The sequence below is a fragment of the Azolla caroliniana genome, unplaced genomic scaffold (assembly GCF_043228905.1).
Source record: "Azolla caroliniana isolate FFs.n. ecotype wild unplaced genomic scaffold, voAzoCaro1.0.p SCAF_4, whole genome shotgun sequence".
Lineage (NCBI taxonomy): Eukaryota > Viridiplantae > Streptophyta > Polypodiopsida > Salviniales > Salviniaceae > Azolla > Azolla caroliniana.
Window position 1 is genome coordinate 23332975 of NW_028230439.1, and position 141782 is coordinate 23474756.

Genomic DNA, 141782 nt, shown 5'->3' on the forward strand with positions numbered 1-141782 from the left:
ATGTCCTTGCAACTTCGTATCTCTTAGATTTAGGAGCCAACTCTTGCTTCTCTTGGGACAATTGCCTTGTCTAGAATCAGATGTAATTATTGAGGGTCACCCTATTGCCTCTATAGACATAACTAAAGAGTGTGAGCTACTTTGTGTAGTTCTTGGTGATCTTCCTTGTGTAACTTCATTCAATATAATCCATAATATTGAGCATCCAAATGTTTGGTTCAAGCTTCACAAGATTCATAGGAGAAAACAAGCAATTATGGAATCCAATAAAAACCACACATCTAGCTTCCTTGTTGTGCTGAACCCAAGTACACTATGTCATAGTCTATAAACTCTCGACAATCTCCCTACATTTGTGTATTTGTGGTGGTATAATGGAGATAAAAAACTCATAAGAAATCGACTTTACATCTATGTGTCATGAGGAAGAATATAACTACTTATCTATCTACAAAGAAGATATCCGGTAGTTATAACTCCATCCTCTTACTCATTATTAATTAGGAAATCAAATTTTTGCTTGTATGTTTGGAAAATACTTCCCAAAATATTTAAGAATAATAATTGAATGTTTTTCCATTTCAAATACATAAAGGGTAACCATGTCATGTGTAGTTAGGCATTATGTTTAAATTTGCGTATTCCCAACATAATCAATGATGAATATTAATTTGAAATATAGTTTATTAATGAATTAATCATGCAACTCTAATTTCTATTAGAGAACATCAACCTTCTCTTAAAGTTTTCTTTAAAAATATACGTAACTTTGACATCCGAAGTATTTGTGCACCATTTTTTATTAAAGAATGTCATTGCTCGATACTAAGACATAATTAAGTGTAACTAGAAAATTCCAAATCAGTTGTAATAGTAAAGTAGGAAAGGGAAGAAACACTTTCCTCTTTTATCAATTTGATTCAGTTCTCCCTACTTGTTTTGAAAACACAAATTTCCTCGAATTAAGGCTCATGTGCTTCTCTCCTAGTATATGATAGGTTTAACTTCATATGAAACCCAAAAAAACATGGATAGGAACCCTAGCATCCATTCTTACATCATCCTCTTAGTTTATTGATTTTATAAATTTCGTTGCCCGATTATTCGAGACAAAAACCTTAAAAGAGATTTATCAACATGTCACCCAACCTTCGCATGATTGAGTTTCATTCTTCTGTTGTCCCTTAAAAATATTACGTAATAACTATGTCCTGATGTTTCATTTGCTTGCCTCTCGACGATGCTTTATAACTAAATCATTTTTGCTTTCATCAATATCCTTCATAAAATTTACATTCCTCCTCGATTGGCAACACGTTTTCTTCCTTCTAGAAATTCTCTTTGTGCCTTACAAATTTATCTTTACCATCATATTTAATTTTTTTATTAATATCAAATATTGGGCATGTCAAACTATTTCTCCAATGGGATTATGTGCCGCCACTCTGTCCTATAGCATGCCACACATTGGATTTGGAACAAAGTACACTTGAAGATTGTTAGCTTTTCAAATAGGTGACAGATGCCTATATAAACATAAATTCTACCAAGAAATAAAGAGAAAGAGTCTTGTAAAATGTCATGTTAAAAATCGATCTCAATATAGACCATAGTACTTACAAGGATATATATACATTTGTGTGCATATGTAACACTTGAACCTCTAAGAACAAGAACATGTGATTCCACATTCATTTACCGCGATGGTCATGAGAAAGAATCTATTCTAGATCTTGGGATTGTTTCAATTGAATGCCCTTAGGTGTCACATCCAATGTAAAATATTTCTCCAATGTCCTTGTTAATAATATTTGATTATTACCCCCACTATGAGTGGATTTCACTTTTGCCATCAATATAGGTTGGATTCACTGTCCCATGTTCACTCATTATGGATTGATCATTATCAATATCAATGAATTTTCACTTCTGCTTGATGGAAACGTCCACTTTAGCTTATCTAACTGAATTCATATAATAGCCATCAATCTACCCTCCATGCATCGTTCACTAAAATGCTTCTTTTTGACAAAAACATGCCTATTATTCTAAACAATACAAAAGAAAGTTTTAATATTCAACTAGGTTAGCAATTACAGAGCATTGTGAGAAAATCAACCTCAATAACACATTTAGGGACAATTGAAAAATGTGTGAAGCTGTATTAACCTTGAATAAACTACAAATTGTGTGCATAATGATACAAAAGTTGAACCACCTTTCATGGCATCCTACTTACAAAATCCGACCTTAGCCTTTCTCATTTGATGTGGAGCGCATAATTTCTTATTGATTAAAGATGTAATGAAAATGGTCCCCTTAATAGATTAAAATATGAGATTCCTTCACATCTACATGGATGAGTGCAAATTGTGAGCCGTCTAGCATGAAATATGATATCCCTTTATGAGAGGTAGTGTCCAATGAGTGTGAAATCTAGATGTTTTTTTAATGGGAGCAGCCATTAAGAATGTAGAAGTGTGGGAGAAACATTTGGAACCTTTATCCATCTCCATCTCCATGCCTTCAATTTCTCCACCCTTTGTCTCATACCTCTTCCATAATTGCACATGCACGCACTTACGCACAAGAGTGCACTTACATACACACAAGTTTTTACCAAAGTACTATATTCTTAGTAGAAAATATCATAGGAAAAACCTATAAAGAATATTTATAACATCTTAGCTTGACCACATCTTGAAAATAGCACATAAATGTGTATGTTAATGAGCGATAAATATAACAAAGTAAAGGCACTAACAAAGGGGAAAACCTAAATAACCTCTGTAGTGAAAGTCAATTCCTAAAATTTAGTTGATTGCATATAGTTCATGTTGTCCATATTGTGGTAATTAAAAGCCGAATATCTAGAAGAAGTTTCAAAAATGATTAAGAGGGAATTGTAATTATCAACAATGTGTCCATCGTTGCAAGAAAAGTATTGTATGAGAACATTTCTAGAGTAGATGAGTAACAATCGCATATGCTTGACGGCACCTGTTATAAGTAAGTGAGACACTTTTCCATAATTGTAGCATCAAACTCATTACAAGATCCAAAGTAGACATCGCCAAAGAAATAGAGGTTCTTTAAGAGACACAATTCACACTTGTTTGACTTGTCATTCAAACTTAACTAATTGCTTTTGCATTTGCAACATATCATCACAGAACATAGGCAACCATGGTTTGGTTACAATCCCAAATAAACTTGTTTGGCTAATGGGGCCTATAAAGAACTAAAAATATAGATCAATCCTTACGCCATGTTTCATCCAATAATGGAGACACATGCAAGGTATGGGCCAAAATAAGACGTTTAATCCCATTGAGATGCATACCAAGGCCATGTATTCCCTTGCATATGTGAAACATAAAAATGAGCTTACGAGGTTACAATTTGGATGACAATTTCTTAAAAGTAGTAGTCAAATGGATCACACATACAACCATAGGTTTCTATGAGTGCAACCTACTACTATACAATCTCTTGTATGTAGGGAATATGATATGTTGCCGACAACTTGAAGGGGTGAGCATACAACCAAAATAGCACATGGTCATATGCTCACTTGCCATCACAACCTTGTACTCTCATTTGGGGTGGAGAACTCCAATTGTGGCCTTGTACTCTCATTTGGGTTGGAGAACTCTGGTCGTGTAGAAATTTTATTGGAACTTTCATCCAATACTAGACTCTACACTAGGTATGATGGTGGATGACAAGCTATTGCATTTTTCCGGTGTTAGCACTAACATCCAATGCTTAGATTTGGTGGTTGTGTCGGTCTTTGATCCAAGTTTCACTTTGCCCAACCTAAAGCCTCTTTGGCCTCACACTATTGCTCTTCTTCTTGCTGTAGTTCCTCCACAAACTACTAATATGGTGTCTGGTACATCTTCTTCTTAATCTCCTACACAATTTGGTTTGAATGGGAGCATTATAGGCCTATGTTCTATCTTTAACAATGACTAAGTAGTGGGGAGTGCAATAATTGCACACATTTCTTCCTTATAATTTGTCTTTATTGGGAAATAATCGATCATTTGTCTTGATCTTTTATTCTCCTAGATCAACTTCACGTTTTTGGGACTTCGGCTCTCCCTTTTGGCCATGTAGCTTTGTTGATGTTCATGGAGTGCTTCCCTACTCACTGTGGGGGAATGTTTGAATGAACCAAATGGTCCATTGGGAACAATGGTTCCTTGGGTATGTCTCCCTTTCTATTAGGCTAGAAATAAAATGCCAACCTAGCTTTGACAACCCAAACTGTCCTATGGGGAGTAAAAGCTCCTTTTCCTCGATATAATTCCACCAAAAACTTTTCAAAACAAGTTCTACTGACATTGTGAAGAATGATTGTGATAGGAACATGATATTTATGTTTAAAACCATTCATAATGGCGGGAGCATATTATAGGTAGGGATAAATATGGAACCAAGCTATGGATGCCAAAAATCACATAATGTGCGAGACGCATAGTCATTGCATACTACAATATCGAAACAATGATGTGCATACTGGTTTATGGTCAAGTTATCACCCCATCTATCTCTTTTTCAATTTGTATCATCAAAGATCTCATGAGGATGTGTATATACCAACTGAGGCCAAATACTTTGAAAGAGAGGAATAATTGGGCAAACCTAGAATTGCCTCAAGTGCCACCTCAACTATCTAATTTGTCATCTCAAGTAGAAAAAGCTACTTCCAAAGTGGGTCACAATATTGAACTAAATGAACCAAGAAGATGTGTAAGCGTGAAGTGGTGGGAATTTGTCTTAACATATCACATCTTGAATACATTAAAGATGGTGAAAATACCCACCACAAGCCACCTGAAAAATCTCTAGCCATATTGGCCCCAATTTATGCATGTATGCTCATACCAACCAAATCCTTGATGGTGGACGATGAGAGGTAAGCATGATTGTCTACCTGTTTGGAGTGGCATTTTACCATGACCACCTCAACAAGTACAAGTCGAACCGATGGTTGATCTCACAAATGTGAAACTGAATGACTACTTTAGGACCTAGTGGTAAGAATCATAACCTAGTGCTAGATATGCTCGCACACACGGGCATACAAAAGTCAAGAACTAGACTTCTTCCACTTGGAATAGGCTATTTTCTTGCAGCTTGCAAGGATAGTCTTAGAAGGATTATTATTGAATATGATATGAGCAAGGTTGACATCCTTTCTTCCTTAAATGGATAATGAACCTTCACTTTTATAACGTTTAAATTCTTGTACCTTTCCCATTCGTCATCTATGAAAAATGTGAACATAATGTTGCGTAAACGCACACGCGCATGTGTGTGCTACTCGAGCAAGACCACATGGGTCTTGGACTAGGGAGGACACAAGGACCACATCACCGAGCTCGTTGTGTGTGGTAGCACCAAGAAGGGGTTCGACAAATTCTCACACCGATCATAGAAGGGGAGCACAAAGTAGCTTGAGAACCCTACTTTAACTCGACGGCCATTGCCATTGAGCTTGGTGATGTTAGATACCACAATGACACCTACGTAGAAGAGGTCGAGAAGGAGAAGTAAAGGAACAATATACCCTCATGCTAATCCGAGGTCAAGCTCCAAAATGCCGAGAGTGGAGAGCTCTTCCTCCAAAATGCCAAAGCTATAAGAAACCCTAGATGACAAAGAAGAGTTGAAAATTGAAGAAGAAAGACTCCGAAAGCCAAAATTGGAAGAAGAAAACATCCAAAACGCCAAAAACCAAGAGGCCAAAATGTGTCCTCGTCCCCTCCTTTAAAAGGGGGGAAGGCACCTCATTTGCATTTAATGTAACTATTCCTTCCAATATGTGCATGCTTCCCCTCCTTTTTTATAGGGGCAAACTGTTAAGGCGCCTCATTTGAATTTAATGTAATTATTCCTCCAAGGGAATAATGCTCCTTAATCACACCAAGTTAACAAAGAATCGAACTTTGCACCCCTATGACCAAATGAATGACTCTAACCACTAAGCTTCTCATATTTTCCACTCCTTCTATTTCTCCTTCTTCCCCACGTTTTCCACCCTTTCTTTTCCCCCTTTTTACTCCCACCTTCGAGCTCACCACATCAGAAAGGTTATGAGTACATCCTCACACTTAACACTCACATATGATATCCACGCATATACCTAGTCCCACATTCACACACATCAATTTTGAAATATTCACAAGCAAGAGCACTGAATGGTGTAACAAAATGGCCCACAACCTCTCTATAGATGACATATACCTAATCCCACATGTACATGCTCATCAATGTTGCAAAATTCCACATACATCAATTAGATAGAAGAGTGTCGGTGACTTTTGGATAGGCTAGTGTAAAACTTGCAAAAACTTGACTTATTCATGCCACTCAATTTATAGAGCTTGCTCATTTCAAATATTGCTTAAGGGAGCAAAATTCAACATACATATATATATACAAAAACATTATAGTAAATTAGTGGTGTTTTCTAATCATTTCCTCCTGTGAGACCCACAAGTATTATACTCAGGCATGCATTGGAAATAATGGCTACATTTCAACATGCATAGTGATCCACACCTTTTGCATCCAAATTTAACGGCATTTACTGTAATTCCTCCAATGAGGACCCATGAACATTCTCGAAACACATTAGAGTCAATGGTTTATCGACATAAGAAATTGCATTTCAACATGCATAATGATCCATATCTTGTCCATGTTTTCTGTATACAAAACCTGTTCAGTATACAAGTCTCTGTATATATTGTTGGCATGCACATCAATATCTTTAATAGTAAATGCACCTACTACTGTAACCTCTGCTCCATTTCTTCCATAATTTGCTTTCTGGTAGGTACTATCAAATTAGAGATAATATCAAAAATCTACCCCCAATTCATTTGAACATGGTGAGACCACATTAATCAAGCTACCGTATAGGGTGGAATTGAATTCTTCAAAATAGTAGGGGTAGTTTTGACATTGCTCTTAATATCAGTTGTATTTTCCAGATTTTTGCTTTTGCTTTTCCTTCTTCCCTAGTTGCAAGTCTCGCTCAAGTGTTTCATATAAGTTTGCTTGCTTCTTTTAAGAGGATAGATATTACATCGTCAATGCTTCTCTTCAATTATCAGCAAATGTTAGAGACATTGAATCAAAATCTCTTGCAACATGATAAGACTTGAAATATTGTTGGAGACCCTCTCTGATAACCACCACACTTCTGTAGTCACATTTTACATGTATGACGAACATTTTGAATTTATATTGTAATAAACATTACTCCATCTCTATGTCTTCTCCGTCTTCGTCTTCTTCCAGATCATATAACAATGCCCTTCTCTGTCCTGCAAATACACATGCTAGCCCTCTAGATGCTGCAACAGTTGAAATAAACAAACAGCATTAGTTTTTGGTTTATGTGCTAAAACCACAAAGCAATATCACACTAGTGTTACAGATAGTATGAGATGCTTTATGTGCTAAAATCACAGAGAAAGATCACATTGGGTTTACTAAGTAGAGAGAAGGCGAGAAGGAAATAGCTCTTACCACTAACAGCCAATGGAGGAACAGCATCTAAATAAGGAAGAAGACGTGCTCTTCCATCTTTAAGGCTAATGTCAACAATAGCACCCTGCAAAAGAAGACAAAAAAAACTACTGAAAAGTCCCAACCTACGGTATTCCCAACCAGAACCACCAAATTTCCACTCACCATAGACAAACAGGTATTCAAAAGGCTTGCCCTACATAAGGGTGTTTCTGTGAGTTCAATATATGGCAGTTCATCAATTTGTAAGATCATTAACCAAGCTTGTCCAGATGGTATGCATTTATCCAGCAGCAGGACAATTTGCTTCTCCTGATCATATATCACAAGTACAATAATTAAGATCCACGATTTCCTAATAACTGCTTTGGCTTGTATGCGGTAACTGGTTTTGGAACTGATACCTTGTATAATGCTATGTCAATACAAGAAAGACCAGTTCCCATGCGCAATGCCACAACTTGCCATTTACCAGCATTGCTGTATGTGTCTGAGGATCTTGAAGAATTGCATGGATTACCACGGATGACACCAAGTATTCCATTATCACTTTCAGAAGAGTCATTGAGCATTTGGAAACAGATATAATTGACTGGATTCCATGTTTTCTCTCCATTTACCAGCTGAGTTGAGGTGAATGTTCCTTTATCCTGGAATAAGTGCCAAAATAAAAGAGTAAGATAGAATATTCCACATGCATATGTTGCCCATGGATCATGAAAAATGATCCTATTAGGTTTGTGTGCGTCCCATTGAAAATGGTTATAAGGCCCAAGGTATAATTAACGATTCCACTAATTTCTTTTCTTTTCTTTTCTTTTCTATTAAAAACAGGTATGTAAATGCCCTCTGACAAGATTCCAATGAAGTACAAATAGGAAATACAATGGCAGTAGCCAAGAAACACAACTATGTCAATTAGAGATGTGATGCAAAATAAACCACAGGGGTGGTGTAATCTCCAAGCAATGACACCAAAATCCATATTACAGAGAACTGAGTCAAGTGAAGGTTTAGAAAACTTACAACTTTTATTTTTGTTTCAGTATACATAATTTGAAGGCACCAATGTTTGCAATCATGATTGGTCTCATATCCTCTTGTAAACAATAATATTTCTTTTTTTCTCTCAAATTCAATCTATGGCTTTTTTCTAAAACGGACTCATCATTTATTTTTTAATAGTAAACATGTGTCTGGCCTAGATACCTCATAGTATGATGATGAAACAGGTATGTAGAAGTCTGGTAGAATAGGCTGTTTTAGCTCACAAAGTAGCAGCATCTCATCACAGAATAACTTTCCTGAAACTACCTCAGATGGCCTGGAGAAAGCTCGTTGACAACTGTGGAAAAGTAAAGTGCAGTAACTGTTATTAAACTTTTACATTCTGGAATAAATTTTCCTAGCACAGCTTTATACATAAATTTTGGGGCACATCCATGGTAATAATCACCTCTTTTGTAGGAGGGAAATTTGCTTGTTCAGACTATTCTTAAAAAATGTTGTATCTACAAAGCCACCCATCAAAGCAAGCTCTTCCAGACTTTCTGATTCTTCCCTGAAAACAATCTGGAAGATAAATTTAACATCCCAAAAAGATTCACATGTTTCATCAACAAAATTTATGCTCAAGACCTCATTGCAGTTGTGAATACTCCAAGTTACCTACATGTCCATTTCCAGTGTGACAGAGTCTGGGTCAGGATCCAGGTGTGGACCCAATAGATCTTTCTCAAACTGTGTTTTCAGAAATGTAGCAATAGCTTCACTGCAAAATCATTTTAAAACATGAGGCTCAATTTTAAACTAATACTAGAATAAATTTGTTTGGAAAATTATCACATTGCTTCAATTTTCAAATTGTCCATAGAATAAAACAAAAAACTGAGTAGCTATTTGACTTAAATTTAGAAATTTTAACAATGTTCTGTATGTTCAGAAGCTGGTTTCGTCACGTTTTATATTTTGCAAAGACAATCTATCCTCCATTTAAAATTCTAATGAAGCTGGGATCTCATATTCAAGTACCTATTTATTGCAGGAAATTGATCTGTTGAAGAAGATTGCTCATTATTAAGCTGACGAAGAGACTTCATGAGCCATACAAAGAACATCTGAAACTGTACAATCATAACAAGGATATGAAGTTTTCAGGTATGCTACATAACATGCATAAAACTTAGCATTTCATCAGCTGAAATCAGACCATTTCAAACATATTGCTGTGTATACCAATCTATTCCAATGATCCAATAGGCTGCAGTAGCAGACTTGTAGTTATAGTAACTTTCCAACAGCTGAATAGTTATAGCAAATTGAAAGAAAAGTAGAAATGAAACCTCTTCATAAATTAGCGTGAAATACCACATTCCATTCTAAGGCAGTATCCTATGAGGATTTCCAAGGTAATTAACCTTCTTTATATCATCAATACTAGATACTTCACCATCATCGTTTAGTTGCAATACCTAAAGAAGAACCTAATATTGCATGATATATTAGAGAACCCGATGTAAATGGACATGGTTGCATGGGGCAGAAATGAAAATAGTTAACAGTTACCATGTTCTCTTGGCTAATTGTACCAATAACATCAAGCATATTGGATACCTTGGACCCCACCCAATTCAGCTTTAAATCATACACAATTTCAAAACTTCCAAAATCCCTTAAACCATATGTTGCCCTTCAAGTCCACTTTCAATTCTTTGTTAATCAGACAGTAGAAGTATAAATTCTTCACGAAGGATGTATTATATCTACCCATCCTTCCTTGGCCAGTTGAAGGGGAATTTGACATTAAAGCAAAGCCAATGTCCTCTGAATAAACATAAATTTATTCAGTAAATATCACGGAAACATGTGCTCCTTGAAAACCTAAGAGCAATAAATATTCCTCAATGTTTCAAAAATGTCTACTCTTCGATCACCTTCATAATCAGACAGACTTAGAGTCAATTCTCGGTATATTTCTTCTAATGATGCTTGAATGTATGGAAATAGCATGCTTCACAAAGAGAGCATGGATCATTTCCTCTTTCATCAAATGATAAACTAGAAAAACAGATATGATACTTATCAAAAACATATATATTGATCAATTTAGGAAAAAGGACATATTCACACTAGAATGTTCTAGAACCTGAGCAGTTGTGTCGGAGACAATACGTAGGACACGTTCAACTTGTAGAATAACCATACCAGCATCCTCCATTGTTTGATCCAAAAGTTTATCTTCAAGCCCAATGCTTTCTAGTCTTGATCGCCATCTGGAGATACCTCTCAGTTCTCCAATCCTGAATGCTAGAATCTCCGCCACTGGCTGTAGAGTCCATAGAAAAAATGTTTCAAAATCTGCAACCATAAGACTGAAGAAAGAGACATGATTCACTGAGACACATGAACTGGAGAATCTCGAATGCTAGAATCTCTGCCACTGGCTAAAGAGTCCATAGAAAAAAGGTTTCGAAATATTCCAACATAAAACTGGAGAAAGAGGCATGATTCGTAGAGACACATGAACTGGTGAATCCCGCGGATGCAATCCCCCACTGCATCCCAAAGTGAGAAACAGAGCATCACTGCAATGATGTCCTCCTCGCCATTTTTCCTTTTTCTAACATTTTCTGCCCTCTCTTCTTGTTGTACATATTAGCTTAAAAGAAGCTTAAAGAAACTCATTTTAATGTGATGGGTTCAATTCAAAAACTTGAAGCATTAAATTCATTCTTTTGATAATTTGGATGATTTTTGCCTTGCTTTTGATTTAGTAAGAGTTGCTTCTTCAAAAAGATTACATTCACAGTTTCCTTTTTTATACATTTTCAATCAAAATATTCTCCCATAGAATTACCTTCAGTATTTTGTGCTCAAATTTATCATCTGCTTGAATAAGGTAATCATTGACATGGTGACATCAAAATAAACCAAGTCAAAGTAATAGTTTTTCATGGAGAAAGTACTTGCCTGTAGGTGCTCTGCAATCACCAGATGAAGCTCTCGCAGGGCACTATCCATAGTTTTGCTCAACCTTTTTAATCCCTAAATGTAATATCACCAGATATGTTTATCACCAACAAATAAATAGTGTCTCTTAGGAAAGAAACCATGAATCATACCCCTTCTCCCAAAGATACAGCAAGAAACTGATGTATTCCTGCACTTGCTAAGCCACAAGAAAGCAAGCTTAGAAACTCTTCTCGTGGATTTCCATGAGAACCTGTTTTGAGAAAGCGCCCAGAAAATATATTATTAATTTCATGGGAAGAGAGGGAGGGAAGGAGGGGTTGTTTACATGTTCACTACGAAATTGGTTAAAAATGACATAATCCTGAGAATTTTATGATAAAAAGAGTTTACCATGTTCACGTAAAAGTTGTGAAAGACTTTGCATTTTCTCTGAAAATGAACCAATTGCCTCGGACCACTGCTTTTGCATTACTGTAATTGAAACCTGAAGAACGTCTAAAAGCTCTTCAATGCTAGACACTTGTAGAGCAACTTGATGAAGTTCCTTACTCCTAAAACATAAGTAAAAAGTGATGTAAAATGCTTGTTCAAATGTATATGGAACTGAAAATTGTCTTATGATAATTCTACTACAGAATTTTCCAACAAAACTTTGTAAAATGTAAAATGACGGTTACCTGCATCCAATTAGTGCAGTATTTATTTCCATGCAAAATAATCCTGAAGTTTTCTCCTGACTTACAATCTGTCCTTGTGGGTGGCTTGGAACAAGCTGACCACTACATATCACAGACATTTTCTGCAGATCCTCTGAAAGAGAAACCTGGAGATATCATATCATGATAAGATTTCTACATATATACAGAATCAAACTGTGAAAAAACTTAGTGGCGTTACATCACCTTCAGAGCAAAAGCTTTGAGAAGCCTGTTTGTATGTCCATTGAAATTCTCTTTCTTAATTTCAAAAGGCTTAATGTCCAGTTCACTGAGTTTCTGCCACATTTTAAGTAAAAGTTATCTTGTATGTGGGAAAGATAACAGGATTAGGCAGATTCTGCTACCTTTTAAGCATATTATTACATACCACTTTTCCGATAAGAAAAAGCCCAAAAACATTTAAACAGATATTGCCATGTCTATCGCCACTGCAGAGTATGTTGATCATCTGGTGAGAAGACTTGGCAGATGTTTTAGAATCTGCTGCGGAGTGCTGATCATCAGCTATGCCAATGGAACCAGAGATGTCAAACGCTGGTGCAGTTCCTGGCATTACTGGTGGCTTTGGAGGAGGAGGGAAAAATCGAGGGGTACGATCCTCATAAAAGAATAAATCATCTATACCACCCTAAAAAATACAAATCTCCTATTAACTAACAAAGAATAATAAAAACGTTTACTAGTGACCAGTGAAAATCTCTTCTTTTCAGAAAAATAATGCTGTGTTTGAGGTGAATGTTCACTTTATTTGCACATATCACTAGATTGCTATGGCCTGAGGTAGCATTTTTACTTTTAGATGTGTGTGTATGTGAGTCAAGATTCAGTGCATGCAAATGAAAAATGGTACTACAGACATAATCCAAACACCTTAAGAATTTTCTGATCTTTACATTTTCTAAAATCAGCAAACGAGGATATTTGTTTTTTTCCATGACAAAGTTATCATTCTTGCAATCCTATTTCAATAATCAAGGAAGGAATCAGTTCCCCAAAAGTAATATAATGTTCTAATACCGCCTAGACTTCAATTAGAATACAGAAGAGAACAAAGCACTAGTAGTGCGATAAAGTCCACATCAAACATGGGTTGTTACACTTTATATATGAGCAATAAGGATGCAATAAATCTATCTCTATCTCTGCTAGAAAGTCACCCATTTGGTGTAGAAATTGACATGAATATTTTTTTGTTTGCAAAGCATCCCTATAAACAGTGAGCACCCAGCTGGTGTAGAAATTGACATGAATTGTTTACATGCACTCTTTTTTGTTTGCAAAGCATCTTTGCTAGAAAGTTCATGGCACTTACACCCATTTGGTGTAGAAATTGACATGAATTGTTACATGCAAAAAAAATTTGTTTATCAGCTCTCTTAGTTAAATAGAGAACCAAAACAGATAATTCTCTCAAGAAATTTAACATGCTCTATTTGTAAAGCTAAATTCTACATGCTCCACTGTAACTCTGTACTCTGTTTAAAGTTAAATTTAACATGCTCTCGTGACTCTATTTAAAGTTAATGACTTACTAGTGGACGATAAGTATTGTAACTCTGTTTAAAGGACGACACCACACCTGATGAAGATGCCTTCCTTCGACCCAATGTAGACACTCTACTGAAGATTCATGTGTCAGAGTCTGGCGGAAAACATTTCCATTCTGCAGAAATACCAACATAATAATTATTTACATACTTATATAGCATTATATTGATATGGCTGTGTTGAAAAACCAATTTGATTTATATGCTCTGCAATTAAAAAGATGAATTGGAAAATGCATCTTCACCTCCACATCATGAAGAGAGATTGTTCCATCCTCATGACCAACAGCCACAGCTTTTCCATCAGGACGCCAACAAAGTGATGTCACTTTCTTTTCTGCACAAAGGGATCAGGTAAGAGACTAAGACACAGCAATGCTGATTAACAAATCTCAAACTACCATCTCAGAAGGCTTGACGATAGATATGTCACCAAGCTCTATTGTATCTAGGTACTTTATTGACCTAGAATAGTTTAGCCAACAAGCAACAAAATTTGGAATTGAGTTTAACTGCCACCATAGTTAACCCAATTGGCAAAAGCATCATCAATCTCCTTCCATAGTCCCCTCAACCTTAAATTACAGTTGTTCCCAACGTCTTACTCTCTTTTGATGAAGGTCACTTATATTCAGCATCTATATTTAGCTTTTACTCTCCAGCCGCACATTGTCATCTTTTCTCTTCATTGTTCAGCTCATTGCCAGAACTTTAAAGCTTCAAGATCAAATCCTCTAAGTTATATGTCCTGGATTTAAATAGTATAATCTGAAAGCTTCTGAATGGTATCTACATAACTATTCCTAGTTTCAGCACTTTTTACAGAACATCCCTGCATTACCTTCATACTAGTATCATTGGGGCCTTGTTGTCTACGAAAAGGTGCTCTATTGTCACTTGTTTCTTGATGTCACATTTCTTCATTGCTTCAGGAGCTACACAACTTTCAAGACTAAATTGACCATAATAAGCTGCTTTCTTCCATATTACACCAAGCTTTTATTTTTCTATGCGAAAACTCGATATGTCACAAAAACCCACAAATGAATGTTAATTTACAGAATATATTATGGACAATATAATGTTAATTTACAAAATATATTATGGACAATATAAAGCTGTCAAGTGAATGTGAATCTTAATAACATTAAATCTGAGTTTTTTTAACTTGCGATGATATACATGATGGCACACATGCAATATAGATACATTTTCCATCGACATCAATTCTAGTGTATATTTAGGGAAAAGACGTGACACCGTGAAAAATATGCACTTGCATTATACTAAACTTGCATTCAAATTTTGTAAAGTAATGACACCAAGTTTTGCAATAAATAAACAATTAGCTCCAATTTTGGAATATCCATTGAAAAATCATTCTAACACTCTTTTATTAGGAATAATAATGATAATAATGCTCACAAAGTTTAGGTGAGTTTCTTTTGGGTGAATTCAACAACTGCTAATATGAAAACAGGAGGATATATAGAGGTATTCAAGAAATGTGATGGAAAAAATTTTACCCGGAGAAACCGCCCACAACCTCTGCCAATTGAATCGATGCATAATGAGCTGTTGATCTTTAGTGACCATAGCCAACAAGTCTTTCTCAGGGTTCCATACGGCTTTCTCAATCTAGCATTTTGAGTTTCTCCTTTTAGAATGGTATGCACGACCAAAAAGAAAGAGAGGAGAGAGAAATGACAACCCAAAAAAGGGCAAAAGAGAATTAGAGGCTTACAGGATTTGAGAGAGCTTTGTCGAGATGGAGGGTAAAATTCCTGCGCTCCATCTCTGCCTCTTCCTCTGCTGCTTCTTCTTCCCCCTCCTCCTCGTCTTGCTCCATATCGCTTGTGTTGTTGTCCTTCTCCATCTCACCCATCAGTAGGAGCAGGGGCAGTAGTTGAGGAGTTAGAACTTAAAGGTGGGAAAAAGAACAGAAAACAAAACAAAATGCATGAAGTCTTACTATGTATGAATGCTAATTAAATTATACTCCGTTAAACTCTACTAATTGAATTATATTCTACTAATTTGATTATACTCTGCATGTTTTTAGTGCTCCACAGTTGGCTTCTGCATAAATTGACTTATCATCCCAACTGGATAGTTGATGTCGGGTCAGGTGATTGTAAGATAGATAAGGCTTTCAATATTTTGTCGGAACCGTGTCTCGTTGCAGGCCGGTCCGCAGTCGGGACTAAGCTTCAAGTTCTGGTCCAAGGGTGTGGACACTCGTCGACAGGCAGTCGTGCCAAACTTGTACAGCATATTCAACACATAGTGTCGTTGTGAGAGCAATATGTCGTCGGGGGTATGGATCACCTCGATCCCGATGAAATAATGAAGGTTCCCCAGGTCCTTCATTTCAAATGCATTCGATAGTTGGGACTTCACTCAACCAATTTCAGCGAGTCCAGGTCCAGTGATGACTAGATCATCCACATATAGCAAGATACATACTGAACCTCCCAAAACTTTTTGGATGAACGATGAAGAGTCGGACTTAGAGGGCGCAAACCCCATTTTACGCAACCGATGCGTGATTTTCGAATTCCAAGCTCAAGGGGGCTTACATCAAGTTGTGGTGAAGATGTCACCCCCTTGTCGCAGCAACCGTCAGCACCACCCGAACCATCGTCATCTTCGCAACCGGAGCAAAGGTCTCGTCGTAGTCGATTCCGTGGGTCTGTGCGTATCCTTTGGCCACTAATCGGGCCTTGTACCGATTGGCCGAACCGTTGGCATTGTACTTTACCTTGTACTCCCACTTGCAACCAATCAGTTTGCAATGTCGGGGAGGGTCAACCAAGTCCCAAGTGTCGTTGGCATCGAGTGCCCGCATCTCTTCCTCCATAGTGGCACGCCAATGCGCGTCCTTTGCCGCTTCTGCGTAGCTCTCCGGCTCACGCTCTTCCGCCACTTTCATTGTGTACGCATAGTGATGAATCATGTACTCATCGTACCATTTTACAAGGTTCTTATGGCAAGTCGATTGGCATAACTTCTCGTTAGCTGATTTACGAGCCCTTTTGGCTGACTCGGTCTTCGTCTCCGAAGGTCCATCTTCGTTCTTTCCGAAGTCGGATTCGCTCCGATACGACTCATCTTTGTCGATGTCGTATTTCAACATCTTCTTCTTCCTCGTCTCCTTTCGCGTGAACCGTCTCCTCGGTTCCTTGCGTGGGGAGAGCACAACCGAGTCTCCAATACTCGTCGACTCTTCATCTTGTTGGTCTTTTCGACTCAGCTCTTCATTCAACCCGCTCAGCTGGAATTAGCAATGGGCACGGTTTGGTTTCGGTTCGGTTCGGTTTCAAGGCAAAGAAATCGAACCGAACCATTTATATAAAACAAAAAACAAACCAAATTGTTTAGGGAAAAGTTAAAACCAACCCAAACCATTTAATAAAAAGTTTAAACCTAACCATTTAAATCAAACTAATTAAACATCTAAATAAACAAAAATACATTAAATTAAATAAGCATTTAAGTTAAATTTATTAAATCAATAAAAAACCATTAATTAAACCATTAAATTAATAAACTATTAAGGTAAAATAAAAAAAACCAAACCAATAATTTTTTTGGAACCAATAAATCGTTAAACCATGGCTTAATGGTTCGGTTCGGTTTGAGCCGAAATTGTGCCCATTGTTAGTTGGAATGAGATCAAACTCTCATCTAGAATAGCAAACTTTTCTTCCTCTTCTGCCCCGAATTGTTTTGGGCTCATTGGCCTCGTCGTCTGGAATAGGGTCGGAGTTGGTAGAGAGTACCAGGATGTCGATTCATCAAATTCAACATCTCGGCTTACTCGGATTGTCTTTGTTCAGGGGCTATAACATTTATACCCCTTTTGCTCATGTGAGTAGCCGACTAATATGCACTTCTCCGAGTTCAGATCTAGCTTCCTCTTCTCATCCAGTACATGCACGTAGGTTATGCTACCGAATACCCTAAGATGTCTTAAATTCGGCTTACGCCCGAAATATAGCTTGTGTGCTGACACCTTCTCCCCGATCCGGTTTTGGATGTAGACAGTCGTCTGGACCGCTTCGGCCTAGTAGAACTTGGGCATGCTCTTCTCTTTCAGCATTGCTCGTGCCACCTCGACGATTGACCGATTCTTCCTCTCGACTACGTCGTTCTATTCCGCCGTGTATCGGCAGTTGAATTCCCTCCAAATTCCTTTGTGTTGCAAATGATTGTTGAATTGGCTAGAAAAGTACTCTTTTCCGCCATTCGACCGCAGACACTTGATCTTCCTCTCTGTTTCCCATTCGACTAAATTCTGTAAGTTCCGGAAATAGTCGGCTATAGTGTGAAACCGGGGTGGAATGGGCAAGTCGGTGGTGTGCAACATGTGCGCATGTATAGTAGGAAATGGTGTATAGAATAAAGGGGAGTATTTATCCCACATTGTAACGCATTCCTCTCCTTGTTCTATAAAAGGAATGGAGCGCCCTTTGTGAAGGGGTTGCCCATTTTGAGTCACGAGGGTATACCAATTTTGTCAAGGGTCATTATGTTTCCTAGGGTTAGTAACTTCTTCTTCTTCTCCTTCTTGAGAAGTCGGGCGCTGCAGCCATTGCGGCAAAGCTGTTAGGGCTAACTTCTCTTCTTCTAAGCTCGGCTCGAAGCCGGGGTTGTATCTTTCCCCTTTGTAATATATACACTTACATCTGTTTGTGCATATTGGTGTTTCTGGTGGTGTCAGGTGTATAGCCCTTTTCGTTTCCTGTGCATAAGAGTCGGCGTAGTGCGCATACTCTCTCTCTCTCCCATGTTCGGTTGCCTCCGGGTCATGTCCATAGTCGGTTTTCTTGGCATCATCCCTTTTCTCCCTCGTCCGAGACCCCCATGGTCCCACCCTTCTACACGCATGCGCGTAATAACGCGACAACGTAACCTTCATCAATGACTACTCCCGCTATGCGTGGATCTACCCGATGAAGAAGAAAAGTGAAGTGCTCTCCCACTTCCAAAAGCTCAAGCGTCAAGTCGAAAAAGAAACCAGTCGGCACATTCGATGCCTACGATCGAATGGAGGAAAGGAGTACTTCTCCGACGAATTCACCTCCTACCTCCAAAGTGAAGGGATTTGGAGAGAATTCTCGTGCTGACACACACCCCAACAAAATGGAGTCGCCAAAAGGAAAAATAGGCAAATACTCGAGGTAGCACGCGCCATGATGCATGAGAAGCACATGTCGAACTTCTATTGGGTCGACGCGGCATCCACGACCGTCTATCTCATGAACCGGTGCACCACTAATGGAGTGCATGAGCTAACTCCATACGAGCTCCTGGTCGGAAGGAAGCCAATCCAGTTGCACCTCAAGGTGTTCAGAAGCATTGCGAATGTAAGTATCCCGAATGAACAACGACAGAAGCCCGACACGAAGTCGGAGGAATGTATCCTCATAGGATACTCATCCGAGAAGAAGGCATACAAATGCTACAAACCTTCTACCCGAGCAGTTTGGGTAAGTCGAGACGTAGTCTTTGACGAGTCCGCATCCTGGTATGCACCAAAGACAACTTTGACTCTGACTCCGCTCAACCCAAATCCGCCGAACAAGAGGTAGAAGATGGAGATCGCTTCGAACACACGTTCGAAGAAAGTCCGATTACGGCAAAGCCTAGTGGGCCACAAGACCCCCCACGTGACCCAAGCACGTCGCGGCCAAGTCTGAACTTGGACAAAGGCAAAGGTAAGATGCCCGAATACGAAATCGACCACTCTGACGACAATGATTCAGATGGATCGGCTCCCTCACTAGACAATGAGTTTGGTGTACCCATCATGCAGACACCCGAAGTAAAGAAGGCGCTCACATCAACAAGCGAAAAGCTTTGACGCTCTTCTAGAGAGAAGAATCCCGTCACTCGGCTCATCTACAACGAGTATATGTCCCATCACTATGCCTTCGCAATGAAGGGAGCGGCCGAACAAGAACCCAAGAGCTCCATCGAAGCGGCTCGTAACCCACAATGGGTGGAAGTAGTCGACCTTCACCCACACACTACAAGCCTTCATCACCGGTTTGAGGGGGAGGACCCGAGATTGCCTCGGAAAGGCCGAAGAAAGCTGAAGGCCGGACAGAAGCACACGAAGCCGACGAAAGCCAAAGCGGATGTTGGACGCCTCACACTTGAGCTTGAGGGGGCGTGTTGAGAGATCAAGCTCAACTTAGTTTAGTTAGTTAGTCAACCATGTAACTTCGTAGTTACCTAGATAGAATCTAGACTTTAGAAGTGTTGACTATAACACCTTAAATAGGACCTTGTACTTAAGTGGGATATTCTAGAGCCTCCACTCACACATGAGATGTATATATACCTCATTGTGGGTATTTTTGTATTTGATGATCATCATGCTAGTTTAATATAGTTCCTCATCCCCCATCTTGTGTTGTTCATAAGTGTATCTCTCTCTTCTTCTTTTTATCGTAATTAGCTTACCCTAGTGGTAAGTCGATAACACTACAAGCACTGTGTCTTGGGTTTGAACCCAATTTTCTCACCTCTCTATTATATACTTCATATATATCTCTATTCACTAGATGCCACCGTGGAATGTAGGGGTTGAACCCATGACCACCTAGTCTCCATTGGGCAACCTTACCAACTAAGCTACATCCATCTAGGCAAGTGTATCTCTCTCTCTCTCTCTTCCTCTCACACACATACACATATCACTTAATTTTCCGCTTATTAACTTAATCACATAATTAGGTACTAATTAACCCTTTCTTAATTACTTACCTAATTCTTTACAATATGCTACCAAATTGTGAAGGTATTTGGGTACCAAGAGAGGCAATTTCATACAATAATGCAATATTAAAGGATGCTCTATCGAGGGGGAACTAATGACATTATCAAATGAACTCAATGCACCACTTCTTGAGACATCAAAATCATTCTCTGAGTCTAAGTTAAGGAGCCTAGCTAGAAGTGAATCATCCACTTCCATCAATAGCTCAAAAATCGATGATAAGGGAAATCGATCATCGAGGCATGCTAAAGTGATGAACTTAGGGAATAAATTTATTGGGAAGTTAGATGAGAAGAGAATAATGGTTGTTGAAAAGTTGCCCAATATAACAACATTTACCCTAAACCCTAAAAAGTTTCATTGGGACTATTTCTGTAGCCCAAAAATAGAAAAAAACATCAAAATACATACCTCTTGTGACAAGTTCTACAAATCTTGTGTGGATGCGGGTGGTTGGCAGGTGCTCGCCGACGGCAGGTGGTGCTCCTCAGTTATTCTTCCCTCCAAAAACCCTAGCTTCATGTTTGAAAATTAGGTTTAAATGATAGAGATCAAGGTTTTTATAGTCTCCAAAAAATAATGAGTAGGGCTCCTGCATTCGGTGAGTCAAGCTCCTCGGGATCCTGCTTTAGTGAGTAGGGCTCCTACCTCGGATTAGTCAGGCTGCTTGGGCTCCCCAAAAACGGAATTTTTAAGCATGCACTTTTTTTTATCCACATCGAATGGTGCAGATCGCACACACCCTCATCTAAGTTACCTGCATCGTCCTTGTCCATGATTCCCTCACTTGCCCTCTTTAATAATGAGTAGTAGTTAGACAATGTTAACATATTTTGCAAACGATAAGATGGGTGATACTTTTGGTAGGTTGAGAGTAGTAATAACACATCGAGGGACATGGTATGAGACAACATAAATGGGTGCACAAAGGAGAGAGACACATACAAACATACCCTAGAGCGGTGAGCAGGAGATGTCGCACAATCGGTGAGCAGTGACCAAGGAGCAAAAAGAAATAAGATGACTGGGGTAGTGATCAAGGAGCAGGGAGCAAACTGAAATTAGATGACAAACATACACGCAAGAGGGAAAAGGGGAATTTAATCTAAAGAAACATAAAAACGTTTTTCTTTTACTTTTTTCCTGCAAAACTATATAGGTAGCCGATTTAGAAAATATGAACCAGCTAGATTCCGGTTGGTAAGAAAACCTGGCCGGAATCAATTCTGATTGTCCCCCACATTGGCCGACAAAAGTTCTAACCTAACTGAAACGTTGTCGTTGTTCTTGGGACTTTGCCCAACACTGGTGTACAACGTTGCCGAAGGTGGGAAACACGGGTGAAAATGGGATAAACACGCGTGGGAAAAATAAGGCCCTTCATCTTGACTCCTCCATCTTTTCGACTCCTTGGTGTAAGAGCTCTATGGTCCCGCTCAAGAGACACACACGCGCGTGTTTATGCGACAACATCCCAACAAATGATGACCATGTCACCTCTTATTGATATTGGTCTTGCACGCCCTTTTGATTCACAACCCTAGCTCTCTTTCGGCAGTGCTTCTGTGTCTTCATTTTTCTCATCCGCAGCTTTTCGCAATTGAGCTGACTTTTTATTGTCCTTCGTACCACACCCTCAATTTATCATTCAATCTTTTTTATATTCCTAGTTTAACTTATTTTCCCACATCACGACACCATTTTTAAATGTTCAAGTTGGGGTGGTTTGTAATCAGTAAAATGTGTTACATGCATTAAGTCATAAGGATCACCAAAATGTTTTATCCATGTTTTGTATGAAGAGATGTCAACTCTACTATGTAGAGATGAATCACATTGACTATTCAGACGTAATGATGTTTATTCAAGATCAATATCAATGAAGGGTTGTAAGGAATTATGCACACGAACAATATATTGTCATAGAGATATTGTATGAAGGGCAATTGATATAAGTGGTTGGTGTATATGCGTATTCATCATATGTGTACAAACTATTATGGCAATCATTATCTAATGTTATTAAACACGGACATGCTAGCTTATTGATGAGGGACTTTAATGCTTGTTGTGAAGCAGGTCAATCAACTACCGTTTATTTCTTGACGTATGACCTAGAGTTGTGCATTTGAAAAATATTAGAAGGACAAGCGTTGCAATGGGATATATGGAAGTTGATTATGAGAATGATCTTGATTCTATGCTTTACAATCAACCCAATATAAGTTAATGTGAACCCACCTTAACCAAATATACATAATGAATCATGAGGGTTTTTCTACCTGAGATACTACATATCATGGTTTCTCATGGTCGAGTTACGTCAAACCATTTTACCATTTTCCGTTAGTGTCTAAATTTACTCGACAATTGAATGAACAAAGTTTGCTCGGATATTATGCAAGCTCCCCACAAAGATTGTGTGTGAGAGAGGGGGCGGTATATTTGTAGTTTCAAAAAAATCAGAATTTGCTTTGTTTTAAAACAGAGCAATATATATATATTTATAATACATATATGAAATTTGAAACATACGAGAGAGACAGAGAGAATGAGAGTGTATCTATGCCATTTTGCTCTGTTTCAAAACAGAGCAATATATTTATATATACATATATCATATTATATATATATATATATACACACACACACATGAGAGAGAGAATTAGTGTATCCATGCCAGTATCTCTCTCCCTGCTTCATCCTGTTAAGAAAGCATGAGTGTAAATCAGAAGATTAAAGCCCTTACAGTTGGAGAAGCATTTCACCTCATACAGGATTGCATCAGAGAAGGAAATATTGTATGGGGTAGAGCTCTATATGCCCTCATCAAGAAGAATGAGCTACATTACAATGCATTCTTAGGTACTCATCTCATCAGAATGTTTGCTTCTTTCCGAAGCTTAGTAGATGCAAACCAAGTGTTTGAAATCCTACCTGAAAAATCAGTGTTCTCATGGAGTGCCATCATTGCGGCTTATGCCGATCTCGAAGAAGTTAGTGTAAGTACTAGAAGAAGTACTTGTAATACCACTAGTAGCACCAGTGGCAGTGGCAGTGGCAGTGGCAGTGGTTGTAGTCAAGGTAATTTTACTGGTAGTAATAGTTGTGATTATATTACTAGATGTAACAGTGGTGGTAGCAATAGTTGTTGTAGTGGTGATATGAGTGGTAGTAGTAGTTTTGGTGATGGTATTGGTAGTAGAGGTGATAGTAGTGGTGAGAGTGCTTGTGTTAGTAGTAATGCAATTTGGCTTTATCGGAAGCTCTGCCTTTCATCTACTATCGAACCTGATGGGCATGTTCACATTGCAGTATTGAAAGCATGTGCCAATTCGGAGGACCTTTTCCATGGAGAGCTTCTTCACCACACCCTCGTCGAGACTGTGGCTCAATTGGAGAGATATGTTGTAAATACTCTTATTGATATGTATGGTAAATGTGGTCAGTTGAAAGATGCCCGATCAGTTTTCGATAGATTTCAACATCGGGATGTAGTAACATGGACATGTATGATTGCTTGCTACACTCGGCATAAAAAAGGTCCAGAAGCAATTGATCTTTTTCAAAAAATGCACGAGGCCGGAGTAGAGTCGAATAAGGTCACTTTTGTAAATATACTTAAAGCTTGTTCCACATTAGCAGCATGGAATCAAGGAAGAAAAGTTCATATAGCAATAGTTGAGGGTGGTTTCCACCTTGATTTGTTTGTTGGAAGTGTTCTTATCGACATGTACGGGAAATGTGGGGCTATTCAGGATGCATACCGAGTGTTTTCTACCATGTCCAAACGAGATGTTGTGATGTGGAATGCCATGTTATGGACATGTTCATACTACGGCTCGCCCGATGATGTGTTCTCACTGTATCAGAGTATGCTAGAGGATGGTATATTGCCAGATGCTATCACATTTACTAGCATTATTAGAGCCTGTACTAGCTTATTATCTCCGAATCATGGCAGATCAATCCATTTATGTATCTGTCGATATGGTTTGGATAGAGAAATATTGGTCGGAAATTCACTCATTGACATGTACATGAGTTGCAAATGCATTGTTGATGCATTTCAGGTCTTTGAACTAATGCTTTTGCGGGATGTAGTGACATGGAGTTCTCTCATTGCTGGTTGTGCTGAACAAGGACGGATAGAAGATACACTTCAATTATTCTTCTGTATGCGAAAGGATGGAGTTGAACCTAACGAAGTCACTTACTTGAGTATTGTAAAGGCTTGCTCCAATCCGGAATCTTTCGATCTAGGAAAACTCGTACATGGATGTATAATTGAGAGTGGTCATGATGTAGATCAATGTATTAAGAGTAGCCTGATTGAAATGCATTCTAAATGTGGTAGATTTGAGGATGCAAGTAATATTTTTGATAGAGGAGAAACAAAGGATGTGGTAGCATATGGTACAATGCTTGCAGCTTGTGCTCAAAATAGAGACTTTGAATCTGCAATTCATTATTTCGAAGCAATGAAACATAATAGCTTGAGTCCGGATGCCAAGGTCTTTGTTTGTCTTCTTTCTGCTTGTAGTCAAGAAGGGTTAATGGATTATGGCGTGGATCTTTTTGGTTCTATTAAGGGGAGTTGTGATCTCCTGCAAAGTTTGTATGTCTATAATTGCATGATTGATCTCCTTGCTCGAGCTGGATGCCTTGTCGAAGCCATGGAATTGACTCTAAGTTTGCCTTTCGATGCCAATGTTTTTGGATGGACATCATTACTAGAGCACTGTAAAACACATGGTCATGCAAGATTAGGGAAAGATTGCTTTAAATCCTTACTTGGAATGGAAGGGGATGAAGCTGGCCCTTTTGTGGCTATGGCTAGACTCCTCACAAGTGTAGAAAACATGGAAGGATTTCAAAGATATACAAGATGAATGTATTGACCTAGGGAAGAAAACGCTTAACTCTTGCATTGATGAAATCTATGCATATGTGACACATATTTATACAAAGATTTGTAAATGCCTTGAGTGTGTATAATTTGGCATAGGTATCCTGTTTGTATATGCTAAAAAATATTATTACCTCATATGCGCATGGAACCTATTGTTATGAGAGGCATGTCTGACTATGTTTTTTTTCGTAACCCTTTTATTACTAGTGGGAAACCTCAAAGTGAGGTGAAAACCCATAAAGAATAAAGAGAAATATACTTAATGCCGATTAGACACTAAAGAGCTTAAAAGCACTCAAAGTAAAGAATGTAAATTTTGTGCCAATTAGTGTTCACATTCTCCTCTATTTTTCTTTGTACAAAAAAAAAAACTTATAAGGTATGGCTATTTCTTATTCAACCGATCCGGATCCGGTTGAGCTTGTCCGCTCAACAATAAGTTACATATGGTGATGATCATCTTTACATTGTGAGTCCCTCAACAAGACGTGTAGTCTTTGGAATCCATGGTTGACTTTAGAAACAATCATAAATGTACAATTGTGGGCAGATATGCCTTGGTACTAGTTGGAGTAAAAAACAAAGCTCAACATTTTTAATGAAGTTTAAGAAAGGAACAAAGGAGAAAATCCTTTGAATGTGCTATCAAAGAGCGACAACAACAATATTAGAGAGGATTTGTGGTGTATTAGTATAAAATTCAAAGTAAACACAAATTGCTCAAGTTTTTTCATTGGCTTTACTACAACTTTCAAAGAGGTTATGATATTGCCTTCTATATATATAGTGATGAGAGTAAGTGGGAAATTGATCAAAATGCCAATTATTTCCTTGCGCTCTAAAAACCATTCTTTTGCCTCTAAAATCTAGCAAGAAAGAAAGAAATCTCCACTAATGTGACCAAATTATGTATTACATGTTAAAACCATGTATGGTCTCAAGCAAGCCACAAGCGAAAACAACAAATACAAGTAGATTTTTAAAAGAATTTTGTTAGCTAGTCATGTGATGTTGTGAACTTAGATGGGGTGAAACCTCCAACCTTTGAAATACCGATGAACAAAATACTACATCTTTGTTTAGTAAGGTCCAAATGATGAGTCGAAGATCTTGTTTTGTTTATTTACAATATTAGGGGTTGGAACATGTTTGGATATATCCGTAATGTAGTTGTCTTTAAAAGGAGATATGAGACGAGATTTTATGTTAAGAAGTTGAAAGGAATTCTCATGTGAAGTTTATGGATGTGAAAGCATGTACGATGCAAAAGAAGCCTCAACAAATGTTTTTGCTTAGTAAGGTCCAAAGAAGATAAGGGATGAAAGACTATTGTGAAATGCACATAGAGAGGATCAAAATTATTATGTCTTGCCACTTCCTCCTGCTTAATTTATAGTTTATACAAAGATACCCATTTGGATGGGTTTGGCTACCAAGTAATGCATGCATACATGCATGAAGGCATGCGCTTACTAAAAAGGTGGCATAAAGGTACACCACAACACGAAGGATTGCACTTGCTAAAAAGGTGGCGCAAAGGTACACCAGACTATGTTAAGAAGTTGAAAGGCATTCTCATGTGGAAATTCTAGGTTTTGGAACATGTACAAGGGGACGATTGCGATCTATGAGAGCCCAGGCGTAGCCCATGGCGAGGATTGAACTTGGGTTCCATCTAGAATTTCCAAATGTTGGAGCATGTACGAGAGAGACCAATTGCGATCAATGAGACAGGGCCTAGGCTCCTAGCCGATGGCGAGGATTGAACTCAATGTTGTGACTCTGATGCCATGGTGTAAACTATCAAGCCACTAGGCGAGAGAAAGAAAGAAGGATATATTAATTGTCTTTTAAGAGGCCAAAATGGCCTATAAGACCAAAACAAGAGAAAAGAAGAGAAAGAGAAAGAAGACTTTGTTGAAGTAAGTACATTAACATAACGTTATGGATGAGGGGGGGTCATTGCCGTAAATTTGTGATAAGGGTAGTTTTGTAATTTTTCTAAAGTAAATATCTCACTCTATCTGTGTGAGGAGGAGCAGAGGAGGGTGGGGCGAAAGCTGGAAGGAGCTCCTTTTGCCATGGCATCCTCAGGAGCTCGTCTCGCCTTCTCTTCCTCCTCATTCTCCCTCATCTCTTCTCGCTTCCACAGGTCTCTCCTCACTTCCTCTCCCTCTTCTGCTCCAATCTGTCGTTTCTTATCACAATCTAGAAGATCTCTTCCCATCGTCGGCTCGTCATCATCATCATCATCATCATCATCTTCCCCGGCATCTACTTCATCTCCATCATCTCCTCCTATCAATATTTCTATTGCATCAAATGCGGATCAGCAACAGCAACAGCAACAACAATCCAATCCTCTTCTACCTGAATTGCTTCAATGGCCTTCTCGATCTCATGGATGTGGAAATTTACGCCTTGATAATGTCGGAGATTATGTTCGCCTTTGCGGTTGGGTCGCCCTCCATCGTAGACATGGGAACTTGACTTTCATCACTCTGAGGGATCATACAGGAATTGTTCAGGTCTTAAATCTTTCTTCAAACATTCTAAAATGATTATTTAGGCAGTGTTTATGTTACATTACAAATAGACATTTTGAATTTAAAAGACATTGAGACATAGTCTAACTATCCACACAGTAACAATAATTCGGTGACCACCTTCCAGTTGCATTATATATGTTTATTTTGCTCCAAACGTTTCTTTTAACCATCAAAATGCACATTTGGTATGCCTTGTCATTGTTTTAATTATACAAGTGCTACAGAAGTTATGCATATATTTTGCTTTAAGGGTTCTCGCTAATGAGGAAATTTTGTTATCTTCTGGATGCATTATGTTTGGTGACATCACTTTTTTAACTATCCAAATGCATAAATAGGTTTTATGTGTTTCATGCTTTAAATATTTTAGAGAATTCTATCATCTGTTGGATGCATGATGTATGCTCATTGCTTGAAAGGATTCTATTAACTATCAGAATGCATATTTTGTATGTTTTAAGGATTGAAGAATTTGCCTAATTATCTAAGTTGTATAGAGTTCCTGTATGCTGTTTATTTTGAGTGCTTCTTCTAAGTTTTAACTAGAGGTTGTACCATCATCCTATGAATGCATTTGAAAGGTAGCCACAGATCCTGAAAACTATCCAAATGCACATTTTGGAGTGGATAAGGTGAGGATAGAGTATGTCATTATGATCAAGGGTCGAGTTCGAGCCCGGCCGAAGGAAGCTTTGAATCCTCGGATGGAAACTGGAGATATTGAGGTATGTTATGCAAACTAGAGTTGGTTGTGGGAATAAAAATAGAGTTTAATGTAATCTGCAGTTGCAATGTTTAAAATTGGCCTTAAAATTTATGAAACATTTTAGAATGAAGCCTAAAAATATCTCCATATTTGTTATAAAACAGTTAATTAAATTAAGAGAGTTTATAAGGACTAACCACTCTATGCAGCGGTGTATGATTGCTTCATATCAAACTACAAAGTATCTTCACTGTTTCCAGATCTATATAAACCAATCCTGTTTGGATCTTTAAGTTGTCCAATGACAGCCAATCTTTCTATTGTTCCCCGATAGATGGTTTGTAAACTTTTGGTAAAAGGAAAATATACAAACCTCAATTTGAACCTGGTATATTTTAGGTTTACAAGAAAGCTAGAGTGGCAAATTTGGACAGCCGTACAAACAAGACGTAGGAAATGTGAGTGCCGAATTCATAAAAGATAGTATACTGTTATCTGGCAATCCAAAATATGATGCTTATACCATGGGATTCAATCACTCATGTCAAATTAGATATATGAGTCTAGTTAATGAGCTTGAACAGAAGGGGCTGACTTAGAGTAGATTGTCTTCTTATTATTAATTATTATCCAATACCTTTAGTTCAGATGAAAGATAGTTCTTGGGGCATGTGTATTGATTATGGCACATTGAAAAACACAGATTTTGGATTCCAATGACTAGTGATATTTTTTATCCGATGGTAGGTTACAACATTTAGAATATTTGATTTAAGAACAGGATATTATCATATTGAAATTAGTTCTGAGGACATACAAATGATTGCATTTCAAGCTACTTTGTCTCTATGAATTTCTTGTAATGCCTTTAAACTTTCTAATGCCCTTTCCAATTTCAGTAGGCACACTGACATGATACTGTACTCTTAAGAATGAACAAGAAGCTGTGTTTTCTAATAAGCCTATAAGGATAGATTGCTTATTAATGCAAAGAAAAGCAAGTTCTTCATGGAAGAGATACATTTCCTCCCACACATTGTTTCCTTGTGTTAAAAATAATCAATGTGCTGAACCCGTTGCAATTGCAGGTTGTTGCTGAAGATTTGCAGCTGTTGAATACTGTTCAGGTTGCTTTACCATTTCTTATCACCACATCTACAGAGTTCAAGGATGTAGTCACGGAGGAAGTCCGTCTTAGGTATGTCACCACACTCTTAAATCACACATGTATGATGTAACAATAAAGAAAAATATGTTTTGTTTCATGCTATTATTTTAGCTTCTAGTGTTTGGTTTATGCTGTTTTTTCTGTATTGTCATACAGATTTGTTTACTCTCAGATATAGACATCTTGATTTGCGACGGCCACAAATGACTACAAATTTGAGGCTTCGTCATAATATTGTAAAAACAATCAGGAGGTTTTTGGAGGATGAGCTGAACTTTGTGGAGGTATGCTTCTGTACTTGTAAAAGTTTGAATTATCTGTGAGGATTTTGATTTGCCAAAGAACCTGTTTTATTTAGATTGAAACTCCCCTTTTGGCGAGGTCAACTCCTGAAGGTGCTCGAGACTATCTTGTTCCTTCTCGAGTGCAGGTAATTATGTAATTTTAGAAATTTACTTCCAAGGTACCATGCCATGTTAATGCACCTATTTGTATAATTTGGTTTCAATTCTGATATTTTGTAAATAACTGAAGCCAGGAGAATTCTATGCCCTACCACAAAGCCCTCAGCTTTTTAAGCAGATGCTAATGGTTTCAGGATTTGACAGATACTATCAAATTGCAAGGTGCAATGCATAATGAACTACAGATACAAATCACTTCCCACATTCTCCATGTCAATAATCAGGTCTTTCTTTTCAGGTGCTTTCGTGATGAGGATTTGAGGGCAGATAGACAACCAGAGTTTACACAACTGGATATGGAGCTAGCATTCACTCCACTTGATGATATGCTTAAGCTGAATGAAGACCTTATTCGACATGTATTACATAATCAGCATGTGTTAAGTCACATTTAATATGCGAAGGAGAATATCTAGGTTGTCACATTTAATATGCGAAGGAGAATATCTAGGTTTGACTTATATGAGCTTAATTGTTATCTTTAGGTTTTTCATGAAATTAAGGGTGTTAAGCTGCCAAATCCATTTCCCCGTCTTACGTACAAAGAGGCAATGGATAAGTATGGGTCAGATAAACCGGACTTACGATTTGGACTTGAACTAATCGATGTAAGTTTGCAATGTGCCATATTCTTAATGCTGCAATCTTCCATTATATTACATGTGGTTTTCATGTTTTCTTGCTGAAACAGGTGTCTAGTCTTTTCAAGGGGTCGAGTTTTCAGCTTTTTGCCAATGCAGTTGCATCAGGTGGAGTAATAAAAGCCTTGGCTATACCTGGCGGAGGTAGTAAGTTTTCAGCAACAGCACTAAAGAAGGGTGATTTGCACCAGCAAACAATAAAGTCTGGTGCAAAGGGGCTTCCATTCTTGAAGATAATGGATGAAGGTACTTGATGCAATTTTTTCTTATTTGGAAATGCAAAACATTGTGTTTCTTTTCCAACATTTGTAGTTTGATAGCACTGCACATCTCTCTCTCTCTCTCTCTGGTAAAAACACACAATAATATTAATAAATGGGTGTCACAATGGAGTACGGTCACCCACTAAGTACACGGGTAGTGGAACATGTTGAATTGGCAATAAACAAGATGAACGCTCCATTGAGGAAAGAATTTCCATTCGCTCCGATAAAAAAATTGCCACATTAGTACTCCCTTCAACTTTTGTAGATATGCTTTGACTCCATGCCTACCATCAAATATAAAACCATTGCACATAGCCCAATTATGACGCAATCCCCAATACCTCAAAAATAGGAAAACTATCTCCATCTTTGATTTTGGGTATATACCTATGTGAATTGTGCAAACACCCATTTTCTTGGTATCAAATAATACCTTGACAAAACTTGCCAAATTTGAGAAATGCAACTACACATCTGACAAACAATTAGACATTGTATGAAACGATGAGTACCATCTTCCATTTGAACAATGCAGAAGAAGCAATTGGCCATTGTTAGTCCACACTATTTTAGAGCTAATCCCAAAGGCAAACCCCCAATCAAATCTCTCCAAATGAAGACCTTTGCTACAATTGGCAATTTAGAATGCCAATTATGTTTTAAGATTTGCCACCATTTGTGATCAAAGTTATGTATTTTCCATTCTTGTCCAACCTTAGGTGATAGCCATCAAAGAGACTCAATGGAGCAATGATACAAGATACAAGAGAATCGCTCTTTTATTTGTAAAAGTAAAGGACCTTGCATCAATGTAATATTTTGTACTTGGTGCCAAATAAACCCATAATTGGGCGGGATGCGTAATAATTGTCCCGCTTCATCAAACTTCAAAATTCTTTGAGATCGAGCCTCAGCTATATCTCCCACCTCTCCCAAACAAAACAAGTGATTAAATTGAGAGCACAATCTCTCCTTTCCAGGCTAACTTAATAACCAAGAAGACCCAAGTAACTCTTTTCTCAAAGAATTACAATTCTCTCTATTAGATGATGGCCAAGATTGTGACTTCCAACACATGAACTTATCCCTTAACTTGCTAGACATCCATTCAATTAATTGACCATTTGTAACATTCATTCCCAATGGATACCCCAAGTGTCGAAAAATAGATCCTTTCCTAACCTCGCATCCTTGCCATCCTAGACATTCCAAATTCCCTTCAGTACATGATATGAGACTAGACTTCCTCCAATTAATATTTAATCCAGAAGGCAATGCAAATTGGTTTTAGACAAGCATCCCCTTCTCAAGTTTCTCACATGAGGCTCATAGAAACATGAAAGAATTATCTGTCAAAACCTGTGCTACCAGTTGCCCCCCAGATTATGCTTGTGAAGAGCCAAAAAAGAGATAAGTCATGTATTATGTACAATATTGAGCCACTTGAATGTGTGGAAAGCTTCAAATATCTTGGCCTTGAAGTTCCTTCAAATCATAGATAGAATGAATGTGCTACACGTTGCTTAGAGGCGGAAAAGCGAGCATATTATGCATTTGAGAACACATGCAATCATGGAGATATTAAGTGTTGGGTCCTCAAGAAGTACCTTTTTGACACTTTGGTGACACCGGTGCTTCTCTATGGGGTGGAAGTATGGGGTGGTAGCATCCCTAAATCTACTCGTAAAAGAGTTTGAAAATGTCCATTGACATTTTCTTACAAAGTTTCTACAAGTTAATATAGTTGTTAAAAAACGCGTATTCTACGTTTAGAGTACGTTTTAGAATACTTTGAAGTATTCTACACGTATTCTACGTTTTAGAACTGCCGTTTTTTAAAATTTGACATATTCTATGTATTCTAAAAATTTGACGTATTCTAAGTATTCTAAATGTATTCTAAGTATTCTAAACGTATTCTAAGTATTCTACACATATTCTAAGTATTTAACGTATTTAACGTACTTTATCTATAAAATACGTATTCTAAGTATTTAAAAAAAAAAGTTAGGATACTTGTAGAATACTTATAATACGTATTGTACGCGTATTTTATGCTAATTATTTTACAACTATGCAAGTTAAGAAACAAACGCCATACATGCTCCTCCTTGAGACGAGATCACTTCCCATTGAGATCTTGGCCATGGAAAGGGTTGTTGAATACATGCCTAAGGTTCAAAAAATCCCACACATCAACTTCCTAGAATCGCATGGGAAGCAAGCAAAAAGATCCAAAAGACGCATGAAAGCAAAATTTTGTGTTTCGGTTGGATGCAACATATGAAAAAGTGGTTTGATGGATGGGATGCAACACATTTGCTTCATGATACATCACTAGATTCCTCTATAAATGAGGCCTTTTCGCAACACCAATATATCATGACATGGGAAAAGTGTGGAGGCTCACGCTTTATACATTATACAACACATGCTTAAGGTTCAAATTATCCCACACATCGACTTCCTAGAATTGCATGGGAAGCAAGCAAAAAGATCCAAAAAGATGCATAAAAGCAAAATTGTGTTCCGATTGGATGCAACATATGAAAAAGTAGTTCGATAGATGGGATGCAACACATTTGCTTCATGATGCATCACTAGATTCCTCTGTAAATGAGGCCTTTTCGCAACGCCAATGTATCATGACATGGGAAAATGTGGAGGCTCACGCTTTATACATTATACTACACATGTTGCACCTAACTACAGAACCATATTTTTTGCGGAACGGGGAAACCGTACACATCGATACATGTTAGAGCCCATTCCGTTGGCTTCTATTCGAACCATTGCTTCCATACGACTTAGCTCACATGTATTGTGATGTGAGACGGGGCATTGGAGCACAAGTGATGAGAGTGGTCGACTATGCATACTTTGCCCTAAAGAAGTTCGAGAGTCTGAGTATCACACTTTGATACAATGCTCTGCCTTTGATCATATTCGACCATGCTTTTCACACATCTTTGACCAAGCCCAATCCTTGCAGGAATTTCTCTCACAACCACAATGTGCACTCTCGATTGTAACATTCATTGGCAAAGTTCTTGAATATCGAGAGCCGCTGCTCACTTTCACACATATCACGTGAAATGTAAATTTTTTGGTCTCATAGGTCATATTTGACCTCCGAAGACGATAATATAATATAATCTATCTCTCTCTCTCGTGGTCTATTAGGCCCAATTTAATGAGATGAATCTATGATGCCCTAATCTTTACTTTATTGCATTAATCACCAATGTCCTAATCTCTGCTGCCTTAATCTTGGAGACCCTAAGATGTGTTCTATTTAGCTCTGATGTCCTAGCCTTTGCTGTGTTAAGGACCATGTATGGTTTTTTTCTCAGTACCTTCCTATCTTGATACATTCACCTTTGCTGCTGCTCTAATATCTTCAATGTTCATGTCTGTGTTGCTTTAATCTTCCCGTCTGAAGTTAAAACATTTGTTCTACTTGAATAGAACACCTTGATGCCATGCACTTTGAATAGAACACCTTGATGCCATGCACTTTGAATAGACAAATAATGAAGATCAGGTTCTAGACAATTAACAAGAAGAGATGTCACCCTTGAAAAACTCCAACTTCATCAGCACTGGTGTCCACATCTCCTGTAAGTCGCAAGAGTAATTTCGAGAGTCTGTACGAATAGTTCTATTGGTCAAACTCCAAGTGAGCACCTTTAAGTTTACAATAATGAACTCTTCCACATTCATAACCTTCCTTTCTAAACCAATGTTTTCTGCATGCTCCAAATGCAACATGTGTCAATTGAGGGAACAGGGTATACCAACATAAACTTGTTTTCAGTGAGAGAGTCAACAGGTGCCCAAGGGCCCACCAAAATTAGAGAAGAGATGCAACATGTGTCAATCGAGGGAACAGGGTATACCAACATAAACTTGTTTTCAGTGAGAGAGTCAACAGGTGCCCAAGGGCCCACCAAGATTAGAGAAGAGATGCAACATGTGTCAATCGAGGGAACAGGGTATACCAACATAAATTTGTTTTCAGTGAGAGAGTCAACAGGTGCCCAAGGGCCCACCAAGATTAGAGAAGAGATGCAACATGTGTCAATCGAGGGAACAGGGTATACCAACATAAATTTGTTTTCAGTGAGAGAGTCAACAGGTGCCCAAGGGCCCACCAAGATTAGAGAAGAAATGCCATCATCAAAATGAGGATCTTCAAGGAAGAGTGGCATAGGAACATAAGTGTTTTAAGAGCTGTTGAATGATGTCGAAGAAGGAAAGAAACAGATTGGGCCACTCCTAATAGTACTCTAAAGGCATACAACATATAAACATTCTTGTGGAATATGATGCAAACCAAATGAAAGATAATGCACTAAGAGAAATGATCATTCAAGAGATAAATCGTGTGAGATCTGATATGCAACATGCTTGAAATGAAATGCAAATTAAAATGAAATGTTAGTGGGGAATGAAAAACTGAAGTATGTTTCCTTATGAGGGAATTACAAGAAGCCTTCAAAACTACTGTAAATCAAGTCTATAATGGCGGTTAAAGAGGTCATTGTTAAAGTCTTAAAAGCAGAAATACGATCAAGTCATGATGAAGTAACCTTGATGAATTGTGCTGTAAAACTCGACGTAAAGAAAGGCCAGAGGGCATAAAAAGTGTTTCCATGATGAAAGACGCTGTAGGGAAGGAAATGCTAATATCGCAGAGGTAGCTAGGGATGTAAAAGCTCATGCTGGGGATGCCCAAAAGGGAATAAAAGAAAATACACCTTGGATAGAAGTAACTAAGAAGCAGAAAAGGGCATCCATGACAAAGAAGCAGCAAAAGAAACCCTCTAGAGGATGCAAAGCCATTGGAAGAAACTTGGGGGCATAGCAAATCCACTTTATATCAACATGGAGGGTTGAATGATTTACGAATCAAAGCACTCATCTTACAGTTCTAGGACATGGAGAAAATGAGCTTTTCTATCTAAAAAGAAAGCTCTCAAAGACAATAAAATATACTTGGATGAGGGTTTCTCACTGACACGAGTGACTCACTGTAGAAAGCAGATGCCATGCATACTTGAGGCAAGGAAAGAGGAAAAGTGGGAAATCTATAGAGACAAAAGAGTAAATATAACTAAGAGATGCATAGTCCTTATTTGTTAATGTGATTGTTTATATGGCTGCTTGCAATGCACAACGGAAATTTATACTTTTTGTTTTGAATAGGTGACCATGTTTGTAATATGTAGAAAGTTTTATTAGTGTCAACAGAATACCATATTGTGCCCTATAAGGTGGACTAATCATCTACTACTCTCTATTCAGTAGAGAAATGTTGTCCATAATCCCTACATAGGCACATTTAAACCATTTAAAGAGCAAACTTTTGGTCAAGGATTCTGTATCATGGTTGCATGAGGAACTTATCATGTATATGATCAGACATGTCTGAGGCCACCTACTGTATATATGCAAGCATGTACCCTAAATTGTTTAAGATATGGCCAGATTAAGTTGAAGAGAGAACTAAAAGCAGTGTAATACAACTAGGATAGTATTGTATAGACTTTTTGTCATAAAATGAGACAAATTTTGTCAATGTTTGATGCTTGGGGACATAATTGATCAGGTGAACTTGAGGGTGTTGGTGCATTAATATCGAGTTTAGACAGCAACAGCAAGGAAAAACTCTTTCAACGATGCCAAGCTAAAGCTGGTGACCTTATCTTATTTGCGGTTGGTGACATATCTGCAGTCAATAAAACACTTGACTGGCTTCGGAGATACATTGCAGAGAAACTAAACATAATAGATGAGGTTCTCTTGCCTTCTTACATCATTCACATGCTTCAAACTCTATGAATACTACACAGAAGTCCAAGTTGCTGACTTGTTTTTCTTATGCTTGTAACAGTCTGCTCATTCAATCTTTTGGATTACAGACTTTCCTATGTTTGAGTGGAATGATTCAGAACAGCGTTTTGAGGTATATGAACGTTCTTGTTTTCCATATTTTATATTTGCTTCCTTGAATCTATGAATATGAATTTTGGTATATGGGCAGGCATTGCACCATCCATTTACTGCCCCCAACCCTGAGGATATGGGAGACCTCAAGACAGCTCGCGCCCTGGCATATGACTTGGTATACAATGGAGTTGAGGTAATGAATGCTTGTAAGCATGTGGTTGCTCAACAAATTGATAGCTATATTAGGAAATGCCAGATTTTTATTCTCATCCCTTTTCCGGTACTTCTTTTGAGCAGATTGGTGGTGGTAGCTTGAGAATTTATCAAAGAGAGATCCAGCAGAAAGTGCTTGAAATAATTGGCATTAGTTTAGAGAAGGTAAGTGGATGTGTGAGTGTGTTTTCTCAATGGGACATTATCTTTGCTATAAGAATGAAGCATAGTCACAGGAGACCATCATTCCAGCCACCTGGGTTTTAGCCACCCCCACATATGAAATGCACATTGTTACTGCATAATTGGCATTTCCATTCCAGGAATGTGGGAGTAATTTCCCATGCTGCAACATTCCAAGAATTCCACGTAATAATAATATTTTCTTTCTCAATCCATCTACTCCTTGATCCAGATTCAATTACTGTTGTGTACAATTTATTCTGGATGCTGCAGTTCCCACTCAACTTACCATTGTTTCATGTCATTTGGAACTCCCATCTTCATTCCCTGCCCTGTATCCTTGCGGTCATGAATTGACAACATGCTTGTGTGTGTGAGGATTGTTACTTAAGGTTAATTCTAACCTGGTTAGGGATGGAGGTTAATACTGGCATTGCATACAAGAGCAGCTGACAATTTTTATTTGATACAGAAAACAGCTGAACCCAAATTCCGCTTTGAAATCTATTTTTGGAGTACATTATTTGACTTTTGTTACCTGTGAAACCCCATAAAATAAATGCTCCGAGGTGAAACTGAAAACTGAAAAGCTATTGTGAAAATAAGCTAGAACTATGAAAAGATTCCCTAGTAATAGACATGACCATCAAAGAGGATGTGTGAGACAAGATGAGATGTGTGTGAGTAGTTTATCTAAAAGTGGCTCTCCAAGCATCATCCCAAAATGGTTCTTTGAAGCATAGTCAATGTCTCCTCCCCATCAGGCTATGTGGACGGCCATTCTGACATTGATGATGGCCTTTTTTCTGCTTGTGTCTGTATTTGAATATCTTCCTATCACATATGCGGCACAGTACAGACCTTGGTGGACCTCTCTATAATAGTCACTCATGGGAAATTGTACTCACTATTGGGATGTAGTGGCACTTCCAGCATTGGCAGTGGGTCCAGACTGGGGGCTCAAACATGGGAATAAATCTGAATTTTCCGGCCATCCCAAGTCTAAAGATCAATATTGAATGATGCTTGAGATTGTTCTTGCTGATATCAAGCCGCATAAGGCACTGTTATAGACACAAGAATATCTCCAGAATAGACTCTAAACCTTCCAGAGCATTATAGCAACAGCAACATGTCATATATCCGGCCACCTCCAGGCCTAAACACTCTTGCCACTGCCAAATCAAGGCCACTGTCATCTGACATCGAGAGATTGATTTTTAAGGTGCTTGCCTCACTTTGAAGACCTCTTCAATCTTGGATATTGTGCCTTTGAATTTGAAACCATTGTCTTAATTTTTCAGTGTTGACAAAAGAATCTTGTAACTTCTTTTTGAAGCTTGTAATTTAATTATTCTACTAGATGAATTTTTCATGTCATAATTGTTTCACCTGAAGCCAGTAGTAGTTAAAAGAAGGTTTAACAGAGTTCTAAAGCTTTCTTGTTCCGTTTCACAGGCAGAGGAGAAATTCGGTTATTTATTAGAAGCATTAGATCTTGGTGCTCCACCTCATGGTAAAACAAATTTCAACACTTGCTAAGTTGATTTTGTTATTGAGGCTGCCTTCAAAGCTTTTCACTTTAATAGATATCTTTATCAAGGATGTTTCATGCTTGTTCCTGGGAAGTTCTTTGGGGTTATTTAGGTGTGTTCAATGCTGTTTGAGGTCTTTTGCGCACTAGAAGTTCTTGGGGCATAGATGAGTTTTATTTTTTGCCTGGTTAGGGCTTCTTCAGTCATGACTAGTAGAGCCTCTTGCGAGCAGAAAATCTCACAGGAGTTTTCACTGCAAATGAACGAATTTGCATCAAATCCGAAGTTATTAAAGTACAAAGTCTAGATTTTCTTCGACCTATACTTGCAAATGACATTTCATTTTGTTGTACATTGTTCTTTTTTGTGTTTTAAGACTGATGCTGTATTTGAGTTCTTTTATGTTTTAATGCTTTTTTTGCTGTTTCAGGTGGAATAGCGTTTGGTCTAGATAGATTGGTGATGCTATTAGCCGGCGAAAAATCAATTAGGGATGTGATTGCATTCCCCAAAACAACAGCCGCACAATGTGCTCTCACCAGAGCTCCTTCCACAGTAGATCCTCTACAATTGCGAGAATTGCACTTATCAACCACTGTCAAAGCGAAAATAGATTCATAAGACCTAAAGTCCTTTCATGGTGAACAATTTTGTAGTTCATTCTCTTCTATAATTCAACATGGTAGTGATGATTGGTTGCATCAGTATATGAACAATCACTTGGCTGACATTGGCAACCATCAATGAAACAATAGGTTCAGGCTACCAAAATTCTTTTTTGAGTGTAAAATTTAGTTCATACATTTTTATTTTTCAACATGGTTGTGGTTCAATCAATATATATACACACACTTACCTGCCTTTGCATTCAGTCAATATAAATACATGTCTCATTCTTTGAATGCCAGCACTTCCATTCCTTGCAAGACATTGCTTATGTTGCTATTCTTCTTGGGTATGATAGGTTTTAATAGGTAACAATTAAGAGTTCAATTGATGACCCCTTTCGGCAAGCACTGTTCAAATTCTCATCTTCATCTCAACAGATGGATGGCGGATTCTGACCCGGCCATAAAGCCTTTTAGTTGGAAGAGTGAAAAGGAACAGCTTCCCCCAATTTCCAAAATTGTGTCCTTTGAGCGCAGCACAGAATACTGCAAGCATTTATCCCCATGGCTGAGCATCAAATTCAGTTATTAGAGTTGCTTCAATGCTTACTAATAATATTTAATACTCTATACACTTGAGGTGAACATTAATATTGTAATCATAGTGAAGGGACTTTCCAATCACATTTCCTCCATTGAAATTGCTCCAATTTGTTCACAAGAATATTTCAAAATTTTGTGGCAGCGAGATGGCAGTCATGTTACGGGCAATGAATCATGCAATGTTTTTGTAGATAGATTCCAATGTTTCAATTTCCTCCCAATCATCAAACTCAAATCAACTTTTGCCTTTGGAGAGGTGCCCCATGTTAAAGATTATATCACGGGTCTTGCCAACCCATTTGTGTTGGGCCATTTGTCCATATTAATGGGGTGAATTCATAGTTTAGAATTTAAAGGAAGTACCTTAGCAGTTTAATAATTCTTTCGGCAAATCAACATCTACAACAAATATTACTAAAGCACTCATGATTGTTTATACATCATGGAATCCATGCGCATTAGCGTGTCTATAGCATGGCTAACCAATGCATATACATCATTCTCAACACTAGAAAATATATGATTAGTAACACTTATAAGTTATGGCAATTGGTAAAAAGTTTTGGGAACTCATTCCTCCAAATGTTTTTGTATGTGCAGAAAATGACCTTATTTGGTGCCACATTATTAATAACTATATGAAGCTTTCCATCGAATTATTGAACTTGATAACATATTGCACGTCAAATTTATTGAAAAGCTTTTGCATTATAAAAACTATCAATATGTATGGGCTTGAGATGTTTTCACTTACCAAGTGGATTGGATGATTTAAGCATTGGCTTGACATAGCGATGATTCTTAATTAGTAAATTAAAAACTACTCATACCGTAGAATTAACAATCGGCAATGGTTCGGTTTGAACCGAACCAAACTGCGAAACCACGACTTAACGGCTTAAACTGTTCGGTTTCGATTTGGTTCGGTTTGGGGGTGAACGGTTCTATTCGGTTCGGATTCAGCGGCTAGAAACCGCAGTTTAAACAGTTTAATGGTTTTTTTTTTTTTTTTTTAAATAATCTTTTCATTTTTAAGCCTAATTCTCAAAATTTAGGGAAATCTTTAAATTTTTAAATAATTAAAATTTTAAATAATGAAAATTTTTAATTTTTAAATTTGAATTTTGACCTAAGTTGAAAACCAAAACCGCGGTTTTAACGGTTTGGATTTTTTAAACAGTTTTGTGGTTCAGTTCAAGTTTCAAAGATTTTAAACAGTTATCGAACCATTGCCAATTGTTACCTAGAATCTAAACATAGAACATCAAGATATCAAACAGTAAACATATAAAAAACATATGATGAGAAAGAAGTGGTAGACAGACACCCCGAGACATGTATAAGTTAAATGTGACGTACAAGAGAGATCATGGTGATACCTCTTCTTGATGTAGGGGAGATGCACGCTAAATCGTAAATATATGATTATCTTTGTTTTCAAAGTTTCTTGTAGTGTTGACAATATTAGTGTAATGTTGAATAGTGATAATGTAGTTACATTGGTTTATTATTTAATTCTTATTGAAGAATTTGTATTATTATATTTGAAAACATAGATAGGGATTTTGGTCGCACGAGTTGTGCTTGACAATATAATATGTATTACAACCATTATAAAATTTCGGAAAATAGTCATTGCATTCTATGAACAAGGATACATTGTGGAGTGCTATAATCCAAGTCATTGAATTTATCATCATTGCCTTTGTTATAATCTTGAAGGGTGATAAAAGTCTTATTCTCGATGGATAGTGTGGTTATCTTTATGTTTGGAGTATGTTGTACTATTCTTTCCATTGTCGTTGTTGTAAGCTTGAAGTGTCGAAATCTTGTTCTCAGTGGATGTTATGATTATATATGATGTAGTAGAATCCTTGTTATTAGTGCATATTATGATTATTTTTTATGCTCGGAGTCTGTTATAGGGCTTGTCATGTGCACGCCAACTCTCGAACAAATAGATGCACACCATCTTGGAAGTAATGACCATAATTGTCTAGGCTTTAACTCTATCATATGATGATGTTGTGTATGGCGGTCTCAATTCTTTCTACTTAGCCTAGGTCACATTGACTACTACTTTCAATGAAATAAATAAAAGAATAAGGTATTCATAAATGTCAACAATCAATGTTAGCCAAATTTAAAGATTTTAAACAATAACTAATATCTAAAGTGATATGGGATTGGTAAGTGAGATTGCTTATAACATCTCTATGAGGAGACAATGTACATAACTTTGTAAATGGGCACACTAGATGAAATGGAATGCCACCGTCATGCCTTGTTAGCTTCACGATTCTGACCGTGGGCCTATAATTTTTTTAGGCTTATGTTGTTATGTTTCTTGTTTGAATTTCTATGCATTGATTTGAATCATTTAATAGATTGTACATTTCATATGCTCTCATCTAGCATTTATTGATGTAATATTGTCTTATTATCTCCTATGAAATGAACAATTCATATTTTTAATTGATTTGTCTTTGTTGCTTTCCCTCTTTCTTGTCGTGCATGGGAAGCTTTGTTCCAACTTGTTTTAGAAAGGTAAGGATCGCCGACATGCACAACATTGGAGATTATTGCTTCCTCCATTCTCTCACAAAGATAAAGTTTCATCCATTTTATTGTAACGATAATACTTGCATGCAACTTTTTTACTATCTTGCATGTTGATTATGTCTAGGTTATGACAAATGTTGTGTTTGTGTACATCTATATTGCAAAAGATATACTTATGGATATTCATATGCTAGCAAAAATTGACATATAGAATGCTTGTGCCTTTCTAGTGAAAGGATGGATTTAATCCGTTACTTGCTAGACTTAGATTTTGTTATAATTCCGGTGTTATGTTATGAAGATAGTTTTAAGACAAGATAGGAATGAGAGACCTACCTACACATAATGACTTGGATTGTGATATGATAAAATGTAGCGATAAGCAAACAAAGCCCCATATTGCTAACGATACTTTATACGTATTGTACTTAAATCTAAGAATCAACAAATCACCGACAATGAGGTTGTCACTTTACAGCAAATGCTTAGAAATTTTGAACGTGGAAAAGCAAAAGAGGTTTTTGACTTTTTAGACATTCGAAGATTAATGGCCTTCACGACATAAACAAAAAAACTATAAACGATCATTGCCTTTTTTAGATAGAGAGATAGGAGCTATTTTTTGTTAATTTACCTAATGTTCAATTTATATATTTTTTGTTAATTTACCTAATGTTCAATTTAGATCTGTATCATGATACATACACATAAATATATATGAACATCCTTCCCAAATTGTATTAGACTGAAACGTGCGTGACCCAAGAAAATCCTTTTTTGAGAAAATAAAAGGTGTTCGGCAAAACCTTATCCACAAAGACATGTTGATTTTTTTCACTATTATTATTCCAATAGAACCAAATCAAGATTGATGGAGAACAACAATGGTCAATGTTATCGAGCATTTTACTTGTTCAGATGCAATAGAAAATATCATAAGAAGATGAAGGACAAGTAAAACTATACGAAGTGAAACTATATTCCGTTGCTTTTCCAGTACGAAAGGTGTGGTGTAAATGGCTTATCATTCAAGAATATGCTTTGGATATTCGGCTACGATATAAGAATATACATATATATTTAAGATCTAGTGAATTACCATGTTTGCTATTTGGTAGGAAAATTAACAAATTTAAGCTCTCAAAATCTTACGGGCACTTAGAACAATCAAGCTACCAATTACATTAAAAATGTTGTGGAGTTGTTGTAGTAAACATGTCTTCACTTCTTCATTGTTAACGATAGATAGGGTTTGCCAAAGTGGATTTCTTTAATTATGATTAAAACTAGCAAGGATTATGATCAATGGCATTATGTCAAGCTAAAATAAATTACAAAGAGCTTTTCTAATCAATGCAACATCAAAGTCATTGCTAATCCATGCCTAAAAAGTTGAATCTAAAAACAATATCTTTTGCTAACGTGAAAACTCTCTTATATTATTTACATACGAACGACAATGCTTTTGCATCATTTTATAACGGGAAATTGTTGTGTTACGAAGACTAAGGTGTGTAGCTACTAACATTCTATACAAATTTGACATTGGGCTTCAATGTTTCAAAATTGAAGGGATTGTTAGACAACTAGTGAGTTTCTTCGATTGAAAGAAAAACAAACAAAAAGAGTCGTGTTTGTTTTCTAAATTATTATTATTTTGGATGGATTATGACTCGCCCCCATGATTGGGGCGCTCCACCACTCAAGTAACCTTGTAGCGAAATAGGGAGAGAAATATCTTCAAAGATCTCGGGCAAAGTGTGTGACACATTATGAGCTCATCATTTTCTCATTGATATGGTTACACTTCCTCAACTCTCTCCTCTCTAGGGAGGGCAACACTATCATGAAGCAAACTAGTTATTGAGTTATGGAAAGGGAAGTTTTAAAGCCATTTCACGAGGAGTGAAATGTTTATTAAATTTTTCAGTGTAGCGATCTCGAAAGGGAAAAAGGGGAAGGTGCGCTCCTTTGTTGTAGATAGCAAGATTCATGATGCCACGATAACGATATGAAGTACTCGTTAAATGTGACACATTGGAGTAAAAAAGAGAGAGGTATGAACGGTTTGTAACCGTCAAATGTAATATCAAAAACCCCTAATTTAAATTCATAACACGTGTACAAGGAATCAACTCATTTTGTTCTCACGGAACATTTTGGAGACAACTGACCCACCTAGGTGAAGGGAAAGCCAGTTTTGTATATGCGACGCCACGCCACGAATACTAGCAAGGTATATTATTCTTAACAAACCGATGCTTGCCATCAATCATGTACGCCGCCGATTATGTCAGCGCAAGAAACTAGCATAAGGGACGCGCGCTCGCCATAATAACATTACATCATCGAGAAATGTGGTGGCGATCCATGTTCTTCTCTTTCCGAAGCGATCGTCGAGCATTGCAAGCTCTTCTCCCCCATTTCTCTACAATCACAGCCACCCTCGCTCGTTTGCTTTTCCCGTCCCTCCCGAAGACAAGTACGTACATACATTACATTTATACATATACGTAACTCTAGCTCATACATGTTCCCCATATGGCATACCCAGAAGACAAGAAGATGCAGGTACACATATGGGCGATTGGGCCAAAACATTGTCCTGCGCGCGCCCGTTAATACACACACACACACACACACATGGTCGGTCGGTCTCTCTCTCTACACACACGGTCGGTCGATCGGTCTATATATATATCTCTCTCTCTCTACACACACACGCACACACATGGTCGGGTCGGTCGGACAATCTCTCTCTCTCTCTCTCTCTCTACACACACACACATGGCCGGTCGGTCTCTCTCTCTCCACACACATACACACACACCTTCCCCTGTTTCCGGCCTTCTCTGTCTGTCTGTCTGTTTCTCTGAATCTGAGAAAACTAGATCTCAAGACTCTCTGTGTGTCCACGATGCCCTAAAACCCTACCTTTCTTCTTCTTCTTCTTCTTCTTCTTCTTCTCCTTAGTATATAAAGTTACCAAAGCTCTCCATTCCTCCTCCTCTCGCTCTCTCTCTCTCTCCCCTGCTCCATCCTGCAGCTCTGCTCACCTCTCCTCCTCCTCCTCCGCTTCTCCTTCGAGCGCCTTCCGACCAGTAAGTTCCTCCTCTTCTTCTTCTTCTTCATCTTTATGTCTGCATCCTTGTTTTCCTCCTCTGATTCTCCTTCCTTCCTCTTTCTCTTCTGATTCTGCCTCCTTGTTCCTCTGATTCTGTTATTTGTCTTCCCTCCTCCTTTTCTCTCTCTCTCTCTCTCTCTCTCTCTGATTCTCTTTGTGGAGGTTTTGCGTCACGTCTGTATTGTTATCCTGTCTTTATTTTTCTGCACCTTTTACTGAAAGCCCCCCATCTTGTATCGAAATATTGCATTCTCCGCCTACGTTTCTACCCCTGATTTGGATCGTTTCTCTTCCCTGCTTTTACTTCTACCTCTTCTCTACCTGTTTTCTCCCTGTGCAATTACTTACATATTGTTCCGACTTCTCTTCCCCTGGAAGCCCTCGTTTCATGAGCTGATCTACATTTTTGCTGTTGGTTTTGTTTGGGAATAATGACCATAATTTCGTTTGTTTGATAAACAACCTCTCTCTCTTGTAAGTTGTAAGGATCTGCATCCAATTCGTGGTTTCATCTCGGTTTTATTTGAATTTCTTTCGCAAGATCCAGATCTTTGTGAAGATCTTATGGATCTACATTCTCTTTATTGTGTAGATCTACCTTCTCTCTTTGTTTTTTAGAGCTGATTTGGTCTGTCTTTTGGAATAGATTCAATGGAGTAGCTTAGATCCCCAGTTAGTTCTGTAATGTGTACCGTTCTTTTACTTATGTGTCAAACCTGTTTTCGTGTTTCCAATTAAAACTCTGATTTGGCAGATCTATTTCATTTAATGTACCCAAACTTTAGATTCAGCAGATCTACTACTCTCTGGTAGTGCTCAGTGAGCATTATCCTATGGCCGAAGAAAAGTGTTTTTTCGTGTTTTTGCACTTCACCGTGCCTTGTAATCTGCATCAAATCTAGGTTTTGGCATTGAAATTCTGTCCGGGGTTAGCATTTTGTTTAAATTTATGCCAATCATTCAAATTTGTACTAACAATGACATTTTTAGTTTGAAACAATGATAAGCCGCCGTTACATTGTCTTTTTTGCATCATTGTTTCGTTTTGAAACATTAATTCTTGACTGTTCGTGAACTATTGTGTCCGAAATTCATTTAGCATGTGTTAGATCTGTGCTGTTTGTACAATTACTTGTCCCTGAAGAGATCAAAGGAAATCTTCTCGTCATTTTGTCAAATGCATTCGCATTCTATCATCATCCTAAGTTAAGTACAGTCATCTGCTCAGTGTTTTCGTTGTGTATTTTTCTATAGAAATTCCGTAGCTTTCTCCATAGTTATACATGACTTCACATGCTGTTCTTCTCTCCCATTTCTACTGGAGTATATGTTCTGATGCCTCCTTTTTTGTGTTTTATATAGATTGCTTGCAGCCATGGATCTCGCAACTGAGAAGGGTGCCAAGGGGTTCGAGTACAAGGTGAAGGACTTGTCCCAAGCAGATTTCGGACGGTTAGAGATTGATCTTGCTGAGGTTGAGATGCCTGGACTCATGTCATGCCGAACTGAATTCGGACCCTCACAACCTCTGAAGGGAGCTCGCATCACTGGATCTCTCCACATGACTATTCAAACTGCTGTCTTGATCGAAACTCTCACTGCCCTTGGTGCTGAGGTTCGTTGGTGCTCTTGCAACATCTTCTCTACCCAAGATCATGCTGCGGCCGCCATTGCTCGTGACAGTGCGAGCGTGTTTGCCTGGAAAGGAGAGACTCTTCAGGAGTATTGGTGGTGTACCGACAGAGCTCTTGATTGGGGCCCAGGTGGAGGCCCTGACCTCATCGTCGATGATGGTGGTGATGCTACCATGCTTATCCATGAAGGTGTTAAGGCCGAAGAAGCGTATGCTAAGGATGGGACTTTGCCTGATCCCACGTCTACTGACAATGCGGAGTTCCAGATTGTGCTTTCGATCATCCGTGATGGGCTAAAGAAGGACCCTAAGAGGTTTCACAGCATGAAGGATAGGCTTGTTGGTGTTTCTGAGGAGACTACCACTGGGGTGCATCGGCTTTACCAAATGCAGTTGAATGGTTCGCTTCTCTTCCCCGCCATCAATGTGAACGACTCTGTGACTAAGAGCAAGGTATACTGCACTAAAGGGTCATTCACATTGTGTTGATGACTATTTTTTTGTACATTGTCTGCAAAGCATCTACTTTACCATTATGCAATTTTCTTAATATTGTTCAATTTTTTGAGAATCTATAAGTGGTAATGTGCTCCATAATACTATTTTTTGACAGTTTGACAACCTTTATGGTTGCCGTCACTCACTGCCAGATGGTCTGATGAGAGCAACAGATGTCATGATTGCCGGTAAAATTGTAGTGGTCTGTGGTTATGGTGATGTTGGAAAAGGTTGTGCAAGTGCCATGAAGTCTGCAGGAGCCCAAGTTATTGTTACCGAGATCGACCCCATCTGTGCTCTTCAAGCTTTAATGGAAGGTATCCCTGTGTTGACTCTTGAGGATGTGGTGAAGACTGCTGATATATTTGTTACCACAACCGGTAACAAAGATATCATCATGGTTAGCCACATGAGGCAGATGAAGAACAATGCCATAGTTTGCAACATTGGTCATTTTGACAATGAGATTGATATGCTCGGCTTGGAGAATTACCCTGGAGTGAAAAAAATCACAATCAAGCCTCAAACTGATCGATGGATCTTCCCTGAGACAAACACCGGTATTATTGTTTTGGCTGAGGGAAGGCTGATGAATCTTGGATGTGCTACTGGACATCCCAGTTTTGTCATGTCTTGCTCATTCACAAATCAGGTAATGCAAACAAACATTTTCTATAATGATGATGCTCGAGTGTTTGATAATGTTTAATTGTATGCAAACCAATGTTTGATTATGCTTCAGTGCACGTTGAACTATGTATCATGATGTTTCAGTTCATTGAAAAATGGATGTTGTAGTTGTCATACATGGGAACTGTATATAATGCTTGATTCTTGCATTTTATACATTGTAGGGAAACCTATAAATCTATACCTAATCTTCTCTTTGTGGTTTTCAAATAGGTGATTGCTCAGTTGGAGCTATGGAAGGAAAAGAAAACTGGAAAGTATGGTAAGCAAGTGTATGTCTTGCCAAAGCATTTGGACGAGAAGGTGGCTGCATTGCATTTGGAGAAACTAGGTGCTAAGCTCACTAAACTCACAAGGGATCAGGCTGAATACATCAATGTGCCTGTTGAGGGACCTTACAAACCAGCGCAATACCGATACTAGATGGAAATCTTCGGCGGATTTTTAAAACTATTGAGCAACATTCATTAAGTTTTAGACTGAAAATCTTGTTTTTTTAAACACTCTTCTTCTTCTTTCAATGGCATCGATTCTTTGAGAAGAATGCTTTTGGCGATGCCCTCCTTTTGATGGTTATTTTTAATTGAGTTTTTAGCTCTTGTTTTTAAATTGTCTGTCTTTGAATAAAAATAACTGTCTGCAACTGAATTATTTCATTGTGATATGGATGGCATAACTAAATGTTTTGCAATGCATAACTGAGCATATTTCCTGTGGGATTTAAACTTTCAACATGTGGTGGAATTTTGAGTTGCAATGAATTAGTATAAATAAGGCATACATAGAGAAAAGCATTTGTATTTCATTGTGATATGGATGGCATAACTAAATATATTTTGAAGTAAATATTTTGCAATGCATAACTAAGCATATTTCCCATGGGATTAAAATTTCAACATGTGGAATTTTGAGACGAATGTACTTGATCAAGTGGAATAATGCATATTATTGTCTGCTATATATATTGCTATGTTTTTCGGTTTGAAATATATATTTTGAAATACAGTAAGCATATTTTTGTGATTTCCCATGGTACTGCAATTTCAACATGTAGAGTGAAATAATGTATAATACCGTCAGTGGGATTGTGTAGGGAGCAACAGGTAATATGCTAATAATCAATGTATAGTCAGATTAATGCTTGGCCAAAATATTGAAGTTGGTTAACAAATGTGATATGCTCGAGCACCTTTACATATCAATTTGAGTGGTATAATTGATAAAGCACGTGAATGTTGCAGATAGCTATACTCTTAAGCCTTTACGTTTTTGCTGTGAGTGGTGCAATCAGCATGTTAATCAAGATCTCATGGAATTTTCCGGTGATTTTGGAACTATAATTGGATTTGTCATGCATATGATTAAAACAATGTAAATGTAAATTATCATTGAACCTTTTTAGAGTAACCTAATCAGCACATCATATATTTGAATAATCGTGGCCGCTTTTTGATGTTATGTAGAATTCAAAGGGTATGATCAATGCTACCCATATTGAGACACATGTGATCTTTTAAATTAATGGGTGAAAAAAATACCTACACATGGGACATAGAGTTTCAGATTTAATTCACTCTCAAATTGGTGCTAGCTAGCATCTCCATTCTCATTGATTTATTATGCATGCATGAATCTAAAAAAATAGTTTACAAATTTCCAGAATGAGAATGCTTTAGGAAAACAAAAATATATCAAAAATAGGTTATTGTTGGGAATGCAATTATCACGCAACAATTTTAAGAAATATGTTTGAAGATGCACAAAGCTTACAAGTATATTGGAAAACTTTTACATGCATAATAAGATGTTGGGAAAACAAGTCCCTCCGGATGGGAAGAGCACGAGTCGCATGAAATGGAGTCGATATGTAAACTCGACGAAGGCCGAAAATCGACAATCGATTCGGTTATTAACCGAATCGGTCAAAGTCGAATCGAGAGGGGGCTATAATTGTAAATAGCCTAAATATGCCTTTAATGGGCCATAGTTGTAAATAGCTCATATTGTATATTAGTATAAATATACTTGGGGCAAGTAGTTAGATTGTGTGCATAATCATTATTGTGTTGTTGCCACTGTAACTAGAGAGAGAGAGGGTGTAACTCTATATCTATCAGTCCACAAAGAAGAGGTCAAGGTCGTTGCCTTGAATCCTCTTGTCATACTCCTCCCTTTATAGTGATTTGGTTTGGAGTTTGTGGACTCCACTTGGTTTTTCCCATTTAGGTTTTCCACGTTAAATATCTTGTGTTTTTGTACTTCTGTTTTATGTTTGTCTTTCTGTTTGTGCACTATCTTACTTGATCTTTGCACCCCGAATATACATACAATAAACTGGTTGTGGCTGGTTTTCAATTCTAACATAAGACTAGCAATAGCTTAAAACAAAAGTTATACTTGTGACAACTCAAATAAGTGTAAACCATGCATTTTGTATAATGATGAGCTAATTGAAATAATAAAAGTTTCAATTACATTGGGCTAAAGGTTCCCTCCAATAATACATGGAGCAAGTGTTCAATTCATCGGTTCGAAGTAAGAAATGATTAATGTCAAAATCGGAAACAACAAGGAAAAGATTCAAGTCCTAGAAGGAGCATGATATGAAGAAATGGTTTGGAAGATGGGACACATTATATTTGCTTCATGATGCCTAAATCAAATCCTTAGTGAATGTAGAGGATTTTTTGCATTGCTAACGTATCATAACTTTGTGAAAGATGCTTCACTAAACTATAAAACTATCCTCTTATCCCAACAAGCAAACCATACTTACCGATAGATAATTTTGCTTAGGTTTAACTCATAGTCATTTTGATGTGAGTCTAGGTGTTAGGATATTATCAATGACACTTGCTAAATGTGCCTATTTTGCCCCCGAACAAGTTTGTGAGGATCAATATCAGACTATACTACAACAATCCACCTCTCTAATTGTCGGTCCAAACATATTCCTACACACATTTCTTTGTTAGTTGCAATGCACACTCTTAATTGCAAAATTCATTTACTAAAATTCTTGACTCCATCAAGAGTGGTTAATGAAAATGTTTTAGTTTGCTCTCGTAGGTCATTTGTAAATCTATATGTCTATCTATTGTTTTTACTCAACATCCAAAGTGAGCATGGTTTGGAGAGCCAAGAAGGAACAATAGATGAAAGTAAACATACGTTTCTCCTAGGTTGAAATTGTGGCACATGTTTCCCAAAATGTTAAAGGCTTTTGAGTATTGGTTGGTTATACCAAAAGATGTGAAAAAACTTGGAAATGGTGAATGTTCTAGATAAACTTCACCTATGCTAATATACACTATAATGGAAGTCTTGTCTACTGGTCAATAACGAATACATGCATTACTAAATAAAACAATAGCTTGCGAAGTTTTCATGAATTTTGCAAGATAATTGCACAAAGACACTACACAACATAAGGCAATACAATTCAAATCATTGACAATCACATAGTTATGGTGGGATCTAGTATGGCATTGGTAATCTCATTCATCTATAGATTGTATTGGAGGAGAGTTGGCGTAACAAAAAATGATGTATTGTTTTGTATATTTTCTATGGAACTACCCATAGTCTAGTTATACTAACTAAAAGAATGCATCCAAGAAGCCTCGAGAGAATGCAAGAGAAAACTAGCCATTGGACACTTGACAAGATTGCTTTAGATATTTTTATGTAGATGATAAAGTAGTTTGACATATTCTAACTTGAGGTTGCAAATTTCTTCAGATTAGGTACATAATTTATATGAGCATAGTGATGTTGCATTGAATGTGTGTAACACCAAAGTCATGGGGGTAGCCATCGTAATGAGAGCAACCGTAATTGGTTTAGTTTGCCGCATTAGAAACCATTGTGATGAAGTGGAGAATAATTAGAGTATACGTGACCTATGTGCTGCAAAATAAAATAAATAGAGGAATATATGACACTTCCTCAAATGGGAGGACTCCAAGCATGATCTTTGTAAAGTCCTTGACAAGGTAGTTACTAGTGACTAAGGGTTAGAGAACGCCAAACAGGGACACAAAAGTGTCATCATCGACTTCATGTATGCTCTTTTGTCATGTAGGACCGAAATGTGAATAACAAAACAATGACGAACTGGCAACAATATTAGTAGCAAATAATGTCCCATTTGAGCTTATACGTGAGCGGGGAGAGTGCTTTGTAATGATTGATGGGTGTCCCATGGATCGTGTTGGGCCCCCTTGACTATCGATACCAGCAATACCATCGTCATCATCAGTTGTTGGTTAGGAACATGAGGTCCAGAGAAAGTCGCACAATGTCTCTCTCTGTTCTTTGGAAGATGACCAGTGGACATGCGGAATGGTAGTTGGGGGGCCTTGTCAGGTGCGTGCCCTGTCTCCGACCAAATCACGGAGACAAATCACCTATCTAGCCGGTAGCTAGGCCTTCTATTATTTCACTGTGGCCTCCATGTGACCTCTATCAAAATTGGGAACACATTTTGGTCTTGAATTTTGAAAATAAGGCTTGCAAAATTGGGGGTAGGTTTTGACAAATTCAAAAGGTAGAATTTTTTTCTTCTTCTTTTTTCTTGAATGGAAACAGAGTAGAGGAGAGAAAGCAGAACAGGGCAGAGAGAGAGAGAGAGAGAGAGAGAAGTTAGAATTTGGAGGAACCTGCAGACAGATTATATATATAAAATGGTGTGTTTGTTTGGGAGGGGGGCAGCCCATTTAAAATACAAGGCCAGAGACAAAAAACAAACAAACTCACTCTCAAAACAGAGAAGAAGGAGTAGTAGATGTAGAAGAAGCATCCCTGCTTTTACAAAAAGCTCTATTTTGATCCTTTTTGTTTCTCTTCACTCCCAATCCCCTTTTCCTATATTCGGCTTTTCTTCAGGATGAGTACTGGCAATGTTCCAGAAGCCTTTCATCTTCATAATGCTGCGTTTGCTACTGGTAATGGACATAATCATAATGAAGAAGGTGCCGATCCCTCTCTATACAGCCCCAATACCAAGAATTCTTTGTTTTCCAAGGTCGTTGGGGACTATGATTGGGGCTTCCTGTGCTTGCCTCGCTCTCCTTTCCAGAAATACACCAAACCAACCCCTTTCTATTCCAAAGATGAGGAAATTCCCCTCTTCTTGGCTCTTGTCATGGGTCTCCAACATTGCCTTGCAATGGTGAGGATATGCAGATTTCATTTTTATTTATCTATATTAACTCAATCGATCTCCATTTTTACAAGAATAAGCTTTTCTTTATCCTTGTTTCGATTTTTTTGATTTGGATTTGTACATTTCTGTAGGTTGGTGGTATCATCACTGCCCCTATTATCATTTCTGGCTCAGCAAACTTCTCCAGTCAAGAGACAGTTGCTTGTAAGTGTGGCCGAAGATGATACCCAACACACCCCACGAGTTCTGATTTTCTAATTTAGAGATAATATGTATATACCCAGAAATCTGTTGCTATACACGATAATGTCCTATTTAAGTAGGACATCGTAAAACTTGTTCTCTCTCTCTCTCTCTCTCTCTACACACACACACACATCTCAAGTAGGACATCATTATCACTTAATTGACATTTGAATTACTGTTCTGAGCTGTCAAATATAACACTTCATATGACATATAGAGAAGCACATAATCTTGAACTTGACAATATGGAAACATAGGAATATGTCTAAAACTTCTTTCAAATAAATTTATTTTCATGGCCAATTCATCCACTTCATATTTTTTTAGAAGATCACTTGATGGGTTTTCTTTACAGATTTGGTATCAGCTGCATTGATCGTGACCTCGATTGCATCTTTCATTCAAGTGTATCAAATCAAAATACCTTTCACTAATTATGTTATAGGTGAGTGAGGTGGTGGTCTATTACTGAATCTCATATACTACAGCAAACCAAATTTCCCAATGTAACAAGGTTCTTTCCACTTTTGCAGGTTCAGGACTTTTATCTGTGATGGGCATCTCATTTGCATACATACCTGTTGGTAAAATTTCTTTACGAATGATTCAGATTTTTTGCTCAAATGCAACATAGATTCCATAGCATAACACTTCACTCAAAATTGGGCAATTTGTTTATTGAAAAATTCACAGCGCAGCATGTGCTTACAAGCTTACAGACTTGCTCATGTGGAGGTACCTCTTGTCAAGTAAATGGATCCTGTAAGCAATGCACTCAACCCCTTGAAGGACAATGTTATACGGGTGAAGAGGCATATGGTGCTATACTTGGAACCGTGAGTAAATATACATATTCGGCATTGCACTTTACATAGATAAATACCATATATACCCATGTACTAAAACAAGTTCAATGTGAATGATGTGTTAGATACTTGTGGTATGCTGGTTTCAAACAGCGCTTTCATTCGCTTCCCCAAAGGTCCTACGTCGAATTTTCCCACCAGTTGTGACAGGAACTTGCTTGATTCTGGTCGGAGTATCTTTAGTGGCTACGGGATTTGAGCTTTGGGGTGGAGGACAATATTGCGCAAGCCAAGTAAGATTTTCTCCTTAAGAATGTGTATTGACAAAGATAGGTGGATTTCATTGTTTGTAGAGGTCAGATATGAACTATGGGACTTAAATGAACCATTTTTTCATGTAGCACATGTGGAGTTGGTAAGTGATTGTTGCAATTTGAGATTGCACATTGTGACTGATAGAAATGTGTATACAGGATAGGTCAGGATTGAAAATGTGAGGAAAGAAAATTTGAATGTGATTGAAGGTGAAAAGCATTGTAGAGAGATAGATGTAAATAAAATTTTGTATATTTATGTGTGCAGGTGTTAACTACAAAAGTACCTTGCTCTGGAAATGGGACAGTGGTGCTACCATTTGGACATCCGAATTATTTGGGGCTAGGACTTGTAGTCTTTGTGTCATTCATAGTGATTGAGCTCTTTGGATCACCGTTCATTAAGAATGCCCAGGTAAAAAATGGAAAAGAAAAAGTCGTTACTCATCCCAATGTTAATTGGGAATCAATCAGGCATAAAGTTAAGGTTCTGTTATGTCTCCTGTGATTGGTGACAGGTTATCGTTGCCTTGCTGATCTCTATGATTGTTGTGGCAATCACACACGTTACTGATTGCAACCAGAATTGTGCGGAACCAGTGTGTAATGCACCAGTTTGCTATGATGTTCTCCCTTTGGTAATGCATTCTAATGAGAGCTGTATTCTTCATACACATACACATACAGCTGTTGTAATACACATTCTAATGAGAGCTGCTGATATAAAGTCTTCTAAATGCAAAAAAATGTATTTTGCAGGGTGTGTATTACAACAGCTCATTGAATCAAATAAGTGGTACTCCATTATCTCAATACCCGAACAGCACAGTTTGTGCTCCGCCAACATGTGCTCCAGCAGTGTGCTCATGCAAATCACTGCGGTAAACGATGATTTTCCTATGAGGTTATACATATTACAATATATATGTGTACAGAGAGAGAGAGAGAGAACCAATAAAACAGATCTCTCTAACATTTATGCTATAGGTGTGATTTTAATATTTAGATATGCTATAGCAACCGGATGCTCACACATTGAAGGCGGTGATGTTTTCTGAATTCGCAGTTATATAACAGGGGACCAAATTGCTTCAGCAGACTGGGTGACTTTCATCTGGACTCATAGGTTTCCTCTAACATTCTATGCGCCGGCTGTGTTGCCATTGCTTGTTGCTTCCATTGTAGCTGCTACAGAGTGCATTGGGGATGTGACAGCGACAACAGAAGCCAGCGGACTTCCTCCTTATGGTATATGAATTTAGGGCTTAGGGTTTATAGTTCATACTCTTTGTGGATATTTTTATGTTATTATTTTGTTCTAGATTTTATAAATCATGCACTTGTTGATCTGCCATGTAATTGTTTTGTTCTTGTGTTTACAACAAATTGGGAATGTATCCACTATCGTGTTATTCTTTAGGTCTAGGGTTATCACACACTTTTTGATGGGTTATTTTATGCTTTCATGGTTTAAACTTCTATAGGGTAGAAGGTTATCATTGGATGTGTTGCATGGTTTTAGTCTAGGGGATTATGGTTAACAAAAACTTTTAGATATGCTATCTCTTTATGTGCTTGTACAATATCAATTTTGAGCTTGGCTATTTATTCAGAGATGAAGGAACCTAAAGCATGGGTTGTTTATGGCAGGACCTGACTATGAGAGATCGATACAGGGAGCTTTGTTAGCAGATGGGGTCAACACATTTTGGGCTGCCCTTGGAACATGCATCCCTTTGACAACATATTCTCAAAACAATGGGGTGATCTTGTTATCACGATGTGCATCACGTCGGGCAGGATATGCATGTTGCCTTTGGCTCTTTCTTTTGGGCGTCTTCGCAAAATTTGCGGCTATTTTTATTTCTATCCCCAACTGTGTTCTTGGGGCTCTGACAGCTTGCCTTGTTGCCAGTGTCGTGGTATCTGGCATCCACGTGTTGAATTCAAGAGAAGGTTTGACGCGGCGGAATCGTTTCATTGCGACTCTAGCTCTTGGGATGGGGCTTGGTGTTAACCTTGTCCCGACTTGGGTGAATATTGTAGGGCAACAAAGCTACCCAAATGAAGGGAATTTTTGGCCAGTGAATCCTGATTGGAGTCCGGGATACCGAGGTTCTCTTTCCCCCCTATCTTTCGTTTTCTATTTGTTATTGTACAAAGCTGTATTATATTATATATGAACAGAATTATTTTCTAGGTGCAAAACAACCAAACCACATTGATCCTGACCAAACAAAAAATGAAAACCGCTAATCGTCATGTGATTTTGTTAACAATCCCTTGATGATTATGTGCCTAAATGATGTCATTTACTTCTGTTTTCTTGCATAGAAAAATGATGGGCATGGCTCTAACTAGGCCCTCATTTCTTGTGCAGGATTTAGAGATGCAGTTGTCTTGTTCATATCCAATGGTTTCTCGCTGGGAGGCTTTATTGCATTTCTTCTCAACCTCATCTTGCCATTCGAAACAGAAGGCAGTGATTCAAGTCATGGTCGTGATAATGATGATATACAGTCGCTCAAGCAAAATCAATGCGCGATCTAAATTTTATTCAAAAATTGATTTTGCCGTGCATTGCAACCTCATTTTGAAAGTATCCAAGCAATTGTTGTGACCACATGGCCCTAAAAAATACTCAATGAAGAAATAGTAAAAGTAAAAACAGAAGTGGAATAAAAAAAGACAAGAAAACATGGAAAAATGAAAAGATCTTGACCTAAAGAATCATGGGGTAGTGCGCATTAAAAACTCTCATCCCCCACTTGTTAGATATAAACTAGCGTCCATAAAAAAAAGTAATGCCACTTGATGTTTTTTTAGATCAAACAATTGGAATTCTGCATAAAATTGTAGTTGGGTTGAAATGAATGAAGTCTGTAGATGTCACTTCTATGTATGCAAATGGATTGGAGTTCTGTATTTTTCAACCTCTAATAATGATATGGTGCAACTAGTGTCCCAATTGAAAGCAAATTGGGTTTGTTTCATGTAATGTTATGGTCTTATTCAAATAAATGTCATTGAAAACGAAGTCTAAACAAACTTGGGAAGGTGTGCATCTCTACAAGCCAAAGTATAAGGAGAAGTAGATACTTTCAATTTACATCTTTTGATCTAGTCTCTAATAAGAGAACATTATCCATGCTATGGAGCTAAGGTAGTTGTAGGTGCACTGTCGATGTTTTTAAATGAAATTTCAATTGTGTACACTCACTTGACCATGTAATCTAATGTAATGTAACCAACAAAATGGTAGAATTTTTTTTGTGATACAAACACTCGATTGCTTTCAGTCACGTCATATGATAGACTCTTTGGATTATTATTGTATTAGCACTTCAAATCTTAAACTTTGATAGGAGACGGCCCACGTAAGTGTTAAGCCAATATGCTTTTTGGGAAAAAATATTTTAATTGCCATATGTTAAAAACAACAAAACAGTTTCAAGCAACTACTTTTAGTTGTCACATTAACTCTACACCACATCTAGATTAGTTACTATTATTAACTATTATTGTTTTCCTTTTATTAGTAACTGTATTTTTAAACACACCCAACGTTCCCTCCACTTTCTCTATTATATAAAGAGGAAACCAGGAATGTTAGAGTGTGGTATTTTTATGCTCTAGCTGCTGTAGCAATTAACTCTTGTAGTTGTATTCCAGCTTGTTATCCCACCTTATTATCTATTACATAGCAGTTTCAATTCTCCTCATTTCTGTTCATGTATCTCTCATTTCCTTACATGGTATCAGAGCGTGAGTAGTACGAAGCTTGAAAATATACCTCCCGCTCCATACTCTACTTCTTAAAAAAAAAGAAAACAGAAAGAAAGAGAAAACGAGACAACAACCTTACCATTATGGCAAGCTCCACTCAAGCAAGAAAATACTTGGTAGATAAACTTAACGCAAAGAACTATAGAATTTGGAAACCAAGGATGGAGCTACTACTTGACTTGGAGGAGCTACTTGAAGTCACCACAGGAACCTGTCAAGCACCAAAAGGCACACAATCAGAAGCATGGAAAGAATGGAAAAACAAATATAAACGGGCAAAACTTGAAATACTGCTACATGTAGAAGATAGGCAGGTTGATGCCATTCGAAAACTCACAACTGCGGCAGAAATGTGGTCCAAACTAAAACATATGTTTGAACCACAAGATGGTACAACTAGAATCCATAGTCTTGCTACCTTGTTTCACATGTGTGTTTTGCAGGAAGAAGAAGATGTTCTTACCTTCTTGGATACTTGAGAGACATATCTCGAAGAAGCCACCATTGCCGGAAATGAAATCTCAGAAGAAATGAAGATTGGGCTCTTATTGAGTAAACTTCTAGAATCTTGGAATACTTTTATCACTATGAATAGCCAGGGTAACTCCTTATCTGATCTGATTACAAAAGTTTGTCATGAAAATCTACGACGACAACTTAAAAATTCTACTCCATCAATGGCAATGACTGTTGCAATCAACAAACCACAAAAATTGTCATATAACAATCGCTACAAGTCTAGATTTGACAATTACAAATACAATGAAGTCTCTAATTCGAGAAAGGGAAATGAATCACAAAGAACTTCATCAAAACAGCTTGGTGGAGGCTTCAAACTAGTCTGCAAATATTGCAAAAGAGAAAGGCACATTGAGAGGGTATGTCGATTCAAGCAATTTGCGGAAAATAAGAAACAACCACAAGCCAACAATGACATTTCAGAGGATAAATCTGATGATAAATCAGAATGCTATTTAGAATCAAGAGGTGATTACGATAACATGCCAGAAGAAGGAAACCTTATTCAAGCATACCACGTCACTTGTAGTCACCCTCTCTCTTCATTAACTACAAGGCTCATGGAGCATGGGGAATGTGGAAGCTCATAAGTTATGTGTCATAGAATATGATTCTATGACTCATACTAAATGCTAGAATACAAAGAGGTGACATAATGGTGACTCTTGACTGTTGGAGTGTCTATTCACTCTCAAGGTGAGTTCACACACTAGACCAAGTTGAGCTTGATTCTCAACAAGGAGTTTATGTGGATGACTTACCAATTGTTGGTACCTCCCGACATGACATTCTTCAATTTGTCAAGGAGTTACAAACTTCCTTTCCCACCAAGCACCTTGGAGAACTTGAATACTTTCTTGGTCTAGAAGTCAACCACAATCGCAGTACGTGAATCCTCTCCATCTCCCAAAATAAATTAGTTGATGGTATTCTTCAAAAGTTTGATATGATGGATTGCTCCTCCGTTGCTACTCCACTCACTATTCCTTGCCATCTATCTAGCTCTGACTCCCCCTCTACTCCTGAAGAAGTTGCTTTTATGAAAAATATACCATATCGCCAAATTCTCGGTAGTTTGCGGTACTTAGTGAGTTGCACCCGCCTTGATCTATCATTCTCCACGGGTTTTCTATCACGTTTTATGGAGCATCCAGACCCCCGTCATTGGGAAGCCTTGAAACGTGTCCTCTTATACTTAAAATACACACGTGATATGACCCTCTCTTACAAAGCCTTGCCCGCATTCTCTAAAGGTGGATTGGTGGCTCCACTACATGGCTGGACAAATGCAGACTGGGGTGGTGACAAAGATACCTCACAATCTACAACCGGATATCTTTTCACATTCAATGGTGGTGCCATCACTTGGAAGACAAAGAAACAATCTACGGTGGCATTGTCCTCCACAGAGGCTGAGTATATTGCTGCCACCTTGGTCGCTAAAGAGGGGCTTTGGCTAAAATCCATTTTTGATGAACTCAACATTATCCACATTATTGAGTTACAGCTTTGGTGTGATAATAAGTCATGTATTACGATAGCACGGAATCCAAAGATCACTGAACAGAACAAGCACATTCGGGCCTGCTATCATTTTTTGTGTGAATTATTTGAGGATGGTACCATTCGCCTTGACTATACTCCTACCCTCCACATGTGGGCGGATTTCTTGACCAAACCAATGCCTGCTGTCAAACATTGGTCTTGTTGCCAACATGTTGGCCTCAAATGCGGAGCTAGAGTCACGGGAGGGTGTTAGAAACAACAAAACAGTTTCAGAGCAACTACTTTTAGTTGTCACATTAACTCTACACCACATCTAGATTAGTTACTATTATTAACTATTATTGTTTTCCTTTTATTAGTAACTGTATTTTTAAACACATCCAACGTTCCCTCCACTTTCTCTATTATATAAAGAGGAAACCAGGAATGTTAGAGTGTGGTATTTTTATGCTCTAGCTGCTGTAGCAATTAACTCTTGTAGTTGTATTCCAGCTTGTTATCCCACCTTATTATCTATTACATAGCAGTTTCAATTCTCCTCATTTCTGTTCATGTACCTCTCATTTCCTTACACCATACTCTCACACTATCTCTTAAAAGGCTAAACCAATTCTCCTAGAAACAAAAAATTCTAAAATCACTCCTAAAATTAAATTTGGTTTAAACTCAAAATTATATTAATCAAATTTCTTCTAGATATTAATGATCTAGTTAATGATAAACTTAGAAGTCAATGAAATGTTATTTGAGATATCTACCATCATTACACAAATTTGTCTTCCAATTGTGAGTAAAATATGAATGCCAAATTCTTGTTCTTTGGATGATAATGCATGTTATGACCATATGAACAACTACTTTTACATCATTTTGACAATTTAAAATATGATAAACATCTTATATACGTTTACATTTGAAAAAACTCACTCTTGTGTGTCAATCCATATGTTTTCAACATCTTAGATTACACTCTTATGTATTAAAAGCCTAGCTCAAACATTATTCCAATCTTCTAAGTGAAAGCTTTAGGACTTCGTAAAGCTGTGGAAGTTGCAATCACCTTCAAAAGAAAATATCATTGCAGTTTGAGTAGGAATGTTGCAATAAATGATAAGTATTGTACTAAAGAGAGGCAGGTCCACATGCCACTTGTGATTGACTTAGCTTTGTATATTGTTCACCCTAACTTCCATAGACCCATAAAACAATTATTAATAAACTTGATATGAGTTTCCCTTGACTATATGCATGAGCCAATAAGAAAAGTTGGAAGCATTGTCTTTACAAACATAATAGATTGAAACTCTAAAATTCAAAAATCAAACTCATAAATTGTGTTTTGCAATACTTACGCGACCAAATAAGACAATGAGTTGGAGATATAAAAGTGAAGCATGTGATTCCTTACAGCAGCCAACAATGTGTATTTCATAATATACTTTCCTATCTTTCAGTAAGGGAAAAAAATCTGTGTATTTCATATATTTTCTAGCATGTGGGATCCTTTTCGAAATTAGGGACAATTAGATTATAAGTATAAAGCAAGCCAAACTACGAGTATTCATATAATTCAGCTGGTAAGGTTGTCCAAAGAAGATTAGGTCATACATTTAAAGGTGGCATCTAGTGAAGTACCGCTCGTGGTGAGATTTGAACCTAGATGCATACCATTAGATAAGCATAGGAGCTAGTCCCTAAGGTAATCGGATTAAGAACTGTATCATGCATGCAACCAAGCCAATCATGGCGTGAAAATTATTTTATATCGAGACAATGATATATTTCAAAGCCTAAATGTTGATGAATTCATCGAAGCTCACACTCTTGGGGAGATGTAAAATAGTCTTCATTAAATTAACATTACAAATAGAAGTTCATTGAAATTTCTGGCCCATGAGCTCCAAAATTAACAATCTTGAACCAAAATATCTACAAATGTGTCAGAAATCTTCATCGGCTAGGGCAGGTTTAGTGATGGGCACGGCCCATCGTCCCAAGTGTGCAGTGTAGTTAACACATCGCACTACACCCTCTCCCTCTGGACCATCTGGCAAGTCAATCACGCTCACACTGCCGGAGTCGAGCCGAAAAGACGCAATCGATGACGCTGAAAGGCCTAGACAATGGCTGATCATTGCACATTGTGTTAACTCATGTGTGACGATGACTACACTCGATTGTTGGCTTGAACTTCCATCCAAGTTTTTCAAATGTTCTAATACACTCTGCCAAGCACGTCCTGCTCGTTCCCAAAATTCCCTAAAACTCTCTTCTCCACCAATATCATCGTTCCATAGAACATCTTGCCACCGCTCCACTGATGCTACTTGTGCAGGGTTTTTACCCTGCCATAAGAATAAATAAGGTAATTAGGGCTAGTTTCCCTTCTAGATTCTTACCGCATTGTGTTAAAAATTGTAATTTTACTACCAAACTCCCGCATTGGTTTTTCATGTTTGAATTGATTTGATGGGTTTATTCTCTCTAAAGCTAACAATTTTTTTTAGGGTGTTCAAAGAAATTGACGAACAAAAGACTTGAAAGCTCTTATGCTGTCTACCCAGCCAAGATTATGCATAACTTTTATAAACTAAGCATGATTTAGGAGCATTAACTGGAAAATTTTCTTTCTTAATGCATTCTTTGATTTTCTATATCCTAGCTTATGAAGTATATGCAACTAGAACTTTAACATTTAGTATTTTTTGTTTCTATCATCTTATTGAAATTGTAGTGGGACAACAATTCTCTTTGAGAAGATGTCCTGTTTAGATGTTGGCATGCGAAATCTTTTATTCCTATAGTTCTTATAATTTAAGAATTCGGAAAATCTCACCCTCCAATGTCCCCAATCTAAATCACCCAACTCAGGCAGAAGTTTTAACTCCACATAGCGCGGGACACAATCTGCACCTAAGCAATCTGCCGCTTCTTGTACCTATATATTATTTTCTCGGTCAACGAGGACGTAAGCATGACCATGGGTCAAAATTGAAGGTAAAAAACAAAAATTCATTCATATTGACTAATTTTTTACACCAATTCCTTAACATACTTCCACTATGGCCTCAGCTGTCTTCCTTGCATTTGGCTGGGGGCTGCTCAATACAAAGTTAACTCTCATATCCAGCAAAAGCTCTGCCGTCTTGCGAGACTGTCCAATATATATCAGCATACCAACATTAAAATGAGGTTATATATACATCTTGAGGTATTTTACACAAAATACCAAGAGGGACATAATTCTTCGAACCTGAATGATACCCAACATGTTTAAGGGCTCATCTTTTGACACTGCACATTGTTTCTGCAAAAACACAACTTTCCATGTATTAACTTCTTTGTTTCAAAAAAATGAGAAAGAATTAATGCTGAAATGTGAATTCAACTTGTGCATGCCCTGTCTCTCTAAATGTGCACATCTGCCATTGCATCATGTGCACTCCGACAGTTATAACATGTATATTCCTGAGGTTTTGTTGGTTCTTCTCGAGCATATCCAATGTTCCTTCATCATATGCTTATGGTGTTATAGTAAGATCTTGATCAACATGTAACCAGTTTAAATGCTGAAAATAAAACCTGCCAAAGTTTTGGACTCAAATAATGGTAACAAAAGGGATTCCAAGATTATGTAACCCAAAAAGGGAGAAATTTCAACATGTCTAAAACAGCACTAAGGGAATGTGTGTGATCCAAACTAAAAAATTATACTGTTGGCCAGTGAGTGATAATTATAACTATAGTGATACTAAATTAGCATAACACCTTATCAGGTAGGGTTCGAACCCCAGGGAAGCCTTAGAAAAAAGACTTGGAGAAATAGACATGTATGTAAGAATGTAGACTACTCATACTTGGACAAAAGTAGATGTCATCTTCTCTAGAGACCTACTTCAAATACTCATCTAGTATGAGCGATTGGGATCTTGATGCTCTCTTCTCTAGAAATTGTTTTCCTCTCTTTCAGCTCAGTAATCATCACCTTTACATAATGAATTATGATAAAAGTTGCACTGCATATTTTCTTGAGCTTTTAAAAGCATGCCACATTTGGTATTACATGTCTAGCTAGTGGCCACGTTATGCCAAGGATTAGATAAACTTCTGGATACCTTTGTTTGGGATCTTCCCAATATATGTCGCCTCCAATATTATATATGTTTCCACAAGCTTTCAAGGTGGAAACAAAGGTGATTACACTAGGTGAAACACTGTCAGATTGCATTCTACGAAAGTATCTAATTGCTTTTTCACTGAAACCATGTTGGACGTTACCAGACACCAATGCACTCCACGATACATGATCCACAAACTCATCAAATATTTAGTCCATCTTAACACAAACCCTATATTTCACATACATATCCACCACCAACACAGTGGCAAGCACCATATCTCCTAATAAGCCCTTCCTCTTCACGGCCATGTGGATCACTTCCTCCAACTTCAAAGATGCTATGCTGCTGCAAGCCATCAAAATGCTTATAAACGAGACCCTGCTGGGTGGGACACCCTCATCTTGCATTTTCTTAAGAGCTCCATCACCCAAACCATGTTGGATGTACATGGCAATATATGCAGTCCACATTATTACATTCCTTCAGGGAAGCATTTCAAATGTTTCTCGTGTTTTCATGAGCAGACTGCATTTGTCATACTTGTCAATCAAAGCCATGTCATTGAGAACCACATTTTTTCTAATAGCCCTTGCTTGCTAGATTTTTTCTGCACTTTCTCTCCCACTGTAATGGACCCTATGCTTCAGCAAGCTTTCAAAATGCTACAAAACTTATGGCATTGGCGGTGAACCCTTAATCTTGCATAAATTTGAAGTAGTTTAGTGTTTCATGGCTATCTTCATCCAGGAATCAATAATTCTATGGTAAAATGTTCCGCTTCATGACCTTGTTGAATACTTCACGTGCTTTCTTAAGAATCCCACATTTAGCATACATAGGCACTATAGCCATGTCAATAATGATATTCTTGTCTCTTAACATCCCTCACCTCAGCATATATATATATATATATATATATATATATATATATATATATATATTGTCTGGTTTCAAGAGACCTTGCAGTCCTGCATGCTTTCAGAACATAAATGAAATTAACTACATTTGCAGATGGGCCATCATCTTTCTTATGTTTGAAACACAATATCGTTTCATTACTGAGGCCATGGTAGGCACATCCATCGATTGTATTGTAATAGAGTTCCAAGGGTTTTGGTTTGTATCGGCATGTAGTTTTAACAATTATCTTACTTTTATGACCATTACTTACTTGCTGTTATGGCCCCTGTTTCATAATTGGTAGCAATGAACCACGGGAAGATTGGATATTTGATGGAAAAATAATTCATACTTGCTGTGCACACCAATGATGCGTATCATAAGTTGATTCAAGATATCACTGACATGATATTAAGTTGGTGGCATCAAGGGTTGGATGCAGGATAATAATCTTAATCTCATCTTCTGTTCCATGCAAAACTGTTTCTCTAGCACGCAATAACGGGCACCTTCAGTGGCAACTTAAACTGCCAACCCATTTCAAATTGGACAGTATGTTTCCTGTACAATGACTGAGGATTATACCAAGCACAAATTCCTTATATTCCCAATTGCTAAAGCCATTTATATTATTATGTCGCAGTTCTGGGAAACATTAGTTGGAATTTATTTTGGTCATCCAGTTAGTGGAGTTTGGCTCTGCGAACCAGAGGCTTCCCATCTTGTCAGGTAGTATTTTATATACCTTGGTTATTGGGATGTATGGTGCAGATTGGAGTATGAGAAATGGGTTCATTTTTATGGTCTCAATGGAGTACCACAAGAGGCACGTAGTCCGAAATGTGCACCTTGTCCTTCAAGGAGTTGTCTTTATGTCAGCTAGACTTACAACACCCGAAGATCTACCTTGCCATAATATCCTCACTATTGTAGGAACAGTTCTCTCAATCATCTAGTGTCATTGGATGATTGGGAGACAAACATGCATTTCTGGGTACTTCAGTGACATGAGATAAAAACAATTGTGACCCAATAACTTGCAACTTTTGTGACCTGGAAATGTAGCTTGGAGTGTCCTCATATGGTTGTCCATCGCATGAGGTAAAGGTCTGAATTGTTCATCCTATTTGCATAATGTATATTTCTAGAGAATAGGGAATTTAATTTTCTGTTCTGGCACGGATAGTCCACATCTCCATATATATGTCTATTTGACAAAGTCTTTCTCCGTGACAAAGTTTTTTTTGCAGTTTGAAACTTATCCAATACGGAGTTTCACTACTTTAGGACCATTATAGTTGTAGTTGTCTTTCACCAGGATTTTGAGTGATAGTTCTCGAGTTCAGATAAGCCTCATCACATTAGTTTGATTAGGTAAATAAAAACAACCACTTCTACGTTTAAATGGTTTACATATTCATTGAATTTTTTTAATGCCAATAAATGGGTTTAAAACATTGGAAGATCAAATTTTTCGGCATTTTATACATGTTGGTCAGGTTCCTTTTATTGCCAATAAAAGAACAAAGCTACAACACAATGAACCAATGCATGAAGGAACATTGGGCATGCTCTAAGGAGGACCAACAAAGTCACAAGAACATACATGCCACCATGCAGGGGACATGTGCACACTGGAAGAGAAGGGACATCGTGTACATGTAAGTAGACATGTATATGGTCAAAAAACGGAAAAAAAAGGTCTATAATTGGAAACAAACCTCCAAGGTACTATCTGTCGCTCCATGACACACAAGTATGACCTTTGTTGAAGCCTTCCTTCCTGCCGATTGATCACTCGCTATTGGTGGACTCGGAGTCTGAAACCCAATCATCGTGCCTGCATCATTATTTGCTACATTACCTTCATCCATGCTAGTGCATGCCATGCTAATACGTTTCACAGTCATAATCCATTGTACATTAAAAGAAAGATGAAATCAAGATGTGGCCTAGTGCTTCTGGCCATTGCTCTGTTAAGCTAGCCAGATCAAGAGCTCAAGTCTTGTACCCATGTCTACTTGCCCCAAATGGCAATCCCAACCCCCTCTCCCCCAAAAAATTAGAATGGAAGAAGAGTTCATTCAATGCTAAAATACATAAAAACAAACTAACTAAATATTTAAAAGTTATTTATATGAAGCTAACAAATGAACTAAATATTTAAAATTTATTTATATGAAGCTAAAAGGAACAATAGTCAGTGTAACTTGATTATGAAAAAAAATACAAACGAAATTAGACACTTGAACGAAATAAAAAAACAACCAAAGCGGAAAAAAGGGTTCAAATATTTAAAATCTGGTTGTTTAAAATCAAAAGCAACAATATGCAACCCAAACAAGATATCTAAATGAGTGGAAAAAGCAAAACATAACAGTGATACGCAAATGAAAAGAAATAGAATAAAGAGAAAAGTTTCAAGAAATTTATGAAAGGCCTATCAAATTATATACTTGATTACTTTACGGTTTATCTAGAAAGTCAGAAATGAAGCTAAATTCTAACGTGTTTTAGAGTGAAAATACCTGATTTAATCTATCAAGGCAAACGTAAGGAGAACCATCACCACCACTCCTTGGGATGAAATCCAGCACACTAACACCACAATTGCTTTGGAGAAGCTTCCGGAAATACTCTGGACCTAGCCCTGTTGCTGTAGCAACCAAGGCCTGGTTCACTGCATTGTGTGCCACTACAAGGATTGACCGTCCTTCATGCTGAAGAATCGCTTCCCAACATTTCCGAGCTCGTACCCAGAGCTCCCGTACTGGGTAGTGACCATCAATGACAAAATTCGATGCGTCTTTCTGCCATGTCTTGTATTCATCACCATATCGTGCTTTCCCTTCATTTTTCAACAAACCCTATTTTCCAAATCATGTGTAGCATAGTACAAAACTCAATTATAGGAAATGAAAACATTTTTCCCTCTTGCAACAGTTAAGACACTAAATTAAATATTTGGCATTGTAAAACTCATCAAGGCGAAGAAGTTATTAATGTGGGGTCATTGTGTCGATGTTGGAAGATCAAAGGACATCAGCGGTCCCTTATTGAAGGGGGTCTATATCTTAAACAAATGTACAAGAGAACACTGGCCAAGGCTAGCAGGCCCATGAAACCTAGGTCTGTATTCAGATCAGACCACATAGGGGTCCATGGTGAGATTAGCCAAAGGCTGTCCAATAGCTACTCGGCATACTCTGACCTCAAAATAACCCAATAGTAAACAGTCACGTGTGTGATCATACCTGGAACCCATAAAGGTCAATTTCTCGAAGATCGTCAATTGAAATCATATCATCTGTGCGAGATCCCCAAATAATTTCAGCAGTGTGCTTTGCTCGTGCCAAAGGACTGGTCAGGAGGTAGTGTGGGTGTCCAATCAACAGTAAATGGATCAATAAGTAAATAATGAAGAGTAACTGTTGCGGATAATTTCTATTTAGCTTAATTACTAGAATTCTACACACAAAAAAGAGACAACACAATCTAAAAATACAATTTTCATTGAATAATCATCAAAAGGAAAAACAAAACCTGTGGAAGCAGACATCAAAGGAATCAGAGAGGAGCATTTGTCGAGAAGTTTCAGCTTGAATTTCTCCTTTTGGGGTCAGGATAGCGAAATCCGAGCTACCTTGAATACGCCCTTCAGCATTCCATGTACTCTGGCCATGCCGAACTAGAACAACACGCTTAGGGGACAGAAGAGAAGGAAATGGAGGCACCAAACCTTCGATAGATTCTCGCCTAGATTCTCTGCCAGATTCCTCCATTGTCTGAGGATGGGCCTCACGAACAACGGCACGTGGGTATATGCTCTTGGAAACAGAGGAATGCCCTGCATGATGACTATCTTTCTGTGCTTCTGCGGGAGTTTGAGAGAGATGGGTCCTCCTACTAAGAGCAGAGAAGCAGAAACTCTCATTTCCCTTCTTCTTCGTTGTCTTCTTCGTATCGGGAAGAGAGAAAAGAGCCCATGATGAGCGTTGAGGATCAGCTATGGTGCATGAGCAGGTACATGTGCTCAGAGCCATAGCCTCCATAGCTTTTAAGTCCAGGAGAAGTATATCATATGTTTTAACTTATATATACATACATACATACATACATACATACATATGTATGTATGTGCATGTATTGGTTCATATATACATGTTTGTATACGTATGTATCTCTATCTAACTCATACACACACACATAGAAAAAACTTAAACATCATCCAAAATATCAGAAGCAAAACGTTCATGTGCGCTTTACCAACATTTCAAAAAGGTTAATTCGGACTACAATGACTCTCATTAGATAGCGACAATCCATAGCGTGTTTAATCATGGCCCTAATTTAGAACATTGGCGTGCCTCAATCGTAAGAATTAGAACCATAGTCGCTAATAAGTGGAGTTTACTTAGGAATCGAATTGATCAAGATTATTAAGCAGGTTAAGATCTTTTCATATCCATGTCATAAATACCAATACAAACCAGCTCATGCTCTTTGTGTGCTTTAATCTTGGAAGTTTTTAATGGTATTAGGATGACAAACCCCTTCATTGACCTATTCAATTCACATGTATAGATCAAGAAAATAGCATTAGATGTTCAATCTAAATCTCTATTTTACATTGCAGATTGGGTGGCCTCTAAAGGGAAAAGAGAAACGTATCTGTTTGTTATATGTAGACATAAGAAGAATAATGGTCAGTTAGGGTGCGTGAGAAGAAGTAAACGAATTATTTCCAGCAATAGAATCACATAGAAACATAGAGAACTTAGATTGATATAACAATGAGTGGTTCATGCCTACTCAAAAGAACAAGATATGGATAGTTTCTTCATAGATAGAAACTTGATATAAAAAACACATACTTTAAAATGCAACTCATCCTTTTTGGATGCAAGAAATTAACGTAAGCACACATGTGTTATATGTGTGTGTATATATATATATAATTTGATAAAGTTATAGAGTCAATTGATCGACTAGATCAAGAGAGGCAGATTTTTTTGTTTTTGTTTTTGAGAAACCACATTGGAGAGCATCAAGGATTTCATTTCATGCCCTCAAGTATGAACCATACTCATTAAACCTTTGCAATGGCTTCTTCAAGATCTCTTCCTCCACGTTAAAATCAAGGTTCTCATCTCCAAGTTTGGCGTGATCATCTCTCTTGATCCTCCCAATGAGCTTGTTGCCACCGATCTTCTCCTTGATCGGGCTAGGGCTGTGTGGTTGTTGCTGCTTTTGCTTTCTCACCGACGGTGAAGGAATGGTAGTATGGGTATTTTCATCGAGGGTCGAAAAGCATTTGTTGAAATCAGGGACTCTCAGGGCACCGGCCGCAGGTACACGATGTTGTTTGCTGCTAGTATTGTTGTTATGGTCCACCATGTTCTCATCATTTTGTGCCTTCATCGGCGACAATGCCGCCACTCGCTTCTCCTTCATAGGTTTTCCGAGCTTTTGCATGTCAGTCACATGCTCCTTGAACTCTTTCTGCACCACCTCCAAGACCACATCTCCATACCTCTCACACCATGTCCTGTTTCATACACAAATGAAGACAATTTTTTATTTTTTATTCCAAAAAAAAAGACAATTTTAATTAATTACTGGTTCAGATGAAAAGAAACCAACTAGCATAATGGATCACAAGAAAAAGAGAAAAAAAAAAACTAGGAAAGCAAACTCATCTCAGTTGTCTGATTATACTCTGTGTGTAAATACTTTAACTGTCTCACTTCATTACTTACTGAGGAAAGAACTTTTTTAACTCGGATGTATCCATAGGGAGCCTCGCAGCTATGGCATCGATCTGCTCATTCCTGAAATTTGTTTGCATACAAACCAAAAATATCAGTAATGAAAACTTAATCAAGATAGCAAAGCCAAGGAATTGCAAGGACTCACAAAGAACAAAATATTCATCCAAATTTTGTCATATGAAACATTAAAAGTAAACCAAATATTGAGCATAGAAGTTCATATATCAGTATTTTGCTAGGTTTTCTTGCTAACATTAACAGTAAATTACTGTTGTTGGGTCATTCATTCAAAATTATTGATCGGATGAGATATTAGCTGAAACATCTCAATAACGGTAAATACAAGACATTGGGCTCTCTTTCTTCTACGACAGTTAACTCAAGATAAGACTCAAAATTGACAAAAACACATCGTAAACAAACAAACATTGTTCAAACTCACGTGAACATTTGACCCGGTTGTGTCTTGTTCATTTCGGCTCGAATGCGAGAAAGCTCATTCTTTATGTTCTCGCCTAAGACCTAAAAAACTCCATAATCAAGGTTGAGAACAAAGGACATCCAAAGAATGCTCAAAGAATGCATGGATCAAAGAGAGGGTTACTTAAAAGACAATTACCTTGTCAATGATGAAATCTGAGGCAGCAGGTGCACTGCTAGAATGGGTCTTCTTTTTTATTCCTCTAGTATTGGGTCCTTTCCCAATGCTTCCATTCACAGGAATCACTGGCACAGGGGACTCATCCATATTATCTAAGCATGGTTTCTCAATCTCATTTTCAGCTACATTTTCTTGTAAAGGAGGATCAAATTGCAACTTCTTTGGAAGACGAAACATATCTAATCCCCACTTGCCCTTACCTAAGGGTTTCTGTACATTCTCTTCCAAATCACTTCCGATAGAGGCATGTGGATTTGAACTCTTGGTAACATCTAAGACCACAGTCCTCTTCTGAATAAGCCCAGTTATACCCCATCTGGAGCTCCCAGATTTGACATCAGTGAGAGAGAGTTGTTTCTCCCCGTCTTCTTCTCTTTCTTCTTCTTCAGGTTCACACCCTGTGATCTTTCCAGATTCGGAATGCATAGTTTTTTTCTGGATAAAGCCATTTACAAATGACTTAAACCGACTCGGAGTGTTGCTTGAAGACTTGTTCGCCGACCCCTTGTCGATCGGTGAGGTACATCCTGTAAAGGAATCGGTACCATCCCTGATTGTCGACGAATGTCTGGGAGAAACGATCAAGATCTCACTGTTAGAAGATACATCCACATTATCTGCACCGTCTCGTTCCAGTTCTTTGTTGCCAGCCACAATTCCTTCCGTGTTATCTAACCCTTTAGATATCATTAGATCCGGCTGTTTTGGATGGTAGATGAGTTGATAGGGAGAAGGAGGATCTCGTTCTGGGCAATGCTCAGGTCTTAGAGAATCAAAAGGATGTGGAACCCGAGGTGAACATGATGGTGCATGATCCTCTGCCATCTTTAGAGGGCTAAGAGCCAATTTAGCTTTACTCGGAGACTTGCTAATTCTAGACATAGCCCCCATCACTTGCTTCAGAGGAGAGGAAGTGTTAGTTTTCACAGTACTGCAGCCATTCACCTCCTTTTCTGATACCACTGCAGTGCAGGAATCGGACAACTCGGGTTTTGATCTTGATTTCTTTCTCGCCATGCTTTTTGTGCTTGTGACAGGTTTTCCACTGTCGGTATTGGCAGTGGAAGGATCAATGCGGGTGTCAAAGATGAAATCCTCGATGTCTATGGTGGCTCCTTGGTCTGCAAGGCGCAGGATCAGGGGCTTCTTGGCATCGTGGTACTCCTTCTCGGTTATGCAAGCCGCGAAAAGAAGGTCCTGCAGAACAACAACAACAAAATATATGAATCCAAATGATGCCTCAGCCGAATGGATTAGCGCTAGATTCTAGGGTTAAGATAGAGTTATCTAGGGGGCCCTAGTCTCTCATCAGGGTCAGAGAGTTGGGGTTTCATAATTAGGGATAGAGTTTCACGGGAAGGTTAGGTCAAAGGTTAGAGCTTCTTCGATGAAAGTTCCCTTGATTAGGGTTTCTTGGCTATGGCGGCATGTCTGTATGTATATTAGCGATTTTAAGAGTTAGGGATCAAGCACAAAAGAGAAAATTAAGAAGAAGCTACTGCTTACTTGCAAGAAGAGTAGCTTATCTCGAGTAAATTCGGGCCACTCGCCATCAGGGTGGGTAGATTGAAGGAATGCAAGGATCTGAGCCTTGCATTCTTCCACTTGGATCTGAGTGGCGAGACCTTCACGAGCGAGGCAGATGAGATGAAGAAGGCGGTGGAAGACCTCTTGTTGCCATTTCAAGCTTTCTGCATGTTGCAAAGATCGGGAGGTAGCGAGGGAGGAGGAGGAGGAGGAGGAATCCATGGCGTTCATGGAAGGAACAGTACTATACTTGAAGGTAAAGCTGTTGTCTGGATTAAGCAGAGAGGGCTGGCCGATGTAGGAAGCACATTTGTGGAAGAGAGGAGTGATGCTGTTGCGATACAGAGCAGAGGCACTGTCCTGGAAGGTCTCCATGGCAGGCGATGAAGAATCCTTAAAACAGAGATCTAAGCAAGCAGGGGATCGATCACACAGACAAAAACGCAGGGAGGAGGATCACAGAGACAGAAACAGAGGGGAGGGAAGGCAGAGAGAATGAAGGAATCAATGACACAGAGGAGGAATAGGAAGGAAGAGAGAGTCTAGAGAATCAATGGCAGGGAATTGCAGAGAATTAGTAGTAAGTATTACATACAGAGAGAATTGCAGAGACAATCAGAGATTTCTGAGAGATGGTGGTGATGGTGATGGTGATGGTGATGGTGAGCAGGGCATGGCTATGAAATAATCATTATAATTTTTATTAATTAATTAATTAATTAATTATATTTATTTATTATGTACTGGTAATGCAGGAGGGGTTTTTCTTTCTTTTCTTTTCTTTTTCTATTTCTATTTCTTTCTTTTCTTCTTTATTTGAAATGAATTAAGTATTTGAAATACATATGCTGGTTTGTTTCCTAACGGTCATATTTTTCGTGTTGGGGGCGGTTCCTGCGGGTCCTTCCTCTTCCCTTATAGTTTTGTGTATTACCCAAATTAATTATGTGTATTAGATAGAGCTAACTAATTATTTACATATGTACATACTATGTAGCTTCAAACCACCAATCTCTCTAACTAATGTTGTACATACATACATATCTCTCTAACTAACTAACTAACTAACTGCATAGTTGGGCATTAGTTTTGCTCTCTATCTTCAAAGCATGTATGCCTTGACCTAGGTCAATATTAGTGTGTCTCCCTCCTTAATCAAATTCTGTGGGGCAGAGGCCTCCTAATTGAGGACCATTTCTAACCTATGGTGTTGTTTAGTATCCTATATTTAGTAAGTAGACTACTACTATCAATGTACTATTTACAAACTTGGCCTTGGAATACGTAATTATAAGCTACCATTGATGGCAGGACACTATGGTGCACTTTGTGGGGAACAATGTATTTTATATGTGCGAGAACTTGAACAATATTTGGTGACTTTGGGTTTTGGCAGAAACATTGACGAGTCGAATTGTTGAAGCTTCTCATTCAGTTTGCTTGGGGTAGCTAGCACTAGTCGGCGAATTGGTGGCGATGTTTTCTATCATTTCAATAATCTAACACATGACCTTTTCGTTTTCTTTCTTTCACTCTTTTCATCCCTTGTTCCATCAACACTAAATCAAGTGAACACAAGGATTGACAAAGTGACAATCAATGTGTCGATCAGTAGTCAAAAGCTTTGATGGACGAAAGGGGCAATGGACATAAGATCAATGATGATGGACACACAATGCATCATTGATTCAGTTGGGGGCTTGGCATGGACCACCTCTTGAGATCGAGGTGACCCAGTGGTAGATGGCACAGTGCAAGTAAAAAAGTGCTAGGTGGTTGAGTCAATGCAAGTGATTGGTATGTGTTAAGTGATTGGGTCAAGAGTTGCCTTCAAGTTGGATGTGACCATGTATGATCGAACAATTAGAAGGGGTTGGCTTTAGTGAGGTTGGGCATTCGTGAATCGTAATTATGAATCTAGTCAATGGCATCCGATTAGGTGGTGATAGGACAATCAAGTAGTTGAAGTTTAGATCACATTCATATTGCAATTGGCACAATGGCAATGATGTCTTCATTGAATGGCGACGATGGTTTCAATGATGTTGTGACTACAATGGAATAAGGGCCAAAGGACTACTCCATGATGGAGGCACCTAGTTGCTCATGACAACTGGTTCTATTGCAATGAAGTCAAACCAGACATTTGAAGAAGGAACTTGTTAAGAGGGTCATGTTGGATCCTCACATTGGGTGACAATGTATAGGCAAACATCTCCTTGACTTGGATGAGTCCGTCCATTGAGTGTTGGCGGAACCAGATGTGAAGCGGGTTGAAGATTGGTGATTTGCACATAATAGACAAGAATGAGTACCTAAAGGAAACAAAGGAAAAGCAAATAAATAGTCCCATAGAAATGTTATAAAGTTTTGAAGGTTAGATAGCAAGGCTAAGTGTAGTGGGTTCCAATATGGTCCATCCTTGATTATATCATGTTAGGCCCCACCAAGTGCGAACTCGTGTATTCTTGAATATTCTGAGCACAATAATTTAAGCCAGAAAGAGGAGGCCCTAGCATGGTAACAAATCTACAAAACATGGATATGTACATTTTAGTTGAGTTACTCACTCGATGGTGAAGCCTTGTTGGGGTACAAGGATGAAGTGTCTCCTTCGGTCATTACATGTGATGTCATTACGGTAGTTGTTTGCTTGCCAATTTGTTGTATACACATAACGTAGGTGAGGGCATGTCACTAATATTTACATAAGTGAAGGGTATGTTCACTAGTGTTAAAAAGGGACTAATGTGATTGGCTAGAAGGAATGATAGGTGCATGCACTACCATGATTTGGACAACCAATGAATGGAGAGTCTTTTAGAAAGGCACATCTATTCAAGGGGCCGAGGGAGAGGTATAAATATGAGGCTTAGCTACCCTCATAAGGACATTACGTTGGAAAGCTTCTATCTTAGACATCAGTGGTGCAAGCTAGGTTTTCGTCACAACGATCATGTTATCTCTTCTAAAGTATTAGTCATCCTAATATCCAATGGTATGGGACGTTGGTGGTAGGTTGGCTATGTCTAGATCATAGCTCGGGGTTGGTCGGGTGGAACGGGTTCGTCAATCCAATCTATTTGTAATAGACTCTTAACACAATTCATTGAGGAATGAGGTTGTGGTACAACCATAGCCAAAAGCCATCAATTGGTTGTGCTTCGACTTACCAACATGCTTGATAATCTAGTATGCATTGGACCTCCATTCTAGTCATACCTTAGCAGTAATGAAGCCAAACCAAGTGCCAAATTTGAAGATAGATGTCCATTTAATAAAAAAATGGTCATTGCAGTGTTGTTTATTGGTTGACAAATGGCTTGTACAATTTCTAAAGTTGATTCATGCGTAACATACAGGAATCCAAACCTCCCAAAGTGATGCTATGAAATATTTTGTTATTGACAAAAGATTAATGGGCTCACTTAGGAAGTAAGTGGAAGAATGCTAAAAGGACTAAATTAGAATCTTACATTGCAAACATCAATCCCAAAATTTGGGTTCTATATAAGGCAAGAAGACCTATTGATCGTATTCAACCTTACCTCATCACGATCATGAGTATTAACACTCGTAGAGCCCTAACACTCCTTCTCACTAGATCACACAACCTAGGTATTGAAGTTGCATTATGGAATCAAAATCTGCCAAATATATAGGCATGTAAGGTATGCAATGAAGGGATAGTAGAGTATGAGTATCACTTGCTTTTTACATGCATTGCATATACAGTGCAATTCGTGAAAGCTATGATGATATATTAAGTGGGGGTGATGACTTGAGTGTCACACTAAATAGAACACCTAGAAGGTTGAGCTCATATATGTATGCCTTATTCACACATCGAGACTTGGTGCTTCAAAGCACAAATATCCCTTCTTAGGAACAAGACACACATTAAGATAACTTTTGTACTTAGGTCTCATGATCAATATCAACCTCTCTATGGATGCAAAAAATTATCTATCTATCATGTACTTTGTTCAAGCTTTAGTGGTTTTGTAGGGTTTTTGTGGTATGTAGGATAGCCAAAGTTAAAACTAGTTACTCTTCTCTTTTCCAATGAATGCGGAGGTGGCCTATCCTTTAATAGGATATATGCCTCTTAAAGTTCCATGATGAAGTGTTTTCATGGTTTGTAATGGACAACACCGCTTACGAGGATATTGCTTTGTCGACTACATGGCCGTGCTCTAGTTGATTATACTCATACAAGGTGGCAAAAGCGAGTCAATTATGAATTAGGGTAAGGGCAAACGATACTCCCACATGATTGTGCTTGACACATAGGTTATAGCTAGTAAGGTCTCGAATGCAACTTAACTAAGGAAAACTAGATGCTCATATAATTGGTATGTAGTTACCTAATTGCAACACTAAATAAATAAAATGCACACAGGAGAGAGTCAACATAGTGATTAGCAACAGAAACCTTAATAATCATATACTATTTCTAAAAGTAGTCAACATAGTGATTAGCAACAAAAACCTTAATCATATACCATTTCTAAAAGTAGTGGAACATAGTGATTAGCAGTAAAAGCCTTAAATCATATTCTATTTCTAAAAGTTGGGCTCAATATGATGTGAGAATGCCTATTAATCGTATTCAACCATACCGTATAACCAATATAGATTTTGCAGAAGAGAGGTTTTTATGCCTACCTATGACGATACTAAAGCAAGATGAAATGAAGGAAGAAGAAGAAGAAGAAGAAGAAGGAGAAGAAGAAGGACTCACCAGGAACCGCTCATTGTTATGTTATGCATTGTAATTCAATGGGGTTGCAAAAGAAGGCGTGGCATGAACAGAGGAAACACGTGAGGTACTGTGTTGCATGGGCCTCATCCCCTCGATTGGATGCTTTTCTCAAATCTTGATCAAATGCAGGGGAAACAGAAACAGATTGCATGCCCTTCAGCTGAATAACCTTATGCACAAGAATGGGTTAGAATCTCACAGATTGCTTGGTAATTACCTTGTCCCACTGTTAGTGGAAGTTGGAAACATAAATCATGCCCATCATGTTTTCAATTTGTTGATCGATCAAAATGATTGGTCTTACTGTTCTCTTATCTTGGGTTATGTTAAGCTCAAGAAGCCTCTACTCGCACTCAATCTCTATCCCCAGATGCAAAATGATAGTTCTATATGTATTAGTGGACATACTTTCTTGGCTTTACTTAAGGCTTGTAGAGAGCTGAATGATGTGGACAGCCTCGTCGGCATTCATGATGAGATTACATGTACAGGATTGCTAAAAAAGGATGCCTTCCTAAGCAATGCATTGGTTGATGTTTATGCAAAATGTGGGTTCCTTTTGAAATCACAGGAAGTGTTTGATAAGATTCCGATTCGAGATGTTGTCTCATGGACAACACTCATTACAGGGTATGCGGAACATCAATATTATAAAGAAGCACTTGAGTGTTTTGAGCAAATGCAACTTGAGGGAATATCTCCTGATCCAGTTACATTCATTTGCATCTTGAGTGTTTGCAGCTCTTTGGGAGATACAGATGAAGCCCATCACATACATGCTGAAATTGAATTAAAAGGGTTTTTGGAAAAAGATCTTGTGCTTGGTAACACTTTGATCAATACATATGCCAAGCTTGGTTTGCTTATGGTTGCCCAATATGTGTTTGATTGTTTACAAACTCATGATGGAGTTTCATGGACCACTTTGATTGTAGGATATGCTGAATGTGGGCATGGGAAAGAAGCACTCGAGTATTTTGATAAAATGCAGCTTGAAGGGTTTTCTCCAAATGGAATCATATTTGTCTGCATCTTAAACATCTGTGGTGACATAGGAGCCATAGACAAAGGGCTAGAAATACATGTTCTGATTGAAAAAATGAAGTTTCTTGAAAAGGAGAGTGCTATTTGTAATGCCTTGATAGACATGTATGGAAAGTTCGGCATGCTTGCAAAAGCAAAAGGGCTTTTTGACGAGCTTAAAGTTAGAGATGTTATCTCATGGACAGCCCAAATTTCAGGTTACATTCAACATGGGTACAATGAGGATGCACTCAAGTGTTTTGATCAAATGCAACTTGAAGGTATATACCCTAGTGTTATCACTTACGCATGCATCTTGAAAGCTTGCAGTGGCATAAGACACAGAAACAAAGGACGAGAAATTCATGCAGAGATTGAAAGAAGAGGTTTGTTGGAAAATGATCTGACCATTGGCGTCTGCTTGGTGGATATGTATGTGAAATGTGACATGGTCACTAGAGCGCAACAAGTTTTTGATGAAATTCGAACTCGAACTGTTGTGCTGTGGACGTCACTCATTTCAGGATATGCTGAGCATGGACCATACTCAGAAGCAGTCAGATGCTTTGAACAAATGCAGCAAGAGGGCATCTCTCCTAATATTGTCACTCTGATTTCCATCCTAAAAGCATATGGAGGACTTGGAGATGCAAATGAGATCGAAAAAATATATGTTGAGATTGAAAAAAAAGGATGGTTTGAAGGAAATCTGATTATTGGAAATACTTTGGTAAATGCATATGCAAAATGTGGCTGTCTTACAGAAGCACAACAAATATTTGATCAGCTTCCATTACGAGATGCTGCTTCCTGGAATGCATTGATCACAGGGCTCCTTGAATATGATTATGGACAAGCAGCACTGGAATGTTTTGAACAGATGCAATGTGAAAGTGTATCTCCAACTGATGTAACTCTAGTTTACAGCTTGAAAGCATGTCGTACCATAGGATCTACCTACAAGGGTTGTGAAATCAGTGACGATATCAAAGGAACAGGACTATTTGAGAGAGATATTGTCCTTGGAAACAGTCTGGTTGATATGTATGTCAAATTTGGCTGGTTTGGCAAAGCATTAGAAGTCTTTGAAGGGCTTATGGTTCGAGATGTTGTTTCATGGAATGCTCTGATCTCAGGCTATGTGGAGCACGAGGACTGGAATGGAGCACTAAAATGGTTTGAGCAGATGCAAGTTGAAGGGATTTCTCCAGATTCTGTTACACTTGTTTGTTGTTTAAAAGCCTGTGGCAAGCTAGGGGCCACAGATAAAGGCCAGCAAATACATGCACATAGTGAAAGGAAAGGGTTGTTGGATACAGAAATTGTTCTTGGCAATACCTTGATTGATATGTATGCCAAATGTAACATGCTTGCAATTGCACAAAAAGTCTTCTATAAACTTCCCATTCGAGATGTTGTGTCGTGGAGTGCATTAATAGCAGGATGTGGCCAACATGGACATCACAATGATGTTTTCTACATGTTTCAAAAAATGGTAGATGATGGTATAAAGCCAGATGCAGTTATTTTTACCCTCCTTCTCAATGCGTGCAGCCGCACAGGTTCATCTGATAAAAGTCAAATCTATTTTGAAGCCATGAGGAAGGACTATGCAATTGTTCCAACCCTTGAACATCACAATAGTATGATCGACCTTCTTTGTCGTGCAGGTCGATTGGGTGATGCGAAAGCATTGATGGATAACATGGCATTTTATCCTGATCATGTGGTATGGCTTACCATCCTGGCAGCTTGCAGAAATTGTGGAAATGTTACAATTGCAAAAGAGGCCTTTGAGCATGTAATGCTCTTTGATGGGATGAATGCAGCCGCATATGTACTGATGTCTTATATTTATGCAGGAGACGATGTATGCAAGACTGTACTAATGAGAGTTGGATAATCTTTACTATGAGAGTTGGATAATCTTGGTTGATCATATGACAGATTGGGGTGATATGATTCCAAATTTGTGCTATGATTTGCATTAGAAGCTTAAGAAAATTTCAATGCATCAGCCAATTCATTAAGGGGCTTTGGATGCTTGCAAAATATTCTATACAGGAAGGAATTATCATCAGAAGGAAAGCAATGATGTAACCATGATCATGTCACACAGATTGGGGTGATATGATTCCAAATTTGTACTATAATTTGTGCTGGAGGCTTAAGCAAATTTCAATGCATCAGACAATTTGTTAAGGAGCTTTGGATGCTTGCAGAATCTTCTATACAGGAAGGAATTTATCATTAGAAAGGAGCAATGATGTAACCAAAGGGGCTTTGGATGCTTGCAAAATCTTCTATACAGGAAGGAATTATCATTAGAAGGAAAGCAATGATGTAACCACGATCATGTCACACAGATTGGGGTGATATGACTCCAAATTTGTACTATAATCTGTGCTAGAGGCTTAAGCAAATTTCAATGCATCAGACAATTTGTTAAGGAGCTTTGGATGCTTGCAGAATCTTCTATACAGGAAGGAATTTATCATTAGAAGGGAAGCAATGATGTAACCATGATCATGTGACACAGATTGGGGTGATATGGCTCCAAATTTGCACTATACTTTGTACTAGAGGCTTAAGCAAATTTCAATGCATCAGACAATTTGTTAAGGAACTTTGGATGCTTGCAAAAACTTCTAGACAGGAAAAAATGATCATTAGAAGGGAAGCAATGATGTAACCATGAGATAAACTGTGATTGATAACTTACACAGATTTTTTCAAGACTACGTGTTAATTCTGAAGGATTTGAAGGAATTTATATCTGTCTTAGAATGAGTATAGACATGATACTTCTCATATTTGAAAATGACAATAATGGTTACATATAGCAAAGAAGCAATCAAGATGCATATTCAAGTATTCAAATTGAAAGAAATAAACATTCCTTTGTCATTTTAACTCAAGAAATACAAGTTTCTTGAAAAAATGCTGTGAAATGTCACAGATGACGACAGACAGGAATTGGGAGAATAACATATATTGGCAGAAGACTATCAATAAGGGTACAAAGAATACCAAACCTCTGATTAATAGTGTTGCTAGGATGTTGGTGAACTATGGAGAACATATCTCATTTGAGAGATTTTTTTGCAATTGATTTTTATAATAGGTTTTTCTTTTCATTTTCTCTGTACTCTCTATGTTAGATCCTTACTCCTTTTCCTTATATCTAATAGTGTGCTAAGATTAAGCTAAGTTGGCTAATTACAGGGAATGTATCTCATCGAGAAATTTCTTTGCAATTGACTTTTTTATCAGTACTTTTTCTTTAGTCTTTTCGTTTTTCCTTGAGATGTTTGTTAGAGGCTTTACTCTTTTGGCTTGCACCTAATCTTATGCTCAATTTGTTGCAGCAACATGATAGAGAATCAGGCTTCATAAGCAGGGAGAATTAGAGTATTACTACTGCCAAAATAGTTACAAGAGGACTATCAACAAGTGGAAGTTTTTGGGAACCTGCCATTGATGTTGCTTGGCACTCAAATCTAGAAGTTGCTTGCTTACTCTGGTTTGACAATTGAGAATCTAGGCTATACAAGTGTGTTTTGTGAGTTTTTTTCATCTATAGGCAAAGACGTTTTAGGATCTTGATGTGTAGAAAGCAAAAAATTGTATGTTACTTTATGGGCTTTGGGATTGTATGCATACATTCAACTTTAAAGCTTGGCATCAAGGCAATGTTTTTTTCACATTAGTTGCTTAATCATTACTTGAGGGCATTCAAATTGTTTCCACCTTGCATCCCATTATATTAATCTAATTAACAGAGCGGTGATTTTGATCATAACCCATGCAATGCTCATGTTTCTAAAAACGGAGGTATTCCAATGATTAAAAGAGATCACCTTATTGTCATTAGGCCCTTTTTAACATGGAAGATGGCATCCATGTTAAACAAATTGTCCAAATGCTGCATCAAATAGTATGATTAGAATTAAATCTTCTTGTTTAAGGAAGGTGATTAATTTGACCAATTGTGTTCATTGCTTATCTGACATTCAACATAATCATTTGCATCTTGTCCTTGGTACCCCTCTCACCCCTTTGTACCATCAAGAGATTGTATAATCCCCATCCCATCACATCAAGGATACAGAACTTTTATACCCATGGTTCATGTATCTTTTGCCAAACCATCATTCCTCATTGATAAGTTATCAACTTGGTGGTATCAACCCTATTCGTGGTAAACCATTGATAATATCCCTTGTTTTTACAAAACTGTTTTGAGAGTAAGACATTTGAGTATTCTGCTCCAACTGGTAAGGTTTTCAGTATTCCGGGCCTTGAATATTTTAGCATCATGTTTAGACAATCTTTTCAGATGAACCATTTGAACATTCCGCTTCAACTGCTAAAGTTTTCACTACTCCTGGGCATGGATCTTCTCCAAAGATCTCTACTGAAACAACCACAGAACATCCTTCTCTTCCTATGCATGCCTGTTTCAAGATTTCCCTTTTCTTCAAAGACATGGAAAGGAATATATGCTAAAAAAGAGGGACAAAACATAATGTTAGACTTCTGACCTGTTCTATTGTGTGCATGGATCTTAGTGCATGGCAATTCCCTTTGTGGAAATGTCCACATTTTCCTGAAGGTGTTCCAAAACTTGCAAATCTTATGGAAGAAATTCTCCGATCCTGTCCACAGTTGAGTCTTGCTTGTGGTTTGTAATAAGCATGAGGTTTCGTCTGCTCAATCAGCCAGACATCCACAGGGGGGAAATGCATTTCTGATACAGATGCACATATAGTAGGCATTGTGCTTATTCCAAAAGTAACCTCTGTGGGGTTGCCACCAATCTCCTCAAATAGAACTAAGGAATTTCCAGTTGGTTGTAACCAACCTCGTGGGACGTGATACCTGAAAGAACAAACAGACTTTAGAAGTCATCCAGGTGATAAAATGATTTGACAAAAGAATTTTTGCACAGAACAGGGCCATAGTTGTGTGTCATAACACATTCCTAAATGGGCTTTCCACATTTGTGTTTGTAGGGACATTCATTGTAAGAAAATCATTAATCACATACATAATCAGATATTCTCTTTTGAACACTTGCCATCTTTGGCTGGATTGGCCGCAGTTGATGTTGCACTTGGATTCATAGTAAGGTCCCCTATAGTCACACTTATCTGCGCAACCATGATGTGGGGCAAGATTGGCTGGCCAATATCGGCCAATACTTTTGCCATTGATCCATGCCTCGCCTTTTGTCATGCTTTGTAAGTCCAAAGCTACAGGTTCATCCATTATAGGAGCATCAAATGTCGTCTGCAATGATGAGGGTTGTAAAAACATGTTGTCAGAAGTCCGTGTGTGGGGAATAAGTATAATGGAGAACCATTGGACATACTTTGTACCAAGTCATTGGCGAATCTTGTAGAGACTTTGGTGCCGACTCCCAAATAGAGCTAGTGGATTCATCTTTAGAGAACAGTTTTAGCATCTCACCTTTCAACCCAATCTGCATTCTCATGACCATTGTATGATTTAAGAACACTATTATCCATAGCCATCGCTCTCCTCATTGAATTTTCTCTTCCAGTAAAAACAGCCATGCTCCATTAATAACTAGGTTGGATAAATAGAAGAGGTTCTTTCATACTACCTAGTAATTCTGGTCCTCATTAAAGTTAAATTTCCGGCCTCTATTTTTAAAGCACAGCAAGATGTCTTCCACCCATGATGAAACCCAGATTTGGTGTGTTCAGTGATATAACCACAAACACCACAGTTCTAACTGCGGAGTCAGAAAGTCGACTTTAAACTGTTACGTTCAGCATTGGTTGTACATCCATGTCAAACTATAAAATGGTTCAACAAATTCAAATTCGTCCTTATCATTATTTCCCTAATTAATCTGCAAAGGGATAGTTTTTACGTCCCAACTGTGCAACCTATCATTATTGAAATCTCAGGCCATTTCATACTAGATCAGGATATGCAAGTTTTGTATTATGAGGTTAATTCGTAAAGAACAACCATGAAGATATAAGTTGAAGTGGCTGAAAGCTCCCATCATTGAGGACACAATGTATCAATTCTCTTCCTACACATAGTAAATATGGAGGTTTTTGTGATGGCATTTACAGGATGCATATCCAAGAGATTATGCAGGAATATTACACACACATTCCCCTTTGAACTACTAATTTTTATCCATATAATAGTCCAACCATCGTGCATTCACATGTAAACTTCACATTTCTTGTCATCACTTTCCATTTATCAGGTTCTGAGTATAGTTATGGATGTATAAAACAACCTTCGTTTACAAGACTCTGGTATGTTTATTGCAGCGTTACTTTCAATCAAACACTTTGACCTATGTTTTTATTAACCGAGACTTATCATCATAGAGCACAGTCTATTTATTCATAAGTTTCAAAAATGTACACTCCAGGATATTCAATCTTACTAGTATCCATGGTAAACTTATTACCTAAGCAGACACTATCAGGACTTAAGCTGACTTTGACCTATGTTTTTATTAACCGAGACTTATCATCATAGAGCACAGTCTATTTATTCATAAGTTTCAAAAATGTACACTCCAGGATATTCAATCTTAGTAGTATCCATGGTAAACTTATTACCTAAGCAGACACTGTCAGGACTTAAGCTGATTAGCTAAGCAGACACTATCAGCACTTAAGCTGATTGGCTAAACAGACACTATCAGCACTTAAGCTGATAATCTACGCAGTCACCATATTAGTATCCATGGTAAGCTTATTACCTAAGCAGACACTATCAGGACTTAAGCTGATAATCTAACAGTCACTATTTTGTTACCTTAAAATTTGTATGTGATTGTGCAAAGTACCTGATACAGCCAGCTTTGTGAAGGCAACTCATGTATACTACCATTTATGTCTTTCAACTGAACTGTCATAACACCTGCACCCCAGGTGTCAAAAGAAACACCCACATTCTACAGCACCAAGAAAATATCAGATTATGTAACCAGAGAACCTTTCCCAGGTATCTTTAATCCACAGAACCTTTCCCAAAACATACAAACCTGGAGACCTACAGTCATACTCAATAGTGCTATCTCATTGTAACCATGATCTAGAAAGATTGGAGTCTCGAGTATAAAACTTGGGTGTGCAGCCTTCCCATGACCAGTTCCTGCATCCTTGACACAAAATGCCAACCCTACAATCAGAACCTATCACATTATGTCATCAAATAAAGATAATCAGAGGGTGCATCAAACATTACCTGCCAGTTTTTTGTTTACGAAAACATGTAATGCATGCCCTAAAGATTTCACTGAAAGAGTTGCCATGTGGGTATTTCCATCTTCATGAAAGCTATTTTCCCATCGAGTATATTAAAGTTTCAATTACAGTATAAATAAACTGAGAATAATGAATACCTCTATTTCTTAGAGCATGATACCTACCTTGTTATATACCAGAGATAATCAGTGGTATCCTTAGTTGTATTGATTTGCTCAGGAAAGTAAGATGGACTTCTGGAATGGACACCCCATAGACCAATGGGCTCTTTATAGAAATCCCATGCCAAGTGTGAGTACTTGAATTGTGACAGCAAGGGTGCACCATATTCATTAGGAGCTGGTATTGCAGGCACAGGATATATGTGTTTCATTACCACCACGGAAGTTTGTGAGTTTACCTGTGAATATGAGTTCTGACTGCTGTAAGTAGCTAAAACTCAAACCAGAACATTATGTTATAGCACAAGATATCACCTTTGCAGTATTATATACAACAGTTTTGCAGTCAGGAAAAATACTGACTGACCACGCAGGTAGATAATAGGATTTTCCATTATAAGTTACAGTCATGGAAATTTTTTCATCATAATTTGCAAGGAATGCAGCACATATATTTCCTCCATTGCTATATATATGACCCTGCGATGAAATAATCACTATTTTCAATTGATATCCAGATCCAAAGAAATGAAAATTCAAATAAAATCAAAACAAATATCCTTGTTTATTCTTTCAGATTTTACTGATACATTTTGTCTATATTCCCTGTGAACTGCTCAATTTCTCCTGGCATACACATGTAAGATATTTTCTTTTCCTTCATCTTCATTCTCACAATTTGTATTTCCCATTTCATGTATTGTAGGATAGATTTGCGGCTGTACTTCTAAAGATTTTGCGTTGCTAAGAATTTCATTCCTGCTTGAAATGGTTTGATTTTAGTGTTATAACAATGCAAAGGGGGGAAAGAAGCAAACAATCGAACCAATTGGCTCTTTCTTTGGTTAAAGAGGTGATTTCTTCTAGCTAACCACTTTCGTTTATCATCACCAGAAGCTGTGAGTTTCAGACTCGGTAAGTGTTACATATGTCGAATAATGGTTCGTGGGACAGAAAATTTTGGAAGACCTGGCATTATTCATTTCTTCAGTTGTAGTTCTGCGCTACACAATTTTGATTACTCTGTTTTTCTTGCTTCTAAACCTTTTATTTGAAAGAATGTTTATTTGTCCCAAAAAGTTAACCTTAACTGATGTATCCACTACCAAAGAAGAAGAATGAAGGTAAAAAAAACAAGCTGACCTCAATGTTCATACTTTTCTTAGCAACTACCTCTTGTTTAGGTCCATATGTAAAATTTTCAGCATTGCCCAGGACAAGAGCCGGCTCACACATTTTGATGGTCTCATGTAACTCTCTAAGATGGTCCCATTTTGGTAGTCTTGGGTTCCCTATCAGTATGAAATCAACATTAGCATATCTTTCCATCTTGAGAATTTGAATTAAAAACAAAGAAATCTTGCTATTAAACTACTTGATCAGGTAGCAACTGAGAAAGAGACAGATAGACAAGCAGTTTATATATTTAAAAAGTATAATAAAAGAAGGAAAGCAAACCATATTCATTTAATGGAGCATCATAGTCATAGCTTGTTGTAACGAAAGGTCCACCTGCTGTATGTCCAAAGTTGGTTCCTCCATGATACTGTAGTTCATCCATGAAGCTATTTATTGTTTACCATTTCAGTTTTTCCTATGGATTCATTGCAATACTAATAGTTCTACAGTCTACCAAGTTCCAACACTAAAAACTGCAACCGGAAACTATACCATATAATAGTTAAGGAAAACACCACCCAGCTGGTAGAAGCGAGCAACTGAAAATGCAAGATCCTCAACAGGGCGATGCGGCCGTGAGCCTCCAAATGATTGAAGCCTGTATTTACAAAAAACATCTGGAATAAATAAAGAATGCACTTTGAAAGTTTTGATGCTGATTATCTTTCTTGGTTTCAGAAAACACAAAGAAAGTAAGCTGGCATCTCATTCTTATGTTGATCAGTAAAATATTGTAATGGATCGTGAACAAGGCTGCAATTAGCCAAAGCAAAGGGAAACTTCTGATAGAGCAAAACGATAAGTGTTTATGGGTTAGAATACATATCCTCATCAAACCACATAGACTGCCAGTCATGAATACAAATAGAAAGAATTTATTTGTATTATTGGTGTGGTAATGGACAACCAAAGAAATTGAGATCCCCGCTTCTAAATAAATTTACAGATATTTATGCGTGAGCTCTTTGAAATCAACCAAAGAAATGCAGATCCCCACCTCAATTTATGCAGTATGCACAGACAGTTCTTGGCATCTATCTTTTCTCCCTAAGGAATATATTACACTAATGAGGATTCTGAATGATTGCTTCTTTTCACCATCATGTATAGAAAGATACTCATGTAACAATGCTGGTGATATGTATTGATAATGAGTCAAATCAATATCTTCTTATTTGATATAGAAGGATACTCAAACATAGATTTTCTTGGATATGCTTAAACATGGTAATACTCCATTCTTATGGACATGGATGAGCTTTTATTTAAGCTACATATAGAGAGGAGGAAACTGTGACATAGTAAAGGATGATTGATCTCCATACCTCAGAGCTAGCAGAAAGAAAATGACAAGTATGAAATGTGAAGGTGAAATCTCAAGAAGTAAGATAAAGCCTTATTCAAAAAAGATATCAAGCACATGATGTGTTGACCTTTTAGGTGAGAATGTCCACACTAGTAGTAAAATGAGAAGATGCAAAAATTCTTCAATGAGATGAGACTAACGCATAACATTCAACCGAATAGATAGAAGAGTTTATTATGGAAAATAAAGTAAGAACGTTCATTATCATATTCTTTACAACTTCAAAGTATGAGAAGTGTAAAGATGGGCCTACCATCCGCTCCAAGCTTCCGTGCATATTTTTGGTTTTTCAGCAGAGTTTGGGTAGAAGGAATCACAGTAGAAACCATTCCAAGTGTTAATCTGCAAGTAGAAGAGGAATCAAATGATAAAGAAAAAAAGCCATGACAGAGTAAACATGTGCAAACTCACAATTGGGGCTGGGGCATCTGATTGTTTGCACATGATCCAAGGTACACCTGTATCAAAAGCAAGCGCCATCTCTGCTGCCCAATGCATGTAACGCTTCCCAGGTTTGCCATAATGGTATTCAACAATGCCATATTCATTCTCGATCTTACACAGCACAACAATTAGTTAAGCTTCAATCAGTAACCTTCTTGTAAAGACAATGCTGTTTTTCTCATCAACCCAGCAGAAGTTTAAAAAAATGATACGGTGGAATTGCTCTACTACCTGAGATAATATGATAGGGCCACCTTGTGGATAATATAGATTCTTTTTCTTCATCATTCCTACAATTTCTGCTGTAAAATTCCACATTCTTTCCTGTATACACCACCAAATGTCTCGTTGCATACCTATTACCAATGAAATCAAAAGCAAAATTTTCTTTTGACAACAACAGTATGTACCTTAAAGGGTTCATTGTCATTGCGAAAGACAATCCCTGGAATAGAGTGAAGCCATACTGGGAATCCTCTGTGATACAAACATGTACATAGCACATAAACCATGTTCAAGGATATCATAAAAGGAAAATCACATAAAAAATGTATTAGTTAAGAGGAAAGACAAACCCATAGTTCCACTCAGCGCAGATGTAAGGTCCAATGCGCAGGCTAACAAATAATCCAGCTTCATGGATCAATTGTATGAAGTAGAATAGATCCAGTCTACCAGAAAAATCATACTGCAAAACAAAAGGGATGTCTTTCATTGCCAGCAATTAAGTGCAAATGATAGAAAAAATCCTTCATTTCATGAGAAATGATAAAAACTGAAATCTATGCATAAGATATGTTACAAAGTTCAAACAATACAGTTACAATAGCATTAGAGTTTGTTACATAGATGCTTCTTACAATTCCCTTTGTCGGTTCATGCAAGTTCCAGAACACATATGTTTGAATGACATCAAGTCCGCCATCTTTCGCTTTTGCTATGAGGTTTGGCCACATCTGCACCATTAAGCCTAAAAACAATAATTATCTTGGAGTGATAGGACCCCATTGTAAGCACAAATCCAGTATTTTCCCGAGCTCAATGTTCACTTTAAGCTGAAGATCCATGTTTAAATTCCAAGTACAAAATGTAAAGCAATATTGTATGCTGAGGGCAAATCCTAGTGCTTTAAGCTCATGAGAGTTGCATGACTTTTAACACTTTGATCTCTTAGAGATTATTAATATGAGGTTTTTTTTTTGCTTATAGGAATCATAGGTCGTGGTTTACTGAAAATGCTAGTGTATCATCATCATCATCTCTCTCATTGGAAAACACAAAATCCGTGACACTTTAGAAAACAAACTAATTCATCGTATCTTCTTCTTTGGTGTAAAATGGAGCATTGTATTATTGTATACACTGTAGTTATAGACTCACACAGGATCGTTTCAAACATATCTAACAACACCGCATTCGTTGCAAATATCGTGCTCGAGATAGATTGTGGGAAATATATATGTTGGAGCACTAAAAGCACTACTGATGACACAGAGAGTCCATAATAATCACACCCAACCCCCTTAGATTGATGGGTTTGCACCACTAGCATCCAAAGTCATAAATTTGAGATAACCCAAATTTGATCCATGCCATTGGCTCGCGACCCCTATCTCATAGATCCTATCTGGTTTCCCATGGATGTTCGAAATAAATTTATCCGTCTCTCTCGTTCTTCCGAACCTCATACTTGAACTCCAAAACCAATCATAAAATCTATGTCTCTCTTTCTCTCCCTTACCTCCGGTGTGCTCCTAGGATAGTGGATGGAGCCAGATATGAGAATCCGAGGTTTCCCATCGATGATGATAGCGCCATGATCATAACTTACATTTCGAGGACTATTATACAAGGAGTTAAGGATATTAAGAGCATTGGCCCTTCCACATCCAAGGGCACCAAGTGAAATGCAAAATGTGAGAAGGCCCAACATACTAATAAATAAGAAGAAGAATAGGATATGGGGGAGTACTAGACCTAAGGTAGCTCAATGTCACATAGAAATATATACCTAATTTCCATCCTTCTCTTTCTAATTCTCTCTTGCGTCTTGGCAATCTCTTTGGATGCAAGCAAAACTTGCATGGTGGTAACGATCTAAAGCTTTGCCACATTTCCAAGCAAATGTAAACCAATGGTTCCTTCACAAGAACAAAAGTTCAAATATATATATATATATATATGAATTTACTTGGGTACTTTTTGCAATATGTAATTGGACATGTTAAATTTCCATTCTTGTGCGTGTTGCTAGTAGAGTTCTAGGGAGTGTAACTCCATGCATGTCCACATCATATATTTACACATGCACGTCCGAGGGCACATGTCTTGTGACCCCTTTCTTGCACTAGCATCACCTTTCAGCCCTATTTGTAGTCGGGTTCTTCAGTAGCACCTCTACCCAGTTATGAGAGCATATCTCATCTCTTGCAAATATCATTGAGGCCCATCATCATTTAGTGTACATGCATCATTAGAACATTCTGATTTCAAGTCTCGAAGTGTTTGTTAATTGAGAACAAAATCTATTGGTGCTTTGACGTTAAAAATCAAGTTCTCATGAGTTTTGTGCACATGGTATTCATCGCGTGTATCATCTATATAATGACCCTAATTATTCAAGGTTGGCATATTAATCTTATAAAATGTTGATTTGGGTTTTGTTTGTTTGAAATCCAAATCACTTGGCATTCTTCTTATCTTGTGTCAATAAATTTGGATTCAATTTTAAGAAGGAATTCCATTGAAGATTGACAACCCATATAATTCAAGAATCTTATGTTAATTAATAAATGCTGAACAACAATAACGACAAATAGTGTACATCTTTCTGATTTTCTATGTGTATAATATTTTTTGTTGTAATGTTGGGGAATTTGCAGAAATATATTTTCAATATTAGCTTATTTGCAATAAATTAATCCAAATTAAAGCACAATGTGAAAGCATTCCCTTTGTGTAACATACTTTATATCTTATCGTAGTTAATAGGATATTTCGTAAATTGTTTGATCTATTCTCCCCCATCTCGAGAGGAGGTTTGCATTCCAATTTAATTGGATCTAACAAAGAGAAAGCTATAAGTCTCTTTGTCGATGTCCCTCGAAGTATGGAAATAGCATACTTTTATATTCATTAAGGTAATTTTTTTTTAAAGTAAGAAAGTTAAGGTAAAAAGTGTAAGAAAAGAACATAAGAATGTTTTGATAATTCGTTTGCATTCGTATGAAAAAGAATGCTTGCCAATACATTCAAGTATATTACGTACTATGCCTTAATCCATGCTCTTTGATTCCTCGTGTTCAAACATTGAACTCTATCTCATAAACTCACACGAGAAACACAATATAATTCCTCAAAACCTTGAACACTCTTTTGATAAATTCACATTCCTTGCAAGCAAAATCTATAGTAAACAATTGACAAACTTTTAACTAGCATCTCACCGGTTGACGCTCAAATATCAGGCATTGACCACCAAAAACTTAGGCTAGTATTGTCCAACAACATGAATTGAAGCTACGTAGTTTTTAGTAGCTTATAAATCTCAAAAGATTCTCACAAGAATAAGAGTATTATTTAATGTCGCCTCTTCATAACATTCCCATGTACCTTGTAAGTTGTAAGTATAACATACAAGTAGAACTATTATTTGTTTGTCTCCACATTTGTTGTTCTCACTGGGCAGGGGCATTGTGGTAATTTTAAGAAGCTTGTCAATTATGTACATATTTGAGAGAGTTAGCCTCCCAGAAGAAATAGCAGAGCAACAGAAACAGAACAGAACAGAACAGAACAGGACAGAGGAGGTCAGGTATCTTATCTTCGTTGCTCTGTTTTTGCTGATGCTGGATTTCTGAACACGTTATTTCAGCTCAGTCATGGATGACAGGTAGGGAACTCCTTTCTTCCCTGATTGTAGTATTATGTTATTTTCTTCTCATTTTTCATGTATCTTTTCCCTTCTTCTCCTTCTTCATCTTATGCCATCTCCGTTTTTTTTTCACAGGTTTAATACTCCCCACACCGACAAAATAGAACTCGATTTTCTCGGTTACAGGCTGCAGTTAGCTCAGGTTGTTGTTTTCCTTTTTCAGTTGCAATTTTTGTTTTTCAAAATAGATTTTGTTTTGTTATTGTGTTTCAAGGTTTTGATCTTACAGAGATTTTTTTTTTGTGTAGGATCCAAACTCTAGACATCTTGGTACCACTGTATGGGACTCATCCATGGTCTTGGTTAAGTTTTTGGTAAGTTAAAATGATATATCGTTTCAGTAAAATTTTGCATCTTCTGTCACATGAAATTACTTGTTAATTTGATATTTCTGGTTTCATGTATGACGGTGTATAGTCATGGTTTTCACACATAAACTTATGATACCACATATTGCTTTGAGAAAAAATTTCTTCTTTGGTCACATGGAAATTCTCATAAATGGTTGATTTTTGTGGTTCCATAATGACATTGCATAGTTTTGGATTTTTCTTGCTTATTTACTTTATTTATTTATTTTTGTTGCTTAGTTTTTTGTGCCAAGATTTGTCATGATTCATGGAAGTTAATTTTTTTTGAGAAAAGGTGGTAAACTATGCCCTTTCAGTTGCATGCAATGTTTCTGGTGGGACAAAAAATATGTAGAAAATGCTCCCTTCAGAAACTTAGGCAACATTTAGGTCTGCAACTTGAAAGGGCTTCTTCAAATTAATGACTATATACGCTCATTGTTTGACCATAATACTGCAATGCTTCTGTGGGTTTGTGTACAAGAGCACGTGTGCGGGCCTGTTGAAAGTCTCATAAGAATCTTTGTGATTTTGATATTACTGTTTTCAGTAACAGGGCTGTCTTATGGGTTTGTGTTTCCTAGGACTTGTGTTATGCTGGCTGAATAACTCTTCGTCTTGTATATTTTGTAATCTTTAATTGTAGTTGGAATAGCACGATAACCTTGTGGGTTCGTGTTTCCCAAAACTTGTCTTGTGCTAGGTTAAACTTGTCTCACCCATCAATAAAACTTCATTAAATAGCTATATTAGATTATGTCAACTTTCTACTAGCATATGTTTTAACTTAAAATAAGGCCTGTCTTGTGCATTGTGATGATTAAATCATACAATGTGATGAATCTTCTATTGATTTTGCCACGTCCATTTAAAAATGTCTTAAAATGAAATCAAAGTTGGTATACTTTTCAGTCAATCTGTAGTCTTCTTTAGTTGGGTTGCAAAGTTTGTTTTGGAAAGAATATTTTTTTTTGGCAATGTTATTTTTTCCTTTTGTGATGTGTTCTTCATTGTTATTGATGCTGCGGTTTGACCGTAGAAACATACATGATACAGGAACAGAACTGTAGGAAAGGAGAATTTAGTCATTCAAGATTAGCAGGCAAGAGAGTTATTGAAGTTGGGGCTGGATGTGGCCTTGCTGGCCTAGGTAGGCATTGCAAATGTGCACTCCTGTGCTACAAAATATCACAGAACTAACACAATGTGATTCAAGCTGAAACAACTTGCTAATTTTACAGGTATGGCATTATTAGGTTGTCATGTTGTAGCCACGGACCAAGTTGAGGTACTTCCTCTTCTAATGAGAAATCTTGAACGTAATATGTCACGAGCAAAGCATTCACCTTCTGAAAGTCCTTATATTGGTTTGTATCCAAGCTATCCATAATAAATTCTAAATAGAAAAATAACAAAATTTTTAAATTTTATGAAGAATATGGACGGTTCTTTGTATTCTTTGTATTTTTCAAAATTTATAAAATATGATGAAATAATATATATTGTTCAGGGGTGCTGGGCAGCACTGAAGTTGCAGAACTCAACTGGGGGGATACAGCACAAATCGAAGCATTAAATCCTCCCTTTGATTATATAATTGGGGCAGACATTGTAACAATTCCTTGTAGTATATTATGCTTATTGGTTAAATTCAAATTTGACATGATTGTGTCATTTGAAGTTAGATACATCTCCATTGTTCATCAATGTGTATGCGTTATATGTATACCCATAAACTTTATGCATGCACATATGCTTAGTGTGCAATATGTTTTTTTGTATATATGTACATGCATCCACACATAATGTTTTCATATGTATATTCCTCATATCTTCATTCATATGATTAGTGTACTCCAATGTGTAGGTATACAAGGAGCAGTTACTGGAGCCACTCTTGGAAACCTTTCTTGGTTTGGCAGGACCCAAAACCACTATATTGGTGTGAACCTGAGCTTCTTCACTGCTTCTGCAATCCTATCATCTACCGCCTTTTTCTGATCCTTTTACCTTGACATTGCATGTTTATGTATACACTAGCTCGCTAATGAGTACCGGTCGAGTGTTGTGCATGAGAGAATGTTACAACTATGGAAAGAGAATTTCCATATGAAAATCATTCCTAGATCGAAGGTGGTGTTTTCCATCCAGTGAGGATAAAAAAGATTTTCTCTTGTTCAGCATCATCATCAGAGAATATAATCAACATTTCTTTTACTTAATGCAGATGGATTCAAAATACCAGCACGAATACATCCAACTATTCTGCTTGAAGCTGAAAATGAAGTGCTCTGGTTTTCAAGAGATTGAAAGTAATGAAGAGGATGCCGAGATAACAGAAGAAAGTACCCTGTGTGGAAACATTGATATTACGACTTTTCCTTGTTCATCAGAGGATAGAAAAGAATCAAAGCTAAGTAATGTCCAATTGGGTGAACAAGATGTACGACAAGAACTTTCCAATGGAAATGCTATTCAAAACAATCCTGACCCAAATAATCTAAATGATAGTAAACTGAATGAGTGGGAGACAAGGAGATTAGGTTCTATGGCTGCAAGGCTGTTGCAAAATGCGTTGTAGACGTAAGCAGCATTTAGTATCTGCAATTAGATATTCAGAATCTGACATGGATTTTTCCCCGGAGGGCATTTGGCTTGATGCTTGATCTGACTGACACATGGATGTTTTGGTTCAAAGGAGAAAGTTATTGAACATATCCTGCGTAGTCCTGTTGCTCATTACTTCAGTTCTGGTTTAAAGAGTTACTATAATTGGCAATACAAGTGCATATAGCCTCCACACCCTTAATTGGTGAACAAGGTATATGTAATGAGATGTCAGATGTGTGTTTATGTTCTTGAATAATACTATTCCTTGCATTGTCAGATATGTCGATAATGCAATAGTTTGATGTGTACTCTAGTGAAACTGAGAAACATAATGGCAAAACACCAGGATGGTCAGTTTATTTCAATACGATATTATACTATTATCCACTTAGGAGTACGCCACGATCTCCTGCTTTAGGACCTTGTCTTTTGAAGTTCTCTTTCTTTGTTGATGTCAAGGTAGTTCTATGTTTCTGTATTCTCTTCCGTAAATAATCAACTTAAGAACAGAAGGGATGCCAATTTTAGGGTCAACGAGGTGTCAACATATTTCAGAGCAACCTAACTTTCTGGATATGAATCTAAGTTATAGTGAGTCCAAAATATTAAAGGAGATATTTTCTTGTGTGTATATGAGTTCTCTCTAATGTTGAGAATTCAGCTAAGTTGATAGTTCAATTTGGTGTCTTATTGCTCTCAAATGCTAGGTTCCTGGTTCCATTGATGGAATTCAATCACATTTTCTAGGAGTAATATTGGTTGTGGCTAAAAGCATTAAGAAAGTCAAAGCTAATGGCAAGCGGTTTCCAGTTAATCTCAAAACTTTAACGAAATTTGATATTCTTCTTCTAAATTCTAATCATAAATTTCAAGTAAAATATAGAGAATGATATGGAAGAGGTTTCTACCAGTCAATCAACCCAATAAATACGAATTGAATACATAGCAACCATTAGAGAAGGGTGAGACTATTTAAAATACAAAGCCTAAATGGGGTTAGCTATGAAATCCAACTTTTGTTGAGTACACAAATCCCTTCAAAAGGAATTATAAGGTCAAGTGAAAGGCACTAAGACAAATCTCGACTCAAATGAATTCACTTGAATTCCTACAAGTTTATTGTGTCATTCCTACAAGTTCTATGAGCTAGTGGAAAGTAATAACACTGGATTCTTACAAGTTTTTGAATCTACAAGCTAAACGATGTATTTTGGGGAATGACACAATAAACTCTTGCATTCTAATATATTGATATGCAACATGGCTTTCTGGGCATTTTGGAAAGACATTATGGAGTAGTTGGTTTTTCACCAACCACACGTAGGCAACCCAATATGGTCAGGAGACCATTTGATGGGGGATTAGACATTAAATGGTTTAACACCACTTTTACATGCACGTACTTATGACCACTTGAATCCTTTTGAATTTCACTATTTTTTCATTTCTTCCAATTGTTTCAGCATAAGATGTTAAGCATGTAAGTTGAACCAAACTTGGGTTATCTCAAATTACAACTTTCACGCTTCTGTATAATCAAGGCAACAGCCAGAGAGATGTAATTCATTCAAATATAAATTTCCAATAAACATGTTACCCTGTCAACAGCCACAGAGATGTAATTCATTTAATGCATATTCCCAATAAACATGTTACCCTGTCAAAAAGAGTGGGGAGATTGGATCCGTTGGTAAGTAGGCTAATAGTAACACACCCACTTGGCACTTGTGTATATTTTTATTTTGAAAAAAATAAATCTACCTTTGAGAAGTGCAAAATCCAATGGGCAATCAAGCACATCTACTAAACAATGCTATTCAGCCCTCAAGCTCCTCTTCTTATACCGTACCATTACATCGCCCTTCACTCCTACAACCATAGCATTCCAGTCGGTTTCAGGAAAGGGTGAGATCAATTCAAGTTTGTAGTTCCGTAGCAAGACACTCCATATTGTCTTAATTTGTAAATAAGCAAAGGGCTCTCCAAGACAACCATGTCTTCCACCACCAAATGATAAATATGAGAAAGGACCCGCTGCTTTATCTTCTTCTCGGCCGGTAGCAAACCTATCAGGATCGAAGCTATCTGGATTTTCATAAACGTAAGGTAATCGATTGGCAAATGCAGGAGAAGTTGCCACAACATGCCCCTTGGGAACCACATATTCTATTCCTTGACGATTTCTTACTTGGAAATCCTTGTGACAATACCTTAGTAGAAGAATTAGAGGTGGGTGGAGGCGAAGAGCCTCTTTGATGCATCGATATAACACATCCATCTCACCGAGAGTGTCATAGTCAAGGGTATTTCCATGCCGATCCATCACATCTCGTTGCTCATCCATCACTGGTGCTAGGTATTGCTTATGCCTACAACATCGGAAATCACAATGTAAGCTTTAAGAGGATAAAGAGAATTGCCCAAATATGATAAACGATATTAGAATGAAGACATGAACTCTTACGTTAATAGATAGGCGCCGGTCCATATAGATGTGATGGAGCTTGTATGTTGTCCAGCGAAAAGGGCAGCAATAAGTAACCCAGTAATTTCCTGGTCGGCCAACAATCGTCCTGTAGCTCTATACTTAGAGTCAATAAATGCTTGCAACATGTCTTCCTCTCTCTTACCAGAGGCTCTTCGGTTACGAATGATCTTTGAAAAAATTGATGCCAGTTCTTTCCGAGCTTTATCTCTTCGTTTATGTGCAGGTATTGGGAGGTAAGGAAACAATACACTAATGGGGAGCATTCCATTGTCTAAATCATGGAACAAGTCACTCACAGATTGAAAGAGCTGATCTCTTACTTCTCGACCCAAGAGACACCGGCTTGCGGTTAGAATGATCAAATGCTCAAGCTCAGCCTTCAAGTTGACTACGCCTTCATCACCCCATTTAGCGAAATAGTTCTGCGAAACAGCATCATACATAGAATTGAAGTTAAAAAAACTACCCTCTATTTCAAGTCTATTCCATGGTCTGCATACGTACATCTCTGTAGGTGCCCATATACCATAGTTACATACTTATGTAAATAACATGCATACATACATATGAGTAAAAAAACTACCCTCTATTTCAAGTCTGTTCCAAGCTCTACATACATACATACATATCCGTAGGTGCACATATACTTAGGTACATAATGTACCTAATGTACATACATGCATACATACATATGAAGTAAAAACTACCCTCTATTCCAAGTCTGTTCCAAGGTCTACATACATACATATCCATAGGTGCACATATACCATAGGTACATACTAATGTACATACATTCATACATGCATATTGCATGTAAATAGCACCGACCATACACAGAGAGAGAGAGAGAGAGAGAGATGTATAATACCTCAGCCTCGAAAACCATATGAGCCACATAGCTTTTAAGGCTAGCAACACGTAGTGATTCGGTGAAGAATCGGAACTGCTCCATGCGGACCGAGTAGTCGACATCAAAGACAACGCCGGGTCCGAATGTGGGCACATTGTATTGGTAGACCTCTTGCTGGCTCATCTCGCTCTCAGGCGCCTTGAAGAAGTTGGCTGACTCTTCAGGACCAATGAGGAAAGTGATGCGACGGTTAAGGACGTCGACGGTGAAGACGCTGCCCAGACGCTTGTATTCTTGTGCTACCATAACCATCGGCCCTTTCATGAACTTGATGAGACCTCCTATGAAGGGTATGGTGGCTACCTTTGGTGGGCGATTTCCTCTTCCCCGGTAAGAATCGAACAGGAAGAAGGATATGGCTTTGGCTACGAAGACTGTGACGGCGAGACATAGCAGGATTCGATCAACGCTCATCACCAAAGGAGTTAGACGATTCATACTCGGAAAAAGGAATCAACCCAGTTCTAAGAGGAAACCCTAATTCACTGGAGAGAAAACCCTAATAACTGAAGACCAAAACCTAACTAACTGAAACCCAATGAACGAACCCTAACGATTCACGAACACTATAAAGACTATGAGATCTCATTTCTTGAAGGGAGGAAAGTGGTTATATTCGTTATGACAGCGATGCAGGGGCAGGGAGAGGAAAGCAGGGGGGCGGAAACCAGGGCTCAAAGAAAACCGGCGGTTTTGTGCCCTAAAAAAGACAATAGATTTCAGACAATACCACTAGTGGTTTTGGACCCCAACCTTTCAAACGTCTTGGGTCATGGGGTGGGAGGGGGTTTGCTCCATTCCATGTTCTTTCATTAACTACTGTGTTTCTTGTTATATCATTACGTGTACCCAATTCTTTCTGGATCCACACGCACCAATGACCCACCAGGCTCATGGTCTGTATCGTAACCATGCATCTTCAATTTCATGTTTCGATTCTTTCCAGATTCGCTTGCTCATTTCCAGACTCGCCCACTAGGCCGGTCCACTTCATTACCATGCGTCAATCTGGTGTTTCGATTATTTCCGGACTCTCGCCCACTAGCCTGGTCTACATTATTACCATGTGTCAATTTGGTGTTTCGATCCAGATTCCATTCCAAACTCACCCACTAGCCTACTCTACGTTGTTACCATGTGTCAATTTGGTGTTTCAATCCATTCCAGACTCGCCCACTAGCCTGGCTTGCATTGTTATCATCCGTCAATCTAGTGTGTTGATTCTTTCTAGACTTGTCCACTAGCCTGGTTTGCATTGTTACCATACGTCAATTTGGAGTTTCGATCCTTTCAAGATTCGTCCACTAGCCTAGTCCATATCGTAACCATGCACCGTCAATTTTGTGATTCGATTCTTTCCAAACTCGCCACTAGCTTGGTCCACATCGTTACCGTGTGTCAATGCAAATGTTTCCACATCCCTGTCGATTGCCTCCCACCCATCTCCTACTATCACCTTTGTCATGCTTGGTTATCTCTTGTCCACCCCTAATGCACCGATATGTTGCTTAATTACTTGAACTTGCATATATAATATTGTATGAAACACATTCTAGTTGGTACCTACGCATTGGAAAACACAAACATTGACTACGGAAAAGGGGGCTTGTCTATATTGATCCTCCTTGCAAACTACCCCATTTAATGAAGTTGAGTCATCTTCTTATCAAACCTAAGTGACATTAACTACATAAAAAAATCCAAGCTAAGATTTAAGGAATTGAACCCATGCAAATACTATCTTTAAAGACACTTGAGAAAGATGCCTCGTCTATGCTGTCAACCAAGAATTGCCTAAGGAAAAGGATATCCCTCAGGGGCGAAGATGCCCATCAAAATATCAATGAAGTAGAGAGACCCAAACAAGAATTTATGCCACGATGGCCGAAGAGTCTTTGACAAACTACATTGTCATTCATGTTAAATAAACATATATTTCGTGAAGTTTATTTTCATCTACCTTATATTTTCATAATACTCTAACAAACGTAATCAATCCCCCAAAACGTACACCATTTGTCCCATTTGCAAGTGTGAACGTTGGAAAAAACAGAATAAAAGTGCAAGATTAAAGAGTTAGGCTACACAATGCACAATATAAGCTTAGACAAATCAATGTAATTTACAGACTACTATGGTTTTTCTCTAGTATTATTGTCATTTAAATGCTAAGAGAAATTGGTAAATTTGCTTTGGCCTCGAAGTAGTAAATAGGATTGATTATGAATCATCTCAATATAAAAGATGCAAGGCCATAGATTCGAAAAATTAAGGTAATAAATACTATTGTCGAGAGATCAATTTACTAATTTTTGGAATTGGACCAAGCAAGCCAAATGTTTGGAGGCACTACTAAAGTTAGAAGTCCTTTTCACAATGTGAAATCAAATTCTTGTTGTTTTATGTTCCAAATTTGATGGACTGAGGGGCTAAGTTAGCCCTTCTATACATATATGGAATGTGGGCCAGATGTCAAAATCACTAAGGATTTATAACAAATGTATCAAAATAAAAAAAATAAAAAGGAAAAGAAACAAGAGTGGGAAGGAAATTTTAAAGTATACATTGTAACTAAGAAGAAGAAATTGAAGGAATGACATGCAACAATAAAAGTTTGATGGTGAAGGAAAGCGAAGAGCATTAAGGCTAAAGGAAAGCGAAAGAGAAGAGAGGACAAGATGAATCAATATTATGTTCCTAATTCCTCAGAGCAGGGAGGGTTAATGAACATGAACATGAAGGTGGGATACAGTGTTGTGGATGATGCCATGGACCTTACCTCAGAGCTAGACCCACGTCTACCTTTGCTCCAAGATGCCCATGCAGGTGACAACCTCCAAGACAAAGTGGTGCTCCTTAGGGTTGATCACAACGTTGTCAAGAAAGGTGACACCAAACCCTAATTCAATATGTGGCTACTTCAATATGTTGGGATTTATGATATGATGATGTTTCGATAATTGTGGGTGTCGATAAATAAATGTTTATCTTGTTTCAATAAGACTTGGGTATTTATGATATGTTTCAATTAAGGCGGTATCAACCATAATCTCTAGCATACAACTTAATACAGGAATTAAGACTAGGTACAAATTGTTTTGTCAGTTAACTTTGTAACTGGTAATGCCAATAGCTTTATAGAATGAATATTAAGCCTAAGTAGCCCCTCTCATCTTATCCACCCAAATAGATAAAGGATGGCAATGAATGAAGAACAAAGTCATTAGCTCCCAATGATTGATGCAGCTAATCTTTGAATTGGGTGTTAATTGTATCATGATCTCGGGGCATGTTTTCTAGTCCATGCAATGTGTCAGTTGCAATTTTATGAGTGCATGAACTCAATGCAAGTCAATATTTTGCAATTTATAGTCCTAGAACTTGATCGAAAAATCAATATTGCAATAATGTGCTTGAACTCAATGCAATTTATAGTCGTAGAACCTGATTGAAAAATTAATATCACAATAATGTTCTTGATTTCTCTTACCTGTGAAAAATCAATCAATGATATACTTGCTTTCCTGGAATATCCATATTAGGAAAAATCAATGATCAATATCGAATTGATGTAACGCTTGCAACTATGTACAATATCGTGGAGCGAGGTGGCAGGTAAGCTCATTTCACAACTTCTCTTCTCATCTTCTTTTTCCACATGGTTACTAATTTGATTCTACTTTTGGAAGTTTTTTGTTGTTTAGTGATGTAGTTAATGTCTTATGTAGGTATTGCACGTTTATGAGTGAATATTTATTTGTTATATGTTGTGAAACATAAGAGACTAATTACCTCAAATTTTGCTACGTATAAATGTCAAAATCTAGACCCATCTTGATGACACATATTGGGAGGCCATTCGACAAGAAAACTAGAAAGATCAATATAAGACAAGATGATTCGGTGGATGCAGTAGTCTCGTATTTGCAACACAAATTGAGGATCAAGTTCGTGGTTCCTCAGTTCCATGTGGATAATGAAAAGGATAGTCGAGGTATCCATGACATTGATACATCCATTAACTGGTTGATTCAAGATCTTCGTAGCCGTAAAATTGGCGGTATTTATTTACCTAATACTAGGTGGTTTGCGGTAAGTTATTCATATTCTTTTCATGAATCGGTAGATATGTATCTAATGAATTAGAATGTTCAACCCTCACGATGTCACATGGTTTTTCTTGAAATTAGGGCGAGGAAGACAAAGGAGAGTATATGGAACGATTTGTAATTCAATTAGCTGGTTTGGCAGATGTGTATGTAAATGATGCATTTGGATCATGGCAATCACATGCTTCAACTTATCACATTACAAAATTCCTTCCTTCATATGCTGGCCTTTGCTTGCAAGTATGTATACCCGGTTTTCGATTTGCGGCTTTATATTATCATGTGCAAGTACATGTTCTTGATTGACTTATCTTACATGCCAAGATTATTATATGAGGGTTACATATGAGACAAAATGTCTTGATAAAGACTGTATGCGTATGTTTCCGTCAATGTATCCTTTGAATGGAAAAAGTTACTGCCATATAGCTTTGGATGAATGTGGTGTGAAATTTGTGAAACGCGCACAATGAAGATGACATATGATACACACCATTTTATTACCATGTGATCATACTTCAAGCCTCTTAGGTTTGAAATCTACTCCGTAAAAGAAGGATTGCATGACATTCTACTGAAATGTGTATAACTCCATCTAGATGAAAATTTGCTTGGCACTCTAGAGTCATGTGATTACTCTAATATGGTTTGCTTGTGTTTTCACTTGTGGCAAATCACTGTTTAGCTGTACTGTTGTGTATATAACATTCTTATACTCAAAATGTTACAGTAAATGTATGCCCATATCCACTTACACTACCGGTACATGATTGTTAACTATAGTTTATTGTTTCTTTTTGTTCCATAGGATGAACTTTGCCATGTAAAGCTATTATTACAACCTACTAGGCCATTTGTTGCTGTTGTTGCTGGTGCCAAGTATGATACAAAGATTGGGCCATTGGTTGGAATATACAATAAGGTTGACAAACTTATTCTAGGTGGAGTAATGTATAACACATACCTTTGTGCGAAGTATGGAGTGAAGATCAAAGGCATACAGGTATCACTAAATTATGCATTTGTGATAAAAAATTTGAGTTGAGTTCCACATTCTTTTTTAAAGATGGAGTTTTGTCAAGAAATGGTTTCATGTTTTTTTATTGTGATAGCAGTTGATCATAAATTTTGATGATGAAATGGTTCCTTTGACCTGTAACTTCTAATGGCATGATATTTAAGATCCATGGTGTGAATGTAGGAATCTGATATAGAACTTGCAAGACATCTAGTGGAGCAAGATGCAATTGAAAAGAAAATTATTGAGTTGCCCTTCCTTATCGAGTCGAATATATTGGAAGCAAGGAAGGATGGTCAATTCCGCAAGATCTCTGTGAAGGTGAAGTATATATGCTGCGAAATGTAGTGAAAACTCCCATCTTTCTTTGATCAAATTTTGTTAGTTAATTTGTAGATTAGATCATAAAAGTTCAGGCATTTTGAAAAGTAACTTAAGTTTTGTGTTAATTATATTATTAGGAGTTCACCAAAGGCGCAGAATATAATTACGTTCTCGACGTGGATCCCACTTCATTCGAAACAGAACCTTGCAATTCAGCATTGAGATCGGCAAAAACCATTTTTGTAAATGCGGTTATGGGTTTAATGCCTCACTTTTGGCATGGCACCAGTAAGATGAGCGAGGTTATCAACGAGAATATTACAGCTCAAAAGTTTTTTGGAGGGGGAGATACGCTTCAAGAACTTAAGAGGTATGGATTTTCACGATTGAGATCCAACTACCACATCTCTAATTTTTCCTTCAGCTTTGGTGCCTTCAATGTTAGTTTCTAATTCGTTGGATTATTACGTTAGTTTGTCAAATTGATTCTTGATTACTTTGTGTGTCGACATTTAGTTTCTAACTCATTGGGTTAATATGTTAGTTTGTTAATAATTTGATTCTTGCATCACTTTGTGTGTGTAAATCAACACTCACAATCTACTGAATATCTAAATGTTCCTTTTCACTTACACAACTTCTCTAATCCGTCTGTCAATTGTCTTCATTCCTATTTGTTAGCATTGTCTTAATTCACTGACCTAATCAATCATCTCTCCATGCAGTTTACATCCCAAGCTATATGATGAAGCTTTGCATAGCACAAAATATTATTTGTTTACTGGTGGGGGAACTGTCCTGAAGGTGATAGAGGAAGGGGATCCATATGGCCTTGAGATTGTAAGAGCACTCATCGAGAATAAAGAGAGAATGAGCGATTCACTCAGAGTATCCACATGATCTATATAGAGATTGGAGACGATTTTTTATGTGAAAGAATATGGGCTAGAGATTGGCAAACTGTGATCAATAATTTTGGTTTTAGTGACATATTGGGGGGAACACATGATCAAAAGAATTTGATCCAATAATGTTTTATATTTTCTAGTGCTTTGCTTTGTAGGATGTTTCTTTGTAAATATGTTGTTTAAACTTCAATGCAATTATTCATTCCATCAACATATTGATATGTTCTTGACTTCATTGATCTTTAAACATTAAGGAAATATCCTGTTAAAAATTGAGCAAGAAATAGCATAAGATTTTAATCTTTAACAGAAGCATATGATGATCTGATCAAAGCAATTATTCATTCCATGATATATTCAAGATATGTTCTTCTGGCTTCATTGATCTTTTAAGGAAATATTCTGATATAATTAGACCAAAAAATAGCATAAGATGTTAATCTTGAACAGAAACATAATGGTCTGATCTGTTGGCATGGAGCACTATTATTGGTAGCGGGAAATCGTACCAACATGGTGTTCCTAAGGAAATTCACATTTTTAACTATTAATTCAAAGAGGGGCTTTATTTGCAAAGGAAAAAAACAATTAGGAACACCATATTATACTAGTCTTTTTGTTCGCTGGGACAGCGGCTGCTTCTTAATTGGACATAAAAATTTTGGAAGCAAAACTAATTGCTCTGTATTTTTTAAATCTCTATCAACGAGATCATGTTGTTTCCATGTCCCAATTGTGCAAGGAATTAGTAGACCCAATTATATCGCTCTATATGTTTGATCCTATTAATTCAAATATGATGGAACATTGCAAGGATGGACAATATACATCACCAAAATTTCTGACAAATTTGATACTCCACTTCGTTTAGAATATTTATGCAATCTATAACGCGAAAGTATTTAATTCATGTTCAATCAATCACCTGGGCAAAGAGGTAGGTTCATTGCAAATCTAATTATTATGTGTTGTATTCCATAATAAGAATGGATTCTTCAAAATGCCCATTCAACAATCATGGTTATCAATCAATCTTGATTGAAAAGTGTGTCAATTTCCTTTACAAAAGTATGCAATGCATAAAAATGTGAGCTAACTAATTCTAGAGAGGGTCGCGATATCTTGATTGATTTATTGGATGCGTGCAACCAATGACCAAGTTAACAACTTAAGAGGTGGACAGGTTGAGTCAATGATATTATTCCCATACATACATTCTGATATGGAGTTTAAAAAGAAATTAATTAGTTAAAGTTATGCCTCACTTTTACTTATCCAGACATACATGGATGGGGTGCAATATGCACCAAATTTGGATACACATTTATATATATCATGTTGTCATAAACATTTTAGTCCATTGCTATTTATAGAAAAACAAAGTGTATGTTAAGCTTTAATAAAAGGTGATATCTTTGATATTAATGAAGAATAATAAAAATACTCACACCATCTCATGCTTTTGAGAGATTGGCATCTCTAATATTCAATAAATAGACAATGTGCATGGATGATCGGAAACAAATGTGCCAAGGCCCAAGAGTATATATTTATTCATGTCCCTTTTGTATTTTTGAATGTCTTTAAAAGGGCTATTTATTCACATGCTATATAGTTTGAACTTATTAATGTCGTTGGGGCTTTTGGATGTATTGCATGTACGTATTGGAGATGGGATATGGACCGAAGCTATCACAAATAAGTAAATGCATACAACTATATGACAAATACTACTACGATTGCATGTATACCATACATATAGGCTATATGAAACATATGGGTCAAAGTATGTAGTTATTACATTGGGCATACAAGATGCATGACACTATCATAAATATAATTAAGCAAAATAGCCCGGCATATTAAGAGTATCTACTACACCAATCATGATAACACGGGGAATCATTGAGTTGGGCGAAACACGATGAAACAAAATGTAAGATACATAATAATTCATTGGGCAGCATATAAGTAACATGACATGCCATGCCATGCCATGCATGATAAGAGAGGAGTCGGAGAATCAAATAATAAGGTCAAAAATGAAGGTTAGCGCCCAAAAAAATTTGTACATGTTACAAAGAGAGTTCAAGATAGTGAGTGGTGTTTGCCTTGTAAAAAACAAAAACAAAAACAAAAAAAACCAGCTTCTTGACTCCTAAAGAAAGAATACCCTCTCTATCATGTACACATACATTGTTTATAAAGGTCAAAAAAGAAAAGGAAAAAGGGAGGTGAGGTTAGGTTAGGTTAACTTAACATATTAGCTTGGTGTAGTAGGGTACTAAAAAGAAGAAGGAACTTGCTTGGCTCCCAAGTTTTAAAAATAAAAATGAATCTCATTGGCAGCATGAGCCAAGTGTAGTAGTAGTGGTAGAAGAAGTAGTAGTAGTGTTGGTATCATCAATGTCATTGTGGTGGTGGTGGTGGTCGTGGTAATCGACCCCGTGGTTCTGCTGGACCTCGATGTCGTGTTTGTGGTCCGAGGGGGGTAGGAAGCGCGCCCAAAAGGGATGGGCGCGCCACACGCGGTCCATCTCCTCGATGGGCACGTTCTTGGTCTCGGGCAAGAAGAAGTAGACGAAGGCGGACATGAGGAGCACCCAGGCGGCGAAGAAGAGGAAGATGGCGAACTTGAAGTGGCAAAGCATGGCGAGGAAGGCCTGGGCGATGACGAAGGTGAAGAAGAGGTTGACGGACACGTTGAGGGCTTGGCCAGCGGAGCGGATCTCGAGGGGGAAGATCTCGCTAGGAACGAGCCAGCCGAGGGGGCCCCAGGACCAGGCGAAGGCCGAGACGTAGACGCAGATGAGAACCACGACGACGAGGGCCCAGGCGCGGTCGATGGACCCCGTCCCTTGGGCGCCGAACTTGGCGCCCAGGATGGCGCCCACCGCCAGCTGGGACACCACCATTTGGGCGCCGCCTTCCAGGAAGAGCGTCCGCCGGCCCACGCGGTCCACCACGGCGATGGACACGAACGTGGCCACCACGTTGACCCCCCCCGTGATGACCGCCGAGTAGAGCGCCGCGTCGCTGGTGAAGCCCATTGTCTGGAACAGCACCGGCGCGTAGAACATGATCGCGTTTATCCCCGTGAGCTGCTGGAAGAACGGGATCATGACCGCCATCACCAGCTGCGGCCGGTATCGCCGCTCCAGTATGTTCCGCCATGGCCGCTCCACCCGCCTCGCCGCCTCGCTGGCCTGCACGATGTCCTCGTACTCCATGCCCACGTCTTGGACCCCCCTGATCTTCTGTAGCATGGCCTTCCCTGCCTCGCGCTCCCCGCGCTCGATCATGCTGTTGGGCGTGTCCGGCAGCAGCGCCGAGCCGGCGGTCATGATGATGGCCGGCACCGACGCCAGCCCGAGCGACACCCTCCACCCCCACGGGCTCAGCCTCCCCGTGCCGTAGTTGATGAGGTTCGCGCACAGTATGCCCAACGTGATGGCCAGCTGAAACATTATGTTGAGCGCCCCTCGGAACTTGGCCGGCGCCATCTCCGACAGGTACACTGGAACAGACTGCACACACCCCACACACAACCAATGAATGAATATAGAACATCTGTGGGAACCCGTTTCTTTTTGGATTCAGGAAACTTCCATGGGAAACCCTAACGGCTCCACCTACCCTACCTGATTGGCGAAGCCGACGCCGACGCCCAGCAGGATCCGGCCCACGATCAGCATGGGCACGTTCATCGCGAAGCCGTTCAGCGCGGAGCCGGCTAGGAAGCTCAACCCCCCCGACAGCATGGACGGCTTCCGCCCGTACTTCCTGGTCACGCCCGACGCCGCGAAGGACGCCAGCAGCCCCGCCACGTACAGGGAGGATGTGAAGGTCGTCAGGATCTGGCTGTCGAACTTGCAGTAGTCGTTGGCGTTGGGGGCTTGCTTCTGCCGCCAGACGTCCGGGAAGAAGAGGGAGAGGAAATCGTCCATGGACGTGACACCACCTGTGGAAAGGAAAGAAACAAGGTTAGTTAGGGTTAGTTAGGGTTAGGCAGCCATGGATGGGATGGGATCGGATGGTACCTGAAATGCCGATGTCGTAGCCAAAGATCAGGCCACCGCTGGCGGCCATGATGCAGGAGATGATGACGAAGGAGGTGGCTTTGCCGGGGTATTGACGGACCTTGGCGGATGTGCCGCCGCCGCCGCCGCCGCCATGGGAGGGATTTGTGAAACCGCCGCCAGCCATGATTCAAATGGAAGATGGATGGGATGGATGGATTAATGGAGGAGGAGGGATGGATTGGATACACAGACAAATCAGATGGATGGATGGGATGGATTGGATATACAGACAAATCAAATGGATGGATTGGATGGATGGGAAGAGATGGATACACAGACAAATCAGATGAAGGAAGCGCAAAAAAGAAGGACAGAATCAATTTATGGATTAAAGAGGAGAAAGGCAATGCAATTATGTGTAAAGATCAAGAGTAGGATATTGTTAGCAGGGATGGATGGATTGTGATACGATGCGATGGCATGGCCTGCTATTTATGCACATACATATATGTACATATATGAGATGATCTTCTGCGTTTCTCTGTCTGTCTGTCTGCTTATTTGCTGCTCTCTGTGCGCGTCTTCTCTGTGCTTTGTCTGTTTGGCTCTTCGGCTGAACAAAATAAATAAATAGATAAATAAAATAACGACCAACTAACTCCTCGTCCTCGTCAGCCCTATCCCCCCACACAACATTATCCTCTCTCTTATTTTTCCTTTTTCCTTCCTCTCTCTCTCTCTCTGTGCTTTTTCTTTTTCTTTTTCTTTCCTTCTTCCTCCTCTGCTTTTTCGGTTTTACGTTTTTCGTTTCTTCTTTTTTCGCCTTTCTGCGTTTGGTTTCCTGCTTTCTGCTTTTCTTTCCCTTCTTTAGCTCATTCTGCTTTTCTCTTTGCTTTTTAATATATCTATAGACTATATCTATATATATAACAAAAAAATGCACGACCTTCTTTTGGTTTGTCTAGATTTTTGGGGACAAAAAAGGCCCAACAAAAGGGCCCGGTGGGCCGTTCCGTGATCATCGGACTCGTCACAATGCTTGCTTCCAATGAACAAACGAATTATGTTTTCGCTACCCCCGTCCCCACTCTTGTCTACTTGATCCTCTCACTTCATGAATGACTCACGTGTTCCGCTGTAGAGTTCCTTGCCCAAGAGCAACCTCTATCTACTATTTTTCGACACATTCAGTCCATGCAAAACGAGGCCTTGATTTTCTTGCACCTCCAAACACACACACACACACACACACACATATCCTTTGAGAGGAGGATAGTCCAAGAGTAATGTCCAACCTTTTGGACACAGAAGATGAGCGTTAGAGCTTTGGTCTACATGAAATAGAGCCAATGAAGCATATATTTAGGTATATGGGTTTACTTGAGATATGGAGTTTTAGAGGATTCATCTATCGCAAGGTCAATATATCTCCAAAATTCTCAAGGGGTTCCATTTCGATGAAACGAAGCATTTCAATACACCATTACCAACCTACTTGAGACTGAGCAAGGACTACCCTAGAACTTGAATTTTACTTAGGACTAAACGAACGGTGTTTTAAACTTATCTATTGACAAATGCTTGATGTATGCAATGATGGTCAATAGAAATGCCATCACATTTATGGTTAGGAGTCATTAGCATATTCATGTCAAACATACTTAAGAAGCATATTGATCACAAAAGGAGATGAAGATAACAATGAAGGCTAATCTCCAAGGATGGAACTTGAACCTAAATTAGACGTAATGCAACAAAAACAAGGCATTTCTTTGAATTTGGTCACGTTCATTTCCATTCTAAAGGCTTGTGTTACCATAGGGACTATTGATAAGGCCAAGTAGATTCATGATGAGATTGTTGAACAAAAAACATTGTGCTTGCCAATGCCCTAAGTTGACATGTATGCCAAATGTGGTCTCGTTTGCAAAAGAGTGCGAGATGTGCTTGAGGATCTTCCCACCCAAAATGTGGTCACTTAGGACACAGTTATTGCAGCATTGGAGCCATAAACAAGGGCATACAGATTCATGAGGACATTATTCCTAAGGTATTAATGATTGGATCTTAGCGATGCATTGGTTAACATGTATACCAAATGCATGCTTCTTTTGAGATCCCAAAAAGTACATGAAAAACTTGCAAACCAAGATATTGTATCAATCACGGGGTAACAATCAAGAGGGAAATGGCCATCATAAATCTCTCGCCGTTTTGAAGGGATGTATGTGTTCGAATAATGCGGTATTTTAATTATAAATATAATACGTTCAAATTGGCTTATATCAATGTCTGGATGGTGTAGTTGGTTATCACGCTAGTCTCACACACTAGAGGTCTCCGGTTCGAGTCCGGGTTCAGACAATTTTATCTTCTTCTTACCAAAAAGCTTCCTTCTTTTTTATTTCATTCATTGTTAGGATGTTTTCTTTCGTTTATCCAAAAGCAACATTTGTCAATGAGATAAACCTCTTTTTGTAAGAAAAAAAAAAGAATCCGAACTAAGACAAGCTACATAATAATTGTTATAATCTGTTCCTCTCAACAAGTTTTAAAACCATATACATGATGTTACATGAGATATCGGTGTGCCACATGGGAGTGCTCTTACAATATTAGTATCGTGCATGAGCACCGGTTGTTAGTCACACATATGTTGATATTTTGTGTGTTATATATGTATATGTGGTAGAAAGTTGCATGTATGAACATGTTGGGATCACTAGGTCTTGTATGAGAGTCCCTATATTTTATACAAAGGTTTAAATCAAATACAGAAAAAAAGAATGAAACGTCCTATATAAAATTTACAATGTTACAAACATGAAATTGCTATACAATTAGCGTGGGATTTTGCTTTTTTGAGGCCTCCATGCGATTCTTATTAAATTTATGCGTTTTGATGCCCATGGTTTCTGAACCCCTTTTGAATCTGAGAGAGGCAAAACAAGGCATGAATTGCCCATACATATTGATATGATCTCTCACTCATGTCATGAAAACGAGCTTGGGAGGTTTCAGAGGTAGAGATCACACAAACCATACCCTGCCATGGCAGCCACAGAATGAGAACCCAAACTCTTCTTCATCATGATTTGACACTTGTGGACTTACTCAGGATTTTTGCTAAGAAGAAGGATCTACACAATGGCATGGCCCTACATGACCACATTCTTCACAAGGGTTTGCTTCAAAAGTGCCCTTACCTTGCTAGCAGTATTGTTTGTATGTATGCCGAATGCGGAGTTCTAGAAAAAGCTCAGCAAGTGCTTCTAGACCTGCCGGTCCGAGATGTAGTCTCTTGGTCTGCATTGATCGCAGGGTATTCTCGACAAGGCCAAGGCCATGAAGCATTGAGATGTTTCGAATGCATGCAGAGAGAAGGATTTTCTCCAAATGAGGTTACCTTCACTTGTATCCTCAAGGCATGTGGAAACATACGTGCCATTGATAAGGGTGAACAAATCCATGACGAGATTGCCAGTAAAGGCTTGCTGAAAAGAAATGTCGTGCTCGGTAATGCTTTGGTGGATATGTATGCCAAATGTGGTATGCTCGCCAAAGCTCAGGGTGTGCTCGAAGAGCTTCCATCTCGAAATGTTGTTTCTTGGTCGACCTTGATTGCAGGGTATGCCCAAAATGGCCAAGCTCTTGAAGCAGTAAGATGTTTGGAGAGGATGAGAGGGGAGGGCATCTCTCCGAATGAGGTCACTTTCGCCTGCATCTTAAAGGCTTGTGGTAGCATGGGGGTAATTGAAAAGGGAAAAGAAATCCATGATGAGATTGTTGGAAGAGGGCTCTTGCAAAAGAGTATCGTGCTTGGCAATGCTTTGGTGGACATGTATGCCAAATGTGGGGTTCTTGAAAAGGCTTCGCAAGTACTTGAAGAGCTTCCCAGCCGGAATGTGGTTTCCTGGAATGCACTAATTGCTGGATATGCCCAGCATGAGAAAGGGCACGATGCATTGAACTGTTATACGCGCATGCAAAGGGAAGGCTTCTCTCCGAATGAGATCACCTTCTCGTCTATCCTCAATGCCTGTGGCAAAATAGGAGCTATTGATAAGGGAAAAGAAATTCACGATGAGATTGTCTGTAGAGGCTTATTGGAGAAAAATATCGTGCTTGGTAATGCTTTGGTAAATATGTATGCCAAATGTGGCTTACTCTCGAAAGCCCGACAAGTTCTTCAAGAGCTTCCCAGTCGAAATGTAGCATCTTGGTCTGCTTTAATCACAGGGTATACTCAATATGAGCAAGGACATGAAGCACTCAATTGTTTCTCACAGATGCAAAGAGAGGGTACCCCTCCCAATGAGATCACTTTTCTATGCATCCTCAAGGCATGTGGTAGCATAGGGGCTATTGACAAGGGCAAACAAATTCATGGTGAAATTGTGAATAGAGGCTTGCTGAAGAAACATATTGTGCTTGGGAATGCGTTGGTGGATATGTATGCTACTTGTGGTGACCTTACAAGAGCTCGGAAAGTGTTCGAAGAACTTCCGATTCGAGATATAGTCTCATGGTCATCGTTAATTGCGGGGTATGCTCAACATGGGCATGGTAATGAAGTAGTTGATATGTTGGAAAAGATGGAGAGGGAGGATGGCCTCTCGCCAAATGATGTAACATTCCTATCTATTTTAAGTGGATGTAGTCGCTCGGGGAGAGTGGATGAGGCACAAACATATTATGAGAGTATGAGCACAAAGTATGGGATTACACCAAATCTAGAGCACCATACATGCATGGTGTTTGTTTTTGGATGGGCAGGGCTCTTTGATAAGGCTATCTCGGTGATTGAGGCGATGCCGACATCTGACTATTCTCCAGTTTGGATTGCACTCTTGAGCGGTTGCCAGAAATGGGGGAAAGTGAATCTCGCATTATTGGCTTTTGATCAGGCAATGAAAGCAAACAATAACCTTGCAGCAGCTTATGTTGCGATGGCTACTATTTATGCTGATGCAGGTATGGAGGAGGATGCCATCAAGGTTGAAACAATGAGAACAAAGAATGCTTGTTGGAATAAGTAGGGAGGGATAGTGAGCGCGCAAATGTGCATTTACAATTTCATTCATCCATTCATTTCTCTAAGCAAAATGTGCATTACAATTTCACAGCTGAAGAAACATTAGCAAAATTATTGGAGGAAATCTCTTTTTCCCATCTCTTTAGTGTCTCATTGCTACAAAGAAGGGCATGATATGTGCCATTGCTTCTGCCCCTATGTATACACCTGAAGAGAAAATTGTACATTTAATGAATTGTTCTAATCCAGGAGGTCATGAATTTTGGTTCACCATATGTATAAAATGGAGGTACAAGTGCAGTTGTGGCGGTGTATACAAATACATGATGTACTCAATAGATCCCGGAGGATCTTCCAATCCATCCTTGAATTCTTGTTCTTATCCATATAAAACTAGCATTGTGAAGATCTGGATTATGCGACAGATACCGAGCATCCCAATTTTTGTTACTTCATGTGATTCAAGGTTTTCAAAATTTGAAAACTATTCTCTCGTTGTATCTTCTGCACACAGAACTGTGAATGAAAATTTTGTAAATTATCAAATCAAACAAATCGACAAATTTCATTAAATTATGAGTCAATGGAATTGATTGATTTCGATTATACATTTTTTATTGTTTTGATTTGAATACTTTGAGTAATTAATTTGACTTGTAAGATTTGTTTTTGTTTTCGAAGAATCAATTCATTGCAGATGATTTATACATCTTGTGATAGGTTAAAAAAAGGTGAGTTTTTGCACATAAATTAATTTGATCAATCAAAGTTGTTTTCAGTGCAAAAGAAAATGATAAGAAGATGTAGAATTTTGAAAGATAGATGATCTTAGAATGTGACCTTATAACAAAATTTCATTGTTTGATTGCCCAATTTCGGAAAACATGGTTTGACCTAAGCTTCATCCCTAACCCCACTCCCACCTTCATTTTTGCCTTCACCTTCATCTTCTCTTTTTTGTACCTTGGCCACTACATTTGACATCGTCATTACTGTCATCATCTTCTTCATCAACTACATTGACCATTGTGATCACATTACTATCATAATCTTCTTCATCACCTATAATGACCATCGTCATCATCTTGTTACTCTTTATCTACATTGCCATTATTATCACAAATGTCATCATCACCCCTGCCACTATCATCAATCATCATGTTCTCCTTGTTTATGATTACGACTACCATCAACCACACCATCTTCTTCTTTAACATTCTTCGTTACGTCCAAGGACTATTGCCATACACCACCATCATTGTCTACTTTCTCTCTAAGGACACCATAATATTAACAACCATCAGTTTCTTTATCACCATTAACATCATTTTTTTCATAAAAAGTTATGATATCCTCCATTGGTATTAAAATTAGAGTGATGAAAGGCAATATACAAAATAGTCCACTATTACAATGAATATTGTATACTCGTGCCGAATGGCTGTAGCCAATCTTTCTAGGTAAAGATAAGTAATCTTTCTAGCCAATCTTGTTCATGTTCGGCATATCCAAGACTAATGTGTTCATCCAGCAATCTCTTTCTTTCAATCTCAGCATGCATTTCACATTCCTTCTAAATTGCTCTTGTGTTATCATCATTATCATCCTCTTCTCCAAAGGTTCATGACAATACAATTATAATTATCATATTTACCATCACCATCACATTCTCCACCATTGACATCAAGTTCCTTCATTTGGGACACATGACCCAAAGCTACATGAAGTCCTACACCCATCACATAACCAACTTTTCGATATGTGGATGTGTGTAACTGTGTATATATATGTACATACACATGAGTGTAAATATATGTGTATGTATATGCATTGTGTAAATGTTTATATAATGTATTAATACGTGGGATTGTAGGGTGTGAAGTGTATTTTTTTTGTAAGGGGTTATGTGTGAATATGTGTTGGTGTGTGGGGGGGATATGGCTAGCATAGGGATGACATCAACATGTCATGTGGTTGCAGATCCGGCATCACTTGTTGCACGAGTCACAACTTGTCGCTTATGCTTGACTTTTGCCAAAATGAATTCCTCCTTTCATTTTACCACATTCCCCCATTCCTCATTCTTATATCTCATGTACTACAGATCACCTTTCTCCCTTCATCACCCATTACGATATTTGGGTTTGATCCGCATCCAAAATTGGCTCCTCGCTACACATTTGACCATCACCTTAACCTATCATAAAATCGATTTTAACATTTTCCTCCTCTGTACACGCCACATCACAACATCATTCCTTCCCATGTTGAATGCAATAGGGTAGATGACAATTTTGGTGTGAGAGGAAGAACTCAACTAAGAGAGAAGTGTGTTGGAGGAATTTTACACACACTTGTTTGCTTGTGGCACAAGTTTAGCAAGTCCCCAATTGACTAAGAACTTCAATTAGTTGGGCAAAGGCTTCTCTTCTGTGAAGAAGCGTTCATGGGGTGACCCCCATGTTAATTTCATTTGAACTACCTTAGGTTTCTTTTATCTTGGTAAAGCGATATACGTCCCCATGATATATATCCCATTAATCACACTTGGAACCCATTGGAGTTGCAATGAAAAAGTTGCTTGCTAATGTTTAGTGAGGCAAAAATAAGAAAGATAACTTATGAGTCATAATAAGGGCTCATTGGATAATGTTTAGGTGTTCCAAAAGTGGTAATTTTTTGATAATGCACAAAATGTTGATTATTATTAAAATGTGTTCTTAGATAGGTTATCTTGAAAACAAATGGCCTTTGTATATCCTTTCCCAATGAATTGGGGTCAACTTAGAAACTATGTGGTAATTAGGTGGCAATATCCAATGATTCAAGGATATATCATTATGTGTCCAATACATAACATATAATTATTCATTGGACTTATCAAAAGGATACACTTTCAAGGAGCATAACAAAATTCAATGCATTATGTATGCTATCACACTTACTTTGAACATATTATCATTTTCATAGAGGGTCATTGAAAAAGTCATTGTATTTCATATATCATAATAATCAACATAAAAACTTTAGCATAAAATTATCAAACATGACTATTGTCAAAGATCTGAAGCTAACTTTTAAAAGATATTGGGTATAACTAAAATTATAGTGGTGTTGTTCGAAGCTTCATTTTGCTTTCTTGCAAGGTATTGACATGTTGCATATCTGAAGAGAACTTAGAAACTTTTAATCCCCATATCATCGAACCAATAGTGATAGTTAACAAAATGCTAGTTGATTAGCAAAACATTAATATAACAAGGCAACCTAGAGGAGACAATTTGGGGGATGCATCAATCTCTCACACTTGTGTAGGGTATTTGAAAAGAATGGTTGTGAAATTGCAAGCAACTTTCAAAAAGTTTGCACCAAGAACGCTTAACGTTAAGTTATTGCTTTTTGTTATTCCCACCTCATCGTTGATATTGATTGTTCTCCAACCTTGGCTGGTTCTATCATGCAAAGAGTGTTTTAAAGCATGCAAATTTTAGGCTTGCCCCTTGATATTATTGCATTGACACGTTACATTGTGTACATACAAAGGAATTGGGACATGTCATCTCACCTATATATATCTAGTCACATATGCACACACACATGATGGCACACGACTCTTTGTGTGAATGGACGATTGACTTTCCACAATAATTCAAACTCAATAAGGCACGGAAGCCTCAACAATGGATCATCAATATATAATCTAAGACAAAAAAACACTTGTTCTACTCACTTACTTATAGAGAGTAAGTTGTGCAAGGTCTTGTTGTAGTGTATACATACTTAAATTTTGGAAGGCACATGATTTAAAGGAGTTTCTTTCGTTTATAAAACTTTATTTTCACAGTTTCAATAACGATTGACTTGTACACTAGCTTAAAGAATGATAAAAAAATAATCCAATCTCTTTCAAATTTGATAAATGTTATTAATATGGATTTGTAAGTGTCTCTGATAAGGTTGATCTTAATAAAGCATATCATTGTCGAAGCATTGAAAACGTCTACACCTCTAAATATGAGACTCGTCATGTGAAGTCCCAAATTGGCAATAAATGACGGCACTCCACTAAATAAGATGCACTATTGAACACTAGAAAACAACATGCATGGATAAGAAAGAGTAATGGCGAGTAACATGCCACAAAGATGGTATGAGGAATATTAAGTAAGGTGATTAAAGAAACAAGAAACATGGATGCACTTTCTATGTGCACATTCATTTGTATGAATGGAGAGGTTGTGGACAACCGTATGCAAGCATATTGGATCTAGGCTTGACTGATGACTATATAAAGTGCATGCATGCAAAGAGGCATTTATATATTACAAGCCTAGTTGCCCTCTATTTAAATGGCGAGGAAATCGTGATCATGGATGGCTATCCTAGATCATGAATCATGGATGGTCTTTATTTAGAGCAATGACACTGATTAATTGAAAGCAAGGATGATGCTAGTTTCTTCCTTATTTTAGCTCTTTATGTGTTTTTTAGTTTATTATATCTCTCAAATTCCTTAAAATATCATACATGAGGATACTAATTATTTAGTAACATATGCATCAAACGTCTACAATGTAGCATATGGTTACTTTTGTTTTCCTTCTTTTAAGTGAAGATATAGTTTGCTTTTGTAAACAAGTCTTGGCACCTTATAAAAATATAATGAGAAGGTTTTATAAGAAAATTATAATGGTTTAAATCTGTATACGTTGCACATTGTCATTCCTTGTCATGTTCAAATTGTCAAGAAAAGGCAAGAGAAAAAGTTTAGAAAAGTTCAAATCACGTGTTGACTTAAAATTACCAAAAGGTGTTTTGATTGACTTACAAGTGTCTAATGTGCATTGGTAGCATCAATTTTATTCATGATTTCTAAAGATAACCAATATTATATTTGGTATATCACCGTTTAATTCAGCACGCCAAATCAATGTCATACGCTAACAATAATGAAGGATTGATAAGTTCATATCCTTACATTTATAAGAGCAATCTAGATTGGATTTAGTATCGTTACATCCTGTGTTCAATACTCCGCAAAATAGTCACGAGGCATGACTTGTTGAGCGACAAAATTTGTTGGAAATTCGTATATAGAGGACCTATAAACATGTTCCTATTGATATCCTTACTGTCAATTATTTGTTGACTAAAAGTGATATTTTTGTATCGTGCACCTTAAATGTACAATTTATCCATTGCAATATTTAAATTCTCTTGCAGACATTTCTTAGTAGTTTTAACATGAAGAACATTGTCTTCTTAGAGAATTAATTACTAAAAAGTAATATAATCTTAAGCAACAATGCTCACAAATTGACATTTATAGTAAAATTTGTTACCTTTAACAAACAATAGGTTCTAAACTTGATTGACTATTGTAAAGAATCAAATATGATTCTTGTGTAGTGGAAGAGATGTGTGTTATGTGCGAGAGAAAAGAGATGAGAGAAGAGAAACACAAGATAGATAAGCTAGAGAAAATGAACTAAACCTGATTGACTATTGTAAAGAATCAGATATGATTCTTGTGTAGTGGAAGATATGTGTGTTATGTGTGAGAGAAAAGAGATGAGAGAAGAGAAACACAAGATAGATAAGCTAGAGAAAATGAACTACTCAAGAAGAAGAAGATGTATATTCACAAGTAAAATAGCAAATACAAAATGTAGCATTACAAGGAGTCCCAACCGACTTAGTATGAAGTATGTAGGAGAATAGTGCTTTATATAAGGTCACCCTCTCTCTTCATTAATTCACTACAACAACTACTCTCTCTTGGGGAATGTGAAGTCTCATAGTAATGGGGAATATAGAACTCAATAGTTATGTGTCATAGAATATGATGACATATATTTAATGTGTAGAGAGTAGTGGTATGACTCTTGACATTTGAGTGATCATAGATTCTCAAAGAGTCTGTTCACACGTTGCACTATGTTGAGCTTGATGTAAAATTTGTTACCTTTAACAAACAATAGGTCTAAACCTGATTGACTATTTTTAATCTTAAGTTGCCCACAATCAAGGAAAAACAATGCATTATTACATAAAAATTAAGTGCTTGTGCAAGGTGTGATTGTGTGTATGTAAATATATGTATGTCTATGGGAGTATCTGTAAATATGTGTCCTTACGTGTTATGTCGCGTAAACGCGCGTGGGTGCTACTCAAGCAGGACCACGAGGGGTCTTGGACGTTTGGGGACTCAAAGGCTCATAGGAGTTAAACACATGCTAGACTAGAAAGCTCCTCAAGGTCAAAGACTCATTAGTGTCACAACATTGACATGTATATGAGGTTAAATTTACTAGATGCCATTGTGGAATGTAGGGTTGAACCCATGACCTCCTAATCTCCATTATGCAACCTTATCAAGTGAGGTACATCTATTTGGTCAGCCCTATATAAAATTAAACTTGATGCATTATATCTTGAACACTAGAAGTTTCTTAGCGTGCATGCATTCTCTAGAATATTCCTAGTTTGCATGCATACCTCCACTTTCTTGTATAAATACTTGGGTGCACCTTGATTCCAATCAAGGTGAACAACACCAGTTACGAAAGCATAAATTGAGTTCTTGTTCTCTTCTCTCTCTTACTATTTAGTCTTGTCTTGGTTTTGCTCTATTCTACTCATTCGTGATAGTTAGACTTGAAGGCTCCTCATAGTTGAAGGCTCGTAGGAGTTAATGATAGTGATAAGTCGAATGACAATTAATGCGTGTGGTTAGGATCTAAATACATGATTAACAATGGCGTTTTGTGAGATGGGGAAGATTGGCTAAGGAAATTCAAAACTATGAAAAGGAGTATGGTGAGTTCCTTCTCCTCTCCGATGGGAGACATGTATTAGAGATCTCGGATATTACATCAGTTCGTTGTTTGGAAGAGGATATGGTCTGGTCCACAATATCTTCTCTAGTCGTTTGGGTATTGTGGAAGGCTAGATGTAAATGTGTATTTCAGAAAGTTAAACAGAATGTGGTTGACTTAGTCAAAGAGTATGGTTAATGCTCGTACACACTTTAAGAGGTCAATATGATGCAATAACTGGTGAGCCTGAGGTTGTGATTCGTAGACAACAACAGTTTCGAGATATTTGGAAAAACGTTGAGGTTTTCATCTCCTTTGGAGAAAGAATAAAGTGGAGATATGCTCCACCAAGATGGCTTTTTCCACCCCCCGTCTTGGAACAACTTCCATGAGGGCTTGTGATACTTGACATTCTGGTTGATGTGGATATAACAGTTGTAATATATTGTATGAATTCATTGTAGCCTTTTGGCATCTTTCCATTAATACCAAGGTGAACCTTTTTTTAAATAATAATAATAATAAATACACGATTAGCACGAGGAATGCGAGATTATGAAGGGTTTGCGCAATGCATGATTAACGTGGTTCCGGTTGGCGAATGGCTAGGTAAACGTGGTGGTCTAATAGCTTACCCACTCTATTCTTCACCTATTGAAACTTTGAGACACTGTTTGTGGTATTTCCCTCAAGCTTAGAGGGTATGGGAGAGAGTGACTCGCCTACTAGTTGCATGCAAAGGGGAAGGAACAACATCATGGAGTGTAGTGGCTTGGATTGATCTCTCGATTGATAGTTAAACGAACACCTTCAATGCAAATAGTTGGTGCTATGAATGCACACGAGGTAAAATTGTCAAGACCCGATTTGAGAGAGGCTTGAAGATTTCATCCCCTTGGTTCTGGGTGATTTGGATGTTGATCGCGGGCTTCACCCTGTTGTATGTATGGAAAGCACGCTGCCTAAAGGTATTCCAAGATTTGGTACGCCCCCCGGAGGAATTGATCATGGATATATGGTTCGCAATTATCAGTTTCCTACGAGGGCAATTGGATGAGATTTTTGGTCACTCCAACGACGTGGTCACTGCTCATTTGTGCTTCTAGCAAAAATGGCGGAACACGCCAATGGTGACGCAAGGAGGAAACGATCCGAGTTGGAACTAGCAGTCCCCACACTAGTTGTTTCCTACTCACCTCTAACAATCAGCAACGGTTCAGTTTCAACAATCAAAAACCGGTTTAACGGTTTTTTATTTTTTATTTTTAAAAAATTTAAAAAAAATCTAGAAAATTTAAAAAATTGTTTTTAAACAAACTTTTCATTTTTAGACCTTATTCTCACATTTAAGGAACATCTTAAAATTTTAAAAAAAATTAAAAAATGAAATATTATAAAATTTAAAAAATTAAAAATTTGACCTATGTTGAAAACTGAAACCGAACTACGAAATCGCGATTTTTACAGTTTAATCGTTTAACAGTTTCGTGGTTTGGTTCGGTTTGGTTCATGTTTCAAAAAAATTAAACGGTTCGGTTTGGACCCTCTCAAACCGAACCGAACCGTCGCCGATTGTTACTCACCTCCCACCCTCCCTTCGTTGTAGGCCACAAGATTCGGCTCGTACTGGTTAGTGATGAAGGGCACTAGTTTATAGTTATAGGTACCTAATTACATTAAGTAGTTAGTTTGAAAGGATATGTACGTAGTCTCATATCCTTGAACTCGGTCGGAGGGTGATTCCCTGATTTATATATAAGCCACCTTGTATAATCTTTTTGTAATAATCTCTCCTAACTAATGGGAAAGTAGTTTCTTTTTGAAAAAAAAAAGAATCTTTCACGAATAAAATCATTTACCTTTGAAACAACTTTCTTCCATCAACACTTAGTGACAAGGAGATTAATGGCTGTGTAGTGTTAAAAAAACAAGCTATCCATAAGCTCTCTTCTCATTCTTGGCAACCCTTCCACTTAGCTTTGCTTCATTGCAAATCACTTTGTTATTAGAAAGCCTACCATTATGATCTATTATGTGTTTACATTATTGATATCTCCTGCTTTGTAAAGGTTTAATCCAATTTGTACTCCAATCGTGGGGCATGTAATATATGGTACATGGTTAATAGTATCACTTCTCTTCGGCTCGTATTGGCCAGTGATGTGGGGTACTTTTTTTTTCCAAAAAAAACTCCTTCCATTAGTTATAAAATTTTACAAATGAGACGATTATGTACAAATCCCTGAAGGGACGCAATAGTTCCATCTTATGTGGATGCCCACTAACTCAAGAAAGGGAGAGGACGACCATTGTTGGATGAAGACTATTCGTTGTCTTTCAACTCCCTCGGAGCTGCCGTTAAGGCCATAATATTGGCTCTTCATAGTGGCTACAATTTCACTCCATATCTCTTGCAGTAACCTTGTTGGATGTGCGGTTTGGTTGGAGAAGACTCGCCTACATCGTTGTTTCCATAGAATCCAAAGGGTTATTGGGCTCACCAATTCCAACACCTCTTGAGATTTGTCATTAAGAGGAATGGAGTGGACATTGCCACCGGAGGAGAAAAGGACCTCTTGTGCTTTTATCACCAAAGTCATCCCCTCCTCCTGATGCTCGTATCTGCCAATTGCAGCCTGCCATGATAGCCAACATATATTTCCCCACTTGATTGAGCCTTGCATCTAACATAATTGCAACAAGCGGCCAACCCCCCACCATATTCGATGGGATGTTGGGCAGTCCCACAAAGCGTGTCATATGGATTCTACTACATGTGGGCACTCTACACAATTAGGAGAGCTAAGGTTCCCACGTTGCCATGCTCCTACCGGTAGGGACTTATGTATTAATAGCCATTGGAACGTGGTAATACGCCTCGCGTGTTGTTGTTTCCAGATTTTCTGCCAAAACTTAGCGATTATTGTGGAAGGAACTTGAAATGTATGCCAGACCTTCACAGTAGCCGGTTCTCGGTGCGGGGTACTAGTTTATATATATAGGTACCTACGTACATTAAGTAGTTAGTTTGAAAGGATATGTACGTAGTCTCATATTCTTGAACTCGCTCGGAAGGTGATTCCTCGATTTCTGTATAAGCCACCTTGTATAGTCTTTCTATAATAATCTCTCCTAACTAATGGGAAAGTAGCTTCTTTCTGGGAGAAAAAAATAGTATCACTTCTCCAAACATCTTTTTTCCTAATCCATTTGAGCATTTTAGTTTCTATCCCATAAAGATCTCTTGAATTGTGAGTGGGCAATTTCTTAAGCCCTATGCAAACTTCCTCAATAGTAAAGAAGGAAGAATATATGAAAAAGAACCCTAACAAATTGTCTTTAATATATTTGATTACTTGATTTGTAGAGAGAGAGAGAGAGAGAGAGAGAGAGAGAGAGAGAGAGAGAGAGAGAGAGAGAGATTTTATTATTGTTCTAGAGATCAAATATGACATATAGGACAAAGTGAAACGTGCTCAATAATTTTACTAATAAACGTTGCAATTGAGAGTGTACATGGTGATTTTGAGAGGAATATCTTGTGAGTGGTTTGGATAGGTAATGTGTGAAAAGCAAACTCAAGTGTAGTTGAATGTGCGGTGCATTGCATCAAAGTGTAATATTCCTGAACTTATTTAGGTAATGAGTCACCATAGTTGTGACTTGAAATCGAAGAGAATATGCCAACTAAGTATTTTGGAAGCAATCGTGTGGATAGCGAACAAATGGATGGGCTCTTGCATGAATTGTTGAGTGTCGTTCCATTGTTCAAAAAAGATGAAGATTTTGTAGTTTGGTGTAACATATGCAATATAATGTGTGAAACATGAGCCTCAACATCTTTCCCAATTCATGATACATTGACATTTCAAAAAAGAACTCATTCACATAGGAATGTATTGATGCTTCGTGAAGTAAATGATGTCGTCCATTTTCCAAACCATTTCTTTCTAATATACATCCATCTGTAACCCAAAATTTTGTTTTTATGTGTCTTTTGATTGTTTTTTACTTCAAAAGCAATCCTAGGAAGTTAATGCAAGGGCCTTTTTTTAACCTTAAACATGCATGCAACAACTCTTTCCATGGCTATGATCTCGCCTACAAGAAAGGAGACTTGTTTGGCAAATCAAGGAGAAGATATAAATCTTGTAAAATGTGGAAGAAATAAAATGTAATCTCAAAACATATCATCATTTAACTATTTAATTGAATTAATCCTCAATATGTTTTGGTGTGCAAATATGATGTCTTGGTATAGACGTTAAAAACACACAAGGCATGTGTTTGACAAGCAAGCTATTCGTACTGTTAAAGCGTGTATTAGGGGATTTCTTTGGGCTGGGATGAGGAAAGACAATGCGGCAGCCAAAGTATCATGGTCCACATTGATTCTTCCCAAGAGTAAGGGGGGTTTAGGATTAGTTGACCCTGGATTGCAGAGTTAGGCATTGTTATGTAAGATATTGGTAAGAAGCTTGCTACCTGGTGATGAGTTATGGAAAACATTGATACATAATAGGAGCATGCTATGGAGTCCAAGACTGGGTGGGCAATGGAAGTCACACAAAGCGTGGCCTTTTTGCATGGACTTAAAATTGAGGAAATCTAACTGATTGGCTGATCGTACTTGTATGTCAGTGATGCAGGCGTGGAGTATGCTTCGTGGGCATCTAAGTCGGAATCGTCCAAGTACTAGTGCTGAATGGATGCGCCAACCCCTATTGTGGAACGAGACCGTGCAATCGCCAGAAGGAATGATGCTTGGACAAAGCAAGCGCATGCCGTGGGCTATATTGCATTGTCTAGGGATACACTCAGTGGCTGATTGGCTGCGGCTGTCCGACAGTAATCGTGATCAATTATATGAAGACATGGGAAAGGTCAGAAATGGCAGAAAGATGCTTGACGTAGTCAATACAACTGTCTCCTCGCTTCCTATTGGTAATGAGGAAGAGGGTGAATGGTGTGGCCAATGTGATGGTACCGGAAATATTATCAATGTCAGGGGTCTAGGAAAGAGTGGGAAGACCGTCCTGATGGGATTATTAGATGAAAGTACAGGCTGGTACCCTATTAGAATTGTGGCAAGACACGGAAAGAAATGGAAGGTGAATCCACCAGTCGAAGAGGTCGAGGAGGATTGGATCTTGTACGTGGTTGAAGGCAAGCCTCTCGAGCGCGTAGAATGGGATCCCGCTGAATATAGGTGGAAGGGAGAACAAGCTAAATCACTAGGTTTCTTCGAATACTCGACGCACTTGGGGAGAAAGTTAGGTTCGTATCGTGAGAAATGTGCCAACAAGTGGACCCATGCAGCTATCGATTCAGTCTTCGTGGATAGAACAAGGAGCAGGATATGGAACTCATCCCTTCCCGAGCGGATCAAAGTGTTTTTCTAGTTAATCACCCATCGGGCTGTTCCAACGGGAGAGTGGCTTGGGAATAGAGGCGGCATGAGTGGTTGCAAGGCGTGTAGTGCGAGCTTGGAGGACATCACTCATTGTTTGTGGTGTTGCCCACGAGCGCAAGAAATCTGGCCGAGGAGCTTAAGAATCTTGGCTCGTTTTGGGGTTGAGGTTCATGTATCGAGCGCAGCAATCACTTGGTTGGCCACTGAATCGGCCTCGTGGTTTCAAGGGTGGAATGGAAACAGTCCTTCTTTAATGGTGAAGCAAGGATCTGTGCAACCAGCAACGCAAGGAGGTTTATTCTTCTTACAAGAACGCTACGTGGACATATGGGTATTAGTGGTCGGCCTTACGGTCTGGCAAGTGTGGGTATCTCGGTGCAAGGAGACCCTCGCAGGTAAACGAACCCCACCGGCTGAGAATTTAATGATGATATGGTTTAATCTTATTTCTACGTTGCGAGGTGAGTTTGAAAATCTTCAAGGGCCATCTGATGCAAGTGAAGAAGCTAGAGCTCGATTCCTTCGAAAATGGAGCGGTTCGTCAATGCTGCAGATAATGGATGGTAAAGTGAAGTGGAATTATCAACCACCGCGGTGGCTGTTCCCTCCAAGTGTTCCTAACATCTAGATGGGTGCTGCCATGAGGAGCGAATGGAGGACATCTATGTTGAATTCTGTTTTGTATGAGGCTCACGTGGAGAATATGTGTTCGAGTAATGCTATACACATAGAATGATGTGGTGTTTTGGAGTTGTTTTTTTTATGTTGTTTCATCTACACATTGTTTACCTTTGACATGCAAGATGTCTTGTAAGATATGAGTTGTAAACGATTCCTTTGTACATTCTTAACTAATGGAAGTAGATGTTTTTGGAAAAAAAAAACAACTATCAATATCATATGGGCATTATAAAGAGAAAATTTTGGAACTATCCGTTATCTTAGAAAGGTCATGGTAATGTACAAGAATTTTCTCAAAAACACATCAATTAAAGATTTTGTCTTTTTGTTTACAATATAGTAGACGCACTTTAGAAAAAACCAAAGAAGCCACACAACCTTCTGCAAAGACTCCACATGACCATTGTTTAACTTAATACAATAGACATTCGGTTAAGTGTGTGCCCACTTAAGTGCACCATTCTATTAAGTGCGCCTTATATAGAGGTCAAAATCCAAATAAAAAAATTTACATTGTTTCATGATGAAATTACATTAAACCAAATTCAAACTATGTTCCAAACATTCAGAAACAACAAAAGGAGTTTCTCTATGTATGTGTATGTCTATGTGTGTGTCATGTGTTCTACGTGTGTGTGTGTTTACGATTACGAGTCTGTGATTTTGATTCTTGATTAAAGAACATAAGCAAAGAAGGGCAAACAATTCTTGATGATTGTGAATAGTCAAGTTTTTGCAGCGATTGGTCGCTCTCCTTCTCCATGTGCAACAAAACTTCTGCCTCCCTCTCTCTTTCTATGCATCTTGTTTTTTCTCAAAGATGATAGAAGTTGCAAATTGTGATTTGTCCATTGCTCCCCCACTCTCTTTTCATGTCTCCTCCATCTGCACTTCGATTCCTCAAACCTGCCGCCACTAGGAAGAACATGCAAGAAAAAAACTCATCGCATCCAAGGAAGTTCATTAGTTTTGTTGCATAATGGATGTATTCCTCAGATGTGGCAAAAAGGTGAAAACTAAAGGTAATCTAGAATCGAGAAAGAAACTAAAGAGTATGTATGCATAAACGTTTTAGGTCAATTATATCACGTAAATTGATCACTTTTCTTATCAAGAATTGTATGATTAGAGCACAAAAGGAAAATATTTCTGAAAACCCTTAAATGTTTTAGAAAACCTCTAAGTGTGCAGCTCGATTAAGTGCGCACTTCTTCCTTGCGTTCAAAGTGCGCACTTAACCGAATGTCTATTGTATAGTGATGGTATTTTTCCCATTAAAAAACAAGATCATGGCTCTATAAAAACAGGATTGAAAATGATCACAATACATCTTTATTCTTTTCCTCTACCTTGCTGATATCCTCTCCATCGAAGTCTTCTATACATTGAGAGTTCTCCTTCGCACAATCTTCCAAAGCATTTGCCACACACCTCAAATGGTTCGAAGTTATGAACTCTACAGTTGAAACTTGATACCATATGATCTAGATTTTCCCCACGAACGTGTGTTTCTTAGCATTTGCCACAATCGCATCCTCTAATGCATAAAATTTTAAAATTTGAGTGAACACCACACCCCCTCGTTTCTATCTATACAAAAAAAATCATCCATCTCATTCCTCATTGCAGACATAAATTTGTAGGTTCACACTTTGATTCCCTACCTCCAATTGAGGCCTTATTCACAATGGAGACATTATTTGTGACCTTTAGTTGATAGCCTTTGAATATATTATTGCTAGAGTAGGCTCACTGTATAAAAATAAGTTGTGATTTGGCAAGTGGGACGAAGAATGGTACCGTTTTTATTATCAATGATAGAATTGTGATTCTTGATATTAACATGGGTGGTTTTGATATTACCGTCATGTTTCTCCATTTCATTACAAACCTTCAATATCTATGTTTGTGAGTGTTTTGTCTATAAGTTAGTCTACTTAGAATTAGGTGGAATATTACTTGCTATCACCAGAAGAGTTAATGCTTACATATATGTAGATCCACTAGGAAACAACTATTTTAGTATTAAATTGTATTGTTAGTAATGGTAAACCGTAATGCATATAATTATTTTAGATGAAGTGCCACAAAATGAATGTTGGTGTACAAAATAGAATGGGAACAATATGTTGTTTCATGTTGATGAAAGTTGTTTGATACAATCATTGCGGTATAAAAGATGAATATATTAAAATGTAAAACAAATTTGATTTTTTCTTTACTTTCAAACTCTTTACCAAAAGTTCACTTGTAGCAAATAGAAACAATATTACAAACTCACTACATATAGTGTAGTGAGAATCTATAGATGGCTTTGTCGGGTGGGAATATGTGTTTCGTATGAATGCAATTTCTTTTCACATTATGCTTTATTATGCCATTTCATGTATTTTATCAATCAGTTCCAAAGGCACAATAAGAAATTTGAACATGTTCAACTTTATAGTTTAGGTATATAAAATAGCGATAAAGGAAATTTTACACAATTATGTTAGAATGGAACCCTTTGGATGCATGTGGCCTCTAGATGTGAGCCCTTGACTAGATCATAAAAAAACGCGTGCTAATTGGAAATGGAGATACTGTCAAGGATATAACTATGATGGACATGTATAGCCTCATTACCTCCCATTAGCAAGAGGCAAATATATATGGGCATCCATGCCCATAACTTCTATAGGGAGCTTCATCATGGTCAACACAAATCTACGTAATTTGAAGGAACTAAAATATATGATATGCATAAGGCTACCTCTACGCATAGTATGCAAGTGTTTTGGACAGACTATCATGATGCTCACAACCATTAATTATATTAGTTGATGTACATGTGTAGAAAGAATATCTCTCATATTTTGTGCCTTGCCAATTAGCGTAAACATAAAATGTTCCATTTGTTCGATATTGCATCTACACTTTATTCTATTATTCACATTTGTGGACTTTATGGCGTTTACACGATAACTTCCATTGTTCAATATTGAATCTCAAACTTATTAAATTATTCGATATTACCGTTTATGAAGAAATTTGGTGTGGGACCCCCTAATCATTTACTTCAAATGAAAGCCATAGTTGATATTATGATAATGAGACTTCTTGTGTTGACTCACGTATGTAGATAGAAAGTATGAGAGTCTATGGAACTTTGAACCATGTAATGGTAATGGATAAACCTTATCATTAAAACATGTATACCTCAATTGTAAAACGGCTCTCATGCTTTATAAGTAAGACCGTAAGACGTGTGAAAATGGATAAAAACGCTTTATCCACTATTGTATTTATCTTCTCAAGCCTTAAATAAAGTAAAGGGAAAATGATAACTATCACAAATACAATACAAATTTCCAATATTCCACCTTCGAAGAATATGTGAAATTTACGAGTGTGAACATATATGGTGGAAAGACCCTACAACTTTGACCATTTACAAGGTTCATAGGAATGCAATGTTCTTTACAAACTCAAATTATATGAGTCCTTAATGGATGTGCATGAGTTTTTGCCTCACACGTTGTAATGCAAATCCACAATATATATATTTCTTAATGGTGTTGTCTCCACCCAAAATCCTCGATTGGTATTTTCTGCCAAAACTCCTTAATGCAAACATGCTCACCCCATATTTCGTGCAATAAATGATTTCCACAACTTCATCATGAAATCCTTTTTGAGGATTGTCTGATGTCTTCTTTACAAAGGCATCCTTATTCGATGATTTTAAATATCTTATTATTATACACACACACACACACACACACCCACACACACACCCACATAATATTGGTGAGAGGCGCAACATTTATCAAATAAAAAAGGAGTGTTACACATTGTCATACATGTGAGGAGAGTATTAATATTAGGCACATGATGATGATGGGGGGCATGGAAAGCTTCAGTTGCGAACACTGAGAAACTTCAATGTTAAATGGTGCACACACACACACAGTGTTGATATGTATCCGTATGACAAACGCCTTTGTTGATAACAAAAGCACGCCATGTCGAAGAGCGGAGAGAACGGGAAGGAAAAGAGTCGGAGGGGGCGATTTGACATGTCAACTTTCAACTTTTTTGAAAAGCTTTTCCGTAAGAGGGACAAACAACTTGTTCTATCCCGGGTTTGTGGAGAGAAAGGGTCCATGGGACTTTAAACATAAAAAAAAAATAACGATGAGATGGATGGAAAAAATATATCAAATAAAGACTCGTGGGATCGTCGGATCGAAAACTCGTGAGACACAAGAGAAGAGTCTAAAGAATGAGTGGGGAAAATGGTTTCTTCGCTCTTTTTTGCTTATAAAACTCAAGCAATTTGGGGGTGATCATGGGGACAATTTCATAGATAAACCAAAACTAAACTTGTGGGAAGATAAAGCCACAGAGAAAGAAAGAAAGATATATTAACGTCTTCTAAGACCAAAATTGGGCCATGAGGCAGAGAGAGAAAGAGAGAGAGAGAGAGAGAAGAGAGAGAGAAGAGAGAGAGAAGAGAGAGAGAAAGAGTCAATCAGTCCACACACACCACCACCTCATTTATGTACATACTTACTTATCTATTTATTTTAATAAATTTGCCATTATTTTTTATGCTAATTAAGAAAAATATAAAAACAAAATAACAAAACCATTGAACTAATAAAAGAAAAAGTCGGAACACGCGCGCGCACACACACACATACACATACACATACACATACACATACACATACACATACACATACACATACACATACACATACACATACACATACACATACACATACACATACACATACACATACATACATATTTATACATACATATTTACACATACACATACACATACACATACACATACACATACACATACACATACACATACATACATATTTATACATACATATTTACACATACACATACACATACACATACACATACACATACACATACACATACACATACACATACACATACACATACACATACACATACACATACACATACACATACACATACACATACACATACACTTTTACACATACACATACACATACACATTTACACATACACATTTACACATGCACATGCACATTTACACATACACATGCACATACACATTTATACATACACTTCATGCACATACAAACATATGTACAGATACATATACACATTTACACATACACTTCATGCACATACAAACATATGTACAGATACATATACACATTTACACATACACTTCATGCACATACAAACATATGTACAGATACATATACGGATACATATACGAATACGGATAGAAGCATACGTATACCAAGAAGGCGTATAAATATATGTATCAGTATGTATGTATGTATGTATGTGTGTGAAACCAGAGGACCTGAGACCTCTTTTGAGTTTTCTTGAAATCCTCTTCTTTCTTCTGCTTTCTTCTTCTTCTTCTTCCTCTGCCTCTTTCTTTCTTTCTTTTCTGTCTGTCTTCTTCTTCTTCTTCTTCTTTCTTCTTCATCTTCTGTCTTCTTTCTTCTTTCTGTGTTTTTGGGGGTTTTGATTCTTCTGCTGTGCTGTGGAGGTCCTTTGCTTAGCTATGGCGGCAGGAGGCTTCGTGAGCGGCGCTGCCGACGCGCGTGACTACCCGGGCCGCGCAACTTTCTTCGTCATCGTCTCCTGCATCATGGCCGCCAGCGGAGGCCTCATTTTTGGTTATGACATTGGAATCTCAGGTTAATATATGCACACCTCCTACCTCCATAGTTTCAGTTAGTATTGCTCCCACAGATCGATCATTCATTCTTCCAATATCTCTGTATCTGTTCTTCTCTTCTTGATTTCCTGTTATTGTTACCTGAATGCATTTTCTTATTGATGATGATTCTCTCTGATCACATCACAGGAGGTGTCACCGGAATGGATGATTTCCTGTCCAAATTCTTCCCCGATGTCTACCTCAAGTCTCATCTTCTGGCGGATGAAAACACGAACGAGTACTGCAAATTCGACAGTCAGAAGCTGACCTCGTTCACATCATCGCTGTATCTGGCAGGTCTCGTGGCCTCATTCGTGGCCTCCACTGTGACCCGGAGATTTGGGCGGAAGCCCTCCATGTTGGCCGGAGGCCTGAGCTTCCTGGCCGGGGCGGCCCTCAATGGCGCTGCAGAGAACATCGCCATGCTCATCATAGGCCGCATCTTGCTTGGCGTTGGTGTAGGGTTCGCGAATCAGGTATGTATTGCTCAAGAATCAAATAATAGATACTTTGGCTAATCTTTCCTTTCTGTACTGAATCCGTTCTTTCCCATGCCCTTTCCTTCTCATCTAACGCCATCGAATTTTATCTTGCTTTCTTCCTGTTTTCCCCCCCTCCCCTATCCTTCACAGTCTGTCCCCCTCTACCTGTCTGAGATGGCTCCTGCCAAATACAGAGGCGCACTCAACATCATGTTCCAGCTCGCCATTACATTTGGGATCTTGTGTGCCAATCTCATCAATTATGGTACTCAGAAGATAACCCCATGGGGTTGGAGGCTCTCCCTAGGCCTCGCCGCCGTCCCTGCCATCATCATGACGGTCGGATCGGCCCTCTTACCAGACACGCCCAACAGCATGATCGAGCGGGGCGAGCGCGAGAAGGGCAAGCTGATGCTTCAGAAGATCAGAGGGATCAAAGATGTGAGCATGGAGTATGATGACATTGTGCAGGCGAGCGAGACCGCGAAGCTGGTCGAGCACCCGTGGAGGAACATACTAGAGCGCCGTTACCGGCCCCACCTGGTCATGGCCATCATGATCCCCGTCTTCCAGCAACTCACAGGGATCAATGCCATCATGTTCTATGCCCCGGTCCTCTTCCAGACCATCGGCTTCACGAATGATGCCGCGCTCTACTCGGCCGTCATTACGGGCGGCGTGAACGTGCTGGCCACGTTCGTGTCCATCGCTGTGGTCGACAAAGTTGGGCGCCGTACCCTCTTCTTGGAGGCTGGGGTTCAGATGTTCATCGCGCAGGTAAAACAAAAAAGAAAGGAACAAACACAATACATATGAGGAAAGAGCAAGTAAATGTAAATTGGGACAAAAAAAAATTTTAGATCCAAGAAGATGTGGAAGGATGGATGGGTTTTCCTTTGATTTCCTTGAATTGCATTTTGCATTTTGTTGTTTGTTTTGTTTGGGTTTTCTGAGCATTTGATAAAGTAGGGTTCCAATCAAATATATAATTGCTGGGAAGTCAACTATATTCAATGATATATGTAGTTATATTTATGTAAGTAGTAATTGGCTGTCTTTCAAAGTATGTTGTAGTAGTAGGTCACAACACAATCAAAGAAAAGCTCTTTGTTTTCTTTTTAATTAAATGTTTTGCATTCATATTGAATGCCTCCCCCCAGTCAGTAAAATCACCCCCCATGCCCTCGTGTACATATATGTGTGCAGGTGGTGATTGGTACTATCCTAGGGATCAAGTTCGGGCTCCAAGGTACAGGGTCCATTGACAAAGTGTGGGCGATTGTTGTGGTGGTTGTCATATGTGTCTATGTGTCGGCATTCGCTTGGTCGTGGGGCCCGCTCGGGTGGCTTGTGCCGAGCGAGATATTCCCGCTCGAGATCCGCTCGGCTGGCCAAGCAATAAACGTGTCGGTCAACCTGCTCTTCACCTTCATCATCGCGCAGGCATTCCTCGCCATGTTGTGCCATTTCAAGTTCGGCATCTTCCTCTTCTTCGCGGGCTGGGTGATCATCATGTCCCTTTTCATCTACTTCTTCTTGCCGGAGACGAAGAATGTACCCATTGAGGAGATGGACCGTGTGTGGCGTGCTCATCCCTTTTGGACCCGATTCATCCCTCCTCCGGACGATAAGAATGATCTTGAGATCACTAATGCGCCTCAACATTAGCTTTTTAGCTTAACCTAGCCTAGCTTCTTCTTGTCCCCTTGTACTTGTTTCGTTTTTATTTTGTTTTTCACTCCTCTCTTTAACATATGTTAATTCATTCTTTTTGTAGCCACAATACAATACCTTTGTGCAAATGGCAAACTAAAAAATGAAAAACCTTCTTGTCTAATCTTTTTACAAAGAACTATGTATGTGGGCTTTAGTTTAAGTTGCTCTCATTCCCGAAGGGTCAGATCTCTAGTGCATGTCTTTGCTCGACAATGAATATGCTCATGTACTTGTGCTCTCGTTCTCTATCCACAACATACATACATACACACTCTCGCTGTTGAACGGAACATATCTAGGTTTTGCATTCATTATAGAAGCAATGTTTCCATGATATCGACATCATGAGAATACAAATGTGGATAAGATAGTGACACCAACCATCTATCTATGTGTACGAGATATTTTGGCCAGAAGATACTTCCGTAAGCTTGTTTCTTTAGTATATATTCTTGAAATGAGTAATGATATCATGACATGATGTTGAAAAATTGAGCAAATCTTGACTTAAGCCCTCTTTGAAAAATGGACGAAATCTTGGCCCCACAAGAAATGACTTTTCAACAGGTCCCTTAACCTAGATAAGTTGTACAGAAAAATCATTAAAAGAAGCCACCATATTGCTGCACCTCAGGTATTACATTCTTCAACACTTTGGGCACACATTAGTATTGAATATTCAAAACATGTTTCTATCAATCTTGCCTTTATAATGCAATATTACATATTTCCAATCTTTGTCCAAATTTCTAAAAATTTGCTACTTGTGTGCCCCCTCATTTAATTGAATACCAAAACTTGGGTGTTTAGCTTGTCTCTTTAGATTCATATATCACATTAGATTTGCAGTTTCTCATTATGTACAATTACATATCATCACAGAGCTTTAGAGTCATCATATTCACATTGACCTTTTATGAAGTTCTAATGATACACAAAGTTTGTTGAGAATAAGATGAGTGATCATTATGCTTCAGGGTCAATATGACATAAGTTATAACATAAGTTGACAAATTGAGGCATAAAGTAGAGGCCCGAAAAGATAACAAGAATCAAAGGAGTGATCATCAAAGCATGTAGCCAATATGCCATTAAACATAAGATGAAAAGTTGACGCCATATAGTATAACCTCGAAAATATACACAAAGAAGTGTATGTGACATTTACTTGTTGCTTCTATATGTGATACATCGCTCTAATGACCCTCCAAAGAAGAGAGAAAGTTAATGATCTTAGTTTTCCCAAGATCGATCATGAGCACTCATTTAAAAAACAAAACAAATCTACCAATGTGTTTGCTATTTCATAAGGGTGGCTTCTCATAAATACATATACAATGTGAGAAGTGCAAAAGTATCAATCACTTATTTTTAACCACAATTTGATGTGTTTCCACTTCATAAGACTTTGAAAATTTCACAAAACAACAATAAAGACAGACAATATTTTGGAACTACACACTTTGGAAGCCCTACACTAGTACACTAGATTTATGTATGAAGACTCACGAGCACACACAAACAAAAACCCAAAATAGAAACTAGGGGTTGGTTGAATATCAAGTAGCCAAAGAGCATTTTGGTAATACTCTGTTTCATCAATGTGGCAAAAATAGAAGAATATGTAACTTTGGATTGCCAGACATATGCAGAAATCATGCATGCTTTCCAAAAATCCTTACGAGATTGGATATGATTTTAAGAACTTTTAAAAAGAATAGAACCGTCTCTTGAAGATAACACTCGGGAATGTTAAGAAGGAAGGAAGAAAATCCACACATCTATTCTAGCAAGAACTCAACCATGTTGGAATGCCCTTAATGTTTTGCCTTTTGGGGCAGGGTAATGGGGCAACAGAAAACATATAGAATGTACCTTATATTAAAGGAAGTTAATTAGTTAGAGTAAGGTCTAAATTGAAGAATACCCAAGTATCTATATATGGCCCTATACGTAAGGGTCAAACTATGGCATTTGCTTTCAAATAAGTGGGCTATGGCACTATATATAGAGTGGCCCAAAATATACGAGTCTATTTTAAATGATGAAGTTTGCTTAGTTATTGGATTGACCAATTAAAAGAAAATCGTAGAGTCCTTAATAATGATTAATATCCATTAATCATTTGAATGGACTAATTAATAAATTGTTAGTAAGTAGATTCTTAGTCGATCAAATTGTTATGCTTATATGATTGATATATGGATAACTTGAAGCCAACCACATGCTCTAGATTGGTCTTAAGCCCTTTTCCATACTCTTGCACTTTACTCTAGACTTTGACTTAAACCATTCGAGATCTTCACGTCTTTCCATGATTGTTTATACATCTATTATATTCTCCAGTTCCTAGGATTGCTCATGGCCATAGTATATTCTCAAGTCTTCCACGCATGGTCACAAGCCTTTCCACAATAATGATAAGTTTTCTTGTAATTTTAAAAATGAAGCGTTAGTCTTAATATACTCATTGGTCTATGTACATCATCATGTACTTTTGTTTTCATTGGGCTCTGGTTTAATCGTCTTAAGCAATATATAAGTAGCAAAGAGAATATGCATTTGTTGTGCTTTGGGTACTTGATAGTCTTCAGTGTTTTGCAAAACACCAAGAATTTTCATTTCAGGTGCTTTTGTCATAAGTCACATGACCTATGCAAATTATGATTGTCGCGAATTCATTGTGGGTTCTAATGAGATTGATGAGCATAAGGATCTTTGATCAACAATCAACTCCACAGATCAAAAGTGTGCCGTGGCCCATTCTATTAAGTGCACTTTTTATGGAGGCCAAAATCTAGATAAAAGAAGTTGCATTGTTTCATTATGTTCCAAACATTCAAAAAAATGATTCAACAAAAGACAGTTTTCGAAGTCTTTCTCTATTTCATACCAAATTCATGTAAGATTAATTTCTTACTATTGAAAAATAAACATAAGTTTGTTCAATTCTCCATTGCAATGTTTGGAAACTATTGCTACATTTTGATATTAATGTTACAATTACATATTGATAAAACATGCTTTACAATATGTAAATTCCTTCACACATGGTGATATAATTGTTAGGAAACAGGTCCCTCCGGATGAGCAAACTCCTCGGCCGAAACCGGATGTGGAGTACCCAGCAACGGAACACCCGGTGAGAACCGGATGACGAGTACCCGGCAACGGAAGACCCGATGAGAACCGGATGACGAGTACCCGGCAACGGAAGACCCGGTGAGAACCGGATGACGAGTACCCGACGACGGAAGACCCGGTGAGAACCGGATGACGAGTACCCGGCAAGCGCCGGATGATGCAAGCTTGGTGAGGAGTGCTCACCGGATGAAGGGACATATTCGTAAATATGTTTTCTGAGAGTCCACCGGGCTATATTTGTAAATAGCCGAAAAGTCATATTAGAATAAATATGACTTAGGGCAAACTTAGTGTAGTGGTTGTCATTCTTGTTGGTGCAAGATTGGAGTGCGTAACTGTGTACAGAGAGAGAGAGAGAGGAAGAGGTCGTTGCCTCTGTTGTAACTGCCGCCTGTGGCGAAGATAGCAAGCTCGAGGTCGTTGCCTCGGTGCTTTACTGTTGTACATTGTGATATAGTGATAGTTTGCAGTCTTTGGGCTGCCGTGGTTTTTCCCTAGTTTGGGTTTTCCACGTTAACATCATGTGTACTCTTCTCTTCTCTGTGTCGTGCATTCATTCCCCGTTTTCTGTGTTTGATTCTAAGCTCGGTTGTGGCCGAGCGTTGTTCATCCGGAGCATGTAGTTCCTGTCAATAATATGGGAGCAATTCAAGCTGCAATTGGGAGCGATTAGAGTAGTCATCATTGTTATGGAAGCGATTAGAGTGGTTTTGGGGGCTCATTAAAGTCATGGAGCGATTGCTAGAGTGGTTGTGGGGGCTACGCTTTCTTCAACACTATGTCATTCCACACGTCTAAGGGTAAATGCTATTGAAAAATACTAAAGGAGCTTGCTTGAATGGTTATCCCTAACAATATTATTTCTTGTTATGGTGCCCACAAAGTAGTTGTGGTTACTACAATATACAAACCATTAGATGTTGTATATGTGGAACATAGGCTTAATGAAGTAGTTCAACACATCATTGTGCATGAGAAATATCATCAAACTACTAGCAGCATTGGTTTTAATTACACTATGGAAAGAAGAGGGTTTATTTGAATAATATCTCATCAAAAATCAATTGGACATATGGTTGCATTCTTTGCTTATTTGGCAATGAAGAGTATTCTTACACGCAATCAAGATATTGATGATATGCTTTCCACCATCTTGATATCATTAACGCAATTCATATATGTATATAAGATCTCCATGTCTATTTGGCAATGAAGAGTATTCTCACATGTAATCAAGATATTGATGATAGGCTTTCCTACATCTTGATGTCATCAATGCAAATCATATATATATGATCTCCTTTGACATGCAAAGCCCTTTCTAGATTCATCATTTGTGTTGCATTGAAGTCTATCCATCACAATATAATAAAATTAGGAGAAGTTGTACACATCATTATGGGTCAATCGGTTGAAGAACCAAGCACTCAATTGACACTAATATTTTTTTATATAGGACTAATATTGTTGGTGATAATATATCAAAATATATATGAATTTCATTTAATGGAATCATCATTTTTGACATGAATTAGTTGCAATATACAATAATATGTGACATGGGCATCCTACATGCATGTGTTGAAGTGACCTAATCCTCAATATGATATGCAAAGGTTCACCATTCTCACACAAAATCTACTTGTGATCAAGATTGGTTAATTAGGGGAATCAAAACAGAC

General features: G+C 38.0%; 14 protein-coding genes and 1 non-coding gene across 18 annotated transcripts; 10 read left to right on the plus strand and 5 right to left on the minus strand.

Annotated features, from left to right (window-relative positions):
- Positions 1–7058: 7058 nt before the first annotated feature.
- APC4 (Transducin/WD40 repeat-like superfamily protein) lies at positions 7059–15687 on the minus strand. The gene is made up of 19 exons (XM_087318314.1): positions 15531–15687; positions 15313–15424; positions 14032–14123; positions 13819–13902; positions 12607–12867; positions 12423–12515; positions 12198–12343; positions 11911–12071; positions 11670–11770; positions 11514–11592; positions 10694–10869; positions 9580–9671; positions 9221–9319; positions 9005–9109; positions 8758–8893; positions 7953–8198; positions 7714–7860; positions 7549–7633; positions 7059–7373 (listed from the first exon to the last, which is right to left on the minus strand). The coding sequence occupies exons 1-19, from the start codon at positions 15669–15671 to the stop codon at positions 7276–7278; spliced, it is 2454 nt and encodes an 817-aa protein (XP_087174440.1). The 5' UTR covers positions 15672–15687; the 3' UTR covers positions 7059–7275.
- Positions 15688–23249: 7562 nt separating this feature from the next.
- Positions 23250–25622, plus strand: LOC147865490 (pentatricopeptide repeat-containing protein At3g09040, mitochondrial-like). Of its 2 annotated transcripts, XM_087318316.1 has the most exons (2): positions 23250–23579; positions 23898–25622. In XM_087318316.1, the coding sequence occupies exons 1-2, from the start codon at positions 23291–23293 to the stop codon at positions 25463–25465; spliced, it is 1857 nt and encodes a 618-aa protein (XP_087174442.1). In that variant the 5' UTR covers positions 23250–23290; the 3' UTR covers positions 25466–25622. The 2 variants fall into 2 exon arrangements, with proteins under 2 accessions (XP_087174442.1, XP_087174441.1); XM_087318315.1 differs by having other exon boundaries at positions 23250–25622.
- A 1925-nt stretch (positions 25623–27547) lies between these two features.
- On the plus strand, positions 27548–39997 carry LOC147865491 (tRNA synthetase class II (D, K and N) family protein). Its single transcript, XM_087318317.1, has 15 exons — positions 27548–28013; positions 28616–28759; positions 29829–29938; positions 30081–30192; positions 30267–30338; positions 30443–30534; positions 30611–30731; positions 30858–30980; positions 31064–31259; positions 36891–37078; positions 37176–37247; positions 37326–37424; positions 37529–37609; positions 39086–39143; positions 39593–39997. Exons 1-15 carry the CDS (start codon positions 27567–27569, stop codon positions 39781–39783), a joined length of 2106 nt encoding a protein of 701 aa, XP_087174443.1. The 5' UTR covers positions 27548–27566; the 3' UTR covers positions 39784–39997.
- A 7424-nt stretch (positions 39998–47421) lies between these two features.
- LOC147865492 (adenosylhomocysteinase 2) lies at positions 47422–49489 on the plus strand. The gene is made up of 3 exons (XM_087318318.1): positions 47422–48145; positions 48306–48842; positions 49094–49489. Exons 1-3 carry the CDS (start codon positions 47435–47437, stop codon positions 49301–49303), a joined length of 1458 nt encoding a protein of 485 aa, XP_087174444.1. The 5' UTR covers positions 47422–47434; the 3' UTR covers positions 49304–49489.
- Positions 49490–53736: 4247 nt separating this feature from the next.
- LOC147865493 (uric acid-xanthine permease-like) lies at positions 53737–58388 on the plus strand. The gene is made up of 12 exons (XM_087318319.1): positions 53737–54053; positions 54179–54251; positions 54649–54738; positions 54827–54877; positions 54987–55129; positions 55225–55392; positions 55682–55828; positions 55932–56051; positions 56173–56294; positions 56480–56661; positions 57064–57528; positions 57794–58388. Exons 1-12 carry the CDS (start codon positions 53769–53771, stop codon positions 57961–57963), a joined length of 2016 nt encoding a protein of 671 aa, XP_087174445.1. The 5' UTR covers positions 53737–53768; the 3' UTR covers positions 57964–58388.
- Positions 58389–63053: 4665 nt separating this feature from the next.
- On the minus strand, positions 63054–70323 carry LOC147865494 (putative 2-carboxy-D-arabinitol-1-phosphatase). Its single transcript, XM_087318320.1, has 8 exons — positions 69789–70323; positions 69500–69605; positions 68774–69112; positions 67967–68065; positions 64478–64531; positions 64280–64378; positions 64061–64162; positions 63054–63569 (listed from the first exon to the last, which is right to left on the minus strand). The coding sequence occupies exons 1-8, from the start codon at positions 70295–70297 to the stop codon at positions 63165–63167; spliced, it is 1713 nt and encodes a 570-aa protein (XP_087174446.1). The 5' UTR covers positions 70298–70323; the 3' UTR covers positions 63054–63164.
- A 694-nt stretch (positions 70324–71017) lies between these two features.
- LOC147865495 (uncharacterized) lies at positions 71018–74655 on the minus strand. The gene is made up of 5 exons (XM_087318321.1): positions 74184–74655; positions 72636–73874; positions 72459–72538; positions 72005–72076; positions 71018–71793 (listed from the first exon to the last, which is right to left on the minus strand). Exons 1-5 carry the CDS (start codon positions 74577–74579, stop codon positions 71307–71309), a joined length of 2274 nt encoding a protein of 757 aa, XP_087174447.1. The 5' UTR covers positions 74580–74655; the 3' UTR covers positions 71018–71306.
- Positions 74656–78795: 4140 nt separating this feature from the next.
- On the plus strand, positions 78796–81895 carry LOC147865496 (pentatricopeptide repeat-containing protein At4g13650-like). Its single transcript, XM_087318323.1, has one exon. The coding sequence runs from the start codon at positions 79046–79048 to the stop codon at positions 81893–81895; it is 2850 nt and encodes a 949-aa protein (XP_087174449.1). The 5' UTR covers positions 78796–79045.
- Positions 81896–83835: 1940 nt separating this feature from the next.
- On the minus strand, positions 83836–92451 carry LOC147865497 (beta-galactosidase-like). 3 transcript variants are annotated; one of them, XM_087318324.1, is made up of 19 exons: positions 92152–92446; positions 91271–91366; positions 90986–91098; positions 90821–90887; positions 90642–90734; positions 90378–90521; positions 90220–90308; positions 89093–89198; positions 88880–88967; positions 88595–88713; positions 87737–87901; positions 87425–87660; positions 87241–87332; positions 87038–87147; positions 86840–86947; positions 85367–85477; positions 85073–85284; positions 84537–84873; positions 83836–84449 (listed from the first exon to the last, which is right to left on the minus strand). In XM_087318324.1, exons 1-19 carry the CDS (start codon positions 92341–92343, stop codon positions 84315–84317), a joined length of 2613 nt encoding a protein of 870 aa, XP_087174450.1. In that variant the 5' UTR covers positions 92344–92446; the 3' UTR covers positions 83836–84314. The 3 variants fall into 3 exon arrangements, with proteins under 3 accessions (XP_087174450.1, XP_087174451.1, XP_087174452.1); XM_087318325.1 differs by lacking the exon at positions 87737–87901 and having other exon boundaries at positions 92152–92447; XM_087318326.1 differs by lacking the exons at positions 83836–84449; positions 84537–84873 and having other exon boundaries at positions 85147–85284; positions 85374–85477; positions 92152–92451.
- A 1677-nt stretch (positions 92452–94128) lies between these two features.
- Positions 94129–97436, plus strand: LOC147865498 (S-adenosyl-L-methionine-dependent methyltransferases superfamily protein). The gene is made up of 9 exons (XM_087318328.1): positions 94129–94302; positions 94420–94486; positions 94593–94658; positions 95751–95844; positions 95936–96061; positions 96205–96305; positions 96562–96636; positions 96735–96827; positions 96922–97436. The coding sequence occupies exons 1-9, from the start codon at positions 94292–94294 to the stop codon at positions 97273–97275; spliced, it is 987 nt and encodes a 328-aa protein (XP_087174454.1). The 5' UTR covers positions 94129–94291; the 3' UTR covers positions 97276–97436.
- Positions 97437–98897: 1461 nt separating this feature from the next.
- LOC147865499 (obtusifoliol 14-alpha demethylase-like) lies at positions 98898–101224 on the minus strand. Its single transcript, XM_087318327.1, has 3 exons — positions 100661–101224; positions 99769–100214; positions 98898–99673 (listed from the first exon to the last, which is right to left on the minus strand). The coding sequence occupies exons 1-3, from the start codon at positions 101138–101140 to the stop codon at positions 99118–99120; spliced, it is 1482 nt and encodes a 493-aa protein (XP_087174453.1). The 5' UTR covers positions 101141–101224; the 3' UTR covers positions 98898–99117.
- Positions 101225–103368: 2144 nt separating this feature from the next.
- On the plus strand, positions 103369–107140 carry LOC147865500 (uncharacterized). The gene is made up of 8 exons (XM_087318694.1): positions 103369–103588; positions 104245–104317; positions 104530–104794; positions 104893–105051; positions 105620–105814; positions 106013–106150; positions 106291–106523; positions 106879–107140. Exons 1-8 carry the CDS (start codon positions 103381–103383, stop codon positions 107051–107053), a joined length of 1446 nt encoding a protein of 481 aa, XP_087174820.1. The 5' UTR covers positions 103369–103380; the 3' UTR covers positions 107054–107140.
- Positions 107141–113373: 6233 nt separating this feature from the next.
- Positions 113374–113447, plus strand: TRNAV-CAC (transfer RNA valine (anticodon CAC)). Its single transcript has one exon. It is a non-coding gene; the product is annotated as a tRNA-Val (tRNA).
- Positions 113448–113984: 537 nt separating this feature from the next.
- Positions 113985–116724, plus strand: LOC147865502 (pentatricopeptide repeat-containing protein At2g33680-like). The gene has a single exon (XM_087318329.1). It carries the CDS (start codon positions 114149–114151, stop codon positions 116120–116122), a length of 1974 nt encoding a protein of 657 aa, XP_087174455.1. The 5' UTR covers positions 113985–114148; the 3' UTR covers positions 116123–116724.
- A 17803-nt stretch (positions 116725–134527) lies between these two features.
- Positions 134528–137077, plus strand: LOC147865503 (sugar transport protein MST6-like). The gene is made up of 4 exons (XM_087318330.1): positions 134528–134735; positions 134906–135234; positions 135391–136017; positions 136447–137077. Exons 1-4 carry the CDS (start codon positions 134600–134602, stop codon positions 136906–136908), a joined length of 1554 nt encoding a protein of 517 aa, XP_087174456.1. The 5' UTR covers positions 134528–134599; the 3' UTR covers positions 136909–137077.
- The last annotated feature ends 4705 nt before the right edge of the window (positions 137078–141782 follow it).

What these genes read in the sequence shown, in the direction of transcription:
- LOC147865494 (XM_087318320.1), bottom strand. Translation starts at nt 70,297, where the DNA reads ATGGAGGCTATGGCTCTGAGCACATGTACCTGCTCATGCACCATAGCT. An exon ending in TTTGATGTCTGCTTCCACAG is followed by an intron (nt 69,606 to 69,788) that starts GTTTTGTTTTTC and finishes CCTCCTGACCAG; the next exon opens with TCCTTTGGCACGAGCAAAGC. An exon ending in ACATGTTGGGTATCATTCAG is followed by an intron (nt 64,379 to 64,477) that starts GTTCGAAGAATT and finishes TATATTGGACAG; the next exon opens with TCTCGCAAGACGGCAGAGCT.
- LOC147865499 (XM_087318327.1), bottom strand. Translation starts at nt 101,140, where the DNA reads ATGAATCGTCTAACTCCTTTGGTGATGAGCGTTGATCGAATCCTGCTA. An exon ending in ATATGGTTTTCGAGGCTGAG is followed by an intron (nt 100,215 to 100,660) that starts GTATTATACATC and finishes GCTGTTTCGCAG; the next exon opens with AACTATTTCGCTAAATGGGG. An exon ending in ACCGGCGCCTATCTATTAAC is followed by an intron (nt 99,674 to 99,768) that starts GTAAGAGTTCAT and finishes CCGATGTTGTAG; the next exon opens with GCATAAGCAATACCTAGCAC.
- LOC147865495 (XM_087318321.1), bottom strand. Translation starts at nt 74,579, where the DNA reads ATGGAGACCTTCCAGGACAGTGCCTCTGCTCTGTATCGCAACAGCATC. An exon ending in ATAAGCTACTCTTCTTGCAA is followed by an intron (nt 73,875 to 74,183) that starts GTAAGCAGTAGC and finishes GTTGTTCTGCAG; the next exon opens with GACCTTCTTTTCGCGGCTTG. An exon ending in TTAAAAAAGTTCTTTCCTCA is followed by an intron (nt 71,794 to 72,004) that starts GTAAGTAATGAA and finishes TGTATGAAACAG; the next exon opens with GACATGGTGTGAGAGGTATG.
- LOC147865497 (XM_087318324.1), bottom strand. Translation starts at nt 92,343, where the DNA reads ATGTTGGGCCTTCTCACATTTTGCATTTCACTTGGTGCCCTTGGATGT. An exon ending in TTTTCCTTAACTATTATATG is followed by an intron (nt 88,968 to 89,092) that starts GTATAGTTTCCG and finishes GATGAACTACAG; the next exon opens with TATCATGGAGGAACCAACTT. An exon ending in CGCCAATGACTTGGTACAAA is followed by an intron (nt 85,285 to 85,366) that starts GTATGTCCAATG and finishes TCATCATTGCAG; the next exon opens with ACGACATTTGATGCTCCTAT.
- LOC147865496 (XM_087318323.1), top strand. Translation starts at nt 79,046, where the DNA reads ATGGGCCTCATCCCCTCGATTGGATGCTTTTCTCAAATCTTGATCAAA.
- LOC147865490 (XM_087318315.1), top strand. Translation starts at nt 23,291, where the DNA reads ATGAGTGTAAATCAGAAGATTAAAGCCCTTACAGTTGGAGAAGCATTT.
- LOC147865493 (XM_087318319.1), top strand. Translation starts at nt 53,769, where the DNA reads ATGAGTACTGGCAATGTTCCAGAAGCCTTTCATCTTCATAATGCTGCG. An exon ending in CAGTCAAGAGACAGTTGCTT is followed by an intron (nt 54,252 to 54,648) that starts GTAAGTGTGGCC and finishes TTTTCTTTACAG; the next exon opens with ATTTGGTATCAGCTGCATTG. An exon ending in TTGGAGTCCGGGATACCGAG is followed by an intron (nt 57,529 to 57,793) that starts GTTCTCTTTCCC and finishes TTTCTTGTGCAG; the next exon opens with GATTTAGAGATGCAGTTGTC.
- LOC147865503 (XM_087318330.1), top strand. Translation starts at nt 134,600, where the DNA reads ATGGCGGCAGGAGGCTTCGTGAGCGGCGCTGCCGACGCGCGTGACTAC. An exon ending in TTATGACATTGGAATCTCAG is followed by an intron (nt 134,736 to 134,905) that starts GTTAATATATGC and finishes ATCACATCACAG; the next exon opens with GAGGTGTCACCGGAATGGAT. An exon ending in GTGTAGGGTTCGCGAATCAG is followed by an intron (nt 135,235 to 135,390) that starts GTATGTATTGCT and finishes TATCCTTCACAG; the next exon opens with TCTGTCCCCCTCTACCTGTC.
- APC4 (XM_087318314.1), bottom strand. Translation starts at nt 15,671, where the DNA reads ATGGGTGAGATGGAGAAGGACAACAACACAAGCGATATGGAGCAAGAC. An exon ending in ACTGCACTAATTGGATGCAG is followed by an intron (nt 12,072 to 12,197) that starts GTAACCGTCATT and finishes CTTATGTTTTAG; the next exon opens with GAGTAAGGAACTTCATCAAG. An exon ending in CAATTTCCTGCAATAAATAG is followed by an intron (nt 9,320 to 9,579) that starts GTACTTGAATAT and finishes ATGATTTTGCAG; the next exon opens with TGAAGCTATTGCTACATTTC.
- LOC147865498 (XM_087318328.1), top strand. An exon ending in TGGTCTTGGTTAAGTTTTTG is followed by an intron (nt 94,659 to 95,750) that starts GTAAGTTAAAAT and finishes TACATGATACAG; the next exon opens with GAACAGAACTGTAGGAAAGG. An exon ending in ATGTGGCCTTGCTGGCCTAG is followed by an intron (nt 95,845 to 95,935) that starts GTAGGCATTGCA and finishes CTAATTTTACAG; the next exon opens with GTATGGCATTATTAGGTTGT.
- LOC147865492 (XM_087318318.1), top strand. Translation starts at nt 47,435, where the DNA reads ATGGATCTCGCAACTGAGAAGGGTGCCAAGGGGTTCGAGTACAAGGTG. An exon ending in ACTCTGTGACTAAGAGCAAG is followed by an intron (nt 48,146 to 48,305) that starts GTATACTGCACT and finishes ATTTTTTGACAG; the next exon opens with TTTGACAACCTTTATGGTTG. An exon ending in CTTGCTCATTCACAAATCAG is followed by an intron (nt 48,843 to 49,093) that starts GTAATGCAAACA and finishes GTTTTCAAATAG; the next exon opens with GTGATTGCTCAGTTGGAGCT.
- LOC147865500 (XM_087318694.1), top strand. Translation starts at nt 103,381, where the DNA reads ATGAATCAATATTATGTTCCTAATTCCTCAGAGCAGGGAGGGTTAATG. An exon ending in CTAATACTAGGTGGTTTGCG is followed by an intron (nt 104,795 to 104,892) that starts GTAAGTTATTCA and finishes TCTTGAAATTAG; the next exon opens with GGCGAGGAAGACAAAGGAGA. An exon ending in ATGCTGGCCTTTGCTTGCAA is followed by an intron (nt 105,052 to 105,619) that starts GTATGTATACCC and finishes TTTGTTCCATAG; the next exon opens with GATGAACTTTGCCATGTAAA.
- LOC147865502 (XM_087318329.1), top strand. Translation starts at nt 114,149, where the DNA reads ATGAGAACCCAAACTCTTCTTCATCATGATTTGACACTTGTGGACTTA.
- LOC147865491 (XM_087318317.1), top strand. Translation starts at nt 27,567, where the DNA reads ATGGCATCCTCAGGAGCTCGTCTCGCCTTCTCTTCCTCCTCATTCTCC. An exon ending in TTGGACTTGAACTAATCGAT is followed by an intron (nt 30,981 to 31,063) that starts GTAAGTTTGCAA and finishes TTGCTGAAACAG; the next exon opens with GTGTCTAGTCTTTTCAAGGG. An exon ending in AACTAAACATAATAGATGAG is followed by an intron (nt 37,079 to 37,175) that starts GTTCTCTTGCCT and finishes TGCTTGTAACAG; the next exon opens with TCTGCTCATTCAATCTTTTG.